At 44.9% G+C, this 144,179-nt stretch overlaps 1 long non-coding RNA gene across 1 annotated transcript; it reads right to left on the reverse strand.

Annotated features, from left to right (window-relative positions):
* Positions 1-12,701: 12,701 nt before the first annotated feature.
* LOC147650116 (uncharacterized) lies at positions 12,702-16,218 on the reverse strand. Its single transcript, XR_015277109.1, has 4 exons — positions 16,139-16,218; positions 15,392-15,505; positions 15,115-15,275; positions 12,702-14,887 (listed from the first exon to the last, which is right to left on the reverse strand). It is a non-coding gene; the product is annotated as an uncharacterized LOC147650116 (long non-coding RNA).
* Positions 16,219-144,179: the final 127,961 nt, after the last annotated feature.

The raw sequence follows: 144,179 nt of genomic DNA on the forward strand, positions 1-144,179 counted from the left end.
ATAATAATTTGATGACTAGGAACAAGATTAATTCAAGGAACTACTATTCTCATGACAATTGCAAAATCCTGTAGGGGACAGAGTGAGTATGAATAGAAATGTTTAGGCATCTCCCTGCTTCATCAGTGAGGAGCCTGAGATGGAAAAATATCCAGCAAGGATGTGAGGGGGTCACATCTCTGGAGGTGCAGCAAGGTAAGCAATTAATTTCTCCCTAAGAAAACCAGGAGCTGCAATCAAAACTATCATCAGAGGAAACATGAATATCTGTACAATAGGAGGATAAAACCCAGTGAAAGATATAATTACGTTAAATTATAGCAACTGCCAGGGAAAAGTACCAATGAAAGTAACAAAAAGGATTGTCATTGCCTTTAGAAACGGTGTTTGATATCAGGGAGTGCTCACATCCATCCCCTGGGCTGGGATGTGCCAGTTTCCCAACAGCTGAGGGAAACAGAGCCCCTTCCCAGCCTTCCTCAGCACAAGGGGGAACAGCACTCAGTTTGTCACTTGGGATGTGACAATCAAAACTGGAGCTCCAGACTGAGCCATCTTCCAAAGGAATTCTACAATTTCCTCTTCCAAAAGCTACAACCTCCAGTACAAAACAACACTGGCCTGTGCCTTCATCTCTCACAATAAAACTCCCACCACCGATAATTCCACAAAGGATTTGGGAGAAATGGTTCACAGATTAACATTTTCAGAGTGGAAGCAGATGAGACCAAATTTAGATCAAGTGATATGCACATATGTTATGTAAAGGCCTAATATTCGCTGAAGAGAAGGAAGTATTTCTCAACCACATGTACCAGGGAACTGGGGTTTGGAGATCTATAAATAGTTTCCTGAAGTTATGGAAGTAGAGAATTACAGCACAAAAAAAAAAAAAAAAAAAAAGAATAACAAATTAAAAATAATCAGAAATTGAGCTGGTAAGAAAATTTTCTGTTCTGAAGCAGAAGAAGCACCAAGATTTTTCCTGCTGCCCTTCTGTTACAAAAGCACTTTCCCCCAGCCAGGTGCTGGCTGAGCTTTGGCACCTGCTGGGTGTGCTCAGGGCTCTCTGCATTGTGGTTTTACAGAGCTGTGTGTGAGATCACTCCATTGCTTTGGAGATATTTTTGTGCAAACAGAAGAACTGCTGTTAAAAAGCTTTCAGCTGTTCTGAAGTCAGGCTCTGTCTTCCTTCGACCAGATGACACTGGACATAAAAAAAAAACCCCACCAACCTTTCTCAAGAAACCTTGAAAGCATCAAATATTAGTAAAATCACTCTGGAGGAACACATTGCAGTCAGGCAGCATTCCAGAGGAAAATTCCCAGCCAAGCAGAGCACTGGCCTCTTTTAAACATTCTAACACCTTGCTCACTTGTTGCACAGCGTTTTACCTGTTTGTACTTTATTTGTGGTGTCTCTGCAGGAGTTCCAATCAGTGCAGCCTCAGTAAAAGTGGATTTTCTGATAGAAACTCGAGAACATTCAGAAAATGACGCACGAGTTCCCTCAGCTGAATGTCAACACATGTAAAAGGAGGAGTCAGGGGGTACAGAATGTTATCTCCTAATGTCAAACCCTGGTGGCAGGGCTGTGCTGGCAACAGAAAGTGCAAAGCAAGGAACCAGCCGAGCTGTGAGGCTGAAGTTCTCCCCATCAAGTGATTTAAGCAGAACAAATTGAAGCTTGCAGGAGTCTGAGTAGTAAAAGCCGTGGAGTTGTTAAACTGGCTTTGCTTAACATGATGAATTAGTTGGGCCATTTCTTTTCATGGCAAGCAGTGAATCTGGGTTGTCCATCAGAGGATGAGCTGTAAATCGAGTGCTGCAGCAGCAGGAGAACAGGGCAGGGACCTTGGGCTTTGTGGTGATGATGCCTTAGGATTTGGCTTTTATATTTTTCATCTATTTGTAATCCTACAATTCTTTAGTGTAGAACTCTAAACTTCGTGTTCAGTGGGAGCTGCTGCTTCCCCAGTTTGGGCAGACACAGCAATTCCTCTCCAGGCCTGGGGATCAAGGACACCTCACTGCCCCAGGCCCCAGAGATGGAAACAAAAGGGAATTGGGGCAGCAAACCTGGGGTAAATTCCTTCATTACCTGTAGCTGGAATTGGAAAATTAACCCTAATGTGCAACTGGACCAAACTTATAAAAGTGTGGAACCTGTGACATTTTTGGCTGCAGGCCCTGGGGGGCTTTGTCTGCCCAAAATGTCCCTGAAGGCCCTTCAATAAATATACCTGCTTTTTATTCCCTTAATTCTGTCTGGCCTATGCTGTTAGGTAAACCCAAAAAGGCACAGGAGGTGAGGATCCAGCGTGGATCCTCTGGATGAAACAAAGCCAAACCCACAGATCCCAGTGGTGGAGCAGCCCCAGGCCAGGCCAGAGCTGTTTGCAGACCTGGGGACAGGACACCCGTGTGCTGCACCCAGCATTTGTTCCATCTTCTATTTCCAGAGAAACTCCAGGATTGCGTAGGAAGCGTTCCACAACCTGAGGTCACATTTGGGGTAGGATCAGAGAATGCAGCTCTGCTGAAGTCAGAGCAATCTGCCCATTAATTCACTCCACGCTGCAGGGACAATGCTCTAACAACAGGATGAGGAGAGATCCCACTGTTGTTCTGCTAAAGCAATAATGAACCCCCTAATTTACTGTTTCCAAACCAGCTTATTCCATTTTAGAGAAGAATGCACTGGGTTGCACCTAGCCACCAAATTTGAGCACAGCTATTATTAATTTACTTTTTATGTATTTTCATTGTAATGGCTGAGAGCAAAACTTGGGCAGAGTGGATGGTCCCACACAAGCAGCTGTGAAAAGATGTCCCAGAATTCAGACAAACAGCATTGTTAATAGACTCCTCTTGGAGAGGAGAGAAAACATGGTGTCAATCACGCCTGCTGACAGGGTGCAATTAACCCAGCATCAAATTGGAGGGAGATGGATGGGACCAGATGGTCCTGTTATCCTAACAAAGGATTATACAGCAAGTGTCCTTCGGAAGGAAGAGCGTTTTTTTAACAGGGACCTTTGGAACAACAACAACAAAAAAAAAAAAAAGAAAGAAAAGAGAACTAAAGAGAAATCACAGAAAACGGAAATGAGCAAACCGTGGTTTAAATATGAATTCCAGTAGTTAATTATGTGCTTTAAGTACAAATATAGGTGATATTTTGATCATAGTGATGTCTCCTGAAATTTATCCAAAACGGCCTCCCGAAGGATTGATGTCAGACAGAATCACTGCAAACAAAGTCAGCAAGGAATGATCAAAAAATCAACATTCTTGCTGTTCCTGACAAAATGATTCAATTTATTAACCTAAAACTGCCCAAATGCTGCCCTCTTATCCTGCTGTTCTTAGGATAAATCCATATTTTGAAGCCTAAATAGCAGCAACTGTACCTGGCTGAGCAGGGCATCCCAAAACCCCTTCCAGAGCACTGCAGTCAGCAGAGCTTGGGATTGTGTGCTTAGAACTAAAGCTCTCACTCTGTAAGATAGATTATTAATTACATGGAAGACACAAGAAATTTCTGCAAAGAAAACAGGTAAATAAGAGGATTTTCTAGCAGAGTAAAATATCCTGAAAATCTGCTGTCAGTTTCCCAGAGTGTGAGACAAATGATGCAGGAGGTGATGGCTCAGGTGTGTCCTGCAGCCACTGGAACATCCCCAGGGACTCCAGTTCCCTTCTCCCTGTCCCCTGCAAGGTGTCTCATACTGTGGTGGAGTTTTTCTGTCAAAGGCATGAAACTTCTGTGGTATTTCCCATGATTTTTCAGTTTCTAATTCTCCTTCTTTGCTAAATCCCACAAGATCCAGGCATGGATAAGTGGGTCTAAAAACCTCCTTCCTTTCTCCTTTCTCCTTTCTCCTTTCTCCTTTCTCCTTTCTCCTTTCTCCTTTCTCCTTTCTCCTTTCTCCTTTCTCCTTTCCTTTCCTTTCCTTTCCTTTCCTTTCCTTTCCTTTCCTTTCCTTTCCTTTCCTTTCCTTTCCTTTCCTTTCCTTTCCTTTCCTTTCCTTTCCTTTCCTTTCCTTTCCTTTCCTTTCCTTTCCTTTCCTTTCCTTTCCTTTCCTTTCCTTTCCTTTCCTTTCCTTTCCTTTCCTTTCCTTTCCTTTCCTTTCCTTTCCTTTCCTTTCCTTTCCTTTCCTTTCCTTTCCTCTCCCCTTTCCAACATTATCCAGCTGGAAGAATATCATCTCTCTCCCAACCACAGAAATTATAGAAGATCTAATCAGCAGATAGGATATAGTCATAGAAAATGCACATCAGCACACCTTAAAGAAAGTAAAATAAATCTTGAAAGTTTAATATTCCACTTTCTTGGACCTAAATAGGCCCCTTTGGAAAACTATTTTATTGTTTCTCATTAAATTAGAATTGTGCTGAGATGCCACTATCTACCATTTCCTATTATTATTAATGTAAAAAAAAATAAAAAAATAAAATCATTGCATATTCAGCATTTCCCCAGTTAAAACAAGTCAGAATGAAAATCTGAGCTGTGTTTTCTCTTAATTCATGCTAATTTAAAAACAGAAAGTTCTTTACTTCTTTTCCCCCTACTTTGCTTCTGCATTTAAAGATAGCAATATTTTCTAATGATAATTAAGAACCTTTAATTTATTGGTTTATTACTTCTGTGCTACATTAGCAGCTCTTCCAGGAAGAGCTCAGAGATACCACACGTGAATGTGCTTAATTCCCCTCTCATTAACCTCAGAAACACGGAGCAGTTTCCAGACCACGAGTCACTGGATTTTCCCTGCTTTCCAAGCTGTTGCTGGGAGCTCCCACCACAATCCCAAATCTGCTGCTCACCAAAACTGCAGCTTCTGTGACCCTCCCGTGTTCAACAGGGGCTGCTGTGAAGAGGAGCTCGTCCTGCTCCACCATTTCCATTTTAGGGGATGTTGTGTTAAGGAAATGTTCCCATTTCTGTGCAGTTTGCTCAAGGCAGAGCGCTCAAAATCAGGCTGGTGTTTTTATCAGCAAAAGAGCAAGCAGCAGACATAAATATGGATAAGAGGAAATTCAGTGTACACTGAAGACTTCACTTCATAATGCAGTGGTGGGGATCAACCTTACTAATTTGCCCAAAGACTCTTCAGTTTTCATTTGCCACCAAAACAGAATTACTGAAATTTTCCAGACGTTTCTGGGTCTTGCTTAACATTCAGAGAAGTCAAGTCAGGGCATGGAAAACAAGAGCTGCAGGAAGAGGCTAGGTTGGACAGGGATTAGAAATTGGGCAGGAATTCCTGGCTGGGAGGGTGGGCAGGGGCTGGGATGGAATTCCCAGAGCAGCTGGGGCTGCCCCTGAATCCCTGGCAGTGCCCAAGGCCAGGCTGGATGGGCTGGGAGCAGCTGGGACAGTGGAAGGAGTCTCTGCCATGGCAGGGGTGACACTGGATGGGATTTAAGGTCCCTCCAACCCAAACCATGCTGGAATGAGAAGAAACACAAGGAATGTGGCTCACTAGACCAGGCTGCTCAAAGTCCTGTCCAAACCTGGCCTTGAAAGGCCTGGCAAAACTCACTGAAGATCCCAGCCTGGCAAAGCTCTCACGGGTGGATGATTAATATTTTGACTATCAATTCCTATAAATTCCCTGCTCTGTGCTGTAGGCAGGAGGATGCTCTGGCCTGGACTGTGTCCCTTGCAGCTCTCAGATTTGACAGCTGCTCTTCCCTGTCCTGGCAGAATCTGTCTCTGGGTGTCCCATGGTCCTGCAAAATTCCATCTTCTCCAGCCCATCACTTTAGAAAAGACTTTAGAAAGATGCACACCCTTTCCCACCCCCGTTTTTTTAAGCTGCTGGAGAAGTTGGGAGCATCTGCAGCCAGAGGGATCCCAGGAGTTCATTAGTGGCCCAGTTTCCCGTGGCTCTGTGCCACAGCACTTCTGCCTGAGCGACCTCGACAGGCAGCCCTGTCCTCATATGGAGTTTTTAATAAGTGTCAGAAAAGCTGAAGTCCTTACGGATCCCTAATGTAACTTCTTGGCATCGTTAACCACCAGAGACAAAAGAATGAAATTGAAATGTCTGTCTCCAGAAAAAAAAAGAAATCTCACCTGGGCTGAGTGTGAGGAGTGAAGGGCTGGGGAAAGCTGAGGGAGGATCAGGTCCAATCCCTTCCAGCTCACCTGGAAATCAGCGGAGTGACATCCGCACAGGCGGCGGTTCCGAGGCAGCCTCTGGAGCGGCCTTTGGGATGAGCTGCCCATGGAATTGGCTGCAGCCTGGGCTGGGGTTTGTGAGGTGCAGAGCTGGCACCGACAGGACAGGAAGGAACAGAGACTCTGCTGCTCCTAGCTGGAGGCACAGGGACACCAGGGATCTCCGGGGATTTGGGAGAGGTGGGTGGATCACCGGGGATTCAGGAGCAAGAGATGGATCTCCAGGGATCCGGGAGCAAGGGATGGATCTCCAGGGATTTGGGAGCAAGGGATGGATCTCCAGGGATCCGGGAGCAAGGGATGGATCTCCAGGGATTTGGGAGCAAGGGATGGATCTCCAGGCACTCAGGAGCAAGAGATGGATCTCCAGGGATCTGGGAGCAAGGGATGGATCTCCAGGGATTTGGGAGCAAGGGATGGATCTCCAGGGATCCGGGAGCAAGGGATGGATCTCCAGGGATCCAGGAGCAAGGGATGGATCTCCAGGGATCTGGGAGCAAGGGATGGATCTCCAGGGATTCAGGAGCAAGGGATGGATCTCCAGGGATCTGGGAGCAATGCAGAACCCTTTTTCACACCCACACCAGGGAAGGAAAGCTGTTGATCCAGGTGACAGAGACTGGGATGAGGTCTGGAAGCTGCTGCCCCACCAGACCCAGCAAAGCTCAGGATGCAGCCAATATTGCACAGGATGAGTCTGGAGGAATATTTTAGTGGATACTCTTGGAAAAATGGCACTATGGAATAATGAGGCTTTAATTATCTCTTGTTATTCCAGTGTAACTAGTTTGGCTCTTTTTATTAAAAGTCAAATTACAAATGTATCAAGGAAGCCCCAAACCTGACCCTGTATTAAATATCATTGATGTAGTTACAAATATATTCTCAATATTTAATATTTATTACTTAGATACACAGAATATAAATATTATTACTTAATAATTATGAATGTGACTGTAGTAGTGAGAAGTTTTTAAATATGCAAATTTTAAAGGCTATCCTAGCTCAAAGTTTTTAATTTCTTTTTAAAGTGAAACTCTCTCTGTCTTTGGGCAAACTAATGTGATAATTTTAAGGAAGGAATTTTCTGGGGTTTTTTTACACTTCACTAAAAAATTTGGATTAAGCTATGCTTTAAATCAGCATTTCCTCAAATTGAAGAACCAATGGTAAAGTTATAATGTTATATATAACGTTATATATAAATTGTAATTTACATAAAGTGAAAAACAAAATCAGTTTATCACGAGTGCTCTTTCTAGCAAGGGTTTCTAAAACCGGTGTCTAGGAAATATTGTTGATTTTCAGACCAAATCCATGTAATCACACAAAAGGAAATCCACAGAATTGCCAGGGTTCATGGAAGAGACAATCAAAGCATTGGGAATGAGGGAGAGGCTCCATGTGGAACTGCTGAAACAGCAACTGAATTACAGCACTTTAGCAGCTAGGAGTTCTCTAAGAGATGCCACAGTTTTCAAGGGACACAGAAATTAAGGAAAACAAAACAAAAGCAGATGATTCTGGGTCTTCAAGATGCACAATTTTTTATATTAAGTTTTTTTGGTGAAGTGTTATTTCCAAGTGCTCAGCACAAAGCAAGATCTATCCAGAGTTCAGCTCAGTGGGGCTAAAGGCAAACTAATAATTTAATTCCAGCAAATATTAATGATCTCAAACGTATTTCTCGAGATATTTGTGGAGAGACTTCTACATTTATTTATGTGCAAGCAAAAAGGGCTTTATTCTCAAAATCAGATCTTTACAACCAAAGCATCATAAAGATTCTTATTGATTCCAAAGAGTTTTTGCTGATTCTCATGTTTGAGATAGAACAGATTTTTTTTCACCTTTCTCCTTTTGTTGTAGAGTGTTAATTAACCAATTACACTGAAAGTTAATCTAAAACCTGCTCTTTTAAGACCTTGCAGGTGCTGCTGCCTGTTTCAGGAGAGACTTATTTTGCAAATTTGGCCCTAAATCTTAAAAGCTGAAGAAGAGAATCCACTGAATTTTTACCTAGAAGCTATTTGGAAGTTATATTAATTTCATTAATATATTTAAATTTACATTAAATATTATATATTTAGCACTTCAGTGCTGCTTTTTCTTATGTACAACATGGCAAAAATACTTCTCTCATTCCTTTTAATTTTAAGAAAAAATATTTAATTAAACTTCACATCTTTTAAGCAACAGCAAAACTGCTGTTCAAATTTGGGTGCTAACAGGGGACAGTTTAAGGAGATCTGATTTTGAGAGTTCAATTAGCATTTAGCACTTCCCCAAAATCATCTCATCATCAAGGGTTTCTTGGGGGTTGTTCCAAACTGGGAGTATTCTGATCCCGTTGGAAATTTGAGTCCATGGGGGCCTGCACAGGAACACGTGGCAGAGCAGGGATTTGCACTCAAATACCCTCTGGGCTTGGGCTACAACCATTAACACCAGCCATCCCATAATATGTTGGTGCCAAGTCAGGAAAGCAGAACTAAGGTATCAATTAAAATTCAACCAACAAGGGATGTCATGGCGAAATTGCTTTTTTTGAACTTGTATGGGACTTTTTAAACCAAAGTTCAGTCTTTCCCTCTCCCAACAAAGCCAACATTTTTGTTGCTGTTTTCCATGATGGGTGGAAACAATTCCCATTTGAAGTTGGGGAATGTTTATTTTATTTTTATCTGTCCTAAACTTAACGTGGCATTTCCACAGGCCCCTTCCTCAAGAGCACAAAAAAACCTCTGACCACAAAACTGTGTCAGCAGTGCCACCAAGACTTTTTCCTCCTGTTGCTTTGTAGTAAGCTCAGCTAAACCCTGGATCTGCCAGTTGGGCTCAGCTTACAGCCACAGGAACCTTGTTGAGCTCAGTTTTACACCCCAGGTGTTTTACACACCGACGTGCCACCGTCAGTCCCAACATCTGGATGCTGCAAGTGGTGGTTCATCAACTCCTCCTTCCCTGAAGGTGATGAGAGCACAATTTGGGCCCCAACATCTGCTCTGCACAGCTGCAGAGAGCAGCCAGGAACCAGGAGGAGCAACCCCAGCGCGTGGGGTTAAAGTGGGTTCCGTGTGGAGCGCTGTCAATAGTTCCTCGTTGCCAAGGAAACCATTTCCTTGGTAGCTGCATGTTTGCCACATCTCACTAAATTGGTGTCAGTCCCCAGCAAGGAACAACGTGCTGTGGCATTGCAAGGAATAAAACCCCAAATGGGCTGGAAGTTTATTATGGGGGAAAGAAAAAACCTCAGCCCATCTGGAAACACGGTTTGGTGGCTCATGGAAAAGCTCTGGTTGTGTCAGAGCCAGTGGGTGGCAAAGAGTTGGAAGTATTTGTTTAATAAATAAAAATCTTTTATCTTCTAAAGATTGGAAAGGCAGCCTTTTACAAGAATGCACTTTTTAGCTGTTGAGAACCTCATGTGCTGCACTCAGGTGGCAGCAGAATGGATGGAGCACTATGGCATTCTTTGTTTCTTCATATCAATGTAAACTTTAAATGGCATTTTTACCATCTAATATTAATTACTTGGTAATTTACAACCTCAGAGTGGGCAAGGCAGGTTCTAAGCACACTCAGAAAATCAGAAATGCAAAAATACAGCCTGCACTTTAAAGCACAATTACCAAAAGCAGCTGGTAAGGAAATGATCAGGTCTACAATATCCACTGCAGCTCCCTTCCCCCTCTGCTTTCCATATCAGCACTGGAGAGAACTTTCTTGGACTGACTTTTTTTGGAAGTGGGAGGTTCCAAATCCTTCAGTTTAAAGGCTGCACCATTCAATACTCTGTCAGTTCTGGTATCCCTGTGCTACAAACCAACCAAATCTTGTCTGTATGACTGGGAAATCAGTTCAAAGAAGAGTAAGATCCACGCAGAGGAGCACCATCATTGTTTGTTTCTCTAGCCGCTCTACAGATCTCTCAAATCTCAAACCCCAAAAATACTCACAGTTCCACTATTTGTGCTTTTTCCCAAATCCCCCAGAAAGTCATTGTTTCATCCCCCTCAGGGGTGAAGAAGGAAGCCACAAGAGAAAAGAGCTGGGATTTTCAGGGTGCAGATGAGGTAAAGAGCATCCAGCTGTTCCAGTTTCCACCTGCCCAGAGCACCTCTCTTCTACAGGAACTCTGCTGCAGGGAATTGGGCTTTGGGAGGGATTGAGATGGGATGTAAAACCCTAAACCAACCCTGCTTCCTGCAGGAGCACTTCTGCCCTGTAGGAACTGCTCGTGGGAAACAAGCTTGAGTGAACTCCTGTCACTCATTCAACAGAAAAAACACAGAAATAATTACAGTTCAACTCTTGCTAACTTGGGCTTTCAGTTCTTTTTCTTTTTTTTACCTAGGCATGTTCTACCATTTGAAGCTGTCCTAAAGCCACCACCTTTTCCTGCAGCATCAGGGAGAAGGCAGGTTCATTCCACTTAAATAAAGTAACCCTGATTTATTGCCAGGTGGGTTTAGGCACAGTTACTGTGTGCACCTGAATGCTGTCTGGGGCTGCCTTGAGAAAAGTGAAACACGTTGTGCTCAAGGTGATGTGTTTTTTCAGGTGCTTCTGTTTAATTTGTATTCTTGGTGTTTTTGTGGATCGTCCCTTCAAAACTGATTTGCTCCAGAGGAGCAAACCTATCCTGGCCTCTCTTGTGCTAATTAAAGAGTCTGGTGCTTAACACTGGAGATCAGAAATGCAATGAGATATGGGAAATAAAAAGTGTATCAGAGGACTTTAATGGGGACATCAAGGTTAATATCTGTCTACGCTCTTCTGGAGAAACTGCAAGCCAGACAATTTATTGGATGGGACCCGAGGTTTATGTTTAATTACCAAGCCGTGGTTTCCTTAGCAGCAGGGCTCTCCACCCTGCAAGGAGCAGCCAGAAATCCATCAGCTGGGACCAGCCCAAGGGGACAGTGCCCAGCAGGGCCCTGCAGCCACAGCCCTCGGCCACTGCTCACAGCAAACTGCTCCATATCCACTGCCCTGGACCAGGCACTGCACTTCTCAAACTGCAAGGGAGATGAAAGCAGGAGAAATTGTTTCTTGGCACAGGTTTCTGCAACGCTTTCCTCACGAGAAGTTTCCCACAACTTCAAACTGAAAGCGTTGCAGAGAGCACGGGGAGCGTGGCGGTGGCATTTCGGTGTCATTGGCAGCCTTCCTGGATTATTGACACCCCTGCTCCCGTACCAGCCTGCAGAGCCGCAGCCAGAGCCTCCAGAATTTGTCACTGTCACTTCCCCAGTGCTGGGCATTGTTCAGGAAATGAACAGTGCTCAGGAAATGTATGTGTAAAGCAAAACTGCCTGCGCCCAACTCCGCCACGGCAGCGGGGCTGGGAGGCTGCTCCGTGCCGAAACAGAGGTTTTATGTGTCCTATTATGTGCCCCAGCAAGAGCCATAAATAATTGTGACAAGGGGTTTTTTTTTTTTTTTTTGGTGTTACATGTGAAAGTCCTTGACTGTGCCTCCTGCTCCGGCTCCCCCTCCCTCCCAGCACTACAGCTGCCAAGCTGCATGATGATAGATGGCACTCTGCAGCAAATGACAGCCCGATAGATTTTTTAGTTTGTGCTTTAGAGAGAATCAGATATGCTGTATAAAGCAATAAAAAAAGCATACTCACAAGGTGGGTTAAAAATAGCTGGCGCAGCAGGAGATGAGTTTGCTGTTTATCAAAAAGTTAAAGCTTCACATGCAAAGTCCAGGTGATGTGTTAATTCTTTTAAATCTTAGCCAGGAGCAATTTTCCTGGACAAACCTATGAGGTGCAATTTTTTTTGCCCTTCCATCTTTTAATATAGGACACACTAAAAGCCTGGTTATAAACTTCCCTGAGCTAGGACAGCATCCAAAATACAAGGGGGAATACACTTGATCCTTAAAATGAGATGAAGTCCTGAGTCTGTACATGGTTCTGAATCAAACAGGGGATGTTTGAAAAGTTAACTTTCAAATAAGATCTTGAAACACGAGCCCAGACTCCCTGAAAACTTTCAGTCCTCAAGCCCCTGAAGTCAGCAAGACTCTTTGCTATGAAATTTGGTTATTTGAGAACCAATAGAGAAAATGATTTTCATCTTTGACAGATCGTGTCTGACAAAAATACATATTTAGGTTTTTCAGATCTATTAAGTTCTCTCACATGCTAAAATGTAGTAATTTGGGGGTGCTAAAGCAGCTGGCAATAGTGAAAGGGGGAATTCAGAGCACTCCATGTTGGTGGAATATGCATTACAAAGGTACAGGGAGCACAGACACAAAAGCTACAGAAGGAAAAGGGTGGGGAAAGGGTGAGCAAACGCCTCTGTTCTATCCACTGGTCACATCTGACAATTACAGATTCATAAGGCAGTAGCTTTTCCTCATGCTTCATATTTTTCAGTAATTGCAAATGACGTTGTGAGGAACAGGATGTTCCCCTGAAATGTACACTGAGCACAGCTGAGATGTGCAAACTTGGAAGTCGTCCTGTCCTCTCCACTGGATGTTAACTTGACTTGTTTTCCTCTGTGCTTTCTATTGATCTGGATCCTGTGTAACAAATGGCCTGGCTTCCCAGCCACCTTGGAAATGTCATGCAGGAGTCAACAAAAATACTTGGTGTATGTTTTATAAAGAATTACAGCTGGCTCTGAATTACTCTGGCTTTCATCTCGGCAAGCCCAGCCTGGTTCTCCGGGTGTCGATGGATGAGCAGGAGGACCAGGAAATGATTCAGTGAGCCAGTGAGTTTCCCAGTTCATGGACATGACAGCCTCAGACATACTTATTCACCCTGCCTGTGTCTCACACGCTGCACTTGAAGCTGCTCTGTAATTTAAGCGTACTCAGTATATCAGATCTCAACTCTTTTTCCCCCCTGATTTCTGATGAATCATGTTAGGAAAGCTGAGGTTTTAACGCTGGAGGATGTGACATAATGCAAAACAGCACAAGAAGTATATTAAAAAAATATGTCTGTCAGACTTTATATGGCTGGAAGGGGATAATTTGAATTATATGCCTATAATTCAAATTTGGGGATAATTCAACACCCAAACAGATACATTTCTAGCTGTACCCAGCCATCTGATATAATACTGGCTATTGTTTATTACTTACTTGTATGTTGTTACAGCATCACCTCCCTCTGCTATGCTTAGGGGACAGTTTACATTTCCATAATAAAATCCATTTTCTATAGGTTTATAACTCAGTGTACATTTCACAAGGCCGCTGCCTGGCATATGAATTTCACTTCAATTCCTTTTGGTTTAACTAAAATTTCAAAACAGCTTATTCTTTTTTTAAGAAAAAATAATTAATCAATGCAAGGGAGAAGTACGTAATGCCATTTCCCAGCCCAAGGAGCTTGAGTAACTCCCAGCCATTCACTCAAAAAATGACCTATTAAAGTCCTTTTTACAAGAACCTGATGGATTCAGGACCAAATGGAACCACTTAAATAAGCAGATGTTGCAGCATTGCTATTTTTAGAGATAAGGGAGCGCAGGAATAAAGCACAATGAGAGGAGAGAGGGAGCGTGGGGTGACAGCAAAGACCCACAGCCACCCTGTGCCCAGCATGGAAACAGTGCTGAGGGGTCTGGGGGGCTGAGTTCAGCACAGACAGCAGCCAGGGAACGGCTGGAGCTGTGCCAGGGTGGAGGGAGGTGGCATTTCAGGAAAAGCTCTTCCCCCAGAGGGTGCTGGCACTGCCCAGGCACCCCAGGGAATGGGCTCTGCTGCAAACCTCCAAGAGCTCCAGGAGAGTTTGGCACTGCTGCCAGGGTGGGGTTTTGGGGTGTCTGGGCAGGGCCAGGAGCTGGATTGATGATCCTTGTGGGATCCCTGTGGGATTCTAAATTCACCAATCTTCCTGATTAGTTCTGGAAAAAATAATTATTTATTATAAATCCAGGAGAGAATGTAATGGTAAACAGTGAGTATTGACAGCATCTTAAACACAGGGGTTTCTACCTCTGACAAAATGACAACTCCAGCCATTCCATACCCCACTGCCTATTTCAGTGCCTTTGCAGAGCTGCCAAGAGCTTGGGAGGACCCAGGGGTTGTGTGAGCAGCCAAAATCTACTGGAAGACAAAGGTGATGCAACCTTATTCCCATTTTTGGGCCATGCCTCTCCCAGAGCCCTCTGAGGAGGAGGAATCAGGGACAGGGGTGAACTGTGGCTCCTTCCCAGACAAATCCCAGAGCTTTGCTGCCCTGTGCTGCACTGGAGGAAGGGTTACCCAGCAGGTCTGGGAGTTTAGATGCAGGATTTTCACTTTGGATGCAGGTTTGTGGGTTTGGATGCAGGTTTGTGAGTTTGGATGCAGGTTTTTCAGTCTGGATGCAGGTTTTTCAGTTTGGATGCAGGTTTTTCAGTCTGGATGCAGGTTTTTCAGTCTGGATGCAGGTTTTTCAGTCTGGATGCAGCTCTGGAAGATGTGAAGCTGGTGCTGCTGGTTTGATTCCCGCAGGGTTGGTGATGTCAGCCCTCCCGAGCAGGGCTCCTTTCAAACAGCCATCCCAGCTTTCACACAGGTTGATCCATGTGTCTCTAATCATCAGAGCCAAGCTGGGGCTGCACCTCATAAACATTGTCTTTCTTGGAAGAAAATGTTTGCTTTCAGGTCAAACTGAATCACTGGGCAGGCGAGGAGGAGCCAAGGGGGAGTTTATTATGCATGTCTGGTCTGTCCAAGAAAAGACAGGATTAACAGCTAATTTCCTGCCATTAGGTTTCAGCCCCAAAGAAAGCTTTTTCAAAGAAATGACTTGCATCTCAAAGCAACTTAACATCTGCAAGGAACAAAGATGAGAATCTCACCAGGACACAGCTTGAATTCCAACTTCTCCTTTATAACTCCTTCTGCTAGGGAATTATGAAGTTGCTGTTAATCTTTACAAGGAGCAAACTCACCTGGGGCCAGGAGCAAAATCCTGACTCTGTGGTGCCAGTCCTGGAGGGCTGCAGGGATGTGCTCCTCTGTCACAGGCTGTGAAATTTGGAGCTGGGAGATGCTCTGGTTCCACAAATCCAGAGTCAGATCTGTTGTGATCACGTTTGAAAAGCCGTGGAAGCTGATGGCAATTTGAAAATCAGCTGAGGGCCTCACACTGCCCAGCCTGCTCACTAAAACCCCCTGGTTTCCACTTCTGGAGCCCTGAGATCCCACCTGCAGACACCTGCCTGTTGCCTGCCCATGCTTGTGATCCAAATTTGCAGCTCTGCTCCTGGAGAGGAGGGTGAAATTGTTTTAAAATCCATCCTCAAGCACCTCAGCCCCTTGTTTTCTCTCTGCAACAGAGCCCTTGAAAAGATGAAGGGGAGAGAAGCAGGCCTGTAACATTTTCTCCTCTCACCTTAGCAAATTCCTTTTTGCTTTTCATTCCCAGAGTTCATAAAAAAGAGAGGGAAGGATAAACCAGCCTGCATATAAAATTCCCTGTAAGTTTCTGAGAGTGTGGGCATGACTGCAGTGCTATGTTTGCACAGGGCATCCTCAGCACCACAGGATCAGCCCCTGCTCCCCATCCTGAGCAGAACCTGGGAAGGCAATGCCTGCAAAAATCAACTCAGAGCAAGTCCTGCCCGTGTGGGAGTGCTAAACTCTCCAGTTACCTCAATTGGCACAGCTTCACCCTAAATTTTAGATTGACAAGCCTACAGACGAGCAGAAAACTCGTGTATAATGTTGAACAAAGAGCTATTGCTGCCTGTCCCAGACACTGAGCAATTTAACCACCATGCCCATCTCTGAAAGTTCCATCAGTTAAGCCAAGAAAGGAGTGGAGGGAGGAATTACTGATGGCCAGCAGCACCGTAAAACTCAGCTCTCTGCTCTTGGAACTCTGCTGAAGTCAAAGGAGCAACAACATGAGGAAATTTAGTCTGTTAAATTACAATAATATGGATTAATGCAATGTTCTGGAGGCATTTCTACCTGCATCAATATCACCACTGAAGGCTGTGAACGTGTTGTGGCTCCACTGGAAAATGGAGGGAAGGGGAACAACCTATGGCTTGGCAGATCAATTAATTACACTTAAATCTGCGCTGTGCTCAGCTGCTCTTCAGCCAGGTTAACGGGACAGAAACAGGAACCCAGCAGCACCTCCTCGTGCTTTGCTCGGTGTTTGATGCTCTGTGGGCTCATGGCAGGCACTGCCCCTTCCAGCACTGGCACAGGGATGGACAGACAGACAGACAGACTGCAGTGACAGACAGAGCCTGTGGGGCAGGGCTGAGGGGCTGGCTGGGGTCACTTGTTCTGCCCAGCTGGAGAGGAGCAGACTGAGGGGACACCCATCCCTGCCTGCAGCTGCTGGGAGAGGGGCCCTGAGGGGCAGCTCTGGTCCCTCTGTGACCGGGGACAGCCCCAGGGAGCGGCTGGAGCTGGGTTTAGGTTGGGGATCAGGGAAAGGTTCTTCCCCCAGGGGTGCTGGCACTGCCCAGCTCCCCAGGGAACCCCCGAGGCTGCCAGAGCTCCAGGAGTGTTCGGATAGCGCTGCCAGGGATGCCCAGGCTGGGATTGTTGGGGTGGGTGTGCAGGGGTGATGAGCCCAGCTCAGGATGTTCCAGGGGGCTCTGCTGGCCATTCCCACCTGGGCTCTGGGACTGTGGGGCCATCCCACACCCACTGGGCCTTGCTGGGAGCCCCTCTCAGCCCTGTGCAGTCACAGGAGCTCTGCCCGTCCCCAGCCCCACGTTTTGTCCCGGGCTTCAATAAGATAAATGAGTTTAATTCATCCTTTGTGTAAGTAGGGACAACTCCTAGAAATTGCACTGGAGTTGAATGCCTTGGCTTAATCCCTAAATTCATTCCTCTAAACAGAAATCTGCCCTAAAATCACTGCTCTCTTGGCTGTCATTAGCAGGAGGTATTTGACACATATATACTTTAAAAGTTCCCCATCAGCATGAAAGATCTCCCCGAGCTCTCTGTGAGACCGGGTCAGCTCCTGATGGCACTCACCACTACCAGCACCAGAAACAGAGCCTGTGTAGAATTTGTTTCACAAATTACATTTGTTCACAGCCACATAATAAAGGAAGCCAGGCTCTAGATTAATTATCATGATTATCCTCCAACTCAGAAGTCAGTCAGTCCTCAGGAACAGATTTCTTTTTGAAGCCTTACACAATTGCTGATGGCAGCTCGCTGCTTATGCACACAAACCTCCAAACACACACAAAGGCCAAGAAATGAAACAAAATCACATTGAAAAAAAAATAAATAATCCTATTGCCAAAATTAAGGAAAAAAAAGCAATATGTATTTAACTCTTCCCTGCACACCCAAAGTTGCTAGGGAACGAGGCAGCCTCGCAAACTGCCACTACAATTCCATTTACAGGGAGCTGACAAGGATTGACCTTTGCCTACTCCTTGGTGTCTGCCTTTCACCAGGCGTGGAGGAGCCTGGTGCTTTGACAAACACGTTTGATGGGCGCATTTGCAGGCAGCAGGGCGAGCTGGCCTCTCCTGCCAGCCTGCTACCAACTAAAGAAGCTTTTAAGAGACTGTCAGCGCTGAGCTCCTCCAGGAAAAGGTGCCTTTCCCTCCTCTGAGCTCTCCCCAGCTTCGGAAATACGGAATTTGTGCAGTGTTTGAAAGGGCAGAGCTCCCAGCCTGATCGAGCAGTCCCATCACCCACCCTTAATGGAATTGCAGCGTAATTCCGGGAAAAAATTTAAATCCAGGCTCGTCTCGGTGAAAGGATGCAAAATTCACCAGGTGGAATCTGTGAGTTTGTACAAAGTCCCATGGGCTCTATGTGGATATTCTGATCTAGAGGTCATACCCCAAATTCCATGAAACCCCTTAAAAATCTGCATTAAAAACTTGTGCGTGTTTAATATCATCAGCTAAGGAATTCCGTGCCATTATCTGTGTATTTTAATAATTGCAACTTTCAATGGTAGTGACATAAAAACAATTACTTTTTGAAATTTCTCCCTGTATATGCATTTGAAACTACACAGCCATTAAAAACAGTCTGTCGAATTAAAGGTTGTGCAATTAATTAAGTGCAAATCCTGTAAAACTGGACCAAGGAGAAAATTCATCAAATGGGTGAAATATGACCTATCTTGTCCAAAAGACAAATATGTTTAAACAAAATATGAAAATTGATGACAAAATTACTGGTAGCAAAATGCACACGGAGCAAATATGAGACAGCTGCACTCGGATTCAGCACGGGAGGTTCACCCTGATGGAATTTGTGATTCATTATCTCCACTGCCTTGTAAAACTTTTCCCAGTTAATCTCCAAAGTACGGCCTTTGTACCTCTGATAATAAAAATTCTCTATAAAATCAGATATAAGTGTTTAGCTGTGATTTACTGTCCCTTGCCACAATCAGATGAAATCTGTTATCAGCCGGCTGTGGGTACCCACAGTGAGTTTCCTCTGCCACCAGGGATCTCTGTCTTTTCCTGCTGGTCTCGTTGGGGTGACCCACGTGGGGACAGCCCCAGGGCTCTGTCCCTGTCCTGCCCACTGCAGTTCCACGGGGGATTTGGGGCTGCAGCAAGGTGGGGTCGGGCTCTGCTCACAGGGAACAGGGACAGGAGGAGAGGGAACGGCCTCAGGCTGGGCCAGGGGAGCTCAGGGGGGACAGCAGCAGGAATTTCCCCATGGAAAGGGAGCTCAGGCACTGGAACTGCCCAGGGAGGGTTGGAGTGCCCATCCCTGGAGGTGTCCCAGCAATTCCTGGAGGTGGCACTGAGTGCTCTGGATGGGGACTAATTTGGGATTGAGCACAATTTGGACTCAGACCTTGGAGAATTTTTTCCCCACCCAGTGAGTTTGGGATTCTGTGTCTACTAAGCACTCAAATATTTCTGCCACGAAGGAGCAGAGCTCTCTCAGCCCTCAAACTGGATGTCTGGGCCTTGTGGAGGCCACATGGACCTCCCAGACCAAATCCTCACAAAAACATTCACCTCATTCAGGATGACCACGTTTTAAAGGGTTTTACTATCAAATAAACCTGAACCTGCAAATGAGGCTTTTCCACAGCAACCCACTGACACTGGAGAGCTCTCCATTCTCTGCCTGACACAACTTGAGGCTACATTTTTCCATATCCCAATAAATGTTTCTAGAAATAAGGCATCAGTTGCATCCCCTTGTCAGTTTTGGGCACAATTCCCCCTGCACTTTTTGCTGCAGTTGGAAACCAGCAGCGTACTGGGGAGCAGCATTTCCCCACTCACATTTAATTTATTGTTTAATATTAATTAGATCAGACAAAAATAAGATACAGAGTGAAGTATGGTTGTCATGGTTGTCTAAGAATATTAAGAGGTGAAACTCAAGGAATCCATAGAATATTTCTGTTTCATAAAGCAGAGAACCTCACCAAGATGTGTGTGGGGAGAATGCAGCCAGGACAGACTTTGCCATGGGGACAGGAACATCTCAAGGCTCCATGAATGACATTTTTAATGAGACAGGATTGTCTTCCCTCACCAAACCCAGGAGCACAGAGCGAAACACTTTTCCCTTTGCTTCGTTTTCCCCGGCAGGGCCGGGCTGTGAAACCAGGCCCAGCCAGGGAATTCTGCCAGGGAGCAGCAGCTGCAGATCTCCTCCGAGATCACCCCTCAGACAGGAGTGGGAGCAGCTCTGGTGTGCAGATCTCTGAGATCACCCCTCAGACAGGAGTGGGAGCAGATCTGGTGTGCAGATCTCTGAGATCACCCCTCAGACAGGAGTGGAAGCAGCTCTGGTGTGCAGATCTCCTCTGAGATCACCCCTCAGACAGGAGTGGGAGCAGCTCTGGTGTGCAGATCTCTGAGATCACCCCTCAGACAGGAGTGGAAGCAGCTCTGGTGTGCAGATCTCTGAGATCACCCCTCAGACAGGAGTGGAAGCAGCTCTGGTGTGCAGATCTCCTCCGAGATCACCCCTCAGACAGGAGTGGGAGCAGCTCTGGTGTGCAGATCTCTGAGATCACCCCTCAGACAGGAGTGGGAGCAGATCTGGTGTGCAGATCTCTGAGATCACCCCTCAGACAGGAGTGGAAGCAGCTCTGGTGTGCAGATCTCCTCTGAGATCACCCCTCAGACAGGAGTGGGAGCAGCTCTGGTGTGCAGATCTCTGAGATCACCCCTCAGACAGGAGTGGAAGCAGCTCTGGTGTGCAGATCTCTGAGATCACCCCTCAGACAGGAGTGGAAGCAGCTCTGGTGTGCAGATCTCTGAGATCACCCCTCAGACAGGAGTGGAAGCAGCAGCTGCAGATCTCCTCTGAGATCACCCCTCAGACAGGAGTGGGAGCAGCTCTGGTGTGCAGATCTCTGAGATCACCCCTCAGACAGGAGTGGGAGCAGCTCTGGTGTGCAGATCTCTGAGATCACCCCTCAGACAGGAGTGGGAGCAGCTCTGGTGTGCAGATCTCTGAGATCACCCCTCAGACAGGAGTGGGAGCAGCTCTGGTGTGCAGATTTCTGAGATCACCCCTCAGACAGGAGTGGGAGCAGCTCTGGTGTGCAGATCTCTTTTGAGATCACCCCTCAGACAGGAGTGGGAGCAGCTCTGGTGTGCAGATCTCTGAGATCACCCCTCAGACAGGAGTGGAAGCAGCTCTGGTGTGCAGATCTCTGAGATCACCCCTCAGACAGGAGTGGGAGCAGCTCTGGTGTGCAGATCTCTGAGATCACCCCTCAGACAGGAGTGGAAGCAGCTCTGGTGTGCAGAGGTGTGCAGATCTCTGAGATCACCCCTCAGACAGGAGTGGAAGCAGCTCTGGTGTGCAGATCTCCTCTGAGATCACCCCTCAGACAGGAGTGGGAGCAGCTCTGGTGTGCAGATCTCCGAGATCACCCCTCAGACAGGAGTGGAAGCAGCTCTGGTGTGCAGATCTCTGAGATCACCCCTCAGACAGGAGTGGGAGCAGCTCTGGTGTGCAGATCTCCTCTGAGATCACCCCTCAGACAGGAGTGGGAGCAGCTCTGGTGTGTGTGCAGCGCTGTGCAGCCTGGGGAGCGCAGCTGGCGCGAGGGTGGCGCGGAGAACGCTCCTGCACGCGCTGCCATCCCTGGGCCTGACATCACCAACGGCTTGAAAACTCCACAAATCAAAATCCAATTGCCAAGTGGATGTGGGGAGGGGGCTGCAGGGAGCGCCAGGAACCCAGCCTGTTATTTTCATATTAAAATGTAATGGTGCCATTAAAGTTAAAACCACTGTTAAACTTGATTGAGTAAATTAGTTAATTAACCATAGCATCTAATGCATTCCTCCAAGGCATACCTCAGCTCCTCCAGACAGAATTCCAGTTGTACATTATCCTAGCTGTGAATTTTACTATGATTACACTCCTGGAGTGGCTCTCTGTTTGTCAATGAAGAATGCAAGCTGTCTTTCGAAGCCGAGATGATAAAAGTAGGGAAAAATGGATATATTTCCCATTTATCTATTTCCTTTTAAGAAGCTCGTCACATTTTATAAATTCTTACTCTTCCTTTGCCCTTTGTTGGAAAAATTGATATTAAAACAAGTTGAAGGTAGAATGTTTTGGTCATCTCATGTTAGGGTTGAGTTTGCAAAAAGCACCAGAGTTGCTAAAGAACTCAAAAGGAAAGTTAACTAAGATGGGTTTTCCCAAATATGACTTTTGTATTTAATCATGTAAAATTTTCTTTAAACACCTTTTTGCAGGAAAACAGCCACAGAGCTGGGATCATGAATTTTGCATCTCCCTACCCCATTTACAAATATAGTGGACTAAAACACAGATATTTTCGTATAGAAACACTGTTTGATCAAGAAGCTGCCTCATTTGGAAATGTGTGTTAGATTAAAAATAAAATATATCTATTATAAATAAAATTATAAATAAATAAAAATTAATAAATAAAATTATCTATTATATCAGACTGTGAATTGAGCGTGTTTTCCTGTAACTCCTCTGTTTTCAAAGCTGTTGGAGGAGTTATCCTGTTATCCTAAGCATTCCTGTAACCACTCCTAGGACATTTCCAGAAGAAATATGGTTTCAGCAGAAATTTTGAGGACTTAGTTCTTTTCTTTTATAGAATTTCTCCAAAACTTTCAATCAAAATATAATTTTCACCAAAAAAACTCCAAACAAATTGGTTGCCAACGCTGGCTGCTCACGTTTTCCCCCGTTTCCCAGCCAGCCCCGTAACATCACAAGGTGTGCTGCACATCCCCAAAACATCTCTTTGTCTCAGGCCCTCTAATTTTGATTCTCAGAGCACCACACAGGTGATTTTTATATTTTTTAAAATAGCAATTCAACTGAGATACTTTCCCCAGCCTTCACTGCCTTGGTGAATGCTTGATTTTAAAAACATGCGAACACAATTATGACAATTCCCTTATGAAAATATGGCCAATTTTCTGCTTTAACCAACGTAAAATTGATCTCTCAAGCTCTGCTTCACGTGATCTCTTTGCAGATCTTCCTGCTTTTCCTCTTCTGCCACACCCCATAATGAAGATTCCCTAAATGAGCTCTGCTTCCTTTCTATTTTCATTTTCCTAACAGATATTACACCCTGGGCAAATCCCTGCCTGTGCAAAGTGCAAATGTGACAGATCTCAGCCTCTAGCTCACAAACACCCCAGAGGTCACGAGCAGTCTGGGTGGCAATAACTCAGATCTCTGGTTTTCTACCCCACAGCCTCCATTTCCCAAGCAGTGCCCAAACTCTGCATCCACGGATTCTGTATCCTACCTATCACAAAAATGCTATTTTTTCCGATTAATATGTTTTTTTTTTTTATTGTCTACTTGATACAAACAAAGGATTTTGCTGAAGGTCAGGCTATTGATTGAATTCCACCCGAGGGGCTCGTTCCCATCCTGTGACAGATGCAGGGGACCTGTGGGATAATGGACTCGTGGGAATGGAAAGGACAGTGGGCTGGATGCTGCTAAACCTGCAGCAATATTGAGTTATTTTTCCTTTCTCCCTTCTCAAGCATAAAAATGAAGAACATTTGTGAAGAAAGAGGACACAGAAAGGAGCTGAGGGTGTGGGGTCTCACCACGAGACCCTTACTGAACCCTTCATTAAGGAAGAAGTGAAAACACTTGAGCATTTTGTGTGCCACAGACTCTGCAGGGAAATGTTAAAGTTCTGACCTGCAATCCAAATTCTTCCTAAAATTAGAAGCCATGGAATGACAAGGTTTGGCTGAGCTGAGAGAGGAATTTGCTGAAGAGGAAACTCCTTCTTGAATAATTAACTCACTTTTCTGTCTGTGTCTCTCCTTTCCCCATCAGATTTCTAGGGAATGGAAGGAGGTAACATTCTCTTTCCACTCCTGATGAGACAACACTGATGGTCTAAGGAATTTCTTGCCACTATTCTGTATTTAATAAAGCATCCAAGATTAGTGGTTAAAGTCAGCTAAATTTACCAAATTACAGCATGTAATTGATTTACTGGCAGGTAGGCATGACTCACCTTTTACTCAGATCTTTGACATAATCAGAAAAATATTAATTTATTCTATCATTAGTGAAAAAATGCATTACATTTTTAACCACTTAAGTAAAAAAACAATAATAATGCAATATTGGTGCTGTTATTTGTACATTTATGGTCATGACTCTTCAGAAACATCTTGCTGGATTTCTGTATCACCAGATATCACTGAATGTAAGGAATGTATTGGCAGCCAGGAATGATGATGGCATGGATGGAGCTGTGATCAGAGAGAATGCACAGATGTGTATTAAAAACAAAATAAATTCAGCTGCTCCTAATGCTGGCATATCACTGATAAAATCAGAGTATATACAACAACACAGATCTACTGTTCCACACTTCTAAATAAATGTCTCTGTGTTATTTGAGCTCATCAGTTCAGGAGTGTTTTGTGCTCTGTAATTCCTCCCTCAGCTCGGTTCATCCCTTTGTTGGATGATTTCGTTTCCTCTCTCTTGGTCCTCAGCTCTCCCAGCACCTTCACTGCAGGTTCACATGATCAGCCAGGTTTCTTCAAGCTGATGGATCCAATCTCCCCATTTGCTGTGTGTGGGAGCTTTGCCTTTTTCTAATTGTTATTTTTACCCCAGCCCCTGCCAGCTGCTCTGCTCTCCCTCCTGGAGCCCTTGTAACCAACAAGCTAAAACACAGAGTCCCTGTTCTCCCCAAGGTGCTTTTTTCACTGCCAGCTCCTCCTGGTTTCTCAGAGGTTTGGTGTTTTCCAAAGCTCCTTTCCCAGTGTCTCCTCTGCTCTGCTGTTCTCCAGTGAGCAAACTGGAGCATCCCCTGGTGCTCCCCGACTGCTGCAGCCTCTGGGAGCTCAGGCTGTGCGAGGGTCATTGCAAAGTCATGGCCAGAAAAACTCTGCTGATCCATTAGAGATTAAATCTTAAAATTAGAGTTTACTACCTGAGAAATTCCACACTCCCCAGCACCTGGGAGAGCTGCTCACCCTGCGTGACAGCACCCAACATCATCCTGGGGAAATGCATCTGCTGCAGCTCTGGAATGCGACTTCAGAATCACCAAATGCTCATTTCCCTGCTTTGCCCTTATTCCAGGAAATATTCTGGGAAACATTCCTGGAAATAAATGCATCTATCTGCCTGCAGCTCTGGGATGTGCCTTCAGTATCACCAAACTGCTCATTTTCCTGCTTTGTCCTTATTCTGGGAAATAAATGCATCTGCTGCAGCTCTGGAACATGACTTTAGTATCACCAAATCCTCATTTCCCTGCTTTGTCCTTATTCTGGGAAATAAATGCATCTGCTGCAGCTCTGGGATGTGACTTCAGAACCACCAAATCCTCATTTCCCTGCTTTGCCCTTGTGCCAACACCTAGGACTGGGTGCAGACTTCCCTTCTCTCTATATTAAAACCCAGTTTTGTTATAATGACATGTCAAAGACAGCACTGCAGGGATATGAGCTCCATAATCGAGTTTATCCCAAACAAGTTTCATAGTTTTAACAGATATTTAACATTAGTTTAAAGAATGATTGTTTTCCAATTTAAATATCTGCTGTAGCTCTAAATACCAGTTAACTCTGGCTCAGAGAAATGCAAATTTTGTAAAATCCAATCCATCAAGCAGAAATTTTCCTACAAAAGGGTTTCACAGAAATAATAGCTGTCAGCTAACAATTAATGCACCCAACATGCTTAAGTACTGCGCTGAACTTTAATGAAAGGTTACCGAGTCTGTTAAATTGCTTCATACCTTGTAAGACTAAAGTTAAGCAAAAATTAACATCAGTGTTCTGGGAAAAGAGCATGCAAACAAAATTCACCTTAATGATGGGGGAGTGTAATGTTTTCACTGAATATTTTGAACTATGATTCCATTAGAACACTGTCAAAAACCGAAAATTTCATGTTCAGAACAAACATGCTTTGGGATTTCACCTGCAGTACCTGGAAACATACAGGAATATAGAGAATTACACACAGTTCTCCTTAGAAACAAGCACAGGTACAGCCTGGAGTTGTGTTTTCCAGGATTTCCATGGCTCCTGGCACTCGGATTCTGATCAAGGCTCATTCCAGCAGCTGGGAAAGGTCATTCCCAAGCGAGGTGCAGTGCCCAGCTCCCCGTTCCACCGCTGGCTGCTGATGCTCCTGGTTCTCCCAGGCACTCTCTTTGCTGAGTTCTTATAAACATTCCCACACTTTAAGTAATACTTGGCAGCTTTACTACTGTTGTCAGGAACTAAAAGGTGCAATAACCCCACACACAATACAAAAGATCAAACCAGCAGATCGTAACTCATCCCCAAAGGGCAGCCCAGTAAAAGTGATAAAGGAAACCACACTCCAAGGACTTCCTCAGGCCACTGCCCTGGATCATTAGGGCTACTGATGCTGCTCCTCTGCTGCCAGGAGCACACAGCCTGCTGCTTCCCTGCCAGCCCTGCCTGCAGGAGCAGGAGGATCCTGCTCACACGTGGCTGTTTGAGCACTTTGGTGCCATTCTGCACCCTTTTAATCCAGTTTTTAATGGGAATGTTTCAGTGCTGGACACCACTGTGTGACTGCAGTTGGGGAAGGATAGAGCCAGTCCTTTCCCTTCTGCTCACTGAGGGTTTTTAGGAGCATGGGAATGAGTTACACACACACATTTATGTCAGAGGTAATTTTTGAGCCCTCCTTTGAGGGGCTGAGACGCAGACCAGGCAGGTTGCTCAGGATTTTATCCTGATGAACACACAGAGCTCAGCTTTGTTGCAGCACCTGTCCTGTGCAGGGGCAGGCTGAACTCACAGCTGCATCAGGCACAGCGTTTCACACTTGGAACCACAGGCTGAGCACCCCACCAAGTTCTCCTGTGAAGGCATCTATCAAAACATGTGTTCAACAGGAAAATACCATTCCTCCCTCACAGCAGCCGTGCTGGTGACAGCCAGGGGTCCCAGAGTGGCCCTGTGGGAAGGCAGCTGTCACCTGAGCAGCAAGGCAGAAACATTTTGGGGAGTGCTGATGCTCAGTAACCTTCTAATGGACATTTCCACCTCTTTCCCTATTTATCTATCAGTAGAATGATTGGTAGCCTCTAAAAACAAACAGAAGGAGAATCACAGAACCACTGAGGTTGGAAAAGGCCTCCGAGATCAGGTCCAGCCTTTGAGCAATCACCACCTTGTCAACCAGAGCAGAGCACTAAAAGGAATAAAAAGCAAAGGAAAAGAGGAAAGTCCCAGACAGACATTTGAGTGCACATGACACGGTCTGGACTCGTCTCCCCATCAAGGTGACACAGGAATCCCTGATGCCATTTGGCAGGGATGTTTATTTAGTGCTACCTGTGCTGGCTGCCCGTGGATAAACAGGAGGCTTCACAACTCCAGGATGCCCAATTTGGCATCTTTCACACTCACTGAATTCACTTAATTAAGTCTCCATTTCCCAGCTCTCATCCCAGCGCTGTGTGTGCCCTTCCCCAGCTCTGCCCCACTTCCCAGGCACACCAAGGGCAGATGTGGGAGATAAAAAATGCAACGATGCAGACACCCACCCCCACTCACACATTTCCTCGAGATCCTCTAGACTATATTCATGAAAAATGATTTACAAAATACAAATAGATTTTGGCATGAAGTAAGCTTAAATTGACTGCTTTCTATCAGGAATTAATATTAACCAGAGCTTGTCAGTTACTAAATATTTATTTTAGGAATACATACAGCCTCTGCTTTCATGTAGGTTAAGCTGTAATCTTTGGCTTGTCAGTTCCAGGATATAGCAGTGGATAAATCATGCACTCTTGAACTGATAGATGTCAGAGCCGTTGTATACAAATGGAGGGATATGTCAATGAACACCCTAGTTTAGGTTACATTTACTATAAACATTGACATTCCTTTGCAGTGAGACCATTTGCTGGCTAAGCAGTCACAGCTTCGCAGGATTTGATGCTTTTGTGCTCAATCAGGTTCTAATGATTTCAGATGTTTGCAATTAATGAACCATTAGATTAATTGGTTGAGTATGGAAGGACTGGTGTAAGAATTGGGTCAGAACCACAGACAAGCTATTACCTGAAGTGACAGCAATCACCAGAGGCAAACCAGTGAGAAATTGAATTAATGATTTTTCACCCTCTCCTTCCCTTTTGGCAAAAATTAGCACCGGGGCAGGGCTTGAGCAGAGAGAATCCTCCACGTGCTGGGGGCAAGGCGTGAAAAAGAAACATTCTCATCACTCCTCACCTTTCAGACTCAACCTTCCCCACTCAGACCCAGCCCCAGCTCGCTGTGGAATATTCCTGTGCCATATTTCTCTGGGATCATCCAGATCCCCCCCAAAGCTTTCTCCCCAAGTCAATGTATAACATTAATTACAGAGCTCACAGGGCACCTTAGTGAGGTGATTAATTGTGCTTCAGAAGCAGGGCAAGGAACGAGCCCAGCATCAATACACGGTGGTGGAGGCTTGCTGGAAACCCCAGGGTGCCCATCCTTTAGCCACTGTACAGGAGGATGTTTACTCCCTCTGGATCACTGGTGCTTAAATTCCAGCAGTGTGACGAGTTATCCCAATGAGGTGATGGCAGTTTAGCTGAATCTGGGATTTCACAGAGGAAAATTAACCTTGGCTGTTCAATATAAGGTTTTTTTTTGGACCTCTTCCTTTCTAAGAAAGGTTTTATTCTAACGAGGTCCTCCAGCAGTTGAGAAATGAAGGGTGTGCGTGGTGGCTGTCACTGCCACGTGCACCCAGGTGAGATTATTCATGTGCTTTTAGAGAAAAAAGGAGCAGGAGGCAGCACTGCTGTGAAGCAGCTCACACAGCCTCGGCTCAGGGGAACATAAACACGTGGCACATTCAAAATAAAGGGGAGTTTTGGGCTCCTAACCCTGCTTTAGGTGGATTCCAGCTCGTGGCTGGAATGTGAGTTAAATACTGGGAGTGATCATCTTCCTCCCCTTGCACTGGCTCTCCACAGCCCTGATCCATTTCATTTATTTCTGTTATGGCCAGGGTGTTTGGGACCTGGCTTTAAATTCCCTTGCATAAGTCACGGATCCTTTTGTAATTCACTTTAATTCTTGTTGTAATGAAGCAGCCAACAGAGACATCCTGAGATAAAATAAACAAGTTTTTAGCTTTGGCATTATTCTGCAAGGAAATGCAATTATTCTGGAGCTTGTCCTTTTGTTTTGTTTTGGGTTTTTTGGGGTTTTTTTTTTTTGTTTTTTTGGTTTTTTTGGTTTGTTTGTTTGTTTGTTTGTTTTTTACATTCTAATTTTTTTTGCAGCTAAGCTGAAATGTTCTGTGTGATTTCAGGTTTTTACAGCAAGTGACTTGCTTGCTGCTGAAGGAAAAAATAAATTTTGCATTTAAGGCATTTGAACTGTGGATTCATATAAATTTCAAGTGTTCAGTGCAGATCTGCTTTTGAACATGAAAGGAATCCCAGAACTTGCAATTTTTACAAATGAAACATCCCACTGATTTCTAAATAATAACTTGGGTTAGAGCCATATTTTTAATGTCACATATTAACCCAAATTTTCATCTTTTTGCCTGTGCACTATTTAGGTGATTAAAGCTGGGGGCATAAAATCTTTGCCTCTTTCTACCTGAATTTCGAATTGAACCTATTTTATTCAAACCTATTGCAAATAAATGTGGCAAAACAAGGAAACAAAAAGAGCTTTAATGGTTTCAATGAAACTGAGCCCACTTTAACTCATCCTTACAGACTTGGAGTCACCAGGCAAACAAAGAATTGTATTTTCACCTGTCTAAGCCCTGTGATCCCTAAATAAATGGTTTTGGCTTCCTGAATAAGTCTTGTAGCACCATCTTTATTCCACAAAGTCCTTTATTCCAGGACTTTGCTGTATCTGTTCCCAGTAACTGCCCCAAATCTCTTTTCTTCTTTTTTTCTCCCCTCCACACCAGGAATCCTCCTCCACTAAAAGCCCCAGGAACTGCTGGGATCACAGCTGGTGGAAAAGTGGGCACCAGTGGAGAATGGGAGTAATAAAAGTGACAATGATGTGACCAACCTTAACAACTGCCAGTTAGGAGATATTTAAGGCCTGCAGAGGAGCTCTTCCCTTCCACTGTTTCCTATTAATAAATCACATTTATGAGACAGACAAGGCCAGAGAGAGTCGATGAGGCTCTCTCCATTGGCTTGAGCACGGGCAGGGAGAATCACCCAGGATAAATGCACAAATAATCCTGTTTACCTGAGTATTCCCAAGTAACATCAGCCAGATCACTCAGGTATAAAAGACATTTCAGGATGGGGATCACCTGGCTGGATAAGAGCTGCTTTCTTCCATCTGAAGGGTAACACTCACTTCAGGAAGAGAGAAATGCAAAACACCCAGAGATACAATCTTATCCTTTCCACGAAGAACAAAGGATATAAATGTGAATCATTAAAAGGCAAAACCAAAACCAAACCCTCTAAAGGCACTGTAAATAAACCCCTGTAATTACGCATCACAAAAAAAAAATAAAAATAAAAAGTCAACTGCAAATGGTTCAGTAATCTCATTACCAGGCTTACTAATAATCATTGCAATATTCTCCATCTCCCCTAAGATAATGAGCAGCACGGTGGATGTTGGAAAAATAAATAAATAAACAGCCAGGCAACGATTTCTCATCTAAATATTTAACAAAATGGATGGGCTTGCCTAAAGGTTTGAGATTGAACCCCAGTGTAACAAATTTTTAATTTGCACTATTTTCCTGCTTTTAAAGGGGGGAGGGAGCTCAGCACATCTGAGAATGGTGTTGAAACCAGACAACGCTTTCATGACAACCCAAAACTAAAGAAATAAAACATTTTTAAATATTTCAATACTACAAAATTAGCCCAAGTTAAAGGCAACAATTAGTAAACAACTTTGTCATATTCAGAACAGTATCTTTCCCATTAACATTTCTATAGTTCCCCAATTACATTATAAATCAAAAGTAATACAAACAGACAATGTAATAATGAGAACACATAGACTGCATCAAAAATTAAGACCCCAGCTTTTCCTTTCCTCTTGGATCACTCTGTTAACTTGTCCTAGTTTACTTTCCTGGCAGCACAGCAGAGAAAGGGAATTTACACCTTGGTGAAAAACTCCTGAATCTGGAGCTGGAAAGGGTCGGAAAGGCAAACAAACTCTCTGCTAAAGTGCAGGGCATGGCATTTTCCTTCCCCAGATGCTGTCTCCTGCTCTGGACAGGGAATCAACCGGGAATGAAGAGGAGGTGGAGCAGCTCTTCGTGGATCCCCAACCCCTCTCCGTGTGTCCTTCCCACCCCAGAGCCCCTGCCCTGCTGGGACTCACAGGTGAAACTGTCCTGCGTCTAGAGAGGAGACAACTGGAGCCATCCCAGAGATTCCAGATGTTCTCCCCAGAGACCCAGCAAGGGAACCAAGCTGTGCCTGAGTCCTGTGGAGGCTCAGGGCAGGACGAGAGCTGCTCATCCCTGAGCTGCACCCTCACTCTGATGTGCTGTCACCCCAGCTCAGCTCCCCGCTCAGCAGCTCTCAGCTCAACTGCTCTGGGTCTTTGACTTTGTTTTTCCTCTTTTTTTCTTCTTTTCTTGCTTATCTGCTACATTTCTGTCATCTCTGTTTACTGCTCTGGTGTCCTCTGACAAGGAAGGATTCAGAGAAATGACCAGGAATGGTTCTGGCAGTTGTGAGCACAAGTGATACTACAAGAGAGGAAAGCAACTCACTTTGGGAGCAGAGAAGCCCAGCAGGGAAAGAATTAGAGGTCTTGGATCAAGATTAGGGATAAAAATATGTCCTCAGAGTTTTTCACTCTTTTTCACTCTGAAGGAGCACTTCAGCTGAAAGCACAAGGGGGTGGATGTTAAAATAAATGCAATTAACTATCAGTGTTTATCTTAATGCACTCCTTACAACAGCACTGCTGCCGAGACAGAGGTGAGCTGGACAGGGGAGAGGAGGAGATTAAATTATGTATTGTTCCTTTAACACTTTCCTCAGTTAAATAACATAATATTTTCAAGGTTACTGTTAAAATAACAGGGTTGTCCAGTGGAATTTATTCCCACTGGTGTTTGTGTACTGTATATATTTATACCACATGAGCAGCCCATAAATTCTCCTCATAAATGCTGTTATCTGCACCACCAGCAGTTTCTCATTTTTATGGGGGTATAACTTTAAGGTGTGGTTTACATCCCGTTCCACCTCATTGCTTACAGCTCCTGCTGCCCCATTAGGCTCTGATCCTGAGCTCCCTGTCCTCCCTGATGTCACCTGCTCCTGTCCCCATCAGCGAGGGGACCTCACACAAAACCTCAGCTCCGGCCCAAACCCACAACCCAAAATTTGTCTGATCCCCCCTGAGCACCCTCAGCCATCCCAATTCCCAGCTGGGTCAGGAGCTGCTCCTACACCGAGGAAAGCCTTCCAAGGGAAGAGCATCACCATCCCATCCTTTACAGGTGGCCTTGATTACTGGGAAAACATTTTTCATTTAAAACAAAAGATAAATAGAGATTACAGAAGAGTTGTTCCAAAGGTCATCCGAGCTGGGAATTGCTGGGGGTGTAGGACAAAGCTCAGATAACTTCATGGGAGAAAAAAAAGCCCATTCACACGCTTGCAATAAACTCTTTATACATCACAAGAGCCTTAAAAGTAACGAAAGCCCGTCCATGCATCACTGTCAGTGCCTCCCAAAATGATTGGTATCAGTGGAACACTGAATTCTCTGCCTGCTCACATCCATCTGTCCTGAAGTTCGCTGCTGCTAACTCCAGACTTCGGAATCTGAACTCAAATGTTGTTTTCTCCAATTTTCTTCCCTTTTTATGACCTTTTTCTGTTGCTATCTTGATTTATGGTCATTTGTGTGATTGCATTGCTTTGCTTTATGGCAGTTTATGTCATTCTGGTCCTGTCATAAATGACTACCATAAAGTGAGGTAAAATATCATAAAACATTAGTGAGTCACTGATATTCAAGGTTCTGGAGTACAAGCCTGACAGGTAGCAAGCACAGAAGAACTGTGCCATCCGAGGGATGGATCATTATGGATACATGTGTGTGCTGGGATCTGCAGGAACAAATGCCACCCTGGCTCTGCCTGTCAGTGGAAACAATTTAAAAGGGCAACGCTGAGTTATTTTTGTGAGTTTAAAAGTCTCATGTTCCTACAGCCATTTCTTTTACAGAAAAATAAAAATAAAAAAATAAAAAGAAATCCTGGGACGTGGAAGTGGAGCTGTTCCCCTGTGAAAGCTCTCACTGCTTTTTGTGTCTATCTAAAAGGGCTGTTTAGGGGTTGGTCAGGACTGCTAAGAACCTGTTCTAAAAATCAGATTACTCTGTAAAATGACTCTTTGTGGTTGTTTGTCCATCTCTGAGTGATGCTTTGGCTTTGCTGCACTTGGAGGAAAGTGAATACCCTTGAATGATGCTGCTCAGAAAGCCTAAACTGATTCTTTTGATGTATTCTACTCAAAGAAAACCACATTTTATCCACAATCCAAGCACTTATTACCTTTGTAGCTAAGAGTATTCCAAAGCATTTTATATTTTTTCTCAGTTTAGCAAAATAAACCATTGCAGTTATAGGCTCTCCAAACAAATATAAAAATAAAATGCAAAAATATTTTGCCACTGATGCTTGCATTATGAATCCTTTATACATTAAGAATCAATAATCTCTATATTCACTATGAATTCCTCCTATCAGTTGCTGTTACTTTATAGGATAACTTAATTCTGGAATGAAAATGGGTATTTGCTGGAGTTAGAACTGGGAATGCATTACCATTAAGAAATATGGAGATAACCACTTGGAAATTTATATTTGTTATTTGAACGTAAAAAATGTTGCTCAGATTTTAAATGGCCTCTTTTTATTTGCTACTATTATTGCAAAAATAAAAGACTTATCATCTCCAAATCTATTTAGCCTGTAGTGACATTATTTACTGGGCTGCTTCTCTGGATTCTTTGGGGGAAAAAGTATTTTTAATGCAGATTAGGGTTTTTTTCTTTTTTTTTGTAAAATATTGCACTTGGATGGCATTTTCATAGTGGAGATTGTTGTGTTCAACATCCAACACCAAGAGATTTATTGAGCTTGCCCTCAAAGGAAGAGATTAAACAAATAAAACCCTGATCTCCCCCAAATATGCCAGCCTCGATGGTTTTAATGCCAGACCTCTCCCAGTTTGGAGGTTTGTGGTGGTTCCTTTGCTGCTTTTAAGATGTTTTAACTTCCATAAAAACAAAAAATGATAAGGGACTCACCAAAACTATCTTCACTTGAAACTCCTGCTTTAGGATTCTGAAAGACAAACACAGTTCTTTCCTAAGAACAGTAATAATAAAGCAGCTTAAAGAGGAGGTGCTATAAACTTGATATAAACTAAATGCAGAGAGGAAGAAGCCTTTGCAGGAAGAATAAAGAGCCCCATCTTTACCTGTGCAGTGATCTAGATCCAGCATGAAAAGAATAAATTAGAAAAGTCTCTGTTTCTTTGCCTCGGTGCTGTAGGAGAGCAAATCCCTGCTCAGCCAAGCACGGAGGAGTCGGTGACGAGGACACTGCGTGATCTATTCCAGGCTCTGCCACCATTATTGCCACTAAAGGCTGAGAAATTCAGCTAAATAATGCTTAAGCATATCTGCTTCTTGCATTAAGGAGACAGACTAAAGAGTTAATAATGCCTCTGATCAGCTTTTAATAGCCTCTAGATGCTTTCACACAATAAATAGATCTGTTGTGAAAATACTCGGGAACGCAGTGAAATACCACATGCATTGTGCCCTTTAAAATGCTTTAAATAGCACAATTATAGATTTAAAGATCGTAATTGATTTAAATTGGTGGTGGAATGTAAAATTTTATATGATGCATGAAACCTCTTAAGGCTTTAAAACTGTAATTATCTTTGTCACTCTCATATTGCACCCCAAAGCTTTTCTTTTCATGATTTAGATGTTCTAGGAAATAAATGGAACGTTCCTATGGATTGCCGAGGGAAAAGCCCCCCGGGGCTGCAGCTTTGGGAAGAAGGGACAGTGGCAGGGTTTGGCTGAGCCCTGAACTCCCCCAAGGCTGGAGCTGAGCAGTAAATGCTGGGTGGGTTTGTGCTGGTGATGCTCACGCTGCTTTGAGCGCTTATAAACCAGGTTAAAACCTCAGCAGATCCTCCCTGCCCACAGCACCCACCTCGGCTGCCTGTCCCCATCACACGAGGTGCTGTGGGCATCTAAACACAGGAATTTCCAGATAAACTAATTCAGTACTAATTGTTTCTCCACTGGCAAAGGCTACAGGGCAGGTTCCAAGCCCCTCTCCCGTTTCTCCATGAAAAGCCAGGCCATGGAAATCTCTCACGTCAGAACAACAACTCTCGTCTCTTGTCCCTGCTCCCCGTGGCCCAGCCGGGGGCACTTGGGGTTGGGTACCCTGATCCCCACACAAATCTGCCTCTCCTCTTTGCAAGCATCCCACAAAATCCAGTTTGGGTGAACGCAAAACTCCAAATTCCAGCACGGAAGGGAAGGATTGTGTTGGGAGAAGCAGAAATTCCAAGGCACAGGACTGAATGCACAGTGGAGGAAAAACCAAACCTTTGCTGTAGGGTTAACCACTGATCCCCACCACAGCACAATGTTAGAAGCCTCCAGACATTATTTAATACCCAAAAAACCTCCCATAGAAGTAGCCAGAAAGAACAACATTAACTCAGCGAAGATTATTTCAGTTTATCTGACCCATATTTGGAAATTTAAATCAATTTAATATAGCAAAGCTCCCTTCAGTACACGAACAAGGAAAAGTCTCCCAAATCTGTTTATATTCCTCCAGATGTCGATGCTGATACCAGTGCCCAAACAATGAAGAAAACAATTAAGAATTTCTTTTAACTTCTCCTGCTTTAGAAATCCAGGGAAGAAAAAAACCAAAACAAAACACCCCAGTGAATCAATGAACTAAAAATGGATAGAGTCACTAGGAAAAGAGATTGTATTCAAGCTAAGAGGATATTGCCAACAATAGGTAGTTAAAAATGGAATTAACATCTAATAAAAGTGGTGAAGCATATCCTTTTAAAGAGCAATTTGAAAGGCTTTTTATTAAAACAACAACTTTGGCCACAAACCTCTAGGTAAGACAATTAATAGTCATTTTTGGGGTTTGAGGGGGGGCAATCAGCTCTGACTCTATTTATGAGTTCCCATTGCCAGCGGGACAGGCTCCAGGGTTTGTTTTGGTGACTTGTCTCACAGAAAGTTATGCACCAAAGGAAAGCCTTGATAAATAATCTGAATTTTTCCCCCAACCATTAGCACATTTAGCACTCATGATGACCTCAGAGAAGGGACAGACACCTTCAGGCCGTGGGGAACCAGCAGCAGAAGGATCAGCAATTGCCATGAGGTGGGAATGATTTGCTGGAGGAAATGCTCTTTGTGGCTTTGAATTTTTCAGGTATTAGAAGAAAACACTGATATTCTTCTTCACAACACAGGGTTGGAACCAGTCAGGTCATGTGGAATATTCTGAAGGTGTATGGAAAATAAAAGCTCAGAGAGATGCTGGGTGTATTTTAAGAGGAAACAAGCAGTAACTGAGAAAGTGAAGTGATTGTGATCATTTGAGACAAAACCCAAACGAATGCCATTGACATTGACCGGATTGCAAAGTGCATTTATTGATTATTTCCATTTTCTCTCACACTGGGACTCCTGCTGGCTGAGGTTCCAAGGTAAGCTAAAGGTTCTCTCTCTTTGTCTTTCTTTCTTTTTTTTTTTCCCCTTCATTTTAACAGCACAATTGCAGGGTAAAAAAAAAAAAAAAATCCTGTGAAAGATTTCTTTTACAGGATAAAACCAGAAATACTGAAGATGAGGAGGGTGTGTGGGACAGTGCAGGACAACAGAGAGAGCACAGACCTGCACTCACATGAGCACGTGAAACAGCAAAAGCAATCCTGTGCTTAGGGAAGAAGAGGAGCAGGCAAGGGATGCAAATTAAAAGATAAAACCATGGCATTTTTCATTGATTATATGTTTGCAACTGGAGAAACGTTGTGTCAAATTAAAAATAACAGGAATGAAAATGTAAGTTAGCAGAAAATGATGTAAAAGCTTAGGGGAGGCCAGTGAGATGGAAAAGGTGTGTTCTGCTGCTGACTGTGCTGAATTCGCTCCCCTCATCCTGCAGGAATCCCTGCTCTGTTTCTCAACATCATGGGCTGATTTTTCCCCCTGCAGATAAAGATCATGAGCAGGAAATCTCTTATTCCAAACTGATCGTGGCACTTCAGCTACTCCAGCTTAAGCTGGACCAGAGACACATAAATATGTGAGATAGGCTGCAGAAAATGCAGATATTCCAGTGTAGAAATTCTACCCGGGGGCCAAACTTTGTCTCATTTCAAGCGGTGTGGATGTGAATTGGTTTGGGTCAGGGCAGCCAGGTTAACTGTGAGCCTGCATCCTCACTCTGCTGGAACTTGGCCTGGGGGATGATTTCTCCGTTCCCCAGCATTAGTGGAGGCTGAAAGGGGGGGTTTAAAACCAATATTTCAAATATTTTAAAGGCAGCTGAACGCAGACTCCATTTTATAGACTGGGAAATGAGGATGGGAAGCAAATTCCAGGCAGTATCAGATCAAGGTGACCAGTTTAGGGATTTCAGCCTCCCAGTTTGCAGAGCTGGAGCTGCTTTAGGTGTTCCCAGCACAGGGACTGGGGCTGTGGGGAGTGCAGAGCCTGGCAAAGAGGTGCTGGAAAAGTGGTGAAAAGCAAAACCACCAAGGAGCCCAGCCCCAGCAAGCCAAGCACACTTCCTGCCCTCACAAGGTAGGGGAAAAGAAAAGAAATTAATATAATTTTCAGCCTCTTTTGGGTTTGAACATCAGAAAGAGCCTCCTGCAGCAGCTGCTCGCTCTTTACCCCCCACCACACTGTCATCCTGCCCTGAGTGCTGCACATGATTTAGCAGGGCCTACCTGTCTGGATGATGAAAATGAGAAAGCTTTTACCCAGTATGTATATCACAGAAATGTAACCATTCCATCCACGGCCCTGAATGGTTTTCATCCAGCTAAAAACAGCCAGGCTGTTAACAGCAATGCTCAGTGCAGGGGTCTGCTCAAAAATCCACCAGCTGGGTAACAAATCATAGTCCTGGCAAAGCAAAAAAGCCCCCTGTAAACCATTCTTTTTCTCAGAAGCCTTTGAAGGTACCTGTGGGCATTTTCTGGTTGATTTAGAGCTCACCATGAACAAAATCTATGGGGCTGGGGAATAAATGTACTTTGGGGAGTAAAGGAAAGCCCCACTGTTTAGAAGGAGTCTGGAAAATCATCTCTAGAAAATCTGTGGTGAGAAACAGCCCTGCACAAGCTTGGTGAGTGCATAGGTAAAACCTGCAATGCCAAGTTCTTCTTCCTAAACAGCTATAGCTGAAATCTTGGCAGCAAGAAAATGAAGGGGAGTTTCACCATTTCTTTAATCAAAGCCGGGATTAAATTCTTTAATTTCAGGCTGAAAGAACCTGGTAACCCAGCTGACTTCAAAAAAAGAAATGTGTTTGTACAAATCATAACTAATTTTAACTAAAGAAGTACTTTAGGGAATGTTTTGAAGGTATTTGCAACGTGCCTCAGCTGCCACTGATGTCTGCAAAGCAGCTGAACTTGGAATTTGCCTTCCAAGTTTTCTACCTTTTTTGTTAATTCTCTCATGAAGTGAAGGAAAACGCTATTCAACCCTTGCAATGACAGAAATTATTGAAGTTCCATGTGATCCAGGCTCTGGAGCTGGAGAAAAAGACTGGATCAAGCATAACAAGCTTTTGAAAAGGTGGAATTTGGGACAACAGAGCAACAAATGTGTTTTAGAAATGCTGCAAAGCGTGACAGAGATGCACCTCAGAATGCAGGAGCAGAAAATGCACATTAGCAGCAGGAAACAATTGCAGTGCCAGCCTGGGGGATGGGAAGAGCTGGGGCTTCGCAGGGAGGGAGAAGTGGCCTTGTTGCTTCTGTAAGAAAACAGCATTTCAGGCAAAATCCCTGTGCACCAGCTCACCTGTTCCCTGGTGGGATAACATTCCTGGCTTAGGTGAAGGATCTAGATGGAGGTTAAATCTGGGAGAAGAAAACAAATGCAGCTGCCGGTTCCTCACCACAAGCATTTACACACAGAGCAAACCAGCCAAGGGCTGTGTTTGTAAACACAAATTTTGCCAGTGCTGCTGTTTTGGGGCTGTTAAAAATGCACTGGTGCAACAGGAGGAGCTTAAAATTAGCCCTGAGCAGGGGATCAGTTCGATGTTTTTTAATTAGCACAGAAAATAAGATATTTGTCAGTACCTGGATGACTGGGATGGGATTCCCAGAGCAGCTGGGGCTGCCCCTGGATCCCTGGCAGTGCCCAAGGCTGGGCTGGACATTGGGAGCTCCTGGGACAGTGGAGCTGTCCCTGCCAGGCTGGGGGGCACTGGGTGATGTTTTAGGGTCCCTTCCCACCCAAACCATCTGGGATTCCACAATTCCATGGCAAAGGCAGAGACTGTCCCAGGGTTTCTGTGTCCCCATCTGTGCAGGGACAGACTGACCCCTCAGACAGCAACACAAGATCTCTCCCACTGCTATTAACAGCCAAACAAGATTTATACCCTTTTTTTTCCTCTTCTAGGAGACTCTTTGAGCAGCTTTGAGCACTTGCTTTTCCTCACACGTGGTTTGAGCACGTGAATCAGCGCCTAGTCTGGATTTCTGATTATTTGACACGAGACTTGTGTGATCAAACAACTCCCTAATAACCTCTCCCAGCTTATACAAACCTGGATTATTCCATCCAGTCTATTATTCAACCACTGATCCACAGGCCAAATTTCCTTTTCAAAAGGGCTGGTAAAGAATAGGTTTTCTTGTTCCTTTTACAAATCCAGATGTTGAACAAAGGGAGCAATTCTAAATGTAGGTATTTATTCAGCACATAATGCCCTCTATCTTCTCTTTCTTTACCTGTTTTTCAGTTCACAAAGGGAACAAGAACTCCCCTAGATTGCAGCCCTGTGCCCTTCACGGTGAACATTTCTTACAAAATTGTATTTTAAATATATTTATTGCTTCCTCTGTTAAACTTCTTCAAGGGAGAAACAACTGGCCTAAAAGTTTGTGTCTTGCTCTCTGTACACCAGCAGTGACCCCAGCTCATCTATTACCCTGCCACGAGAGGAATCAGCCTCCAATCCCATTTCTCTGCTGTAATTCTGGGTCTCTTAGGTTGCAAATGGAACAGATTTTTATTTAAACCCCCATCTAAGAGTGTCATTATCCACAAATCTGCTCATAAATGTTTTGGCAACTGACAAAAAAAATTAACTTCAGAAGAGGAAGCCATTAGGATGAAAACATTTCAAATCATGTCATTCATCAGATCTCTGCTCATCCAACAAAACTTGCTTTTGTTACAGGCAATTGTGGTGCTTAATCTCGGTACTTTTCAGCAACACATTTTTCTGATTAAAAAACCATAATCATACTGGCAGTAGTTAGAGATAGAAAAGATCTATTAGCTCACTAAGCCCAGCTCCCTTCCCCAGCAGGACATAATCCCTGGCAGGAAGCCTTTCAGATATTGAGTTGATCCAGAGCTTAGTTTTAGCCAAGGGACTGAATATGGAAATCTGTCCAGAGGTGTCCCAACACTCGGAATTCACAGAACCAAAACGCTTGGGGTTTGGGGTTTTGTGAAATTCCTTTTCCTTCACTTGTCTGTGAGCACAGGGCTGGGGCTCAGCAGCTCCAGCTCAGGCAGAGGGAAATGGGGTGGGACAGATCGGGGTGTCACCAGCGTGTCCCAGGGGAGCTCCTGGGGCTGGGCTTGGGGGCATCCCAAACCTGGACAGAGCTCCTGGGGATCCCAAACCTGGACAGAGCTCCTGGGGATCCCAAACCTGGACAGAGCTCAGGGGGATCCCAAACCTGGACAGAGCTCCTGGGGATCCCAAACCTGGACAGAGCTCCTGGGGATCCCAAACCTGGACAGAGCTCAGGGGGATCCCAAACCTGGATAGAGCTCAGGGGGATCCCAAACCTGGACAGAGCTCCTGGGGATCCCAAACCTGGACAGAGCTCAGGGGGATCCCAAACCTGGACAGAGCTCCTGGGGATCCCAAACCTGGACAGAGCTCCTGGGGATCCCAAACCTGGACAGAGCTCAGGGGGATCCCAAACCTGGGATCCAACCCCAAACCCACCTCCCTGGCCAGGGAAGAGGCTGCTGGAAGCTTTGGGGTATCAGGAGGGGTGGGGACACACAGGGGACAGCAAATGGGAAGGAAAAGGCTCGTGGGGAAGGCTGGGCTTGGTCTCAGAGTTCTTTTCCATCCCCAGTGATTCTGGGATAAATTCACCCTCAGTCCTCGTCCCTCTCCTTGGTATTTTAAAGGTTTGACCTCCAGAGGATTCCTTTCCCCAGCCCTGCTCTGCTCCATGCAAAAACCCCTCATTAATGGAATGAATCACCCAGGGGTGCTTTATTCCCCTGTGGCCCCTGTCCCTGCTGCAGACACAGGATCTGTCCCCTCTGCACAAGGGGAGACAATAAACACCCTGCTGACCCCAAAATATCACAGCAGCTCAGCTGAGCCAGAGCGGGGGGTGGAGATGGAATCTCCTTTTAATTACAGCTAGAAGTGAAAAATTAAAGAAGGAGAAATAAAGAAAACCCCCTTCACTTGGGACCCTGATAGCCAAAGAAATTTATAAGGAGGCTGCTCCTCTGGTCCCCTCTGTCTCCATCAATCCATCAGCACTGAAAGGCTGCTCCTGACCTCCTCTCACCCTCTTTAATTTAGGCATCTCGATGGGGATGTGCTCCTTTAGGCATCTCCAGGAGCTTCCTTTGCACCTCAGCACCCTTGGAGAATGTTTCCTGTCCAGTTAAGGAATTGGGAAGGCCCTCATGGATGTGTCATTGTTACATTTCTCTGCCAGATCTGTGGGAACCATCCAGAACATTCCAGCTCATCACTGTACAGACACTGAAATCCTGCTCACAGGTAAGAATCTTTTCTTAAAAAGAGCACAAACCCCAAGAAAATGGAAAAAAAGATCAGGTAAAAAAAATAAAATTGCTATTTAAAAGTTTTAAAGAGGATTATGGCATAATAACACCCATTTCTGACCAGTGAAAGGCAGCTGGGTTCATTTTAACAGATCCACTGCAAATAAAAAAACTGGAACCTGATTGTTCCCCTCTGCCACCTTCATCTGATTTCCAAGATTTCCTCCTCCAATGTTTTTGGGATGGAAACAGAAGAGAAAGAATTTAACCTAGAGGAGCCTCCTCACAGGGCATCACTGAATTCAACAAAGCTCCAAAAGTGGAGCATTTACCCCTGAATATTGATTTACAGCTTAGAGGATACAACCTGATTTCTCACCCTCCAAAATCTACAGAAAGTCTCCCATTGGCTTCAGAGTGTGTTGGTTCAGCTCTCAAATATCACAGGAAAAATTCAAAGTTCTTTCATGAGCCCAAATGAATTAAGTCAGCCAAAAACAAAGTTTAAAATTTGGTGCTGTGAAATTCATTACATTTAAAAAATGATACAGCAAATGGTTTTCTTTTAGGTTCTAAAACCTGTTTTAAAGTACTGCATAATTCAATAATAGAACTATTAGAAAAAAAAGGTGACATGAAATTAAAATACCCACCTAGCTCTCTGCTTTTAATTTGGAAAACTGCAATCAGAAATGGAAAGATGGAAATTTAACAGCTATATTGAAGATGATCAGAAGAATTCTTTCCATAAAGGTTAACAACAGATAATTGCTTTCTCAGGAAATCACTAAAATGTCATGATTTTTCTGCTTTGTTTTCAGGGAAGTTTTATGATGCTCCCTTCTTGCCACTTGGCAATGAAACAAATGAGGTTAGATGGCAAAGATTATGAAAGAAATTAGCAATAATGAGTCCAGTAACTAAAAACATTAGTAGAGAAAATTGAGTTGACCTTACTTTTATAATTATTCATTTTCTTAATTGTTTTTTTTCTGGAATAATTGGACTGAAATTAAATAATACGAGGTACAAGGCTCACGTGTGATGGGTGCTTGGCATAGATTAATGACCTGGCCAAGCCCACAGAGCTGGGCCCACTCTGAGGTCACCTCTGGGAAATTCCTGCAGCTCCAGATGCTGGGCCAGAGCTCCCCTCTCTCCTCAGCCTTCCCTGCAGGATGGACCCAGCCCTGGAAAATCGAGTGTGGGAGGTGTGCAGTGCCAAGCAGGGGATGGGGAAGGGCATTTCAGGGACAGTGCCTGTGCTGGCCCTCCAGTTCTGCCCAAAATTTCGCTTTTTGGTCAATTCCTTCCAGCCCTGTCCAAGGAGCAGAGTGGAAATTTGTCACCGTGTCCGAGCTGCTCCCTGGGGAGCTCCTGGGGTAAAAGGGGGGAATTTGATCCTCTCCCAGGGGGAAATAATCCCCCAGCCCCTGCAGCCGTTTGCAGGATCCTGACCTTGTTACCAAGTGAAACTCTGGGTCAGATAAAACCTGAGCACTTCTCAAAGCCAGGGCTCCAGCCCTCACTGTTCACCCAGCAGAGCAGCTCTGATGTGTGCTCAGCTCTGTGATCCACAGTCCCCTTCCTCCTCAGCATTTCCTCCAGAGCTGCTCTCCTGCAGGAGCATCACACCAGCCCTGGGGAGCTCAAAGGCTCGGATCACCCAAATGCTGAAAGCCCAGCTCGAGGCAAGAGAAGCTCTGTCCCTTCTCCCCTCTGTTCTGCACCTTCCTCAGCACGGTGCAGATGGGGAATAGTAAAAATCAGAGTCTCCAAACACTCAGACATCATCATCCTTATTCATATTCTTATTCTTATTCTTATTCTTATTCTTATTCTTATTCTTATTCTTATTCTTATTCTTATTCTTATTCTTATATTCTTATTCTTATATTCTTATTCTTAATCTTATTCTTCTCAGATTCTTATTCTTATTTTCTTATTCTTATTTTCTTATTCTTATTCTTATATTCTTATTCTTAATCTTATTCTTCTCAGATTCTTATTCTTATTTTCTTATTCTTATTTTCTTATTCTTATTTTCTTATTCTTATTCTCATTTTTTTTATTCTTATTCTCTTATTCTTATTCTTATTCTTATTCTTATTCTTATTCTTATTCTGCCTGCCACGGACAAACTGCACAGTGAGAGCACACAGAGGGACAAACTGGCCTTCTGCACACTCAGGTTATTACCTTTGTCAACATGGATTTTTTTTTCTTAAAAGCTAAACTTTTAAGATATATAAATATAAATATTATAAATATATTTTTATAAATATAAATGTCGTGGTTTTATAGCCACTCCATGACAATAAATAAATAAATAAATATATATATATATATATATATATATATGCAATATAAAAACAATGCCTGGTTTGCACTGATATAGTTAATAGTATAATTTGTATAAAATAATGAAGCCAGATCCCAGACAAGACACCAGCATCCCCACACTCTCAAATAAAAGAAAGACTAAAAAACCCACTGAAACTCATTGTTAAAAAATAAGTTTTCCTTTCCTAAATAAGGCCTTAACTGTAGAATTTTCTCCCTCTCTATCCATGTTTGCAATTCCAAGGGCAGTGCTCCATCTCTCTGTGGTTATTCCCTGCCATGCATTTATAATTACACAGAAATTTAACAACTAGAAACCAGCTTATTTAAACAAGGTATTACACGCTGCCTGCTGATAACAAACCAATAAAGTCTCAATCAAATGTGTTGTTAAAGCTGCATTTGTCCACTCCTATTAATTATAATTAAAAAAAAAAAAAAGGAGAAAAAAACCTACATTTGAGCCATGTTTCCTGTGAGTTCATCAAATCCTGGTTTGTAACATGGGTGAGTATTTTATTTAACATTTTTTGTCCATTTACCTTCACTCAACACGTGGCTCCTAATTTCCTCTGCTCCCTTCCTAAATCTCAGATTTTGTCCCTTGCTGGCTGATTTCACTTTCTATTGCTCCCACCAGCAGCTCCACCTTCTTTTCTACCCATTTTTCTCCTTTAATACACAAATCCAGGTCTCATAAATCCACTCTCCCTGCTTCTTCTTGATCTCTCCTGAATTTCCTTTCCCTTCACCATTTCCCATCCCCACTCCTGAGCACGTTGGTCATTCCTTTTACCATCATTCTTTAAAGTTCTGTCTTTCTGCTCATCATTGGAGCGGTTTCCTCCTCCCCCCAGCATTAAATTGACAACTTTTAACACTCAGTGTATCAGAAAATCGCTGTTTTCGGGGGGCTGAGGGGAGGAGAGCAGAATCACTGTTTTTATCCTTGGTGAGCCAGAACTGTCCTGTGAGCTTTACTCCATGGGAGAACAATTAACCCTTAATTCACCAGCCTTGAGAAAGGACATATCTTCATTTTCCAAGGCAAGGAAAACGCTCCACTCAGTGCCCAGGAGAGATTTACAGCCCGGAATGCTGCGGACTCAACAATCAGAGACTGCTGACTGCAGAGAACAATGAACTTGTTAGTTAACAGAATTAACAGTGCGTTGTTTAAGTATAATGACAGCAATAAAACAGGAGATGTGAAGTTGATACAGTCACAACTGAATCATAATGGATGAGATATTTACGGCAAAGCTGTTAAAACATTGAATAAAATATGGGAAGAGCAAAAGCAGATGTGATTTTATTCTTCAGAGCTGAAGCTTGTAAAGTATGAGATAGCATGAGTAATAATCACAGGTTCTGGTTCACAATGCATTAATAAATATTGATATGGTGCCAGTGCTGAAACTTTCCAGATACCAAAATAAAGTGAGAAAGCATGCTCCTGCATTATGGATTGCTAAGTTTAAATTGTGAGGCACACATGGCAGTGCATCCATTCTGTTCTCCCGCCCCATTTCTCACACACCTTTATTTTAGTGCCAGAGGGAGCCCTGGTGTGCCAGCCCCAGGTGCCAGTGCTGTGGTGCTGAAGGGCTCTGGGGCCACCTGAGCACTGGGATCTCCACCCAGCTCACATCCAGCTGCACTCCAGGGCTCCCTTCAGGGCACCATTCCAGGGAAGAGGCTGAGGGGCTGCTCTGGGAGGAACATTCTGGCTCATCCCAAAGCCTCTCCCATGCAGGATCCCCCGCAGCTACTGCTGACACGCTCCTCTTCCTCACAGGGATGGGATTTGGGATGGCTTTGAGCTGGAGCAATGATCCCTGCCCAGCCAACTCTGGGATTTCTGGCTGCAGTTGTGGTGTAAAACCGACACAAAGCTAAACGAGAAATAAAAACCCGACGGTAAATCTGACTCAGCTCCCCTCCCACCTGCTCAGACACATCTTGACATGCCAGCTGAGGCATCTGCAGGCATGAAACCCTTCACAAGCCTGCACAGCCCTTTTGGGGTGGTTTTCCTGCAAATCCATTAAATCAGCCCGAATGACTCCTCCTGCATGACTGAGGGACTGGCACCAACCAACACAAGCTTCTTCCCTCTGCTCCCAAAAATCTGCTTGTTCACCTTCTCCCTCCGTGCTGGGGAGCCTGGGCGTGCTGCAGCACATCCCCATCCCAGGGCATTTATTCACCTCTGCTCTGCTTCCCTCCCAGCCACGGAAATCTGGGATTTCTCCACTCTCTGATTAGTGGATGGCAAGCATCCACTGCTGTGTGTGCCATCATCTGTATGAAATCACACAATTACGTATTGTTTGATTAATTTTCCAGAAATTTCCAGCCTAAACTCCTGGGAAATAGGAGGTATATATATATATATATATATTTATATATTTATATATATCTCCATCCATTCTTTCCCAGAATGGATAAAATTTCCCTGTGACTTACTACTATACCCTATTTTTCATTAATCACCAATTGAAATCTCAAAAGAAAGAAACCATAACATCAAACCTCACTTCCCTGAATAAAAATCTCTCTCAGAGGATGTCATTTTCTAATTTCAACCATGGAGCAGATTTATGCTGAAAGGACTTTATTGTGGCTGGTGAGATGTAGGGAATGTTCTGGTGATAATTCCAGAGCCCTGGCAGGGCAGACTGTGGAATTCAAAAAGTCCCTTTCACCAGGCCTTGGAAAAATTACCTTTAGAGTGGGAATCTTGTCCAAGGCTGGGATCTCACAGCTGGATTTCCCTTCCCCACACCAGCTGCAATCCATGGCTGTATAAATTCATCCTCAGAGCCTTTGGGACCAGCAGCAGTCGAGGTTATTTTAGAACAGATCCCAAGATTTTCAGAAAGGATAATTCTTTACTTCTTAGAGAGCACAGGATGACTGGCACCTGCTCCAATGAAGGTCTGTGGTTCCTTCAAGCACAAGTTATAATAATAAAAATAAAATTTTCCCAATCAGATGGTAACTTAGAATCCCAGAATCATCAAGGCTGGATGGGAATTCCAAAACCATCAAGTCCAACCCCGGCCTGACACCACCACAGCCACTAAACCAAACGTTTCTTAAAAATATTTATGGATGTGGCCTTAAAAAAAGCACCCAGCTGATGGGACAGCAGCAAACCAGAACAAACCAAACCAAACCAAACCAAACCAACCAAACCAAACCAAACCAAACCAAACCAAACCAACCAAACCAAACCAACCAAACCAACCAAACCAACCAAACCAAACCAACCAAACCAAACCAACCAAACCAACCAAACCAAATCAAACCAAACCAACCAAACCAAACCAACCAAACCAAATCAAACCAAACGAACCAAACCTAACCAAACCAGCCAAACCAAATCAAATCAAACCAAACCAACCAAACCAACCAAACCAAACCAAACCAACCAAACCAACCAAACCAACCAAACCAAACCAACCAAACCAACCAAACCAAACCAAACCAACCAAACCAACCAAACCAACCAAACCAAACCAACCAAACCAACCAAACCAACCCAAACCAACTGGCTCTGATGTAAACTGGCTGCAGCCTCCTGGTTCCTCTGCAGGGACCTGAGGGGTGCCAGGATGGAGCCCTGGGATTTTTGGTCCCACCCTGGAGATTCTGCATGACAAAGGGAAATCAGACCAAATGCTCAGGGCTTCTTCCATGGTTCCTGCACTCAAAATCCCTTCCACTCTCATCTGGCACAGAACTCCAAGCCAGAGAACCCAAGGGTGCCTGCTGGGGCACTCGTGTGGGAGGAGATTTTGAAAGCAAAACGCTGGAACCTGCCCTGAAAACCCCAAAGGTTCACCCAAATCCTTTCGGAGGCTCTGCACATCTTTAATGTTATTATCCACCAGTCTGACCCACATCCCTTCGGAATCAATGCTGTTATTGATATTAAACTGCAGCAGCTGATTTAGGTTCCTGTGACATATGGGCTGCTGTCCACCAGGTACTGAACTGCAACCACTAAACTCATTTCACTCGGATCTCAACTCCAAATGGGGTATTAGGGATAAACGGTCAGTGCTTTAATGGTCATTTCACACTTCATCATCAGCTCATCCATTCTCTGCACGTGCCACTTAAGTCTTCCATTCCCTTCCCTCAAATATATCAGAGCAAAAAGGAATGTGACAAAACAAATGTTGAAAAAAGCAACCTTTGCTTGTTGTTGGTGGGTGTGTTTCCCCTCTAACTAAATGGCGAATTGTCCCATTATCCTCATTTCCTGCAAAATCTGGATCTGCAGGACCTTCAGTGCAGCAAAGCAAAGCACTGCCACAGTCAGCTTGTGTGTGGAGTGCTTCTGTTTTACATACTGACACGCATTTTAACATGGAAAAGGTCAGAGATGGAAACAGCACAGCTTGTTGCTGTGACAGCAGACATTTAACAGAAAGACTTCTGGACACACTACAGTTTAAAATAATTTAGTAAAATAATTGCCATGATTGATTTTTTAGGTCCCCGGGTTCATACCACACACTTTTGTGTGACAACTCCCTTCAGTGCTGTTTTTTCTTTCTTCTATTTTTTTTCCCCCTCTCTCCAGCAATGACAAGAAATGCATTTCAAATAAGTTCTGGGATGTTGTCAAAGTTTGCTCAGTGCTCCACCTCCATCACTTGCTGCAGGAGCAGTGTGCAGAGCTGCTGCCTGCCCTCTGTCCAGGAGTCACCTGCAAAAGTCACATTTCGATTGCTGCCCTGCCACTGCAGCCCAGCTTGGCAGGAAGGCTTGGCTGCAAACACAGACATTGCCAAAGCAATCTGCCCTGGAAATAATCAGTAATTTAGTGCAGATAAAAGCCAGGGAGTGTTTTATGTTTGGGGGGAAAAGGGATGGTGAGATGCCAGAGAAATAAGCAGAGCTGATGAAGTTCAGAGAAGCACAAAGTGCATTCCATGTAAGCCCACACAACCCTGGATGCTCCATCCAAGTGAATTTGGGCACAAGAACACCTATAAAATTAAACACCACGTAGTTTATATTCTGAATTTGCTACACAGTCAGTGGAGGAAAACAGAGGGGTCTGAAGACAACCTCAGTGCTCTGGTGAGCAAAGATCTGCTGAGCTTTGGGGAGAGATTCAGTAAAACCCAGATGGAAACCCCCAAAGCTCACTGGAGGAAATACTACAAGATTCATTAAACAGGGAATTAGAAATCCAAACTCAGGCCATAGCAGAGGCCTGCAGCAGAAAAAAATCAGAAGGGATTTTGCTTTCATTTTTAAGTATAAGAATTCTATTTTAAAATATAATGTCTCTATTCTGATCTCCAGTCTGGACCTGGAACATTGAAATTGGATATATGGATTTCTTAGATATAATTTTCATCAATGAAAATTCAGCAAAATTCCAAGTAAATACATATATACAGAAAAGATTATTTTGATGTTTCACTTTTCTCAAGCAGCACATGTTGGCTTTGAGTGACAAAATGCTGCTCATGTGTATCCATATGAAATAAAACAGTACAGAAGAGCCAAAGATGGTCAAAACCTCTCCCAAGCCTCAGAGTCTTTGTTTTCAATAGAACAAAAAGCTTTAAAAATAGATTTTTAGAGCATAATTAAAACTGCAATTTTAAAAACAACTGTAAGAGTACAAGAACTAGATTCATTATAAATAATTTTGAGATTTTGAGATCTATCTAAATTAAAACCCCAGGTCATCCTGGTGTTGATGTTTGGACTTCAAAGGGTGAGAACAGCAGCTCTGAGCTTGTCCCTGCTGCACCCAGAGCCTGCAAGAGCCAGATTTCAGAACACCAAGGGGAGAGGGGTTTGCACAGAGACCATGAGCTCATGGAAGGCCACAATCCATCCTCCTCCTCCCCAAACATCGGCCCCCGCTGGGGAAAGCACCTCTGCCTGTGTGTGTAAAGAAAAGTGGGAGCTCCAGCTCTGTCCTGAAGAGAGAGGAGCACTTGAGGAGGGTTTGCATGAGAGTCTGGACCAATGCTGACAGTTTATTTCACTTTCTTGTACCTTGGCACTCATCTGAGAGCTGGGTTCTGTCTTCCTGCTCTGATCAGTGAGGGAGGAGCAGATCAGCCCTTCCCACACCAGGGGTGCATCCCTCCCTCTCCTCCTTCCTGGCACTCTCCTCCTCACTGAACCTGGAGCTTCCACCCCACAGCCTCACTGTTCCAACATGAAATTGTTGAATTTCCACCCCACAATCTCACTGTTCCAACATGAAATTGTTGAGCTTCCCCAAATCTCACTGTTCCAACATGAAATCCTTGTATTTCAGCCACCACACAAGTGAAAATACTGTTGAACATATCTGTGAGTGGAACCACAGGAGTAAAGTGCTCACGTTGGAAGAGATGAAATTTATGTGAGGTATTAGAAAAGAATTCCTCCCAGTGAGGGTGGGGAGGGCTGGGATGGAATTCCCAGAGGAGCTGTGGCTGTCCTGGATCCCTGCAGTGCCCAAGGCCAGGCTGGACAGCCTGGGACAGTGGGAGGTGTCCCTGCCATGGCAGGGGTGAGTGAGATGGGATCTCAGGTTCCTCCAACCCAACCATTCCACAGCCCCACACCACCCAATGCTGGAAAACCCGGGATCTCAGCAGCTTCCTGATGGAAACACAGAGCCAAGGCATTGCCCCACGCTGCTGAAGGCCCTGGGCTGCACAGCACCCATTTTACAGCTAAATCAGAATTTGTTCCCCTCCAAGACACGGCACAGCCGATTTGTGATGCTGTTGCTGGTGCAAACCATTACTGATATGAAATGTAATACTTAAATACACACTGCAGCTTTGACTTCTCTCTCATTCTCAGTATACTTAATTCTGACAGCTCTAAACAAATGTCAAACTTGCTTTCAATTTCCTCCCTCCTCCTCCCCACACTTTGTGCTGGTGCACTGCTAACAGAATTAAAACTTGAAAATAGCCTTAGGCTTTCCAACCACTTTTGAGCGGGATCGGAGGCTTTTGTCTATTTCAGAATAAAAACTCAAAGATAGTAATTTTGCCGTATTTTTAAATAATAAACCAACAAATGTTCATAGCTAAAATGGGCTGTAAAACGCAAAGAACAAAAAAAAAACCCCAAAAAACAAAAAAACAACACAAAAAAACCAACCCACCAAGAAAAATGGATACCATATTGCAAAGGAAAAAGAGTTAGATTGTCATGAATCTGAAAGGAAATCAATAGGACAACTTTGGAGACCCATTTCAATCTGTTGTTGACATTGTTTTCTAGTAGTAATTTTCTCAAAATGTTAACAGTATTGAGTTTGCTTATTGATTCTATTATTTTTGACCTTGCATTAGTGTGGGCTAATCTTACATGCCATAAAATTTCCTTTCACAGCTAAAATTATTGTAGGGCTCAGGGGGAAAGTTACAATCAGGTCACAGCCCCCTTAGGATTTTGATGAGCAGATAACTGGCAATAATGAGTTCTTTTGCCTTTCTCTACCTTTCTGTTGTTTCTTACAGACTTTAGGCAGCATTGTCGTACAAGTGATGGGAATATTGCCCAAAATCCCAACAAACTGAGGGTCTCCTGTGCCCTGGGATGTGGCTGCAGAGCTCATGGCATCAACAGCTGCTGCAACATTTCTGATTCGGCAGCAAAAAGAGCCACTCCACTCTATCACAGCCAGAAACACAACATCAAGAGCCTGAGATTATCCTCACTGTATGAATTTATGTCGTGTATTCTTATCCACACACCTGTGAGACCTTATTTTCATTCCCTCTTCCCGGAGCATTAATTACAGAGCCTTTATTTTTCCTCAGGATTCCTGTATTAAGTGCTCAGAAGGGGCAGTGCTAAATTAATCAGCAGCTGCTCCATGGTTCGACAGTTTAGCAGCGTTCCCAGCACTTTAACATTTCTCAGAAGACAAAGCCATTTGTTTCAGGGAGGATCTTCTGTGGCTCCTGAATTCTCCTGAGCACAGAAAGGGAAATTTCAACTTCCAAGCAGCACAGAAAATGCTAAACTGGACCTGTGCCTTTGCTAAAAATCTGATTTTGCGAGCAAGCTGCACGCAATTTGGGGGTTAAACTGTTATTTTCATAGCACCACAAATAGCCTGACATTTTGAGTTCCTCAGCTACAGCAGGCACCCAAACAGCCCACAGCCAGGCTGGTATCAAAAGGAGATATTTTGGATTCTGCAGCCTCAGAAAGGTCTAGACAGAGGCAGATGTTCCTCATGAAAGGAGTTTCAGAGCAGACACCCAGAGCCAGGCTGAGTGCCCTGCTGGAAGGAGGCTCCCCAGGGAGATTTATCTTTGAGGCTTTTAGCCTCCAGCTCCGTTTTTAAAGGTATGGATTTCCCTAGAAACAGCAGAGCTCCATTTAAAAGTCACAGGTGCCCTGGAGCTCTGCTTAGATTACCTCAAATTTCATTTAATAACAGGCTTGAAACTTGAGACAAATTATTTATTACAACGGGCAATATTTTTGTCTGTTTTTCCCTCATGGTCATCTTAGGTGCTAAAAGGGCTCCATAAAAATTAAAAATGATAGCAGCTTATCCTGTTCTGCTGATGAAGGGTTTTTCTTTGAACCATCTTTAAAGCTGATATATAGCTCCAAGCAAGCCTTCCATGTAATCCTAAAATAAAACAAGGAGCATTTCATCCCAGTTTATCCCTGGTTAGCTCATCCCAGCCTCGTGTTTTGTTTTTAGTTTTGATGTCCAAATCCTGACAGCAGCAATCGCTATGGGAACACAGACCTGAGTGTGCAGGAATTAGGACTAGACAGACTAAAATGACAGATTTCTGTATGGGTAGGGTTTGGAAAGTTCATCAAGAGAGAGGCCAAAAAAAATCTGAGCAGAGAATTTTCATTTTCTAGTAAACAGTTTGGGAAATTCTGAAAGGTTCACCCTCCTGCTCTGCATTTGGATCAGGAAAAACACCCCCAAAATCTTTGTTCCAAACAGAGTCCTTAGGAACAAACACAAGTCAGGTAAAAGAGGAGGGTATATTTATGCCTAAAGGCTGGAACTTTAAAATAAATTTAAAACAAATTTCAAAACAAGATGAGGACTCTGTTCAAAAAATCCAAATCAAAGCAGAGTTTTCTTAGAAAGAGCTATGGTTCCTTTGCCTCCATAAATAAGATTAGTGGGCACACATGTGAACATTTGGGTTTTACTGAATCAGTATTTCCCCGTTGAAAATAATTTCACTGCAATAATGTCACAGAATATTTCTTTACTAAATCAGATGGGATAAGTTAAATTTCGCCTTCAGGAAACCTGTGGCCTTTCTCTAGAAATACAAGACCTATTAGGACTTTTTGTTCTTTACTTTAAACAACTTTAAAAGACACTTCATTAACTACAAGAAGAGAGCAAGAAGTCACATAATGAAAAATTCTTTCACTGCAAGGTCTCTGTTGTCCCTAGAACTGGAGGAACAGCTTTCATCCATCGAGCTGGAAATGCCACGAACACTCCAGCACAGTCCTTCAAGCCACTAACAAAATACTTGAGCACTTAAATATTATCCAGGTTGGCTAATCTGTGTTGTCTACTTCTGCTGTTATTACATTTTTGTGGTATTGGAGAAAGAACAAAGGAAGGAAAAGTTGGAGAAGATTTAAAGAAGCATGAAGCCAAAATAACTTACAAGACTGGAATGATTGTTTTGTTTTTTGACCTCAAGGGGGAAAAGCATTTTCCAAGACCTAATTTGATAAACAATCAGTTTTGTTTCTCTGCAGCCCAGTTTAAAGGAATTCAAGAAATCAAAATAGAGAGAGATTTTCTCTATAAAATGACACAGGCACGAGCATCTTTTGACTTTTGTTGTAGGAAGTGCCTCAGACTCAGACACAAAGACAAGCCCAAGCCAGTCCTCACAGCACCCATCAACAGGAACTTCCAGGAGCTCTTACATGCAAGAATAATCCTCATCTCTGGGTTCCTAGCAGGGGAACTCAAGGGAACTGGAGCTGGTCAGCAGTTTTACAGGCCCCATTAAGTCGAAGTGGAAGCTGACAGAATTTAGGGGATGAGTCTCCCTTGAGCTATGACCATCCTGCTCGTCCCTGGCACTGCAAATGCACCTTAAAGAGAGCATAAATCACCCTCAGGAACGGCTAAAACGTTCCCCAAACCATCAGTGAGCAGCACTGAAACCTGAGCTTCAGGGTGCCTTTGGTGCTTTTTGGAGAAACCCTTGCAAGTGCCCGAAAAGGAGCCGGGCCTGGATCCCTGGGGTGGCCTGAGCTCAGGCAGGAGGAGCAGGGCCCACATCCCTGTGCTGATGGGGAAAGGTTCTGTTCTGATGGTTCTGAAAGGCTCTGATGGTTCTGTCCTGACCCCTCTGCTGCTCCTGGGGTCCCCTCAGGACAGGCCTGGCCAGGGATCCCCCTGGGATGGCCCCTGGGTGTTCCACAAGTGACAACATCCCCTCAGCTTCTGGCTCATCCACGGACCCTTCAGACCTTTGTGGCCGCTTCCTTCTGGATTTCGTTTGTCTGTTGTGGTTTGTTTTTTTAAAATTTATTTATTTGGTTTTTATTTTGTTTCCACTCCAGCTATATTTAAGGATTATCCTATAGGACACCAAAGCCAGGTTCTCCCTTCTCTACAAAATCTCAGCCCCTGCTCTCTTCCTCCATCTTTCTAAAGCAATTTTCAGGTTGTGGACCCCACATCCCACAGATTTTTAATCCATAGAGGATTTGCAAATTAAGCAAAGGAAATTTGGTTTACAACACCATTATTAGGTGGTTAAATTTTACATCTTCCAATAAGCAGCAAACAGGAAATTTTAAAGTGTAAGGGAGTGAAGGGTGTCCCACTGCAGAGATCCCAAGGACACCTGTGTGTCCCTCCTCTGTTCACTTTTATCATGATAATATATAAAATACATAAAAATAGAAATAATAAATAAATATGCACGTATCTAGCAGTGATAAGGTAAAAATCTGTCCCTTTATTTGCAAGGCAGAGGCCAGACAGAGCCAGTGGGATAAAACTTCAGAGAAATGCCACAGAAATGGCTGGTGTGAGAGAGGCAGAGGAGAAGGGAGCAGCTGTGGCCTGAGGAGTTACAGGGCAATAAAGAGCAGCCTCTGCACTCCTCCTAGGGACACAAACCCCTCAGCCACAGGCTGAGTGATGGCTCCCAGCTCCTTTATCCCAACACAGTAACCACAGCCAGGGATGGAAGAACTGCTCTCATGTTCTGCCCGTGCTTTCACATCGAGTTCTGCCCAGTTCTGGGGGTGCTAAAAGCACCCCAGCTCCCCTTTCTCTGCCTGCACACTCAGCCTCTCGTCTTTCTGGGAATGGCTCCTAGTTCATTATTAACCTGACATTTCTCTCAGCTCCCCGTGTTTCCCCGTTTCCCCAGCCCCACGATTATCAAACAGCTCTGCTGTGATAGACTGCTGATCCTCATCTTCCTATTGATTAATCTCATTTTCACATGCATCACCCTCCTCTCCAGCATCTTCAGCTCAGGCTTTTCACAATGACTCATTTGCCAGACAGATTTTCCTTGCTGGAATCATCACCAGCGTAGGAATGTGCTGGAGCAGTTTCAGGTACGAGGCCATATTTTGTGCAGCTCGAGTAGGGTAAGTCAGAAATGCATGCTCAGAACCCAGCAGAATCACTCAAAACCCTCAGGCGTGTGGGGAATAAACGGAATCTGTCCCACAGTGTTTGCTTCCCTCTGTCTCGGGGAAGGAATATGCCAATCATGCTTGGGCTTGATCGTTATCAATGTAATTAAAATGCAATTTATTTTTTTGGATTAATTTGTAGATTAAACAGAGTCATTTTATTACGTTTATCTCGGACATCTAAAATATTTAAGCATTTAACATTACCAAGTTAGCTAAATAAATCTTTAATTTAGCATAATTAGATTTGTTTAAATTAAGAAATGTATTGATATTGCAAAATAGTTTCATATTCATTTAGAACACTAAATTAGAAGTTAAAATAAGTTGTATTTTTCCCTGCTTTGCCAGTGTACAGGTCACGAGATGCATTTATCTAGCAGAGCACACGCTCTTCCCTAATCCAGCCCTTACAACTTTTTCTACCCCTGCATCCGCCCTGCGAGGAGAGGAGGAATCTGTGCTGCTGAGCAGATAGAGGCACGACAAAAAGTTCTGGAAGTTTCCAGAAGCGGCTTGGTAGGGCTGGGGTGACGGGGCAGTGCCCAGGGCTGCTGGGGGAGCTGAGGGAAGGGTTTGTCCTGGGCTCCAGACTGCACTGCAGAACCTTTTCCCCTCTGTTCTCTTCCCCAAGGTTTTTATCTTCAGCAGGAACAAACTCAGCAAACTTGGTCAGTGGGAGAAGGAAGGGGGAAGGAAGGGGGGCAGCAGCAGGGGGACAGGAGAAGCTTTGGGGTGAGCTCAGTGTGGCCTGAAGGAGCTGCAGGAAAGGTGAAAGGATTTCCAAGGGACAGAGGGACAGGACACAGGGAATGGCTGCCAGTGGCAGAGGGCAGGGCTGGATGGGATTCTGGGCAGGAATTGTTCCCTGGCAGGGAGGGCAGGGGCTGGGATGGGATTCCCAGAGCAGCTGGGGCTGCCCCTGGATCCCTGGCAGTGCCCAATGCCAGGCTGGACATTGGGGCTGGAGCTCCTGGGACAGTGAGAGCTGTCCCTGCCAGGCTGGGGTGGCACTGGATGGGCTTTGAGATCCCTCCAACCCAAACCATTCTGGAGTTCTGATTGAGAGAAGGGCCATTCAGATGAGGATTTTTGTCAAAGCCACCTTAACTGATCCAATCTTTCCACACCTTCTGGATTTGTTCAGTTTCCCCCAAGCTCTTTTTTTCACAGCAGCCCTGGCCAGAACAGAAGGATTGTTCCCCATTTCTTGGAGGTCAGGGTGGCTCTTCCCCTACTCCAGCTGGATCCCAGGACACCTCTGACTCCCCTCATGCTCAGCCCACTGCAGGAACTCCTCCAAGCAGCTCTTTTCAGTCCTTCTCCTTGCTCAGCTGATTTTTCTCACTCAGGTGCAGGACCCTGAATTTGCCTTTCTTGAGCTGCATCCTTTTCTCCAGGTTATTTCCCCTGCTCGTCTCACTTGGATTTCTAACCCTGTCTCCCAGTGTAATGCCAGCCCTCCTCAGCCTCTCTTGGAACAGGAATCAGCACTTTCCCTGCTCCATCACACAGATCTCTGATGAAATATCACCCCAGCTAACAAAACACTGAACATCTCCCTCCGCTTCTACAGGGAGCCACTGATAAGGATTGTCAAAGGGAGTTTTTAGATTAACTGGGGTTTTCCTCTGGGTCATGCTGTTTCCTGGGATGTCCAGCAAAGCTCTCCCAAAATCCTGTGCTGAAGACAACATCCACAGGGAATGGCTCCAGTTTTATTTTGAGAGGCAATTGTTCCAAGTTTTGAGGTGCTGGCAGGGACCATCAGTATTTTCACCTGCTATTTTTATGTCTTCTGGATGCAACAAAGCAATATAAAGAGCTGGATCTATCTATCAGCTGTCAGCTTCTCTTCAAGCCTCACACCAATTAAAATCGATAGAAATGATATTGCAGGATTGTGTTCAGCTCAGCCCTAACATGAGCTCACACCTGCACCTGCACCTTTGCATGTGTTTCCTGATAATTCTGCTACACTGAATTGTGCTTACATATTAATGAGCTTACATCCAGCTTTTTAATTGATGGGAACGGGAGTAGAGATCCTGTGCTTTGCTCCCGGAGCTAAATATGGGACTGACAAGGATTGTGCAGGATTTTGTGCTGATAAAGCTGCAAGTTTTTCCAGAGGTTTTTTAATATTTCTACATATAGAGGAGAAAACGAGCCAGGTTTATCCATGGACCACACAATGACTGTGGAATGAAGAGATTCTGGTTTAGCTACCCACGTGTCATGGAATTATGTAATGGTTTGGGTTGAAGGAAGCCTAAAAGATCATTTTGTTCCCCCCTGTCCTGGCAGGGACAGCTCCCACTGTCCCAGGCTGTCCCAGCCCCAATGTCCAGCCTGGCCTTGGGCACTGGCCAAGCTTTCCATGGTCACACTTGTCCAGCAGGGAAGGCTCAGCAGGAGTTTGGATTATGGGTTTGGATTATGGGAGATGTTTTAAGCTGATTATTTTCCTGTCCCAACACTGCAGCCAAACCTCTCTCCTTCCTCCCCAGAGCTGTGCCTGCACTGCAGCTTCACCTGAGCCTGCATCCACAATTCCCACATTCCATCCAGCATTCCTTTTACTCTCCTAATGGGCAGTCCCTAATTTTAGGAAACTCTTCTCATCTGATGACCCAGCTCTTAAAAACCTCACTTAAAAACCCCATTCCATCAGTGCCTGCATTTTTCATGAACTTTGGGTGCATTTGTGCTGAAGGACAGCCTATTCTTTATTTCAACACAAGAAATAAAGCCTAACCTCCCAGCTGCTGTGCTATTAACAGATCGTTCCCTTCCATCAGGTGAAGGAGCGGGATCAAAAGCAGCATTTCACCATCCTTGATTGTCTCTTCAGCCACCAGGCTCTCAGGGGTGCTTCTTTGGGTAACACCCTTAGGATTGAAGAAGACGCCTTAAATGTGGGTTTTTTCCCTAAAAATGCTCAGTGGCCAAGCAGCCCCAGCTTCTGCAGCACAACATCTCCTGTTCAGCCAGTTATTCACCCATAAAGCTCCACTGAACAGCCTCCTACAGCCCCTTAGCCCAAAAGGGTCTCAGGACAGGGGCAGGATCCAAAGAGGAGGAATCTCACATTTCTGAGAGCCCACAGAGGGGGCTGCCACAAATCCACGCAGCTCCTTCCATCACAGAAACACAGGGCAGCATCACCTGAGCTGGCCAAAACCCCCTTTCCTGTATCAAATAAATGCACTTTTCATAGCACTGAAACAGCAGATGAGCCTCTCTTCCCCCTTGGATTTCTCTAGGTAATATAAAATTCAGCATTCAAGGTGCTCTTTTAAAAGTAGGTTACCTCCCGATGAAAATAAGAGTTCGTATTTGTGCTGACAATAGTGGATGATGTTAGTGCTGTGCTGCCTGGATTAAAAAAAAAAACCACAAAACACCAAGAACAAAAGATCCCTTCCCTTCCTCACTAAAATCCCCTCTGTTTGGCTCAAGGACACCTTTTACCACTTGCAAGAAAACCCCCTCACACCTGATTGAATTGAGCAGAGCAACACACTCACGTTCACAAGGCAGGGAAACTTTCTAAACTGCAAAGGTTCTGAGCAGATTTAAATTAATTAATTTATTTTTCTGACATTTTTTTCCCCCCCCTGAAATAAAGCACACCGATTTTTCCAGCACAGATCCATCTCCCTTGCTTGCCCCCGGAGCTGTAATTCCTCCAGTCCTCCCTGTAAGATCTCTAATCTTTCCAGTCAAGCACAAAAGCTGCTAATATAAATATTTGCACTGCTATCATGTGCTGGAGAGCCCTGAGTGATGAACTGTGCTGTAATTTCAGCCCACTGGCCGTGGGTGCTGTTTCCAGTCTGCAGCAGGAATGTGGTAGCCTGACAGAGAGCGTTAAACAACCAGGGGATTTTACACAGGGATAACTGCTCGGGCCACTTCAGAGTGCTGCTGCTCCTCATCCTCATCAGGCTGAGGAAAGCAGTGAGTTAGGAGAAGCAAACCTGAATTTTGAATTTACAGCGCGTGCCCTTTAGCGAAATCAGAGATTTGCTGCGGTTATTTTGGCCTTATTAAAGTGGAATACGGACGTCCACGCGAGAAAATTTGTTATTCCAAAGACACTTGTGTACCAAAGCGTGCTATGTTTGGAGCTAATAAGTGTCCTGCATTGCAGAAGGTGCCATTTGTGCCACGAGGGACTCACAGGGCATTATTCACTAATGACAGAAAGGCGCTGGCTGCTTTTCCTGGGGTAATAAAATCTCTGGAGAGCAAAAACAAAGGGGATGTGCTGGGGACCTGAGGAGCTGCAAGTGTAGGGGGTTGGTTTTGTGGTTTGGTTTATTTCTTTAATGAAAATTACTCTCAAAAAAAATTTTAATCAAAATTACTCATTTCTGTCTTTATGACTCTTCCTGCTGCTGTGGGAGGAGTTAAATTCTATCAAACCATAAAAACATAATAAAAATAATAAATAAAAATAATAAATTGAATAAAAGCACCAGATCAGCACTGAAAATTTAGCTCCTGTTCCTGTTTGGTGTCCTGCACAAGTTTGGGAAACTCAAGGGAAGGGCATGAGACAGAAATCACAGTTTGCAAGTACAGAAGGGATTTAAGCTCCTGCTTCTTCAGTGAGGCTGAGATTTCACAACTATTCCAAGACTGGGCTGGTTCTGGGCTAAAACACACTATAAATCAACTGTCCTTGGCTAACCCAACAAGTTTCTTCTTTTCAGGAGATTTTGGCAAGTGGACTGTGATTCTTAGGTGCCATTCTTAGAAGAAAAACATTGATTAAATAGCAGAAACTAAAAATTTAGGGGAAAAAAATGATATTAAGCCAACAAACTGTGCCTACACCCAGAGTACCTAAATCCCTGGTGAGAAAAAAAAGTCTGGCTATTTTTTGTGGACTTTCCAGAAGTGTCATCTTGTGATTTCTCCCCTCTCTGTGACAGACTCAGCCCTTTCCACACTTGCCAGAGGAGATGTGATTGCCTGGGTTCTGTTCCCTGTCCTAGTTAAAAGCAGTTTTGTCAGTTTGATGACTTTTCCTCACTTTTTGGAAGAATAATGCTTTGGAATTGTTCCTGAACAACCAAGAGCTTTGCAATCCCACGGCCTGTCCCACACCAGCCTTTCCTGTGTCAATCCTCTGTGGGGCTAAATCAATTTGAGTGGGAAAAAAACCCCAAACACCCCAAATCTCCCTAAAAACAGCCAAGGCAGCAGATGGCTCTTGCCCAGCAGCTCACAGCCCTCAGCATCCCCAGGGCTCTGATGTCTCCTGGGCTGAGCCCAAAGCAGGTGAGGGTGTCCTGGAGATCCCAGAGATGCTCACAGCCTGGCCAGAGACAGAATCCCCAAACCTCAAAGATTCCTCTGCTCCAATCTCACAGGAGCAGCAGGCTGCACAGAGAAACCTCTAAGAGACTTTGCTGTTTGAATCACGACTTTTCCCTCTGATTAATTCCCCTAATTCCTCCCTTTCTGGCATTTTGCCCCCCTCCAGCTCACTGTCCCTCTCCTCTTCCAGCCAGGAGCTGTTTTTGGGGTACCCAAACTATCAGGAGCTCCCCTGACCCCGCACCCCGGTTTTGGGAGCTTTGCTTCTAACTTAAATGATGCTTAAATGAGCCTGGCAGAGAGTGAAAGGATGCTCTTATTTGGGAATGAGAGGTGGCCACACCTGGCAGCAGCTGGCCACTGGCTGCAGGGGTTTTACACAAAAGATCTGATCCCAAAACTCAGCAGAGTGTCTCGGAGCTGGGGGGCTGGGAAGGCAACTCCTGGAGCTGCTTCTCATTAAGATACAAGTGCACAATAAAATGGAATGCAGAAAATTAAATCTCCATGGTTTGTGGCGTTTTGCCATTTACCTTCAAGTTTAAAATAAAAAAAAAAAAAGGCATGAGAAAATGATAAAGAGAAGAAACACAACCAAAGGACTGAGCAAAGAATAGTGTGGTAGTAACAAAGGCCACAGCCCCTCTCTCAGTCTGCTGGGAGGTCAGAGACGCTCCCACACCATAAACCAGAGACTGGATTTTGTGGAGTTTAGCTTAAAAAATACCATCCAGTCTTTCCATCCTCTAAAAAACACCAGTTAGCCACTGCCTCGTGAAGGAAACCTTCCTAGAAATCTGTAAAGACAATATTGGTTCCCTTTAACAGAGCAGAACTGCTCTGCAACAGGTAAATCCGGGTGTTCTTTTGTCTTTCTCATGCTCTGGATGATGCACCAAGGCATTTTGGAGATGTCAGGTCAGCCCTGACACGAGACCATCAGCTCAGCCCAGCCCAGCTTGTCCAGCTCGGGGAGTGAGGGACCTGCACACAGCCCAGGCTCCGAGGGGAGTGAATCCCAGTTATTGAGATGGGATTGTGGCCTCAGCTCCCAGGGGAGCAGCTCCGAGCGCTGAGCACGCCCAAGGCTCTGCTCTGACACCATGGGCTGTGGGGACAGCAGAAATCCCCAGCTGCTGTAATTTCTTTATCCCCTGTTTCTCTGTCACCACTGTTCACCCAGCTGCAGCCAGGGAAACAGGGGAGAGATAGCAAAACATAGAAAAGAGGAATTTAAAAACGAGGCCCTTTGCCTTAGCTGAGATGGAAGTTCTCCTTTATTTCTTGGGATGCTGTGGAGAAGAAGAGCAGGAGGGAAAGTGGAAAAGGTATCAATGAGCACCCCTCTTTGAAGGCAGGGGGAAGAGGGTGAATTACATTCACACAACCAATAAGGGGAACTGGGGAGAAAGAGATAAGGGAAAGAAACAATTCTACATTTTGGGGGGTACATTCTTTGGGTCATACCTTTTTTCCTGACTGCATTACCACACCCACCCAGCCCAGCTCTGTCTGAGCTCTGCTTCCAGCCCAGCTGTGACTCCAGCAGCAGCAAACCAGAGCAGCCACGGGCACTGTGAGATGGCTCCAGGCACAGTTTATTCCCCCCATCATTAACAAGGTGTGTTCCAATGAGACACCGCCCTTGCAATCTGCTCCAAAAGCCCAAAATAAGATTCCAAAAATTTTATGCATATTGGCAGCCACGTATTCTCCACGAACATGATTTTCCACTCGGGTCACAATGCCATCTTAAACTCCCAGTAAATTTTTGCAGCTAAGTTCTAAACCCCTGAAAGCAGCATTTTGTAATGGAAATGCTGATCCAAGCTTAACCAGAGCAGCAAGAAGAGTGCCACACACCATAAAAATAAAAGTGAATCATAAAGCAGTTAAGGTTTGATTACTATAAAATACCTGGGCTTGAAATTTTGATTCAGACTTGGGGTTTTTTTTTTTAATTACATCTCATGACCTAGAGATACTTTTTGGACAGATAATGTCTGGGGAATTAGATCAAAGATCCTTTCTGTAACTTCAGAATACAGCACTAATGTGTTCGATGGTCTCCTTGAAGCATAAAACACAAGACTTTGAAAGTTATTTGGTCTACTTGTAAATAACAGTGGGAAGTGGAGCTTGCAATTAAAGAGAAACTCCTCCTCTCAACTCCAGCCAACCAAAACTGAGATTTCTAGGGGTAAATCAAAAAAAAAGGGGAAAAAAAAGCAAGAAAGAAAAAATGAAAAGCCTCCCAAGATTTCAAAGATGCCTGGTAGGAATATTTCTTAATTGAGCCATGCTTTAGAGCTGCATGGAATTGTTCTTATTAAAAATTGAATAAGAACAGAGGAGAAGAACATGGGAGCTTTGGAGAGATTAGAGCTTTGTAAGATTTACTTAAAAGGTTTCTATTAGACTTCAGAGGTTCTCTCACGTAAAAGCTCACCTCTACACAAAATAATCTGAAAAATTGGGGTTCCAGCCACCAAGCCCTGGAATCCAGGGAAATCCTTTCTTTGCAGGACAGAGGCTGTGCTGGTGTTGGATCCACGTGTTTGCTTTGGTTGCCAAATAATCCTCACGCTGTTTCTCAGCTCGACAGGTTCATTTCCAACCCACGCTCCTCCCTGAAATTTCTGATTTAACTCTTTGGAAGCTGCCCCACTTCCATTTCCCATCCCATTTCCAGTGGGTTGGATATTCCAGAACACACCAGGAATTTCCTTACCCTGACAACAACCTGTGAATCTCAACATCCAGAGGGATTGTATCCATTCAAAAAAAATTGATATATAATGTATAACATATAATAGATATGATACTATATTAAATACATATATTTATATTATATATATTTTATATATGTGTGTGTGAATATATATAATATATATAAGATATAATATTTACATATGATATAATATAATATCATATAATTATAATATAATATAATATAATATAATATAATATAATATAATATAATATAATATAATATAATGATATAATATAATATATTTTAATTATATCTTAACTCCTTCTAGCCTCTGTTCCAGCTCCTCAAGGTACCATGGGGGTTTCACAAATGAAACTTTAATGTCTCTGTGAGCTCCACCTGAGGGTCTCTGCTGAGGATCTCCTGCTCCTGCAGCTCCTTCCCTCTGGCTCACAGAGCGCTTTCCCTTTGGGGTTTTTTAATCAAAAATCAACATTCCCAAGCCATTCCCCTCCTTGCAGGGCTGTTCCTTGCTTTGAAAGGAGTGAATCCTGACTTCAGAACCACCAGTGGACACAGGAAACTTCAAAATAAAAAAAAACCAAGCGTGCTGCTGAGTGTGGCTGATACGAAAGATATGTGGGAATAAAATTGCTGCTAATAGACTTGGGATGTACTAATAGCAATTAAAGATTTACTGCTTTGCTTTAGTTTGAATGGGGGCAGCTCTGATGATCAGTCAGAAATCTGTGGATTGCTGGGGGAAAAAAATAAAAATAGACGGAGAGCAAGAAGGTTTTATCTGGAAATTAAAATAAAAATAGAGGGAAAGCAGGAAGGTTTTATCTGGAAATTTGGAGCAGCCCAGGTTTCTGTCTCTGGGCTGGAGCAGCCAGGGGGGCTCAGAGGACCCCCAGCATCACTCCCCACCTCAGATTCTGTTATGAAAATGCATTTTTGGGGCTCTGCCAGTACAATCCATAAAGCCAGCCTCTCTCCCAGCTCTCCCTGAGGGAGTTTGAAGCCTCCCCTGCCCCGGAGGGGAGAAGGGCAGGAGGAGTTTGGGGAGAGCCCAGGGAGCAGCTCCAGGACAGGGCGAGCGCTGGGGCTCTCAGCTCAGCCAGGATTTACTGCTCCATCCTCATAACCCCCCTCCCTAAAATCCAGAAATGATTAAAAGCAACTAAGTGGGAATAAAAGGATGTTCCTGCTGTGCCCAGATCTTCTGGGAACTGCCTCGCTCCTGCAGTCATTCCTTCTGGGAACAGCCTCAGAGCTGCTGCTGTGCCTGAACCTGCTGGAGATGGAGCCAAGCAAGAAGCGGGAATGAATAATTTAATCTGGAAGTTCAAGCTTTTTATTTATGCCACATTTATCAGTAAACCACGGTTTGGTCTCGTTGTCTTTTCGTTCATGACAATAAATGCCCTGAATTTTAAATGAGGGGGGGAAAAAAGATGTGAAATAATGAAAAGATAGGAGATGGTTAATGATAAAAGGGAGATAAATTTAAACAAGTTAAGAAAAACCTTATGGGATAATTCACCAAAGAAAAGATACCAGGATGGGCTGCACAAAGAGAAATAAAAGCAGAGCCCAGCAGCTGTACAAAAATCACTTTAAAGCAGTCTGAACAACCTTCCAGCAAATGTGAATGAAATCTAAATTTATGTGCAACCAAGTTGCTGGGTTTTTGCCTTTAAAAAAAATAAAAAAATCCTTCGCCTGCTAAAAATCTGATTGTTAATCATCTTACCAATTTAGGCATTTCTAAAATCTCCCTAGGAATATTCTCCTGTCTCAGAACCTCAGATTCCCTTCTTAAAACAGCACCACGGCAAAGGAAATTTGATTTTTGCAAAGTGCTAAACACTTCCTTAAAAAAACTGAAAAGGATTTTGAAGTTTTCAGCAGGGCAGGCTGCCTTGGAGTCACACAATATTCAGCTGTGATTTCAGCAGGAGCTCAGCTCTTCAGTGTTAGCTCACACAAACCACTCCAAGGCTCTCATATTTCCTTGTACACAACCAGGATAACTGCAAAAACTCAGGTACAGCTTAGTTTTCTCTTTCTTTAACTGGGGATTACAAAATCACTGCAAATTTACTGATACTGGTCTGAAGAGCCACCTAAAAAGCCCAGATGTGGTGCAAGATACAATTAGAAAAAGCATCAAAGTTTTTTTGAGGTAAACCTCTTATAACCCATATCATTATAGCAATTTCTCTCTTTTCTTTTTTGCCAATTAACTAAATTTGAAGTGCTGGCTAACGAAGAACAGCAGTCACAGAAACGGCAGACAATGAAAGCTGTCGATTTTCGGGCACTAATTCGCATAGCAACCCTCTGTGAGCATAAATATGGTTCAGCACGTGTTTATTGTAGGGCTCTGCTGACACAAACCTCCTCCCTGGAACCTTGTGCTCCCTATTTTGGGCCATCCCCAGCTCAGGAAATGCTGTTTAATTGTTTACTGCCCCTGCATCAGCCTCACTCCCGCCCTAAATGCGCTCCAGAATAGCCAATATATCAACATTTTGTGTGCAACAGATAAAAGTCTAATGGGCAAAGTCTCCAACTGCTGCTGCCATTCATTTTGATAAAACACTAGCCATGAATAATTAGTATTCATTTGCTCTAATTAAGGAATCTAGCTAATGGGAGCTGGATTTAGAACGGGGTGGAGCAGATTCCTGGTGCCCAGCAGGCTCAGATCCCCGCCAAGGTGGGCATGGGGCTGCTGCCCAGGACAGGGGAGGAAGGGGAAGAGATTTGCAGCAGCAGCACCAAGGACTGCAGCATTTCTCAGGTCCTCCAGATCCTGTGAATTCTGCCTAAAGCAGAAACTCAGTACTGGGAGCACGAGGCAGCAGAGCAGATGCACAGATGCTTTTCTTTATATATTATTATCATTATGCAGTGACTTGTAAGAGTGAAGAAGCAAAGCATGGAGCAGGCAGGGAGATTTTACAGCTCTGCTGGGAGCTGAGGAGCTTGGCCCAGGGGCTGGAGCTGCCCAGAGAGGAGATGGAGACCTGGTCACCACATGGCTCATCATCATCATCATCCCCAAAATCACACCCTGTGCCTGAGAGCTCATCCTAGCACTGCTGGAGCTGCCAAGCTCGCTGCTGTGACCCCTTCCCACCTGCTCCATCCTCCTGGGGCTCCAGACAAGAGCCTCCATTCCCTTTAACCCCTGGGAGATCTCTCATCTCCACCACGAGCTTCTGGCTCCTGCTCCCCACAGCTCCAGCACTGCTGTGCCCTGCCTTGGCTGAAGGCAAGCTTTAAACTCTTAAACTCAGGTTTAAACTCTTTATCCAGGCGCTGCTGGAACACTCTGCCAGCTTTAGCTGAGGGGCAGCTCTGCTCTGAGCACAGACACAACCCCAAAGCTGGACATTTGCCCTGCTGGGTGCCTTGCCCCACTCCTGTCTGGGCAGGGCTCTGGGAACTGATGCTCCCAGCACCAAAGCAGAAGGAAATCCCTCATCCTGCTGGTCCCCAGCTGAGCTGAGGGGTCACAGCTCTTGAAGCTGCCCCAAAGCTCATCCTGCACTGTGCTGCAGCCCCTGGAGACAGAGGGGGATACAGCCCTGGCTGGGGCAAGAGAAACCAGGAACCAAATCCCAGAACCTGTGCTTGTCTTGTTCCCTCCAGAGGGGAAATCAGTGCTCTAGGGGGTGTGGAGGTCCCTTCCAGAGCAGGAGGAGAGGAAAATGCAGCTGGAATTTAAGATCAGAATCTGCCAGATCTGCAAATGGGTATCTAAAGCAAGTTTCACAGCTTTATATATCAATAGTTATGGGCAGTATGCAGCCCTTTGGTAGCTGGAGTGCAAGGAGTAAGCAAATGATGCTTCATCTATGGCTTTATCATTTGGGGTTTTCTGTCCTTTGAAAATGCAAAGATTGTTGGCATTTTAAAAAATAATTCCTGCTTAGATTCCCCTTAAATGCCGCCCCTTCGCTAATTCTTTTATGTTTCCTATTAATTAAAATAGAACAATTACACTCTTTAAATCAGTGGAATTTACAGTTCAACACCTCTGCCGTTAATATGGTAAAAATCATTTCAAATTTTCAAAAACAAAACCCTAAAAACTTATTACTATTTGCCCAAATCCCGCTTTTTTGTTCCCCTCTCTAAAATGCCGCCTGGGAGGAGGCCAAATTACATCTTAAGCACTTCTAAAGGGCTCGATAACACAATCAGATTTGCTGTGGGAATGGTTATAGATTCTGCTCTACACCAGTGTTAGTTGGCTCAGCTATAAAATATCTATATCTCTGTATCAATGATAGATGACCCGGGATAATAAAAGATCTTGACTTGCGTGTATGTTAACAATTAATGGGATGTATAATGTATCACATACTGTGTGTGGAAGGTAATAAAGAGGTGTAAATGAGAATTACACTGGTTAATTGGTGTCATTAATGGTTCTTTTGTTCTGCTAGAAAAGCAGTGTCTTATTCTGAGGATGATGTTGGAGGGTTGAGTGCAGAGTTAAAAATGCCAGCTGGGTTGGGAAGTGCCTTCCCAGGGTCTGCCCTGACATGGATCCTGCTGGTTCCATCCCATCAGCCTGGGCTCCTTCTCCTGGGACTGCCCCAGGCTCAGCCCTGCCTGCCAGGCAGAGCCACGAGCTTCCCTCTGCTACCTCTGGAGCAGTCAGGAACTGCTCTCCCTGTTTTCCTGGCTCCCTCCTGCCTCTCCCATCTCCATCCCATGCACACAACCGGCACGGCGCTGCACTGATGATGCTGAAAACCATCCTTCTCCCCCCTCATTCAGTTCATTTTTTAATTGCCCCGTTTCCCTCCTGCCCTGCACATTTCTCTCGTGTTGTTTGGCAGCCCAGCTTCCCAGTGGCTGGAAAATTCCATCCTACCACCCTCAGCTGCCTGGAGGTGATGCTTTTTGTACAGGATCCCCGGAATATTTAATGACAGAGAGGTTCAACTGCAAATGCTGGGAAAGGGGAGGCGAGGAGTTAAATGTTTCTTTTCATTGAAAGAGGAAACCGGTCCTTGGGACCCCAAGCCAGGGCTCCAAACCCAAGCCTGTGGGTGCAGAAGAACGTGCTGCTGTTCTCTGTTTGAGGGAAATCTGTGAAGCCTCTGCCAGGGGGTGCAGATCTCAGAGCCGGGAGGAGAGCCAGCTGCCCCACATCACCTGCAAGGTGAGCCCCACCAAACACACCAGGAAATATCCACCCATTACAATAAAAGATTCCTTTTTAACGAGGGACGTTTTAATCAGCTCTGCCGTGCTGTAAATCAGCAGGTTCAGGCTGATCTCCAAAGGCTGAGTGCTCCAGCTCGGAATTCCCATGGCCTGGCAGGCTGAGCAGGGCACAGGGATGGGCACAGGGAATGGGAACAGGGAATGGCACAGGGGCTGGCACAGGGAATGGGAACAGGGAATGGCACAGGAATGGCACAGGGGATGGGAACAGGGAATGGCACAGGGATGGGCACAGGAATGGGAACAGGGAATGGCACAGGGGATGGGAACAGGGAATGGCACAGGGATGGGCACGGGGAAAGGCACAGGAATGGGAACAGGGAATGGGAACAGGGATGGGCACAGGGATGGATACAGGGATGGGCACAGGGAATGGCACAGGGAATGGGAACAGGGATGGACACAGGGATGGATACAGGGATGGGCACAGGGAATGGCACAGGAATGGGAACAGGGAATGGGAACAGGGAATGGGAACAGGGAATGGCACAGGGATGGGCACAGGGATGGATACAGGGATGGGCACAGGGAATGGCACAGGGATGGGCACAGGGATGGACACAGGGATGAGCACAGGGATAGGCACAGGGATGGGCACAGGGATGGGCACAGGGGCTGGCACAGGGATGGGCACAGGGATGGGCACAGGGATGGCCCTGCCCCACGTGCAGCAGGTGCAGCAGGAGCCCCACTCCATTCCCTTGGCTCCACAGCAGGGCCAGCTCTGGCACACGTGTGGGGTCAGACACACAGCCCCTGACAGACAGCTTCTGCTGCCTCCCAGCCTGACCAGATTCCCTCCTGAGCCGTGTCCTGGCACTGACAGACACTCACAGCTCGGCTCTTCCAGCACAGGGATGTTCTGGGGGGGCTGGAGCCTCCCTGGGGTCACCACCCCGGGCTGGGAATGCCCAAACCCTCCAGCACCACGTGTAGCCCCAGAAGCGAGGGCTGGATTTTCCAAAGCCACTGTTGCCAAACCTGAGTTCTTTAGAGGGTTAATTGGCTTGTTAAAAAGCGGCCTGTGCACTCTGAAAACTTCATTTCAACTACCATATTTAATAAATTAATTTAATAATGGTACAAAAAACGTCTGACTGGAGGCTGCATTCATCTCTGGCTTAATCCACTTCTGTAACAAGCTACTGCTGAAATGGGATGCCTGAAGAATACCATAAACCCACACAATAACACTCTCCCCAGCCCCTCTTCCTGCCCTGTTTTATTTCTGCCCAGAACCAGCTTTGAGCCCCAAATCAGAGCATTCCCCCATCTGGATAAAAAGCACTCTTTTTTTTCTTTTAGAATTCTCTCACACTACAGACATCTGTAGGGTTTAAAAATTTTAGAGCATTTTGAGTACATCATTTCTCTTGAACGAATTTGCATAACTAAAAGCAAACAGGCGATATAAAAATGCATTTGTGTGATCATCATTTTAAGGGGTTGACTAAAACCTTTTTAGGGAGACAATTAGAAATGCAGAGGGAGTGTGGCTGATTTATGTCTGTGACAGATTCACTGACTGCTCTGTCTTGGTGTATTCTGAGCTCTCCATTCCCATCACCAACTGGTAAACACCCCCATTAAATATTTCTCTTTTGACCTGTACACTTATATTTCATTAGAATACATTACCCATGGGCCAGTATCAGAGTAATTTATCCAAACTCTTGGTGCAGTTGGTTTTGAGAGTGGGAAGTTGCAGGAAGCCAGACAGAAATAAGAGCCTTGAACTGCCCAGAAGACAGTTGTGCTTTCTTAAAAAAAACCAGAGGTGATTTAACCTTCAAGTATTCACCTCAAATTTTTGCACATTTTCTATTTGAATGTATGATCCAATACAAAGAAAGCAGAACAGAATTCTGTTAACTGTGCAGCACCCAGCACAACACAGGAATTTTAAGTCACGCACTTTGCCCTGCCCTGAGATGGACTCTCTCTCCAGCTCTTTCCAGCTTTAAATGTTTCCAACAAGCAACTTAATTTTCCCCATTTACCTTCCTCCCACGACTGTCCTCTTCAGGGAAGCACAAAATGAATTGGCTGTGTGTTTATGAGTTATTTGGGTCCTTTTTTCCCTGTCTCAAGCTGTCTCATGATGAGATTTCTCACCCATAACTAATTGCTCCACTTGTACAGACCACGGCATTCCTTCCCAACTCTAACAGTGAAGCAATTTGCTTAATTCAACACCTTTTATTTTTGGAAAAATAAATTAAAAAGGTTTCCTGAAACGCTCTGAAAGCATCCCTGAGTCCTGAAATATGTGCTGCCTCCTCTCGTGGGCATCCTGAGCACTGAGGCTGGGTGAACTTGTCATTCTCTTTGAAGCAGTGGGGAAAAAACAACAACAGGGCACTTCCTAAAGGAAGCCCAGCTGTTTTCTGGGTGGTGAGGACCAGGTTGCCAAGGCAAAACCTGCCTTTGCCAGGAGGGACGAGTGATGGAGAGCTGGGGTGCTGCTCTGGGGACGGCAGCAAGGAGAGTCCTGAGTGTTACAGATCCTGGGGATCCCTCAGACATGGTGGCAGGAGGAAGAGCAGTTTGGGGTCAGGGAAGTGCCTCCTGCAGGTGTCCAGGCCCTCCTGTTGCAGCAGGACCCAGCTGGCACGCACTGCTCCCCTGGCAGCCTGCTCTGAGCCCGGCTCCAGGGATGCTCTGGATGCAGACTGGCTCATGGCTCAGATCCCAGGAGACTGCATCCCTACAGCTGCAAACATCCCCCCTGTGACAGCTGCAAACATCCCCCCTGTGACAGCTGCTGGCCACTCCTGGAAGATCTCGGGGTGCCCTATGGAAACTGCCCCGAGAGAGCTGAGGAATGGTTTTCATGTCAGGAGGGAGAATCAGCATCCAAACTCTTCCCCCCACAAGGAAAGCCCCCACATGTTACATTTTACATGGCATTACTCCATTTTTGGCATTTCCACAGTTTTATCAGCTTCCCTGGGAATCCCAGGATGGAGCAGCTCCTGTCCCTCCTGCCAGGCTCTGGGAATGGCACCTGTGGCACTGCCCAAGGGAAACCCATCCCTGGGCTGGCCACAGCAGCCAGCAGAGCCCTGCATCCCTCCCTTCCCCACGGCTGCTGAGCCTGCCAGGAAACATTCCCTGCATGGGAAAAGCCAGAGCCTGAGCCTCACCCAGCCCAGCTCCTCTCACTCCTGCTCCTTACAGGGTGAGCTTCCAACACGGGGAGCAAAGGGGTATTTTTGTATTCTTTCATCCTTCACTGTGGTGAGGCTCTCCCTGCTCCAATCCCATTGTCAGCAATCCCAAGGGAAGGGAATTTACAGCCCCTGGTTTGGGATGTGGCCCCAGACAGCTCAGTCCAGGCTCCCACTGTGCAGGTTCATCCCTCCCTGGGCTGCCAGAGGCACTGCAAGGATTTCTGTTCCACTTGCTGTACCCTGATCTCAGTCCAGGTTAGCTTTAAAAGCCAATGACCAACAACAAATCAAGTTTACTTCAAATTAGAAATCTGCCTGTACTCGGTGTGCAGCATTTCTTCAGGAAAAGAGGCTTTCAGAAAAAAACATGTTTTTTTTTTCTCTTTCCTTTCCTAAACACATCAGCACGGGGCACACAAAATTCCAGTTTCATTTAGTGTTCACTGACTCCTTCAGGAAGCTCAGAGCTGAAAAGCACCCATCACACTGCCCCAGGAATCAGGAAAACATTTAAGAGCAAAGCTAGAAAGGTGCTGGGTTGAGGCTCACAAATGATGGGGGTATTACAAGGTATTCTGATCTCTGTGCAAAGGAACATTCCCACTAATGTCAGTCAGAATTGGATGCACACACACAGACGCAGAAACACGCATTTGTTTGCTGATAAATAATTTTTAAGCTCAGGAAATAAATGGATCAGTATTGTTTTCCCAGACCCCAGATTCAGGAGACTTTATGAAGATGAGAGTGCTCTGACTGGGAAATAATTTCTGTTTCAGGAAGCTCATTTCTTTGAGGCAAAGAACCTGAAAGTTTATAATGCTCACCAGAAATGAGTAATAATTTATTACTTATGGATATGTCTGTGCTCTGAAGTATATGGGACATGGAATGAAATCCTGGACCCATTCAAGTTAATAACAGAACTGCCACACTTTAAAAGGGTGTTAGCCTCTGTAATTTACAGTCTAAGAGCAGATATTGGACCCTGGGAAAGTTTAATTTGAACTTCAGGGAAGAATCAGACTGTATCAGACTAGAAACCTCTCACTGATTTTAGGAACCACTCGACTGAGTTGAAGCAACTGCATCGCAACCCATCTCCAGAGATGTCAGGGAATAATATTTATCTAAACAATGGGTGAGAGATAATTGAAAAAGAAAAAAAAAGCCGTGGCAAAACCAGACACTATGGACAAACAGCACAGAAAAAAAAAAGAGTAAACTAATTCAAAATCTTTAGGGAAACAGAAATCAGGTCCTTCCTTATAGGAGCTCATGATTAAAAAAGGGAAAAAAGCCCCCTGCCAGTGCCCTTTTAAGTGTACAAGCTTGCAGCACTGAGGATACAGCCTGCTTGAAATTAGTATAAATCTCCCAGTGTATTAAAGCAGCAGCAGATGAGGGTAGCTATGGTAATTCTAGCACTTTATTAAACACCAGACAAATTGAAGAGTACATTTCCTGCTTTTTGAAAGAAATGAATGATATCTTCTGACTGGGGAATGCTGAGGGCAAGGGAAGCTGCCTGCACTGCCTTCACCCAGCGCTGCAGTACATCCATCAGGACGTTCAGTGGGGCTTTCCATGGGAACACCGTGCAAGGACAGGGGGGGACCCATCTCTTATTGCTAAAATTAATTTTATCACGGTGCTAACTAACCCTCTTCCCCCCTGGAATGGCACACAAATAAAGAGAAATGGCTGGGAAGGCTCGTCCCTCTCCTCCAGCACTCTGTGTTTGCAGCAGGGCTGAGCTCTGCGCCATTCCCCTGCCCAAACTCCAGCTCGGAAAACAGATCCATAAAGAACCAGGGATCTGATTAGGGGGAAAAAAAAAAGTACATTTATGTTTTGACCGTGTTTTATTTTTAACATAAACCATCTTGGAAAAAGTTTTATGATTTAGCATTTATGAATGACTAGATTTTAAGAGAATTGTAATATTTTTTTAGGGTATTTCAGCTCTATGAGTTATTTCTTGTAGATTCAGATAATGACATTATAAATCTTTCTGTGGAGGCAATTACTAAGGCAGAAATGGCCTATTCCCCATTGGCTTTTAGGCTCAGCTTACTGACATATTACAAGCAGGCTTACCATGGTCATTAAAAACTGATCTGGGATTTATTGTACCTCTTTAAACTCTCAGTACTTTGAAAAGTATTGAACAGAAAGGAATACAAGGTGAAGTTACAAAGAGATCCAACGAAGCAATCAGGGGAAAAATAGGCTTAATTTATCCCAGCAAGGCCCACCAGAAGCGCCACAAAAATATCTGAAATTGAGCTTTGAGTCCTTAATAGAGATCACTCCCACGAGCTATTAATCATATCAAATGGAAACACTTTTAACCAGAGGGTTTGGGAACAGGAGGGACAGCACCACCAGATTACAGGGCAGAAAACAAAGCCAAGCTTTTAAGTCTGCCAACAACAACAAAATAGCTGCCCGGTGCAGCAGACAAGAATGGAAAAAATTCAGCTACAGCAACTTTTCTTGCCTGGACCCCGGTGACCTGCAGTGCCAGCAGGAATTTGCTCCGTGCCGGGTGTCCAGCGCATCCCTGAGCTCCGTGAGCAGCAGTCGGGATCTGGGGAGCAGCAGCACCTGGGCAGGGCAGCTCAGAGCCCAGCTGAGCTCCTGGAGCCACGGCAGGGCTGGGAGCAGAGGAATCCCTGAGGATCTGAGCAAAGGTCAGTGACGGCGTTTCTGTTCATCACCTGCAGCCAGCCCTCACCCCCGGGACATCCCTGGCGCCCCTTGCTCTCCTCTCCTCCTGGGCTTCGGCTTTCCCATGGGATGAGTGGCTGCTCAGGGAGCTCTGCTGGCTTTTCTATCTCCTGTGGTCACCTCTGAGAACCCCCTTTGGTTTAGGCACAAAGCCCCCCATGGGACACGGGTGCCTCAGGGTGTTCCACAGCTCCCCAAAATACAGCGTTCCCTGTGCATGAGGAGGAAATCTCCAGTTTTAGCAACAATTCTCTATTAACAGACCATAACTGCCTGGGAAAAAGCACCACAGCTTCGTTTTTAATTCTCAAAAATAAGGGGGAATTTGGTTATCTTTCCATCTGTGAATGGGCATCAGATTTGTAAGGGATGGTGGTTCAGAGCCTTTCTGAAAACCTCACTGGAGATGCTTGAGAGCTGTTGATTTAAGAACTAAATGTCATTTCTGCTGTGCAAGTCATCAGAAGCTTCCTCCAGATGATTCTGACAGACACAACATATTTGGATGTTGTACAAGATGCTAGGCTGGTCAACACTCATTTTAAAGGATGTGTTTTAACGTAATATTCATTTCCAACCTGAAACCAAATTATTACAGGTAGTCTAAAAGCACAGCCTTTTTGTCAAGTTTGCATTTTCCAGACAGATTTGTCACTCTAAAATTCTCTTTACTTTTCCCCAGGAATAAACTGAACTGTATTTGAAAATAATGGCTTTAATTATAATTGGCATATCTGAGCCTACAGCTAGTGCCAGTCACTTTACTAAGTGACATTACTTATGACACTGGCAAGATCAGAGTCTTTTATCACTTTTTTTTTTAAATTATTAATAGGAGACAAATTTCTAACCTTCTCTAATATCTGATTATCTCTGGATAACTGGAGACGGGTGGAGATAGAAGATCACATCCAGAACTGGGGCCCCAGCAGTAATCCCTAAAAATCCATGGTATTCAGAGTGTAGAAACTTCTCCAGATGAGCAGAAATCCAGAGATTTACACCCCCTTGGACTCCAGTGGCTGTCACAGGATTGCTGTGTGTAAATCTTGAGTTGTGAGACAACTCTGCCCTAGCACTGGGCACAGCCCACGACCTCAACTCGTATTTTTGGGGTCTGTTTGCATCCAGTGCACCAAAAGTGCCTGGTGGGTCCGTCTGTCCATCCATCCATCATCCATCCATCATCCATCCATCCATCCATCATCCATCCATCCATCCATCATCCATCCATCCATCCATCCATCCATCCATCATCCATCATCCATCCATCATCCATCATCCATCATCCATCCATCCATCCATCATCCATCCATCATCCATCCATCCATCATCCATCCATCATCCATCCATCATCCATCCATCCATCATCCATCCATCATCCATCATTCATCCTCCATCCATCCATCATCCATCATCCATCCATCCATCATCCATCCATCATCCATCCATCCATCCATCCATCCATCATCCATCCATCCATCCATCCATCCATCCATCCATCCATCCATCATCCATCCATCCATCATCCATCCATCCATCATCCATCCATCATCCATCCATCATCCATCCATCCATCCATCATCCATCCATCCATCCATCCATCCATCCATCCATCCATCATCCATCCATCCATCATCCATCCATCCATCATCCATCCATCATCCATCTATCATCCATCCATCATCCATCATCCATCCATCATCCATCCATCCTCCATCCATCCTTGCTGGAGTGAGGAGGAGAGATTGGAGGGGGAGGTGGGCAGAGGGAAGGGGGGAAGCTGAGGCAGGGCTGCTGAGGCTGCTGCAGCACCCAGAGAGGGCTGAAATGAGGGCTGCAGCATCACCTGCCCTATGCACACAGCCCAGGCTCAGCTCAGACCTAACCAGGCTAAAACCAAGCAGGGAGGGCAGCAGACCCCACTGCAGAACAGCAGCACTTGCAGGATCTGCCTGACACACACAGAATTCACCTGAAATCCTCAGTAAACTGAGCCCGTTCAGACCTGCTCCTCCTCCTCGGAACAGCATCCATTGCCACTTCCCCAGCAATAACCTGGGCTCTTAAAGGGCTCTTAGGATCCTTTCTAAGGGGTTTGCAGGCACTGGGGGGTCTCTGTCAGCCCATCCCGAGGGCAGGTGAAGGATCCCAGGGCAGAGCTCTGGAGGAGCTGGGCTGAGGCACTGCCCATCGCTCTGGAATCCTGCACATTCCCACAGCAGCTGCACTCCCCTTCCAGAACTCAGAGTACAACAGCAGCCCCTTCACGATTAAAACACCTCCAGATGAACCCCCTCAGAGTCCAGGAGATCCACAATGGAATTCTGCTGCTAGAAAATCTGCATCACCTGCTGCTCATTTTGACTGCTTGTACAAAAGTTGTCCCAGACTTAACCTGACACTGGAGTGCTCCTATCTGAGCTCCTTCAGCATCCTCAGCTGGGTAACACTGTGTGCAGTGTTAATTTCATAATTATTATTTTTAAAAATGTATTTTCCATAAAATCCAGAAGCAGCACACAGAACTGCCTTAGAAAAGTTGGGGAAAACTGATCAGCACCGATTCCACTTTTCCATGGTGACATGGACTGCAATGCACAGAAGTCAAAGCCCAGGAGCAAAGCTCCAAACACAAAGGATAAGGAAGACACAGAGAAGGAAAACACATTTAATTCAGCTCCAAACAAACAGGATAAGTCAGAGAAAGAAAACACATTTAATTCATGATTTCCTTTGCTTTGTCCACACATACAGCCAGCAACATCTTCCCTCACAGACAGCTGACATCAAGACTCAGCTGAAACATTTCCAGTATCATTCCTTGGTGTATGCAAGAGGATTTCCAAAACTGTGAAAAATAATTAATAATTTGGGATTTGGGAATTTCAGTATGAAAAGTCTCTAAACAGACTCCCTTTTCCTACAGAGTGAGCTGAAGCACCCATGAGTTTTTATTGTAAACTCCCACTGATTTCCACGCCGTGCCCTGAAAGAGTCCTGCCACTGAAGCAGGTTCACATTCTAATGGGAATTAAATTAAATTCCCAATTAAAGCTCTGAGGTATCAACTGCTACCTCCTCCAAGAGAAGCAGGTGACCTCCAGGAGTCCCCTCCAACCTGAATTATTCCATGAGCATGTGGAAAGCTGCTTTTCCCCGATGTAGGACTGGTGTTAAGGATGCCATTTAGCATGCTCAGAGATGAAGTCTGCAGCAGGCAGGATGGAGTTAGAGGAATGCAATTTAAAACACATTTTCCTTGCAGATAATGCGATGTGTGGTTCTCCCAGGAGGAACACTCATGACCTATTCCAGTCACAACCCTTATTTATAGGTGGTGCTGGAATGAATGAAACCTGCTGCTCCGTAGTGAGGAATTTTTGTGATGCAATAACTGAAGCAGCCATCACAGAAAATTAGGTCCCTGTATGATTCTGCATGAAAACAACTTGAGGATTCTGTCTGAACTAAGTGATTTACAGCAGAGAAATATTTCTCCCTGCTACCCAGAGGGCCCAAATTGAATCTTGGATGGAGCAGCTGCAGTTCTGAAGGACTGCTCTGTGTCAATCCAGCACTTGACAGCAGCTGAGCTGGGAGAAGGAGCAATCCTGGTTTTGCCCTTTTCCTGCAGATTGGCACAAGCACTGCTGAATCCAATTCCAAGCCTAGAACCAACCTCCAATGTTTATGCCAGAAACTCTGGGGAATTGTTGAGGAAACAGCAGATTGTGAATAAAGATACTGAGCCCACAGGAGAGAGCTCCTGGGCTCTCTAAAGGGAGCAGCTAGGGCAGGGTTTGCCTGTCCCTGGTGGGATGAACCCCCCTGAACCACCAAACCAAAAAGCTCAGGTGCACAAAACTTGGTGAAGAAATGGGAGACTCAAACTGCAAAGCTCAAGAGAGATTCCGGCTCTTCAGGCAAGGTCCGAGGAACAGAGTAGGAAAATTCAAGATACAAACTGAGAAATAAATGGCAACCAAAAAGCTGCCTCTAACTAATTCATAGAGAAATCCAAGTGAAATTGGTTTGCATGAGCTTGTAAACTCAAAAAGGTGGAGAAATCCTGGGCAGATGTCCTCAGGATGGCCTGTGTGTTTAATTCTTTTGGGGAGTGAGTGCAGTGCCACCACCATGCTCCAGCCTTTGATAAGAAAGCTTTGAAAATATTTGGGCAATTTAGCTATTTTAAAATAGATTGCTTGCTTTGCAGTCCTTCCTCCCTCACCCTCTGCTATTTAAACAATGAAAGCTCAGAGGTACTAATAGTTATTCCTGAGAAATGCTGAAGAATGGGTGAGGTGACAAAACACAGCAGTCAAGGGAATAAAGAAAAGAACTTAGTGGGATATTTTAAAGAAATTTTGTTCTTTTAAAATTTATGGGAAAACTAGAACAAATTCTCTGTATTCTGTAAAGAGAACAAGCAAAAGAGTTTGACATTTTACACAGGAAGACTGAATTTACTTCTGCGAGGAAGGAGAGGGACCAAAAGCAACAGACAGCAGTAACTTCTGCAGAAATTCCTGCTGGCTGGAGGATACCTTGCACTTAGTTCAGATACAAAATCAGCCCCCAAACTGTGCTCAGAGTGTTTATCAAAGGTTGATGGGCAGGATGGGGCTGCACAAAGTGAGACTCCACAGGGGCTGCTGCTATTCAATATTTTCATTAGTGACCTCATTGACAGCATGGATTTTGCTTATTCCACCTGCAGACAGCATCAGCTTGGCAGCGAGCTGGGGTGCAGGATCAGAATCCAAAATGATGGTGACAAGGCAGAGAAGCAGCAAGAAAAACAATGTTCAAAAGGGGCAAGTGCATCAAATGTCACCGAGGCAGCAGCATCTAACAGGGCACCATGAGGGAGGGACCAGAGGAGCAACAGCTCTGTGTAAAAGAACTCAGGGATGGTTTAGTCCTTCTTCCATCAAAGCTGGACCTCAGACGTGGAAGAACAGCCAAGAACCAGCCCCAGGTACTGATGTCAGCTTTGGCTGACAGAAGAAAGCAGATCCTACTAAATGACTAAAATAATTCTCCATTTCTGCTTAAAACGCCTCCTAAAGACAGACATTCCAATCTAAATGTCACTGTATAGACACCTCTGCTCCCCAGGTCCTGCACTGCTGCCAGGGAGGGGCCACAGGAGGAGAAAGTTGGGTTTGGTGTCTGTGAGGGGCTACAAATAATGGATTTCAGACAGTAAGAACTGGTTAACAGGCCCTGTGCCAGGAAAAGCCCATCCCTACTGAATCCACTGGGGAAAATTCCCTGAGAAGAGTTTGTTTATGTGAAAATATGAGCATAGCACTGTTGTCAGTAGGGCTTTCAGGGATCTGCTTTGCACGAGGGGTGCCTGGAGTTCACACAGCAATCCCCACCTGCCCTGAATTCTGTGATCAGTGACATCAATCTGCAATCAGTTTCTATCTGCAGCAATACCTTGGCTATTCCTACATTTGCATCTCTCAGGCATCTCTAGCATTGTTATAATTCTATTTAAAGGGTGGTGCAATGGTCTAACACAGGTTTTAGACAAGAAGAGCTCATCATCACCACTGGGCAAGGAAACTCCTTGTTCCCTCTGGGGGTGGTGTCTGCCTTGGCCTTTCTGTTTTACTCCTTTTGTGCTGCCCACGTTTGGAACGGGCACCTGGCTCCAACCTGCACCAGGACAAACAAAAAGCAGCAGCAGGAAAACTCATCTCTCTCAGTGCTCAGGAACACCATTTCCCAAACTGGCATCCACAATTAACATCCCATAAAAACAGGATCCCAGCTGGACACACGGAGGAGGAGGAGGAGGGTGTAGGGCATAAGTAACACCCAGCTGAGGCTGTTGCATGGAATGTTTTCCCTGTGAGCCCAGTTCATTAGAGAGAAAGCAGTGATTTAAACTACCTAGCTAACCTCTTCCAGAGCTGCAGTTTATAATCATAAATCAGGCATGTGACTACCTGGAGGCACTGGGAGTTTGCTGTTACACTGCCTTCAAGAGCTGGGAGGGAAGGAAAGTTCCTATTATTGGATCATGCAGTAGACATTGGTGCTCGAAATTTCCACTTACACTACATTAGCTCGAGGCAGTTCATTTGCTAAAATAAAAGAAACAAAGTGTAAAATATTCACTGACTTGCTCAACAAAGCAATCAACGAAAGGGAGAAAGAAGGAGAGAGAGAGGAGGGAGTGTGATCCCCCCTCCCCGCTATCACACTGTTGATAAATACCATTAATGTTTAAAATTACCTCCCCCATTCGATTCAAATTTAAAAGTATTAATGGCATTATCAGTCTGTCTATCCATCTCCCTTTATTTTGTCTGTCTCCTACTTCTATTTTGTGTGAAATTTCAAGAGATGAATCCCATTTTCTATTAATTCAATGGCTGTCACCTTGCATTGCATCACGTAACCCGGATCACAACAATGAAATCTAAGGGCTTAAATTAATAATATTGCAACACATCACTTTGTAAAGCGTCCTGCTCGTCCCTCTCCAGCCAGCTCAGGTGCTTTGCCCTCCAGGCTCCGCTTTCCCTGGCAGCTCTGGGTGGGATTGCACCTGTACAGATGCAAACAATCCATAATTGGTGACTGAATCCTCTGACTGGGTGCTGGATGGCGTTGCTTTAATAGGGTCTTGAGTTTTAACAAGATGTTTTTGCTTAAAAAATAAAATAGTTGGGGAAAAAAGCTTCGGGGAATATGAGATCTGTGTTCTGTGAGTGGCATTTTCCACACCTACAAATATATGCTGACAGGTAACTCTATTGCATTACAATTGCCTTACATACAATGTCAGCTAAAGCTACATGGGAAGTCAGCATCTTGGAGTATCTCTGCATCATGAAACAGCTGAGGGATCTGCTTAACTATTACAAGTTCAGCTGTAATTTCATTAGAGCCACTAAATCTCAAACAGGAAAGGCAAAAAAACAAAAAAAAAAAAAGAAAGCCAAGATTATGTGCAAGTAAATCATCAGAACCACTACAAATTCAGGAAGGAATAAAACATTCTGCCTAAAGGAAAATACACGAGATCAAAAATACACCCTCTCCAACACTCACTGCTGTTATTCAGGCATGTCTCCTGTTATGTTTTGTCATGTAGAAACAAACCCACTAGCAGGGATCTACACTTTCAGCCCCTATTTCCTAAAAGAAATGATAAAAAAAAGAAGTTTGACCAGGAGTTGTTCAGTGGCCAAGCTGAAGTGTCAGAAACAGATGTTGAGCTGGGAGTGCCCACCTTGTTCTCCCCTTCCCTCGGAGGAGCTGTAGGAATATTCATCAGGCTCCAAGCAGAGGAAGGCAGGCCTTGGTGAGCAGCTAGGATGGGATGAGAGGGGATTCATTAGCTGGCTGCTAATCGGCAAATAAGTTCCAGCCCAACCTGCTGAGTGTAAATGCAAATTCCCCACCTTTGGAGCCGCCTCACGGTACAGCTATTGATTTATGTTTGAATGGGAGTTCAAAAAAAAGAAGTTGTCTTTTGAAGCCTCGCTATCTGAGCACGGCTCCTTTGTCCAGGTGTCTTGGGGATCTCTCACTGCAATTTTGATCTTTGTATTCCAAAAGCCTTGGAGAGTCAATTCAGGTAACTTAAAAGTGAGATAAAATCAGAAAGGATTTGGAAATAAAGTCTTTGCCTTGTCACATTAATGCGGCCCTATCAAGTGGCAGTTTATCAAGAGGCAGCTCACAAGGTTTTAATGAGCATGCTGCCTGTTCTTGTACAATACTAATTAATCCCATTTTTTCACACTGGTGTGATTGCTTCATGAAACCCGCATTGTTTTATGCTCAGCAGCAAAGCGGGCTCTCACTGATTAAATCTCCTTCCCGGAGCTGGAGCCTGACAACTGAATTATACCTTGCTCAAAATAATAATGGGTATCAGCTAATAAATACGGTTTAACACACACAAAACTATGCAGCCAAAATCACACCACAAAATAGGAGTTTGACTTATAGGCACAGCAGTGTTTCATTAAACATCTGTATTATAATTCACTGGTTTTCCAACTGATGTAATAACTTAATTGATGAGAACAAAGACAAGCTTATTTATTCACCCAATTGCTTGCTTCTTGACTAACGTTTTTCCTTGGCGTTATTGTGGAAATAAATATGCAATATTCTTTTTATAGAAGTCTAATTTAGGCCCTTTTTTTCCCCTATTGAGAAGTCAACATCACAATCTGTTTCTGACAAGTTCTTGCTGCAGTGAAGCAAACGGCATTATGATAAGACAGCAGCGTGTTGTTTACCCTAATGTTCAGACATTCCAGCAAAGGTGAGAGAGGTGTGATGCTTCAGGCAGTTAATAATGAATAATTGTCTGCAAATTTACATTACAGGGTTCAAAAAGCTTGTTTTCTCTCTTTTCCCTTCCCTGCTCTCCCACATGATTTAAAGCTGCTTCCACCTCAGCCAGGGAAGGGAGAACTGCAAAGTACTAATGAGAACAGCAGCACTTCTCTCTGCAAGACCAAATCAAATTAGGGATGTCACAGACATGAAATAATTTGGGCAAAATAAAGAATATTTCTTTCCCCAGCTGACAAATAGAACAATTTTTTTATTATTTTTTTTTTTCCCTCTTTTACGTGTGGCAGAATAAGATGGTCAAAACTTAAAGTCTCATTTTGCTTAAGAAGCTCTGAAAAGAGACTTTGCCACTTAGGAGCTCCTTCAAGAAGTGCTCCCTGCCGTCAATAAAGCAGAAAAGCCATCATTAACCTTGGATTTAATATAGATTTATATATGGAGCTCTGGATGCCCTGAGAGAAACTGTTTATTATTTATCTCTCATTTGTAAGAGTACCAGCAAAGTATGAGGAATTCTACAGCTGGATCTAAAGAAATAAAGGGGAGGATTTTCAGGGGAGAAACAAAAGTCCCATCTCCAGCCTCTACAGTACCCTTAGCTGAAATTTGCAGCTGCATTTAATGGGAAAAAAAGGAGTAGAAGTTTCAAAAATACATAATATTTATCCCTACCATCACCTTCTGAAATATTTACAGTCTGAGGAGTCTCTGTCAAGAGTTAGACCAATAGAAAAAACGCTTCCAGAATAAAAATACTTTCCATTAATTGCTGTCATGTGAGTTTTTGCACTGGCCTTTGTTGTTATTAAAAATATCTGTAAAATTTGAGTTTCTATTGCTTTAGTAATTACTCTGGGCCCTTATGAAAAGAAAGCTCAAACAATAAATTAGAAGGGGCCATTCAATTAGAAAGGATACACGAGAAGGGGCTATCAGATAAGCCTTGGACTAAGATAAAAATAAAATAAGTTTTAAAGTTGTGCTGCTCTTTGATAGCAACAAAACAAGCAACAAGACAGCTTAGAAAATATGAGCAAAGGAAAATAAATCCCTGTATTTTCACTTATTCCAATTTCATTGCAGTTGCTTTAACATCAGCATTTAACTGAGTCTGGCCAGCTGATGCAAAGCAGCAGAATCCCACAAGGATCTGATCCAGATCTCCCCTCCAGGCAGGATCAGCATCTCCAGAGGGATGGGAATGGGACTGGGAATGGATCAGCATCTCCAGAGGGCTGGGAAGGGGACTGGGAGTGGATCAGCATCTTCAGAGGGATGGGAATGGGACTGGGAGTGGCTCTCCAGGGCCAGGATTCCTGCCCTGTCCTTCCTGCAGGGAATGTGCCCCTCTCTCTCTCTCTGGCAAAGCAGAGAGCTCAGTCCAGCTCTGCCCAGCTCAGGGGGGATGGCAGAACTTGACAGAAGCAGAAGTTCCTGGGGAATCAGGCACTAAATCTATCCCACAAATATCATAACTCCCTGGCAGATCCAGCTATAATTAGATCATGACCTATGTCTGATATTAGAACTCAATTTGTAGAATTGATGCGCCACATGAAATAAAAAGAATTAAAGAGAATAATTAATTCCTATTAGGAAAAACAATATTAAACCATCTGCAACGATGACTTCTCCATGTGCAACCACACATACTGGCATAAAAATGCCCAAACAACTTATTTATACTTTAAAACATAAAAATACACGAAAGACTTTTGGGGCCCAGATGCAAACTATTTTTAAAAATTTGCTTGTAAGATCAGAATAATTTGAGCCTATCCCTATATAAAATAGCTACTACATTATTTTCTAATAATTCTGTTCAGAAAAAAAACAAACCCTTTCTCTTCTTCTAGAGAATCTAATTATTCAGTGACAGCAGTTGGCTGACTTGGGCACAACACAACATGTCAATTTTCAGTTGCTTACACAGTATCACAGAAACTGTTAGAAATTGTTTTGAAATCTGGCATACTTTGCAGTCATCCTAATTCCTCCAAGTGAGCCAAACCTGATTACATTTGGCTCACCCACAAAAGATCTGCAAGATGAGGAGAAGAACTCAGAAGATGAGGAAAGAGACTCTAAAAAACCAACAAGATTTCTTCCTCCCCGCTGCCTTCAGCTCTGCTTGGTGCAGCAGCAACTCCCCATCTGTGTGAAATGGGATGGATTGGAGCTTTCTGAAATAACCTCAAATTCCCAAACTTTTTTTTTTTTTTTTTTTTGTTTATAAATTTTAGAAATGTTGATGTGGCAGCTACAGGAGGAGACTGTAATGCCTTGGAGGAATTTAAGAGGCTGAGGAGAGCTCATCACCATCTGCAGCTTCCTGGTGAGGGGCAGCTGCAATTTCTGCAGGGGTGATGCAGGGACAGGAGCCAGGGAAGGGCTGGAGCTGTGCCAGGGAGGGTTTTGATGGATTTTAGAGGGTGCTGGCACTGCCCAGCTCCCCAGGGAATGGTCCCAGCCCCGAGGCTGCCGGAGCTCCAGGAGAGTTTGGGCAGAGCTCCAGGGATGCCCAGGCTGGGGTTGGTTGTCAGGGCTCTTGCCCTGGATGATCCCTGCGGGTCCCTGCAGCTCAGGGTATTTGTGATGGAATAAACCCCTCCTGCAGGAGGCAGCTGCTGCTTCCACACTCACAAACTCTGCTCAAGTTCCCACCTGAAACCCCACGTGCAGCACCAGACCAAGCACAGCATCCTCACTCTGATCAGCTCTGGGATGTACTGGGGATAAACCAGCTCTGGAACAAACGTGGAATAAACCAGCTCTGGGATATTCTTGGGATAAACCAGCTCTGGAACAAACTTGGGATAAACCAGCTCTGGAACAACTTGGAATAAACCAGCTCTAGGATATTCTAGGGATAAACCAGCTCTGGAAGGTGGCAAACACATGATGAGATCAGATAAAGCATCCAGGTGAGAGCAGGAACTCCATGGCACAGGGAGGTGATGCTGAATTCCATCAGCTCAGCACCTCCAGCCCTCAGCCCTGCTCCTTCCAACTCTGCCTCTGATGCCAAACTCATTTGGTGGCTTTCCTCCTGGATTTAAGCAGAAGATGTTTATGTTTATGACAAAATACTCGCTGCCAAAAATACACAGCTCTGAGTGTAGAATCACAGACCAAACCTCCCCTTTCTAATATGAGATTTAAAAAAAAACAAACTTAGCTACAGTGCAAGGAAATTTAATTCAGTCTCTTTAAATTGCAACTCCAAGATTCTAAGTTTTTTTTTTTTTAATTGGATCCTTTGTTTGATAGACCAATGGAAAAAATGTGAGGGCCATTATTCAAATGTTTGTGGGCTCTTTTAGCTAATGGATTCCAATCTATAATTCTGCACTTGTCAACAAGATAGTTCTTCAATCATATTAAGACTGCATAACTCAGTTCTGTCCAAATCTTCCAGGACTCCACTCTACAAAGCAAATAACATTTCCCCAGGGAGGAAAGCACGTCCTCACAACATCCAGTTCTCAGGTCCTTTCCATGTTTCCCTGATTTATTTTGGAATGGAGACGGATTTCTTGTAGGTGTGGCCCCATTTCCAGAAAGCCAAGCCCCCCTGACACACACACACAGTGAAATATTCCCAGCAGTGAGACTTCAGGGCAGTTTTCTGTGTTCTCTGAAATAAGACAAGGTTTTTTTACACAAGGCTCTCAGAGGAGTCTGTGCCTCATAAGCAGCTTATAAGGTAAATAGTTTAAAAGTTGACTCACATTTCTATCTCTGCAAAAGCTTGCCTCTCCCTTCCTGTGCTGTGTTATCAAATGAAGAGCTGAACCGACCAGGAGAGTTTTTCCTGAATTAAAAAGGCCCATTTTGACAGCAGGTTCAGAGCTGTGCTCTGCTCAGGGCAGGAGCTGTGTTTGGGGCTCCATGGTCCTGCACAAGATCCCACCCTCAGCATCCCTGGGGACACCCCAGCTCCTCCTGGAGTTACACACACCCCACACCACGGAGAGCATCTGAAACTCAACGGGAAAAATATCTCCAGACTTTCTGCAATGTCTTCTGAGCCATCCCTCCTCTGGTCCCCTGCACCTCTGACAGGGATCAAACTGTGCTGATTAAATCAGGTGCGTGTTATAATTACATTTCTAGATAATTATCCTTCCAGAACATGACATACAAACTTGCTGTGTGCTTTACCTGACTTTTTTTTTTTTTCAATTGTGCTGGTATATAAAGAACATTCTTATTTTCTTTACATTACTCCCCTAAACCACTTACTAAAATAAACTCAAAGGAGCCAATAAACCTCCCAGAATTAAATGGCACATGTGATGTAAATCTGGATTTAACATCCTGTTTGGGCATCACAGTCCAACCCAGGTGTGCAACAAATTCTGGATGCTGCTCTTAGCTACAGTTTAGTTTTAGGTGGTTCTATGAGGAGCAGGGAACTGGACTCATATAATTTGAAGTATTCTGTGATTCCAAACAGTTGCAAAAAGCAGTTTGTGAGCTTTTTCTAACTTAATGTAGATTAAATTTTTTTTTTTTTGATACTGCACTTTAAATATTTTAATACAATATATTTATTTTAATAAAATATATTTAGATATAAAATATATTTTAATAAAATATATTTATTAATATATTAAAGTTGAATAAATAATGAAAATTTAAGCAGAACTCACATTCCAGCATCAAATGTTCATTTTCACAGAGGTCAAAAAAATATGAAATATTTCCCTCTAGAGCTGTTTAGAGTAAGGCCCAGTGACTGCAAGCAGGTGAATTCCTGCACTTTATTGAGCTCCCATTCAGCAGCTGAGTTCCCTGGGGGTGGGAAGGAGCCTTGAACCAACTTTCAGCCCTCAAACACCCCTCAGTGGTTCAGATCCTGACAGGGGGTGATTTCCCAAACCCTTCCCTGGCTGCTGGAGGTTGGAGGAGAAGTGAAACAGCTCCAAGCTTTTTACAGCTGGAACCTCTGCTGGCACTTCCCAAGGATTCCTGGGGTGGATCTGGTGCCCCAGAGGATGGAGAGAGCCCCGATGCTCTGGACCCAAAAGGCCCTGGGACCGCTGAGCCCCCTTCTCTCTGCCCTGCAACTCGGAATGAGAGGTGGCAGCAGCCCCCATTCCACCTGGAAAATATTAGCATAAGTACGAGGAGAGGAAAGACAAAAACTCTCCTTAATACAGGTTGATATGTGACTTTGCATAGCACTTTGAATGTTATTAAGTGTTTGAATTTCTTCCTGTGTCTTTTTAGCCTAGATGACTGTCTTTCTCTTTCACTGACAGCCTCTGCAGGACCAAATTGACAGCTCTTTAAAGCAGTCTGACAAAAAGCAGCATTAATTAAGTCATTGCCGGACTGTAATTGTGTTAAGAAGTAAAAATCTAATATGAGAAAAGGTTAGTGAGTCCTCTCTTGTGTCAGATTTTCTACTCTCTATGAATATTAATGTCCTTAATGAAGACAATCTTTGCCTCATCAAGCCGTTGTTCTGCATTCAGGTGCCAAATCCCTGCACCATTGATTTGTTTTTAAAGAACAAATATGTCAGGGGAGAGTGACTGTCCTGTTTCTTATCAACATCATAGAGAATGCTTTTGTATTCCTGGAAAGAGTTTATAGATTTTGTGTGCCGTGTACAAGCAGTGTCTGTGATGGCACGGGAGGGGAGGGATGTCGAGGTGAGCTAAACTGGTTTAAGTAATTTAATAGAAGCCTCACACTTGATCACGTTAGCTTTTTTGTGTGTGCTAGCAATATCCATCTATTAACGAGGTTACCATCAGCACTTTTAATGATAAAATATGAATTATCTCTCCTGAAAGAATCCTGCAGTTTAAGCACCAAAATGAAGGATCTGGGTGATAAGGCGCTGATCATCTCCTGCTGATTATCACTCCCCTCCTCCTCCCGATCCAGCAGATAATGATGATGGTGCTGATGAATGATGATCCTTTTTAAATAGGTTGGAGGCCCTCAGGAGTCTGACTCTGCTGAGGAACGTCTGGTGCACTTCTCAGCCTTCCTCTCTCAGCCCCCACATCCCCAAAGCTCCCCTCAGCCACAAAATCCCACCCAGCTACTACAGCCTTACTACTGCTTGGGGCTGGGATTGCTGCCTCTACTCCAGCGAGCAGGACAGGCCTCTGACAGCCACTGAAAGCTCAGCCTGCACTAAACTCAGAGCTTTTATCCTGCTCTGCCAGTGCTGGGAGCTGTGAGAATCCTGCTGAGGGCATCAGAAGCCACTCCAGTTTCTACAAAGGGTGTAGCCAAAAGGTTCCCACCCCTCCTGAGGGCTGGGAGATAATTAATACTCTGTTTTCCAAGCAGAAATCCTCGTAGCAGCTCATTGTAAAGAAATTGCTGGTGTGTGTTTTAGTACAGAAAAGTAACAAAATCCTGAGTGGTTCTTTCTTTTTAGAGACAATCTCAGCATATGTTGCACTGACAGAACAACACGAGGCTTCTCCCAGACAAAATTAAACAGCTGAAGTTCTCCTTTGAGATGGATTCTGCCTGCTAGCAGAGATGGGGGAATAAATGTTCAGTGATGACAGCACCAACACTTCCAGGGGGGCTCGGGCGGCAAAAGGAGCAGAGGAAATTTCTGACCCATCAAACCACGAGAACAAGCTCAGAGCTGGGGACTCTCAAACGTCACCAGCACAAACCACCAGCACAAATAAGGTCACCAGGTTTGTCCATGAGGCAGAGAATGATCCTGCCCTGTCCTCTGGCCCTGAGGAGCTCTGCAGCTGCAGGTGATGCTCTACCTCGACACTGGGCTTTCCTCCCTGGCAGGAGCCACGAGGGGAACAGGGACAATTCACAGGGACAGGAAGGGAGGTGATGGCTTCACACTGACAGAGCAGGCTGAGGTTGGGCACTGGGAGAAAATGCTGCCTGTGAGGGTCTTGAGGCCCTGGAAGAAGTTAAATGCTGCTTTATGGAGAACTGGGCAGATGCTGAATTATTTTGGCTTTTATTCAGCTTGGCACACCCTTGCAGCAGCATTGTCACTTGGAGAGTGACCTGAGGGCCTTTCTGGAGGTATCCCCAGTGCCCTGGGATGTCTGACCTGGTACCAATGACAGATTTCCCTGGGCTAGACCCAGCCTGGCTGTGTGAGAGGAGGGACCCCAGCCCTGTGCTGCCAGCGCCGCAGGTCCTGGGCAGGGAGGTGTAAATCCCTGCTGTGACACAAGAGCCTCTGACACCACGTGGGACTTGTGGCTTCCATACTCATTTTTCTCTCAGATTTATCATTTTTCCTTTTTTTTTTTTTACTTTTACTTGTCCATCTTGGCTTATTAACCTAAAAATCTCTTGGGACAGCCTTCCCTGCCTGAGCTTCCCACCATCCAGCTGACCCACGTGCAAAGCAGAGGGACAGCACAAGAAACCATACAGCACAACCTGGGAGCTCCAAAGATCAATTAATTCTATTTCAAATAATTAAACTGAAATCTTTTTCTGCACTAGTTTTCTTTTTTTCCCCTTCCTGCAACCCTAATTGTCTTCAGCAACACAAAGGCTGTTGTCTCACTCTTCGTGGTCATGCCCCAAAATTTGCTCCCTGTTTGTCTGACATCCCCCTCCCACCCCTGCCAGCACAGCTGGGAGACAGTGGTGCTAAAAGCACCCAGGGTTAAATATCAACACATCAATTCCAATGGTGTGAACCTTAATTACTTTCCCATCAATCAAATCTTACACACAAATAAAATTAGTGATATCCCAGGCTGTTTCCTGTTTGCTTTAAAAACTCTGGAGGATTCAAAGCAGGAAAAAATAGTCAGTGCTGCACTAATCATCTTTCTCAGGATTGTCTTTGGACATTTCTTAACTAAAACACCAAATATCTAAGATAGGCCTACACTTATCCATCCACACAGGAAATCATGAAGGATGAGAGCACTGGGAAAACAGCAAGCACCCTTTTGATAGCCCAAATTCATAGCTTAAATCTAAACATTCAGGCTAAATATTTTAATTTCAATAGTTTACTTAAAAATATTATTCTTCTAGTTAAATACTCCAAAATACAGCCAACTTTTCTCTGTGTTGAGACCCTTTGGAGAGCACCTGCCCAGCTCTGGTTGAAGGGTACCTGCCCTACTTTCCTCCTTCTCCAAGTGCCAACTCCCCCGTGCACACAGATCTGATATTTGGGGTTTTATTCTCCACAGTTCCAGCTCTAAGGCAGCCTGGCAGATTAAGTTCAAGCTTTGTGAACAGAAGAGAGATAATTCAGAGGCCTCTTATTACTTCTGATCTCTGAGCTGTGCAGGGATCACAGCTCCCAGATTGCATCTGTTCCCAAAATTCTCAAAACAAAACCAGCTTCTCTGCATAATCTGTTTTCTTGCTGTTATGGAGTGAGACGTGCAAAAACAATATATCTATAAACAAAAAAAATCTCCTAGAAGAACACAACAACCTTCAGGTGATTAAAATAACCACTGACAAGATGAGAATGACAGGATTTTTCCAATCCCTGTTTCCCTGCAGGAGCTGGGGCACACGAATGGTGGCCTTTAGTGGAGAATTACCAGGGGAACCATATGGGCCAGGAACAAACTTAAAATACGGATTTTTTTGCAGATGTAGCAGTTCATTCTGCAGTTGGAGAAGAATTTTTTCATGGAAAGGGAGCTCAGGCCTTGGCACTGCCCAGGGAGGGTTGGAGTGCCCATCCCTGGAGGTGTCCCAGCAATCCCTGGAGGTGGCACTGAGTGCTCTGGGCTGGGGACAGGGTGGGGATGGGGCACAGCTGGGGCTGGAGGATCCTGGAGGGTTTTTCCATCCCCAATGACTCTGTGAACCAAGGTAGGAAGTGGGTTTGCACACCAATAATCCAATTTAGACCTTGAAAGGTCATGAAGAGAATAACATGCACTCTTTCCTTCCCACCCAAACATTCACTTCTCTCTCTGTGAACTTTATAATTTATTCTCTGAGTGTGAAATCTGCTGCAATGCCAGAGCTGCTTCCCTGGATTTTTAAATGATGTTTTTTAAGGGTGCTGTACAAGAGCTTTGTACCAAGAAAACTCAGGATTGGGTGCCCTTAGTCCAACTCCTGCAGCTGTGCAGGAAAAGGGATAAAATCCACCCCAGAGAGATCCCTCCAGGTGAAAGGAGGAGAGCAGAAATTCCAGCTATAAATAGGGTTGGAGACACGAGACCAAGGAAATTAAGAGGTGTATAAATGAACCCTGCTGTAACACTGACCCAGCTCCTTCTCTCCAATTAATTTAATTGAGAGTTTTGGTTTACTTAGCACTTTTCATCCATAGATCTAAAAGCACTTTATAAAGAAATGTAAATGTCAATATCCTCATTTTCCAGAGGAGGATGAAAGGGCACAGGGAACTTGTATGAATCACCCCAGGTCAGCAAGTAGGTGGCAAAGCCCAGAATAGAAACCAGTTTGCTCACTGTGTCTGCTGTGCCCCATCCCATCCACCAGGAACTGGGAATTCCAGGTCATTTAACAAAGAGCTGCCAAAAATCCTCCGTGAAACTGAGAGCTACCCTTTGACTTACAGCAGTGCTAGTAGAGCTCTTTCATCCTGAACTAAATATTAGTAAAAGGAGCTGCATGAAATGCCAAAGTTTGTACTTTGAAAAGAAAAAAATAGCATGAATATTTTGTCCCTGTAATATTGTCAAAAAGTTATATTTTACTGTTTTTCTTACCCAGAAAAACTTATGTTTTGCCACATGCCCACAGAATTATTTCTCAGGGAGGTCTAAAAACTGCACCCAGGTTGCAACTATTCAAAGAAACCTGATTTTTATCTCCCTGAAAGCAGATATTCTCAGGTATTTTCTTCCATGGCAAACACACTGGGAGGTGACCGGCTAGGAAGAAAAAAGAGAAAGGTTTTTTACACATGGGATCATAAGCAGTGGAGCTGCTAAATCCCAGATTTATTCATGTCTGCTGTTTGTGGGAGCTGTTTCCAGAGTTAGGAACTTGCTCATTGCTTTTCACAGACTATTGGAGCCCCTCTGCACCACTGGAGGTGCAGCTAAAACTCTTCCCAAAGTTTCTCTGTGCTCTGCTCTGTAAATGTGCGAGGAGCAATGATTTCCAGAAGTCTCAGAACTCTGCTAGCTACTGAGATAAAGGATAATGAGGTATGAAACAGCTTCATCCATCACACCCAGCCTCAGCCACGGGGAATTTCAACTGATCCAGCTGCAGGTGCCCAGTTCCAGAGAGCTCCTGTCCCCCCTGCAGTGGCAAACTGCATTCACCACACTCCAGTGGGAATCCAGTGCTGAGCCATCAGCACACCCTCCAGCCAGGTCTGCTCATCCCATCCCAAACACCAGAGCCACCGAGGCCATCTGAGACCTCCCATCAGTTTTGTGTCCCCCAGGATTGGGGAAAGGCAGCAGGAGATGTTTGGGGTCTGCAGAAACCATCACCTGATGTCAGCAGCAGGGCTGGGGCTGGGCTGAGCTCTGATGGCAGCAGCAGCACTCAGTGTTCCCTTGAAAGGGTCCTCCCCAGCCCAGAGCAAGATAAAGCTTGCTAAACTCATCAGAGCCTCCTGGCAGCTGCCTTCTGCTCCCTCTGCATTTATTCTGGAGGGGAGAGCTGGATGAGCAGCTCCCCAAAGCATTCGGATTTGGAGCCTCAAGCCTTGAAGGGCAGATTTTGCCATTCTTTAGCTGAGCTCCCAGTGAATAATACCCTGTGATATTTCAGACTCCAGTGTAGTGCATGACTCATGGATTCTGTAGTAAATAGGCCAGACTCACAGCTCCAGGTATTTTTAACCTTCTAAGCAGAAAAAGGGAATATTTAGGATGAGAAACGAAGATGAATTTCACAACAAAAATAGCAAGACCACTTGGTGTGCAGCCCTTGGGTAACCCTCTGGGACACAACTATCCAAATTACCGTATGCACTTTCCCAAGCAAAGTTAAATAAACCCCAAAGACTTTGTGAAATTCTTTCTGGTGTGCTAGCACTGCTACAGAGCTGCACTAAAATAAAAATGACGCCTTCCTTGGAGTACTCCAAGGCACTGCTGAGCCATCAAACGCTCAGTCTGAGCAAGAAGGGAGCTGAGAGCTGCCAGGGCTGTCCCTGCAGGGCCCTGGGCACACAGCAAACAGCTCTGGCCCTCCTTCCTGCCTGTGGATAACAAAGTGAGCAGATGTGGAGAGAGCCCAGGGCTAAATCTGAGCCTGGGAGGTGTCACCTCCCCCCTGGGCATGAGCTGGCCAGGACAATCCTGCAGGAGAGCTCTGGGGGCTCCAGATGATCCTCAGCACATCTTATGCCCAAGCAGCAAGAAAACCAATCCATCTCCATGGAACTGTGTCCCCTCTCCACTGGGGCCTCTGGGGAGCCCAGGCTGTGACTGAAGCACCCAAAACCCCAGAGAAAGCCTGAGGTGCAAAGGTCCTTCCTCACAACCTGAAGCAGAGAGCTGTGAATCAGGGACGAGGTGGGAGGGGGAGAAGAGGCATCAAGGTGGTGGCAGAGCTCCTCATGATTGCTCAGGACTAGCTCTCACGGGATCACAGCCTGCTTTGGGTTGGGAGGGACCCTAAACCTCATCCCATTCCACCTTCCCCTACCCCAGGCTGCTCAGAGCTCCATCCAGCCACACTGTTTGCACTTTCAAGCTAAAATTTCCAGACATCTCTCGGGGTTGAACACTTGTCTCCCTGGGTCTGGGCAGTGACTCCCCCCAGCTTGTTCAAAAATCCCATCCACACTCGTTTTCCTGTCCTTGCCCTCTCTGATGAGCACAGGGCTCCTGTGTGACCCCACAGCACTGCAGAGGGCTCTGCTGGGGACGTGGGGGGAGAGGGGACTTCTATCGGAATCTGATTCAGAAAAGGAACAAGAAAAACATTTCTATTCCCATTAGGTTTTGTAAAACCATTTAGTGTTATGAAAAGCCTAATGTTTAAGCCTAAACTAAGTAGACAGTGATCCTTTAAGTCCCCGTCTTCCAGCACATTTCACCATTCTTTTCTTTCAAGGAAAGTTAGGATTGTTGTTCTTTCACCTTCCAAAGTCCTTGATGGGTTATTTCTAGAGAATATTTTAATCCGGGAAGTATTTTGGTCAGCAAAGACATCCATAGAAATTTCCTCAAACTCCAAACTCACATATTTACCCACTTCTCAGAAATTCTTCTTCCATTTTCTATTAATATTATTTCACTGGGATCAGTCTCTGTTGAGAAATTTAGTTTAAGCTGCCTAGCAGTCTTAAAAGAGGAAGATCTATTAATTTAATCATTTATATGAATCATGTCTAAATGATCTCAGCAGAGAAAATGTGTTAGCCATTTAAATCCCATCATTACATATTATATAATAATTACCAGTAATTCTAGTTTGGATGGGCCACAATATTGCTTTACATACCTAATATATTCAGAACATCCACCTCACCGAGCTCAGTCTTTTTGTGACCTTTGAGTTTATGTTTGTCTCTTGATTATGAGCACAGGACAGGCTCTCCAAGGAATCAGGGATGCAAAACACATCCACGGTGCCACCTCTCTCTGCCATGCGCAGCTATCACTTTGTTTTTTTAATATCTCAAGTTCTTTTTGTCTCTGGATGGTATCGAGATGCTATTGATACTGCTGTCATCAAAATAATTTTTATTTGTTGAGTGCTCTCGGTGCTCATCACGGCAATCCAGGGAGGAGCTACTCCCAGGAGACTCCAGGGTGTAACTCCTGCTGGATTTTCAGGTCCCTGTTGGTGTGAGCAGACAGCTGAGCACGGTGGTGCTGCAGCCCAGGCTGGGAGAATTTGCAGGGATCTCTTTCCATGAAAAAAGGGAAAATATTAATCAGCCCCGAGAGATTCCTGCACAGCCCCGAGCACAGGTTTCACTGTCTGCTGCTCCAGAGCCCTCGGGAGCCAGGGAGGGCACAAAACCTCTGCAGCAGTGGCTGAACAAGCTCCCAGATTACAGCTCTTATGGGCAAGCCAAGGGAAAGCCATCACAGCCAGCTCCTCACTGGGAGTTGATCCATTTCCAACGGGCAGGACAGCCCAGTGCTCCCCAGAAAGCCAAAAAGGGCTTCAAACACTCTCGGAGCACAGCTGGGGTGGGAAGGTGGTGCTGGCACAAGGCTGGAGGGATTCCAGCCCCAGAGATCGGCACCTGGGGACACAGACAGTTCTTCCAGAGGGGGATCTCCAGGAGAAACCCCCAGCCCTGAGCACTCCCAGGCCCAGCACCGCTCCCAGGTGTGGGATTGCCCTGGAGGAAGGTGGAACGGCGCCCCTGCCCTGCCACAACAACACAAATAACTTCACCTACTGTGGACACTCTGAGCTTCTTTTTAAAATTATTGTTCTTTTGCACCACCCCTGCATGAATCCATCTGCCAGCAACCTTTCCTCCACTCCATCAAAACTGCAACACTAGATAAACCCCTGATTAATTACAGAACAGCGAAACTTCCAACTCTCACATCCCAAGGGTCAAATCCATCCCTGGTGTAAGCCAGAACTCAGCAGTGAGACAAATTTGGCCCTAGGTGACTTTTTTTCCCTCGACTAACTCATTACACCACCTCTCCTAGAGCTGATGAATTGAGCCCCTTGTGTTCTGTTTGTAACCATAATTAGTATTCATTTTGCAAGCTTCAAGCTCACCCTTGCTCCAGGACTGAGCCTAATGTTAATCACTGCGGTGTCTGCCCGCCTCTGACTCTGATCTGTCAGGTTTGCATTACTTGTCCCATACCTAATTTTTTGCCCTTACCAGCCAAGTAGCACCTCGACATCACACTGTGTCAGAATTAGAAACTTTTGACAGATCTGTAATCATCTAGTTCTCATCAGCTCTGTGCATGTTAGTCACTTCATTTCCACATTCTAACAGTTAATATGCCTTAATTTCTCACACTTTGTGAATATTTAATTCCTCCCTTTTCAACATCATTTTTAGGTTGTGTGAATCATTTTCAAAGCCTTTGCTATTCTCCCTCCACTATCATCTGCATATTTTATGAAATGGCACAGTTGAATCTCTGAGGGCTCTTGATAAAAATGAAACTGGCAGGCTGCTCATTAGTTGTTTACCTGGAGCTGTGTGAATCCCCCAGAATGGTGGATTCCCACTTGGGTTTGAATTAGGATATTCTGACACATAAGAATTGAAAACCTTTCCAAGCTGAGTGTGATTCTCTCCCACTCCCCCCTTTCCATCCCAATTAATGGCTCTTCCAGGGAGTTTTGCACTCCTTTGGCCAATCCTACACCAACACCTGCAGCCACTGGGTCCTTCCGAGGTGAGAGACAGAGGCTGCAGCCAATTAGCAACTCTAATGAGGGGGAAAAGTGTCCCATCAAGAGCACACAGAGGGCAGCAGGACAAAAATGGGAACTTTTCAGGCTTCCAGAGTCAAAGCAAGGCACCGGGACTGGGGCTGGTTTGAGCACGTGCTTCAATGGGCAAGTGATGAAAAATGACATTTATTTGTTCAAAAAGTCCTTGCCCGTGACCACACCTGGCAGATCTCACGGCTCTTGCACAGGCAGAACCCTCTCCTTTATTTCCTTGATCTCATTTATGCAATAAAACACTGCTGTCTCCCCACTGGAATAAACTGAGGGGCCACACACAATTCATGAGTTCCAAGGCAAAAATCAGATTATCCTTGTGTTTACCAGAAAATCCTGGGTTATTCACAGGAGAACTCAGTGGGGTTTCTATTCCAGCCCTCACACAGAACATGTTTTCCCTCCTCCACCTCTGCTTCCCCCCCTTGGAAGCTGGGTCCATGCTGACGGGTATCTCCATGCAGTTCCCCACATCAGTAAATCTCTCCACATTCCAGTAGTTCTAGTTTTTAGTGTCCAAAGATTTAAATTTAGCCTGATTTATTTTTATGCTGATCTCATGCTCCTTTCATAGACTTTACTTAAAAGCAGTAACGCTATCTCGCTCGCCGCTAAATTTTTTATGAATTTTTTGGCCTTTGCTGACTTCATAAGGAAATAGAGAATTGGGGACATTATAAATAGGGGTGAGAGAAGATTTCCAGCTGTAGGAGCTGCATCTGCAGTGTGACTTTGGCTGTACAGGTGCTTTGGTGAAAGAAAAACAGAATGGAAGGCTTGGTTTTGATAGGAATCATCTTTTGATTTTATCCTCATGTCCCACCTAATTCATCCTGGCCTGAACACATCTCTTAAAACTCAGTGCATTAAAAATACAAATAACTGAGAGCAGAGTTCTTAATTAAAATTCCACAGAGTTTCTGGCCAGCTGATGTTTCATATTTTATCCCTGCAAATGAACAGCCAGGAACAATCAGGAGCTCCCTTCTGCAGCCCCTAAAACTCCCTCTCCTCAGCAGCAATTGAGAGAAAGGTGAGACACAATTTACTGACACCTCACATTGTTTGGTGCTCACTCTCAATCTAATCAGGTGTCTCATACAATTTGTTGTATTTGTTAAAATCCCAGCTTTAGGAAGGCCCTGAATATTAAAAAACCCTAATAATGAAAAGTGATATTTTTATATAGCCTCGTCTGGAGTGAGGGTGGATTTCAATATGTTTTGTTCATTGTAAAGATTCGGAAATTAAATATATATTAAAAATGATTTTTTATAGTCTCACGAAGCCTGGTGGCCTGTGTGGCTGGATTTTAATTCTTGGCTTTGACAGTATTCCATTCTTTTGATTTGTTATATGTGCTTCAGATCTATTACTTTTTAATTGGACATGAACATGCCTATGAACTGAACTCGGTCTCCAAGGGTTTGCATAAAATTAGCCAGGACGTGGGGAAAGTGCAGTTGTCACTAGAGCTCAGGACTCTCAGATCCTGCAGAAGGTAAAAATAACAACAGCCTTGGAGGTGCTCATCCAACCCCAGCCTGAACAGGGCCAGCAGCAGGTGTGGTAGGGTGAGATTTTAACTCACCCACAAGATATTTAACCATTATCACTTCCTATCATTTAATATTTTCTGATCTCATTAAATAATGCTTGGCTTCAGAAATACCTTCATCCTCCTGAGTAGAAGCAGACATTTTGGGGTGTGTGCATCCTTCCCTCTCAGTGATGTCAGCCTCCCCAAAGCCTTGGAGACCAACCCACACTCTGATGATGTTCCAAAAGGACCTCTCATTGTTACAACTGCACACAAAACAACTGCAGGAAGTATTTTCTTAGCTGCCAGTGAGTTAAATTAACCTGTGACTTCAGTCTTGCAATACCAACAGCGTTTCCTGGACATGAGGAACTCCAATGAATTTGCTTTTAGTGGAGTGTTGATCCATATGAGGACACTTGTTAAAAGTTATTCTCTGTTTGATGAGGACAATTTTAATCTCAACTTCCAGATGTCTCTCGGGGTTGAACACTTATCTCCCTGGGTCTGGGCAGCGACTCCCCCCAGCTTGTTCAAAAATCCCATCCACACTCATTTTCCTGTCCTTGCTCTCACTAATGAGCACAGGGCTCCTGTGTGTGACTGCACTGCTCATCCTCAGCAGAGGGAGAAACTTCTCTGGGAAGTGGCAGTTTTAAAGCCCCAGTTAATTCAGGGTTGATGGACATCACCCCACCACCCTCACGCTGCTTATCTGTGCTGACCAGGGCACTGTGGGGAGCAGACTCACAGCAAGCCAACCCAAAGCCATCGAAATCAGATAAAATCCTGCTTTTCCTGCAATTAGCTCTTCCTCTCCATGGTGACTGTGGAACAGGGAAGCACAGGGGACAACAGAAAACCAGAACACACCAGGGGCTGTGTGTGGGACCGAGGGTGGAAATACAGACAGGTAAAAAAGGGCTGCAAACACAGGCAACACCAAAGCATTTGATGCAAGAAACAAAAAGACTTGCCCAGAACAGCAAACTCTGCCTGCAGAGATATCCCTCTCCTCTGATGTAGTTGTCAACTTTGAATTTCTTTTCAGAGCAAGAGCTCTCCAGCTTGGCTCAGTCCTGGTTTATGCTTCTCTACCCTCGCCACCCCTCCTCCCGCATGTTAAACAGACCAGAGACCTGACATTTTATGTTGTTTGTTTGAAATGATAAACTTAATCATGAGTGAAATGTTAGGAAGTGACAGTGCTGGCCACAGTAAGGTCATTGCTGCTGCAGCCAAGCAAATACCGCTCTCCCTTTAATTGCATCGCCAGCCCTTGCCACAGGAGGACCCAGGCATTTGCAAGCAGGGAGCTGAATCTGTCTTTGTGATAATTAAACCATGGACCTCTGGAAAGACTGCCAAATCTGCCATATGGTAGTTTTATGACCTAGACTGCTGTTATCTCTTGAGAAAGCTAACATCCTAATCTCATTTTCGTTATCTGTGATCAGAACCCGCGTTTCTGGAGGGCAAAATGCAGGAGCAGCCTACAGCAGTGACATTTTGTCCAGTGGTTCAAATTAATAAAATGAAGAGAGAACTCGTTATTGGCATCCTGGAATGAAAGCAGAAATCAAGAAGCTAAACCCCAATCACCTGTGGGTTACCGGTGCACAGATTGTAACATCTCCCTGTGAAAAATTCCTGGGACCTGCCTTTGGAGGGACCAGTGCTCGGATGGGTAATTAAAACATTCCTTGCAGGAAGGTTGGGAAAAGGCCACTGAGTTTTTTGACAATGCAAACACATTATTTTAAAACACAGACACGAGAGGCTGCTGCCTTTGGAGGCCTGATGCCATTTATCACAGACACGGCGCATCCTTCGACCACTCAGAGCTGGGCACATTTCACAGGAACAGAAAGCTGGGACACGTCTGATATCAAGAATAAACAGCTCAGAACCAGTGCTGGATGAGCCTGGCCATTCTAAAACTTCCACTATTTCAACAAATTAACACTAATTGTCATTAAATGTGCCACTCGCCCTGTGGCTGGGGAACACGCTGCCCCTTGGAGCCCAAACACAAACGCTCCCCAGCTGTGCTCACCTCGTCAGACACAGTTTGGGGCTGGATCACTTCCTAAGGGAATGCATCTGTTCCTTTCAGCAGGGTTATGTCTTCAGAAGGGCCCTGAAAACAGAAGGAACAGGTGGCATATTTTTCATCTCACTGGTAGCAAACACAGCCCGTGTCCTTTGGTGGCTGAGAGAGCCTTTAAAGGGGGATCTCCAGCACCAGGAATTGTTAGTGGAGAGGATTCTTATCAGATGTTTCAGGATGGGATATTTCTTTGCAAGGAAAAGCCTTGTATGGCTCCTCAGGTCTGCACTAAGTTCTCCAGCCCAGTGACCTTCATCACATTTATCTGCCAGCCAGACACTTATTGAGAGATTACGTGGGTCTGTTTTTACAGAAATATTCGGGTTATATGATCTAGATAATACAGCCTGCTATAAATCACCCCAGTTGTCCCTTGGTATTTTGAAAACTGATGAGACTGCTGATTCCTGCTCCTTACTCTGTATGCAAATGATAAATTATAGATGGGAAATAGGAAAAAGAAGGTTTTACTCATTTGCTGGATTGAAACAGACTGGATTAGTGAGCGAGAAGTAGTACCCTTGGACTATTTATTGTGACATTGCTTAGAAAAATTCAAACCCCAAAGCCTTCAAATCACTGGGGACATTGTTAGCCTTCTGCAGGAATTATTAAAATGTACAGAAATGTATGAGCATCACTTTATAATAATTAATCAGGGGCTGTTGATTAATAAAGCTCATTTTTTAGTCCCGATGATTCAGGGTATTATCCAAAGGACAGTGTCCTTGTCATATTGATTAAGAAACCAGACTTTGCCGTGGAAGAAAGTGTAAGAACAGTCTCTCTTCTTCCTTCCCCCCTCCCCCCCTATAAAATAAATATTGAATGAGAATATTAACTCGTTAACCTTGACAACAATTTGTAATTTTCATAAGGAGGAAAACTCGCGTATTCAGCAAATAAATTGCTGCAGGGATTTCAGGGAAACAAATTGGAGAGAATGAAGAATGCTACCATATGAATTCTGTCGTTTTTATGGGCTGCGATGATAAATTTGTTTGGTTATGTCCCTCAATTAAGGCCACAAATACTGGAAAGCGTCAGGAGCAAGAGAACTGGTGGGGCTGGTGCAGAGGAGTCTGGGTGACAATCTAAGGTCACCCAGCAAGTTCAGGTTGTTTTCTTCTCTCAGACCCAGATCTGGAGCCAGAGTCTCGCAGAGCACATTCTCTGTCCAGCACACGAATCCCCCCAGCCTCTGCTGGAAGATAACTCCATTTATTGCCTGTTGAGGAGACAATCTTTGTGTGGAGTTCACAGCAGCAGCCACAGGTTTTACAGGGTTATCTAAGGACCCTGCACTCACTTTAACCAGGAATGCAGGTAAAGCAGATAACTGGGAGCTGCCCAGTGCTGCTTTTTAACCCCCTATAAAAATGTTCTGCTTTGAAACTCGAGCTGGGGGTGTTTCAGGGATTACAGGAAAAATGGACACTCTTTACTCCTTCGTGGATTTCCAGCTGCAAACCCTTCCTTGTCCAGATCACTGACTCAGCCAGCCAAACACATTTAGGATGTGCTTAGTTTTAAGCTCGTTTTACCTCAGCTAACATCAAGTAATGCTGTGCACGCTTAAAAGTAAGCACATGCTTAACTGCTTTGTTGGATTACAGCCTAAATTATCTATTAATCCAATTGCATGGTTTCCTCTGATCACTGCAGTCTTCAAATTCTCACTGTACAATAGATTTAATATAAATGCATTATGTTTGTCAGGCATGCCACGAGATTTTCATGCTGTCCTTGTCTGCTTGGCTATATTGTCATCCATAGGAGAATATTAAAGATTTAATATGATTTTAAAAAATTTAATTTTAGCCTTATTTTTTTTTTTCTTTCTTTTTTTGAAGGACAGGGAATGAAGAGTATCTTGTTTGGGAAAGCAAAAGGAAAAGTTAAATAAAAGCGTTTAATATTTTAAAGGTCCAGATAGGGAAGCATGAGGCAAATGAGAAAATCCCCTGCAGCCTTGGAACACAAAGGTGAGAACACGCAGGGAGTTTGGAATGCTGCAGGTTCCTGCTACAGCAACAATCCCTGGGTCTGACTGGGGTCTAGTTTTACTGGACTCATCCTGCAAGGACTTCAGGACAGACAAACCAGGTTGTTCCAGGTATGGGAGGGAATTCCATTCATCTCAACGTGTGAGGTGCCCAAATATTCCAGTGAAGGGGAGCCCTGAAATGGCAGCACGTTAATCCTGCCTTTCCATCTCGTACCTTTTGAGGGGCGTTCTGCCTTTTAATGCCACCAAGGGTCACTTTAATCACACACAAAACCCCTGAGAAACGCAGCTGGAAGTGATTTATCCGTGATTCCCCGAGTCCTCTGTGCTCCATCAGCCTCCTCCTTGCCCTTTCCCAGTGCAATCCTGGCCACGCTGCAGCTCTGGTGCCAGGCTGGCCGCTCACTTCCCAATCCTGCCCTGCTCCCCACGCCTCAGCTGAAGTGCAGAGCTAAAATCAGCATAACCCCAGGTAATTAACGTGAATCAGCGGGCACTGTGTGCTCGTGGACGCTGCTCCTCACCCGCCACGCGCCACCGACAGCAGCAACGACGGCTTTTGCCAAAGCTCCCCTCGCTCAAAGCAAAAATAAATTAATAAATAAATCCCTGCATTTCTATTACTGGTGGCCCTGGAATATAATCAGGCAGTACCTGCAGGATAAATCAAAAGATTAAATTAAGTTGGGATTTGAATCCCCCACTAAACAAAGAATCAAAGCGAGATTTCGCTTCGCTGGACTCCGGGCTCGGAATGGCTTTCCAGGGCCTCCCTCCCAAACATAATATCATTATTGGCTTTGACCACAGGTAGGTTCCACAAAACACACAAAATCCAGCCCAGGGGGTGCCGGGGGGAGCAATATGGACAGCAGTATGGGTTTTTATTCATTGCCTGGCCTCCTGCCTGCTCCTCCTGAGCCTCTGCAGCCCAGGCCGGGCTCTGGCACGGCTCTGTGTCCTGCCTTCTGCTGAGCCTGTCCCCTCCTGCAGCACAGGGCACCTGCTGTCCTCCCACCCACACTGCTCCTTCCTTCCCACCAGGCACAAGAGCCAAACCTCCTCCTTCTGGGGAGAGGCTGGCATAAATCACAGGATGCCGGCACATCTCGGGGCGCTGCAGCCCCAATCTCCTCCCCTGCCAGCCACCAAAGGCAGCTTAAACCCTCCAAAACCTGCGCAGTTTCAGCCTCTCTGCCCACAAGATGTCACCCTGAATTTTAACAAAGGTACATTTACCCTTCAGTTTTAACTTCCCTCCCTCCTCCTGCCCGGGTTCCGTCATTAGAACCAAGTGCATCACCTCTCCAGAGCTGATGATTTACACACAGCCCCAAAAACCCTGTTTAATTCTCGCTGCTCCTGACCTCAGCTGCATTTTGGCAACACATCCAGGGAATTCTGGGCTGAATTTCCTCCAGTTTTTCACAGCACAGGATAAATATTTTCAGCTCAGTCTGCAAAGCCCCATCCAGTGTGACCCCAAGAATCTTTTAGCGATGTTCATCTCCAGTTTGAGAAGGAGCATGTGGGAGACTCTTCAATGTAGAGTCTTAATATGTGTTATCTGATAACAGCAGCCTCAGATTTCAAGTGTTTCACAGCTTTTTGGATGATAAAAAAAAAATGCCAGCATGAAAAAGAACGAGAATGAGAAGTATCTCTAAACCTTCTTGAAAGGGGAAGTGACAGCCTCACCAGAGTGCCCTTGCCAAATCCTTAGGTTTGGAAAAGGATGCATTGAACTCTTAAGGTTCAGTTTGTGCTGTTTTAAAAACTGATGCAGTTTCTTTAGAGCCCATATTGAGAACGTGCCCGTGTGCACACAAAGCTTTGATGCTTTTTTCTTCAAGAAAAACCCTTTTCTGCTGGATTTTTGGACCTGTTTTGCACCTTCCCTGGGCCGTGGGAAGGGAGCGTGTCCGTGACCCATTAGGAACCTGACATGACATTTATGTGCACGTTTAGCAGGGTTGCTCTCACGAGCACAATAATTACACACACAAATGAGCTTTGAAATTGCCCTTTTATGAAAATTCAAACCTTGATATTTAACTAGTTAATAAGAGCCCCTCTCGCATCTGATTTGCAAATCAGGTATTTGTGTGAAAGGCTGGGTTTTTCAGAGGGGAGGATGACACTGGGATGTTTCCTGTGCTTATTTACAGAGCAGGCAGATCTCAATTTGCCTTTCTCCAAAAATATTTGTTTCATTTCTGCTTGCACGTGAACTGGCCAGATAGCCAAGAACTTGGACACGAAACCAGGCACAGAAATAAACCTGAGATTTGTGGAACACCTGGAATCCCAAACTGATCAGCGTGTGAGAAAAACACCTTTGCAGCAGAACACTGCACACCAAGCAGGCCCAGCCTGCTACAACAAGCACTTAGCCTTTAAAAATAATAAACAGAATTTTACCAAAGTCCTGGTATGTTGAGCCCAGTATTTTATTTTTCAATAATATTTTTTAACTCTCACCACTGAGGCCACTTGCAGGAGAAGTTCGTTCTGAATTTTATGGGAACAGAGTTAAACCCTACTACACCTTGGTAGTTTTACCTATTGATTATTTCCCTACTCTTTTTTTTCCTAATTCAAGACAGCTGCTAGTCTGGAGTGTCCAGCATGAGGGAAGAGTCAGATCTGAAAAGGAAAGAAGGAAATTTCTATTTTTCAGCTTTGTTCATCACTCAGGATCTCCAGGTATTTCAGGAGGCACAAAACTCCCCTCTCCCACTCCCAACTCAATCCTCATTTTCCTCAGACAGGGGGAAGCTCAAACTTCCTAAAACAAAAGTGTTCCTGGAGTAGCTGTACTGAGACTCTTCCTAAACCACTGAAACAAATATTTTTGCCTCAACATGCTCTAAAACACCACCTTGGAGATTTCTGCCCTTTCCCCAAGGTATTTTCATCTCTCCAGAAGCAGATTTTGTTCACACCGAGTGCAACGCTCCTATAAAAATTCACTGGGCACCTTAACATCTCTTCCAACTCCAAATAAAAAGGCTGAGAAACATAAAGAGAACAGCAGCCCCTAAACAACAGAGATTTATTTTTCTTTCCATAGGAAAAATAGAGGGGATTTTTTTATAGGAAAAATATTCCTACAGAAAGTTTATTGCTGTTCAATTCTCACCAATTCCCAGCTATCATGAACAAAGATACAAGAGGCACCGTGGGACTGGCTAAGCTTGCTCACGATTTTCCCAGACTTTTCTCCAAGAAATCCCCCTAAATTCCCAGGCTAAGTTTCACTCCAGCAAACCCTGTAAATATTTTGATCAGCTCTGTAGGGCAGCACACTAAATACACACACTCAGGGTGATTATTTCTCAGTAATGAACTGGAGCATCTTGGCAGAAGCTGATTTGTTTCACCCATCTTCCCTGATAATTACATTTTTCCTTCAAAAAAAACCAAACAAACTCTGCACCAAAGTACCAAATCGGTCAAGACATCAGGAGGCCAAAAATAAACAAAAAAATTAATTTCAAACTGTGAAACAAAGTCAGCATGAGCTAAATCCCCTCTAAGTCCTCACTATTCATCTCCAGCAACTCAAATCAGGCCCAATTTCCACAGGAAGTTTTCTAAAGGGCAGCTGCAGCATTCCTGATCCTATTACTGGGGTTGATTTTAATAAATGTCACTCACCTTGGCACAAAGTTTGCATTTCAGCCCATTCCCCTTTTCCCTTTACATGTGTTTTTCCTGGGGATTTTGTTAATAGTTTCTAGGCAATGATCACACACTCAGTACCCACAGATTGACCAACCTGAGCTGATACTTTTTGTTTTCAGAGGCTTCCCTGACTGGTTAATTTTAAGAAAAGAGCATATAAAAGATGCTGATATTTATATCAGCATATAATCATCATAAATATATCATTGGGATATAAACAATCACATATTATTAGCATTATATAATCTTTCCAATCCATGAGATGAATAGGAATCAGAGTGGTTTTTTTCAGGCTTTAGGATTTTATAGCCTATGGAATATAAGGATATTTTTGAAGGTGCACAAACTTTTTTTTTGGGGGGGGGAAAAAATACTTAAAATGGACTTAAAAGCTGTCATTAGTCACTGCTATTGGTGCATTATAATAATTGTAAATAATCCTGAATGTTGGGCATTGTTCACCTGTAGGAAGGGTGGCTCTGTAACCCAAAGCTAAATTATGAGCACAAATCCCAGCAGGTTTTGTAGAGGAAGAGAAGATGTTTTTATTGGTAAATCCTTTCTCACTGACCCCTCCTCTCCACTGAAGCCTCAGCAGTGAGCACTCAGCAGCATTATGTAACTGTCCTACCTTCCCCAGGAATTAAGGAAATGAACCGTGGGATCTTCTAAAGAGGCAGAATTTATTTGTTTTGAAAAGGTACACGTATCAGCAACCCCCAAATTTGAGAAGAGGGAAGGCAGAGCATCCATCCATGAGAATTCTCTCACAAGAGGGGAAAAACAGCTTTGATGTTCTATTTTCTCAGAGGTGAGTGAGTAAATAAAATCCAAATGCGTAGTGCAAGATTCCTACCTCAGATAAATTGGATTATCACACCTAGAGGAGGGACAAACCTGGGATTTGCTGAGACTTCTCAGAGGTGCTGAGTGCCCTCATGGAGCAGGCTGCAAACAAACCCCACTTCTTTCAAACAATACAAGAAGCAAATTTTGGAAATTAGGAAGCTCAGAATCCCTGAAGCCATAAAAAAAAGTCTTTTCCATAACACAATAAAGAGATGTCTGGATTATTTGCCAAGATTAAGGCATGAGCAGGGCTGGCACCCCTACAATAAAACAGGATTGATCTGGAAATTTGGGCCTGTGGAGTTCTCCAGCCTGGAGTTGTCCTGGCTCAGCAATTTCTTCCCAATGATTTGATAAAAATGTTTTCAGCATGTTATGCATCCAGGTACACACAGCAATAATTACCATAATATTATAAAACACAAAGGCAGAAAAGTGCAGTAATTTGCACTGATTATTAAGTAAAAATAGGAAACTTTAATTATTAATTTTTGAAATCACTGAAAGGAGAAAATAGCACACCTTCCATGTGCAGACACTGAAATTAGATTAGCTTGACAAGCCCATTTCAGAGGGAACAGGAATTCTTCAGTGCATTTATTTAATAGACCTTGAACATGTTATGAAGCAACTCTTTATTACAGCATCCTAAAAAATGTGAGTGAAAGGATTTTAAATCCCACACCTTGGTGCTGCTTTTAGATTAATACAAAACATTGAAAGAATCCGAATGATGACAGCTCCCTATTCAAAGCAGCCTCTAACAGAATCAGGAGCAGAGGAAATGGGAATAGCTCCTGTGGCAAGTGCAGCTCCCCAGGAGAGGAGGAAAAAGAAGGATTTCCCCTTGCACACATTTTGGGGCAGCAGATTTTGGCCACACCGGGGTTGTGGTGCCAAATTTATCAGCTTGGATTTGACACTTGGATTTTAAAACATCAACAGTGGCTGTCTGCTCTTCAAAAATCTCTTTTTTCCCCACCCTGGGAAACACACAATATCATTTTTTTAAGTGGGAAAATAGTTTTATGGTATTTAAAGTAAACACTGGCTGTTTTGTTGAAGGGAAGGATGGAGCAGAAAAGCCAAAATGTGGAATTAAATGAGTTGTATGCTTGCAGAAGGACTTGAGGAGAAGGGAACAGCAACAAGGCAAACTGGGAAGCTGCTGGGCCATGGGCAGGGCTGGAAATGATAAATGGAACTGTTGTTTTTAAAGAACAGTCAGGAAAGACAGAAAGGCACTGAAATTTGGCTAATGAAGCAGAAGGACCTGCAGAAGAACCAGAAAGGACAGAGCTCCTTCTGCGGATTTTTCCTTTCCCTTTTGCACTGGGCTGGGTATTTTTGAGAGCAAACACCGTGTTCTCATTGTCTTCTGTCAGAGGAGTAAAACCTCCTCTCCTGCTGCCAAAACGGCTACTCCAGCCCTGGGTCAGACCAATTATTTCTTAAATGGTTTGTGCTCACCTGCACTTCAAATGGGTGCCTTTGAGAAGCGAAATAACAGCACCTCATTCCCAGGCTGCTCCCAAGATCCATTATGCTCCCAACACATCAGTCTGCTCAATTAAAGAGCCAACCACTACAAAGTGACTGTATATCATTTGTATTACCCTGCTCCAGCCGACACTTTATTCACAAATATCTGACTCCAAGAGGTCCTTTTTTGCTTAGCTAGGTGCTTTATCCCAGCTTGCATTTATGTTTTAAAAAAAAAAAAAAAAAGAAAAAAAAAAAAGGAAGGAAATTCGTGCTTTAAGCGAAGATTTCTGTGTCTTGCGTAGTTATTTCTTCTCTGCAAAGGGAGTTTTGCCTTTCCTTACAGCCCACTTCAAACTGATTTTTCAGAGATTTCCCAAGTCCCATGGAATGACAGGCTGAAGGCTCGCTTTCAAAATATTGGAGGTACTACACTGTAACCAATGCTGCCTTGCCAATTAACTTAATCCTTACTCAGTCTGGGGCTGAGTGAAATCATCTGGATGAGAGGGGAAATAAAATTCACCCTTTGCTGAGGGTTCAAGGACATGGACAGGGGTTCTCAGCGGTCCACGACCCCTCCAGGGCAGCACTGAGATCCAGCCTGAGCATCCAAGCGCTCCTGGCTGTGCCCAGGATCCATCTTCCCTCGCAGCCAAGGGCATTCCATGCTCATTCCCAGTTCCTGCTCTCCCACAGCCCCTCCCTGGAGCTGCCAGGTGGATTCCTCCCCTCCTGGCCTGTGCTGGGATGGATCCATCCCCAAACACCAGCCCAGAGCTCCCACAGAGCTGCAGGAGGCTGGGCTCACACGGACAGACGCACGGACAGAGCTTCTGGATGGATGCAGGGCAGCTTTTCTCCTCTCTGAGGATAATGAAGCCCTGCCAAGGCTCTCCAGAGGGGTCCTGGCTCCTCACCCGGGCTGAGATGCCCCGGGCACTCCGGGTTCCCCTGCTTGGAGCAGAGTCCCCAGGCGTCCCTGAAGAGGAGCAGCCACCAGGAGCCAGCCCAGGTTCCAGGGCTCTCCAGGATCCACCAGCCCAGGTTCCAGGGCTCTCCAGGATCCACCAGCCCAGGTTCCAGGGCTCTCCAGGATCCACCAGCCCAGGTTCCAGGGCTCTCCAAGATCCACCAGCCCAGGTTCCAGGGCTCTCCAGGATCCACCAGCCCAGGTTCCAGGGCTCTCCAGGATCCACCAGCCCAGGTTCCAGGGCTCTCCAGGATCCACCAGCCCAGGTTCCAGGGCTCTCCAGGAGTCACCAGCCCAGGTTCCAGGGCTCTCCAGGATCCACCAGCCCAGGTTCCAGGGCTCTCCAGGAGCCACCAGCCCAGGTTCCAGGGCTCTCCAGGATCCACCAGCCCAGGTTCCAGGGCTCTCCAGGAGCCACCAGCCCAGGTTCCAGGGCTCTCCAGGATCCACCAGCCCAGGTTCCAGGGCTCTCCAGGATCCACCAGCCCAGGTTCCAGGGCTCTCCAGGATCCACCAGCCCAGGTTCCAGGGCTCTCCAGGAGCCAGCCCAGGTTCCAGGGCTCTCCAGGAGTCACCAGCCCAGGTTCCAGGGCTCTCCAGGAGCCACCAGCCCAGGTTCCAGGGCTCTCCAGGATCCACCAGCCCAGGTTCCAGGGCTCTCCAGGAGTCACCAGCCCAGGTTCCAGGGCTCTCCAGGAGTCACCAGCCCAGGTTCCAGGGCTCTCCAGGAGTCACCAGCCCAGGTTCCAGGGTTCTCCAGGATCCACCAGCCCAGGCTCCAGGGCTCTCCAGGAGCCCCTTCTGGCTGCAGCTGACCCCAGCAGCACCTGCTGAGCTCGGTTAAAATAAAAGGGCCCTGAGATACGGGGTGGATTCCCCTCTCTCCACCTTCCACTGCGACTCCTCGCTCGAGGAGTTTGTGGGAAGGGCTGCAAGAGCAGAACTCTCCAGCTCCTGATGTCAGCACCAGATCCACACTTTCATTTGCTGCTCCTGGGGCCCAGCTGCTCCCAAATTCATTCTCCCCCTTTCCCCAGGCTGGGAAAGAGCAGGACCAACCCCATGGGACACCCCAGGGTACCCCAAACCTTCAGCACAGCCCAGCCACGGGTGCCCCAAAGCCTTTAGGACAGCCCAGGTTGACTTCTCAATATCTCCTGAGGAGGTAAAGCTCATCTCAACAAAGTGTAAATTCTGCCCAGTGCAAAGAAAAATTACTTTGAATTAACTGGATAGATGTTATGAATAATCCACATTAAATTCTTAATTTTGGGTTACGATAGAAGACTTAATAGTGGTCAGATACCCACTGCTTATGCAATTAATTCTTAGCCAAGAAAATGAATGTGAGATATAAAATATTTTAGAAATAATCTTTTCGTACAAAAACAATAGAAATTTGAAGAAGGATTAAGATTTAGTGTCACAACAGATTATAGTGTGAACAGAATATGTCCTTACAGAAATCTATTTAACCACTGATGTCCTAGAGGGAACAAACTACAGGGCTTTTTCCACAGGAAAAAAAAAAGGAATTTGCTTTTTGTGTTTATTGGAGCCCAAAAGTGGCAGGAAATGAGGCATGAAATGCATTGTCAAACACTCAGTGTTCCAATAGAATGACATACTTCCAGCTGAGCATTGATTTCTGGGATGCAAGCTCTCAGCCCCCCCTAAAAATGGATATTTTTAATAAATGGATCACCCTGGTAATGCTATATATACACACAAAGGTATTGCTACAAAAAGCTTCAGATTTTTTAACACAGCTCTGAAAAACCTCATCCCAATTGTTAGTTTTTCTTAAGATACACTAATAATGAAGGAATAGTGAAAGGAACCAGGAGAGAAGGACCCCCACCAGCCCAAAGTGACCCAAACCTCAGCTCAAAGTCATTCCTGAGCACAGATCTTCAAGAGAAATAATTGAATTGCAACTCCAGATTTGCACAGGAACATCACCCTTCTGGCAAGCCTCTGTCCAAGGTATTTCCCTACTGGATCCCGATAAATCAGGGCCAGAAAATCCCCAGAAAACTCATTTTTCTATATTAATGTCATTAAGTAGCAGCAACACACGCTGGTGAGGGTTGTCTCTGTCCTAAGCAAGTGAGGGATTGCCCAAAAGCTCCAGGTAAAATGAGTTTTGCAGTTATTTTACAGACAAAACTGGGGATGCAAAGCAGCATTACATCAGTCACCCTTTTCCAAAGCATAGCTAATGCACTTAATTAACTCGGCTGCTACCAAATCCTCTGCTTAAAACACTTTTTTCTTTAAAGATTGTCACAAAAAAACCCAAACAAACAAAAAAAAACCACTAGGAAAATTAAAAACCCAAGAAAATGAGAATCAAGAGTGTTGGAATAGAACACAGCTTTGTTTTTTCTTTGAGAAATCAGCTGTATGGTGATGATTTAATTAAACTATAAAAGATAATTATTGCAAAAGTGTCTTGATAGGTGAGGGCAGGATGTGTAGAATTAAAAACCCTTTTGCTGGGTTGTTTGGGACAGAGATTTGTGTTCTATCACTTTGCTTTTTTTAATTTTTTAAATGTACATTTAAAAATTAATTTTAATTTATTTAAATTTTAAAATTTCATTTTTTATTTTTAGTATTTCTTATTTTTACATTTTTTTAATTGTAAGTTTTTTTTCATTCTCACCATGACACGATCACCACACACAGGGGTGCAGGACAGGTTGATCTTTGCCCTTTTGGGGTTTTACAGCCCCTAAGCCAGGCCCACCCTGACCTTCCAGCCTGGGAAGGAAAGCAAGGCTAACTCTGGAAAAGCAATTTATTTCTCAGTCCTGATGCAGGGGAGCTGCAGAGCCACCAGAACTGGGCAGAACTGGGACAGGGACAGCACATTTTCTTCACACCAGTGTCCTTAATTTCTACCAAAATGATGCAAAAAAAAAAAAAGAAAAAAGAAAAAAGAAAAAAAGGTTCTCTCTCATCCTTCATCCTTTGATTCTTTAGGTTACTGAACACTTTCTGTTCCTGTGTGATTGGGAGGGAGCTGGGAGAGGCAGCAGATAGCAGAGGAATCCCAGGGGAGACACGGGCACGGATTCCCAGCTCCAGCTGGATCCCACGCTGGCATCACCCCTTTCCCAGGCAGGATCCGCAGGTTTCCCTGCTCTGCCACAGCCTGAGAGTGTCTGAGGAGCACAAAGGCTGCAGGAGCCCAAGCCTGGGGAGCAGGAGGGGTCAGGGTGTGGATGTCACCCCCAGGGCCCAGCAGGGACAGGGGCTGTGCCACCACTGATGGCCCCTGGGCTGGGCACCCTGAAGCTCACCCCTGAGATATTATATATATATATATATATATATATTAATCACCCCAATTCCATGGGGCAGGGACAGCTCCCACTGCCCCAGGCTGCTCCAGCCCCGGCCAGGGACACTGCCAGGGACCCAGAGGCTGCTCTGGGAATCCCAGCCCACCCTCCCAGGGAACAATTCCCTGCCAGGATCCTGTCCAACCCTCCTCAGCTGAAGCTGTTCCCCCTGCCCCGTCCCTCCAGGCCCTTGAAGAGAACCTCTCTCCACCTCTCTTGTAAAATCCTTTCAGATCCTTTGCAATATAAATTTATGGATGTGAATAATTGAATTTTGGAGACCGAGTGAAATCATTTGAGCAAGGTCAGGACCTAGGACTGAACACAGAGAAAGTTTTGTACCCTTGAAAGACACAGGAGATACCAACATTTAAATCTTGCTAAAAACGCAACTGCAAAACAGTGTTTGTTGTTTAAACCAACCCACAATATCAATGGCTCTTCTCTTGTTCTTATGCATAAAACTAAAGAAGGGCTAGGAGAAATCCAGTCCATCTGATAGGGAAATGAATTGAAGGGAAGGCTCTGCATCCATAAAGCCCTGTGCTCACCATGTGCTGCCTTTCCAACACCCAACCTTTTGGCCCCGTGCACAACCAGAGCTTCTGACAGGTTTAGCAGTTGGAGATTTGTCCATTTATGAATCCCATCACACTCAGAATGGGCTTTCTGTATTTCTGCCAAACTGTTCAAAGCAGGAACTTGTCTCTTGTGCTTTATCTTCTTATAAAAAAAATTAAAAATGTCAGGCTAAAAAGACAGGTCCAAACAGCTCCTGGCCACCTTGGCAAACGTGCTGCTGCTGTTTATAAACCCTTGCAGTTATTATTGTTTGGGGATTGTTTCTGTTATCTCACTTTTAATAAAAGACAAGTGACTTCCAACGTGTCAAGGAAATCTAATAAAATATAAATAAAAACTATTTGCCTGTGTTTTTTCCCCCTTTTACTTTGAGCACAAATTACATTAACAAAGCAAAATACCGCAGACAATCAAGATTTGAGTGTAGAACCAGCCAGAAACGCTTTGTGTTTATTAAGTTTTCATTTCTGAGAGCCTGCACCACCTTTCCTGCATTAAGAAAAGCTCCATCCAGGATGTGCTGGCTGAAGCCCAGCACAGCCAGGAGTGGCTCAGACACAAACAGCTCTGTGTGGAACCTGCCTTTGGGCCAGGATCCTCCCTCAGGCGAAGGGGAGAGCAGAACCTGGCCCCAGGTGTGACACAGGCACAGAATTCCTGGTGCATTCCTGCTTTATTCCTCCACCAGTGACCCTCCAGTCAGAAGATTCTTGTTCATCCACTGATTTTAGCTTGGAGCTAAACCTGGAGGGATATTCAGAGTAATTTACCCACAGACAACCAAAGGGTTCCCCATAAAGCTTTGACCAGACACATGGGTATTTCAGATTTACTTTTCATTAGAAAGCAATATAGATGGGCTCTTGAGATGTCAGGAATTTTTTTTATTTTTTTAAAAAAGGAGGAAAGAAAACCCAAAACCCAACAGCTGTAGTCCCACCTTATTTCAAGTGTCCTGTTACACCCAGTCATATCTATTGTTTTTCTCTAGATATTTACTTAATACTGGTAGAATTTTGTCCTTACAAGAATTCCTCTTTTTAATGCAACCCCCAATCTTTATCTTTATTTTTAAAAAAACCAAGCACACAGAAACCCCAGACCATTTCACTTTGACCCTTTGGCTGATCTGTCCAGCCCAGCCAAATGGACAAAGCTGGGAACTCTTCACTCTCCCCTGATCAGGAATGGAGGCTCAGCAGCAGGAAGGGAGCGACAGGGCAGCCCCACTGCACAAACCTTCAGGCACTCACTCTCCACCAGGTCTCATTCTCACCTTGCAGGCACCAATTCCACATTCCAGACCTGCTCCACACAGCCCAGCCCCAGCCAGCCCTTCTCAAAAGCAGACTCGTTTAATTTCAGCTCCACACTTAGATTATCTCTAATCTAGCAAGGAGCATTTTTGAATACTAAAAAACAATTTTAAACAACACAGCTTACTCTGCTTAACACAGCCTTCCTTAAAGCTGAATAATTCCTGCTCAAGTGGTGCCAGCTCGTTCTGCTCTTGAGATCTGTCACTGCCTGACAGCAGAGGGATGGCAATCCACCACTGGCACTGGACATATGCTCTCGAGGTGGACAGCACTCCCACGACTCATTGTAAATTAGGAAAAGGATTAAACCCACCTCCCTCCTCAGCCTGCTTGTGTTATTTCATCTGGCAAAGACCATACAGAAATTAATAATAGCTTTCCCACCCGCAAATAAAAGTGTGCTACTTTAGGTTTTTGGCAGCGAGCTGGCATTTTGTCATTTAATCATTTCACATCATTACACTGCAATATGCAATGTAATGAGATGACACTCCTAAATGACAAACACTGGGTACCTCCTGGGCTGCAAGGAATAATGGCATGGCAAGGAAATTGTGCGCTTAACGTCGCCGCAGCTTCACTCCCCCGGGTTGGGATAAAGCTCCCAAGAGTTGCAAGGAGAGCCTCACCTACAGATGGCTGAGCTGACCCTTAAACACATTTCATTCCTACAGCTGAGATCCAGCAAGGACCCAGGATCCCAAATGATCCCAAATTACCTGAGGTGCTGAGGAGGGCAATCCCAGCCCTTCCCAGGGTCACAGGAGAAGGGGAGCCAGAGCCTCCTTATCTCTGCAGCCCACTTGATTTGGAGGATATATTAACCTTTAAGCATTTTGGAGAAATGCCCCCGGAGATCTCCTGCCAGAGCCTGATTTGATTGTCTGGGGTGGTGGCAAAGAGGGGACAAAAGCAGGGAGAAGTCCAACAAAGCCAACCCTTGGTGCTCACATGTCACGAGCATTACAAAGTGACCCCTAAATGTCTGAGGCCCCCCCAAGGACCTCCAAGATCCTCAGAATTATTCTTTCCCACCCTTTCTTCCTGTTCTCAATTCAAGTCACACAAAGGCCACTGAGGAAGCCATAAATAACAGCCTCAAATGTCACTGCTGTGCTAAAACCCCTCTCCTGCTGCACATCCAAAGTGCCACTTCCACCTTTCCACCAGGAACCTGCAACTGGATGAAATCACCCCCAGGACACCCCCTGAAAACCCCAAACCCCTGGGCTGTGGGGAGAGCTGGGAAAGGCCCCAAATAAAGCCCCCAGTGCAGGATTGTGCCTGTGCAAAGGGATCTTTCCATCGGTGCCCAAGCACAGCTCCAGGGGCTCCCCCAGGTTCCTGCAGGATCCAGCAGAGCTGGGCACATCTGGCAGGGGAGCCACAGCAGTTGGCAGTGGGCTTGGGACCTGCCTGCCCAGCACAAGTTGAGTTTTGGCTACAAATTTATCCCCAAGAAGCCCTGAGGGGGCTGTTCCAGCCCCAGCTGAGCCAGGCCCAGGGGCAAAGCCCCGGTGCCTCCCTCCGCAGCCTCTCCACCACGCCTGTCAGGAGACTTTGGAAGAACTGAGAGAGACAATAAAATTCTAGAGTGAAGAGCTCTTTAAATATTAGCTCAGCTGGTATTATCATACATTTTTCCAAGTTCAAACATGATAAAGTGATTTGAGAGTTTGCCAACTCCATATTCAGGGGAAGCATGCAGAGAGAGGAGAAACGCTGATATCTTTGATGTAAGTTTTTTCTTTTCCTCCCTTTTGTTGACTTTAAAGAACAGTCGTCTTAAACCTGATTGCAGAAAGCATCAGAAAATACTGGAAATTACACAACAGCTTTAGGAGCAGAGTTGCAGGTGGCAAAACACTTATTTTCCAAAAGCAGCTCTCCATGAATGGATGAGCCATCCCAAAGAAATGGTTATTTTCTTTGCCATCTTATTCACAGAAAAAGCCCTATTGAATTTCTGCTATTCAGTCATTTATTATTTAGTGGCTAAGAGAGAGCTGGCTTTTTACATTCTTCCCCACATCAGTGAGAAGAGACAATCCTTAAAAACAAATTCCTAAAGTGACAATGAACTTCTGGCTCCCACTCTTAATAAGCAGCCCCGAACATGTCTCTCTCCAGGACACGCTGTCACAGCAAAAGCACTTTAAAAACAGAGGGATCTGGCAAACAGGACTCTCCCAAGGTGCCCTGGCTTTGATGGGAACTGCCCCAGTTTGGGATGAGGTTGAGGGGGTCCAGGATAAGTTTTTCCAGGAGTGAAATCAGCGCTTGCAGAGGGGCCACAAAAGCATCCCAGGTTCAGCCCTTCCCACATTACTCCAGGATATTTTGCACAGCAAAACCTTGCAAGGCTGAATAATGGCTTGAAAGACAAATTGTTTTAGATAATTTGAATTTCACCACCTTCCTGAGTGTCCAGGAGAGCTTGACACCCCCCTAAAAGAACCACTCTAACACACAGACATTCATTAAAATGTAATAATATAGATTAAGTTTACTTAATCCTGCTGCAGAGTGCCACAGAGAAAAAGCAATATTCATTACACTTGGCAAAAGCAGGAATGGTGAGTGGGAGCCAAAGCAGGCCTGGATGCTTGCTTGTTTCCTCATCTTTTTTTAAAGCCTTTTTTTATTTTCTTCCATCCTTCTGCACTGGCATGCTCCCTAAATGCAGCAAAGACAGAAGGTAATTACATATCGTGACTCATTAGCAGAAAAAAAGGAAAAGTGGGAGCAAAAGCAATAGGTAGGTGGGGGTAAATTTACCACATAATGATTTAAAAGTTTTGGACTCCTGCACACAGGGGGAAAAAAAAGGGAAGGAATTTAGTCATTCAGACTGTGAAATTCTAGGAGACTAAATGTCTACTTAAATTATTTCATCACATATTCATTAGGCCATCCCAGGGAAAGCAGTAATATTATTTGATGGGGTTTTAGTTCTTTCCTGGCACCCTGAAGAAGACAAAGAAGAATGGACAAATTGAACAGAAGATGAACAAAGGAAGCAGCAGGGAAAGGAAGGCAGAGAAGTCTTAGGAAAAAAAACCAACAAAACACCCACAGACCTATTGAGCTAGGGCATAAAAATCCAAGGTCTAATTCCAGCCCCTGACACCGAGTGCTGCTCCAAGCCCAGGCCTGGTTATTGCCACTGCTCCTCATTTAGCCACCCTGGAATGCCAACGCTGCTGTTTCCTGCTTGTTTGGCTTCCCTGCGCCACAAATAAATCAGGAGTTATGCTTTAACATGTTTCTTCCATAGCACCAAGCACATAAAGGAATTTATCCTCTGAGTCCACTAGACTGTAAAACAAATAAATATAAATAATGATAAAAGAAAAGGAGAAGGAAAGTGAAACACTGACATGGGAAGTCAGGAAATCTTTATTTTACCCAGAGTCATTGTCCACAAACTTCTCACCTTAAGAACTGCTGGTTTGGTGGGGTTTATTTTTTAATGTTTTTAATTGTAATTAAAACTCTGAATCCAGCTTCTTTTAGAAAACATAATATCTCCCTTTTTGGCTGTGCCACAGCAGAGGATCCTCTGCTTACTCCCCTCGAATTTTAAAATGTAGACTTAAAGACCCAGGGGGACAGAATACATTTTCTGCTATTTTAAAGAATTAGAATGTGTTGGGGAAAGACTGTACTTGGCTGGGAGCTGCTTTATTAAAAGGATGTTGCAGCTTGAGAGAGGAAAAAATAGGACAAAGCATCCAGTGGGAGCCATTGTTCTCCTTGGGGCAGGAATGGCAAAGGCAGAGAAGCCCATCCAAGAGCAGGAGATAAAAACTCATCTCTCCATCACGGAGCCAAACCTCCCTGCACAGCTGCTGGGGCTGGGAAATGCAGCCCAGCTGGGCAGCAGAGCCACCCCGAGAGACCACGGCTCCTGAGTGGGCTCCCACACACACAACTTTGGGATAAAAACTCCAAATCCCCAGCTGGGACTGGGGAAACTCACACCTCCTCAAACTGGAGCTGGTGGAGTCCCCAGCCCTGGGGGTGTCCAGAGAATTCCTGGATGTGGCAAGGTGGGGATTGGGCACAGCTTGGACTCCATGATCCTGCAGAGGTCTTTTCCAACCTCAAAGTTCCATCCTGTGCACCTGCACCTACAGAACTCTGCTCTTCCATTCTTCTGGAAGGTTCCTTTCTCTGCCACTTGTGTCCCCTAGGCAGCAGCTGGACGAGGGTGCCACGTATTGAGCAAAAGGAAATACGCATACAAATGCTGCATATTTTTACAGCCAGTTATAGATCATCTTAACTAAAGCCTAACTCCTTCAAAACCAGTCTAACTTGTGGTATTCTAGCTGAGAAAATTCACTTTTACCCCGCCAAGTGCCGGAGTGCAGCAGGAGGGAGCAGTGCACACTCCGTCCCCAGTGTGGGAATCCAGCCAGACACCCCAAAGAGACTGCTGAGAGCAGAGGCCTGGAGAGCTCAGTTTTCTCCTCTCATGACAGCAGATTTTTGTGCTCTAGTTCTGTTCTTTTGAGTGAGCAGCCCCTTGATTCAGGATCCATAAGATTTGAGCAGAATTCAGAGGGTGGGCCTCAAACAGCCCAAGCATCACTGCCACGAGGAAAGGGCCTACGAGTCCCAGTGCCTCAAATCACCTAAACCTGGGCTTTGGGTCACACCAAAACTTCCAGAATGTAGTTCTTCATATGATCTCAGAGTTAGCATCTGTCACATGGTGCCACAGCAGACAGAACACTCTGATTCCTGTGCAGACCAAAAATCCTCACACTGCAAGGCCCACGACAAATACAAACATTCATCTCTGAGATCGGCTTCAGAAATAAAGCCAAAATAACCCCTGGTGAGACAGTCAGGGGTGAGGAGCCAGCATTAGTGACCCCTGTGATAAAGCCTCTTTGCTGCTACAATACAAACCACATTAAATGCATTTTGGAGCTCCCATCCATTTCCAGCTCTAATGCAGCCCAAGCTGCAGCAGATTCCCAGGCACAGCACAACCAGCTCTGCAATTCCCTCCACTTTAATACCAATAATCCCACCTAGCAAAGAAATCATAACTCTTAACTATTATTTGCAGTGACATCCTCCTTTTCACTCTAAGCACTGTTCTTTAAATATTTCTAAACTTTTCCTATTCCTTCCCTGTGCCTTGATAGGAATTTGCCTGTCACCAAAGGCTGTACACAAAGAGAGACACAGACACTGAGCACAAAGATATCAGGAAGTGGTTTTCCTAGCAACAGTAATCATCTGAGAGATCCCAGAACATCCTTCCTATTCATGCAGCATTTTGTGTTTTGAATAGTGCTGACAGGTGAAGTGGATTCATAGTATTTAATACAAAAAATATTGCTGTGGATGGGAATGGCACAAAAGCAAAAATATCCACACTATTCATGAACAGATGAATTCAGTGTTTTCATAATGTTCCAGATTATTCAGTAAGGCACAGTTTCAAAAGCAGAGACTTTCCCCTTCCCACAGAATGAACAATCCAGGGTGCTCTGGGGGAGCAGAGCCCCCAGGTGTTTCAGCAGCACTGAGCTTCCATCTCCCAGCCCCTCTCACCCAGGGCATCACCCAGGACCCTCCCACCCTTCCCTGCATCCAGCAGGACCCTCCTGCTCTGGGATTCCCATCTCCTCCCACCAGGAGGATGTGCAGACCTCCAAGCTGCTGCACTGGAGCCCTCCCTGCCAGTGAGACTCTGGTTTTCCTCTCACAGCCCAGAATTTAAGGTCAAATCTGCTGCTCCAGAAAGTCCTGAGCAAGCTGGGGACCTTCCACATGCCCAACACAGCCCCAGACACGACCCTAAATTTGGGTGCCTGAAGGGATCTGAGACACAACAGACATCAGGTACCTTGCAGGGGATGCAGCTGTTCTGCAAAACTGACACAAAGTCACAAAATTCTTATTATCCTGCGGGGCAGATCAGATCCCATAAAACTACTGGGATTGTGAAAGTTCCTGAGCAAAGGCCCAGAGCAATCCAGTGTCCCTCTCCCCCACCCATGGGAGATTAACACCCAACAAGGGTTTTGTTCCTTCAGCTTTTTGCTCTCCCGTTTTTACAAAATTCCACTCCAGATTTCTGTCATCTCGTGGGAAACCCACCACATTCATTTTCTTCCTGGGCCACATCTCAATTGTTCTCCTGCTGCTTCTCCTTCCTTGCCCACCAAAACGTGCCTTCCACACGAGTTTCCACACCCTATGGATTCCCCAGCTGCCTCCCAGTCCGCTCCCATGGACTTATGGGGCACTGATCCATTCTCTAAATCTGTTTTCTCCTGAAGGTCTTTCCAGTTTGCACGAGTTCAATGGATTAGTTATTGCCATTCCCTTAAGGAAATCATCCAATCTCTCCAGAAACCCATCTCATCCTGGCCTTAACCTTCCCTGCACTGATTTTTTAGGTTGTCAGGGTATTAAAGTCCTTTTTCCCTCCACCTGCATCCCAGAATATATAATGGGAACATCAACAAATCCTCGGCTACAGGCACACCAGAGGATGGGACTTATTACCTGAGCAGCTCCTGGTTGGGATTTTTATGCATTGAAAGTAATAATAAATTAAATTGAAAGGGATAAATTCAGAACAGATGTGAACAGGTATAACTAATGGGGGTGTCAGAGGAAATTAAACAGTGACAAACAGTGGGGTAAATTACAGTGTCAGGGTGAGTTGATTTTAAAGGGACATCAGCAAGGGAGCCTGCGTGGAGGTGGCATTTAGAAAGTACAAGTTTCCTGCAATTGAAATACACAGCGTAGGGATTATAAATATGTTAGAGAAGAGAAACTACTAATATGAGCTTTTGAGATGGCACAAGATTAATCAGCTTCCTTCTGCTCTCTGCAGCCTTTCCCTTGGATCTTTTTTCTCCAGCTTTGGCAGTTGATATCCTCTTTGTATCAATTGAGGCAGGGGCTGCTGTTCCAATGAAATTTGTACACCTGCTTTGCAGCACTGCCAGCCCTCCTGCATGGGGTGTCCTCACAGGGCAGAAACATGCACAGCCCAAAAGCCCTTCTAAACTTCCCCATCCTTAAAAAACACCTTTATTAAAATCAAAATATTTTGAGAGTGAATCCATTAAAAAGTGATATTAAAAACACTCAAGTTGAAAGTACTTCATAACCTTCTAGAAATACTCATTGATATTTAAAAACCCCAGATCCTTCATGGCTTCAAAAATGCCAGGGAAAGGAATGCTATATTCCAACCAAATCTGCTCCCTGCATCTCACAAACAGCTTGAGGATCTATAATGAGCGACAATAAATCTTTCCATTGAAGCACTAATTAACTTTGGAGTTGCTTGTCTCATTATGAATCCAAGTTTCGTGGCAGTAGCCACCTCCAGGAACTGTCCCATGGACTTTTTTTTTTAACCAAGGCAGCATTAAATAACTTTCTTTTCAAGGACAAGGAGACATACACAGGCAGCCAAATCCATTCCCTGCTCCTCTCCAATCTGCCTGGGGAGGCTTTGGCCTTAAAGCAGCGAGGGAAAGGTGACTTTGAGCACTCGACATTTGTGGAGTCAGAGCTCTGCTCAAACTCCAGAACAAGCAAACCCTCCAGTTCTGCTGACTGCAGGAATTAGTCACCCTTTTGTTTACAAGTGGGAAATAACATTATACTGCACTTTGAGGAGCTTGGAGTTAATTTGGAGCAATCCTCCGGCAGCAGCACCAATAAAAGCTCCTGGAAATCCCTGTGCCAGCCCCTCTGGCTACTGACACAACGCTCTGGAAGGACAAATCCACAGCGACAGCTCTGGAAATGGATTCCCCTGGAACAGGGGGCTTAAAGCAGGGAAAAGGCACCTTTGCTCAAACCAGCACCAGCTTAATCCAAGATGTGATGCTGCTGATGGAAGCCGGGAAGAAAAGAGAGAGGACCAGATCTTAAACTCACTGGAGATCCACAGTGACAAAAGTTCAAAGAACTCAGGTGAAAATGCTCATCAGAGACAGCCAGCTCTTGGTTTGGACAGAAATCCTTTCCTGGCAGGGTGGGGAGGGCTGGCACAGGGTGCCCAGAGCAGCTGGGGCTGCCCCTGATCCCTGGCAGTGCCCAAAGCCAGGCTGGACAGGGCTTGGAGCAGCCTGGGACAGTGGGAGCTGTCCCTGCCAGGACAGGGGTGGGAATGGATTATTTTTATGATCCCTTCCAACCCAAAGCATTCAGTGATTCCCAAAGAAGTTGCAGCACTTCCAACGAACAAATCTGAATTGTTGGTGTTCTCCCAGGGCTGGAGCTGGGGTGTTGCTGCAGAAGCCCCACACGAGGAGCAAAGTGTTGCTAGGCTGGAGCTGCAGCTTAGGAACGTGGTTATTTCTAAACTTGAGAGAATTTACACCAGATTAATATCCCACACCAGCTCCACCACACAATCCCTGCAGCTTGGCTACCAGGAAACAGCAACTCAGGCTCCAAATGGGGCTTCACCCCCAATTCCTGCCCCAGAGCTCCCTGCTCTGACACCCCCACCCCACCAACATCCTGGGTGCCCTTTTTGGGCTGGGAACTGGTGCTGGGGCTGGGCAGAAAGAGCAGGCAGGAAATGTGAGCACCTTCAGCTCCCTCTTCTCGTGTGGGAGGGGGATGTTCCCAGATTCCCTGCAGAGCTCACGTCAGCCAGGCTTCATCTCCCCCAGCCCTCCAAACACACAGATTGGGGAGGAAATTCGATAGAAATTCCTGAAGAGCGTATTTGAGGTTAGAGTGAGATCCTCTCTCACGTAACAGACCAGAGGAAGGATTAATTTGACTGCTTTTCCCACCCTTTCAGCATCAAGGAAATCAGAGGTGCTGCAGTTCCACAGTTTCTGGTCCTCGAAGGACAACGCTCCTCAAATCACATCTTAAACCGAATATCCTTGGAAAGAAACAATTTCAGTGCCATTTCTACTACACATTGCTTGAGAATCTAAGACATGAGACACAAAATACCATCCAAAATCACATTTCTGATCAATATCAATCAATAAACACCTTTGCAGAAACCTGCCAGGGTCAGCAGATACATGGGCCTACACTTTAATTATTAAACAAACTGGCAAAAGCTGAAAGATTAGCACCTAAAAAACACTGTAATAAAATTGTGTGAATGTTTCTTGGTTCAATATTTATTATTTCATCTGTCTCCAGATGGGAACAACGAGTATTTGGATAAATGGATTTCAGTGCTCAGCTTTACATTAGCCTCTGTGTCCTGCCCACTTCAAAATCTCCAAGGCAGCCTCTTACACAAACATTTCTCTAGAAATCAAAGAAACAGCACTGACTTCTCATGCAGGTAGTTCATGGATGGGTTACTTTTCCCCATTAGTAAAAGCTAAGCCATTAAAAGAAAAATTGATCTAAAGGCAGTCAAAAAGCACCCAAGTCCTTCCTTTTTCCCTTTTCTCTCCCCTCCCCCCCAAATTTTAATATAAAATAAAACAAATACACATAAATCACATTTCTGACTATACAGAACAACTTCTGCAAAACAGAGAAAATTGTCTTTGTCTGATGATATTCTCCTCACAGGCCACACAGAAAAACTTGGGGTTGCAGTACCTAAATTCATCAGATTTCACAGAAATAAACCACTGCCACTGGGTCTATTTTTAAAAATTCTGTTGTCTCCACACTCCTGGAGGTCTAAAGGGTAAAAATGAGCAAGTGCAGCAACCTGTGGTTACAAAGGAACCTGTGGAACAGAAAATATTTCGTGAACAGAGCAGCAGGTTGTGCTGCACACTCCTGCTCCCATCAGAGCCCCTTTCCCCAGCACATCCAGCCCCGTGCAAGGTCCATCCATCTCATTTCTCCAAGTTCAGACATCCAGAGAAATAAATGGCTGGTTTTCTTAGCATGAAGCAAACAGAGGGGAAAGAAAAAAAAAAATCAGCTGCATGAACTTGGAAGCAAGCTCCACTGGCACCATTGCTTTTAGCAAGATGCTATCTGACATCTTTTGGCTGAACAAGTCCCTTTTGTGGGGAGGATTGTACAGCAAATATTTCTGAGTAGCATAATGTTTGTTGGATATTGCTCTGTTAGGGCAGCTTGTGTTTTCACTCTATTCTGCTTTTGTATGCGAGGGTGTGGAATTTGTTAATCTAAATAAAACTCAAAATAGACAGCATGGCTTAAAGAGCTGCTGACGCCTGGTGGGAAATTTTGAAAGAGTTGTGTGTCGGGAAGAGATCCTGAGCAGGAGCATCTCCTGCTGCAGAGGGAGAACCTGCCAAGGGCTGCCTGGGCTCTCCAGTGGGCAAGAGCTCAGTGGCTCTGCAGGGTTTGCAGCCATCCTGTCCCAGTCCTGGAGCAGGACACAGGGATGGAACAGGCAGTCCCTGGTGCTCCCTGGGCTCAGGTGTGATGCTGAGTGCTGGAGCTGCTCTCAGCAGTTCTGGGCAGAGCCCCACAGCTCTGCCCTGCCCCTCAGCACAGCTTCACCCACCATCCTGCTCCTTTCCATGGGGCCTTGGCACCGACAGCACCTTCCCCTTGCACGGAGAGCTTCACCAGCCTGCTGCAGAAAGCAAACTGCATTTTTGCCTGGTGAATGTGTCCCTCAGCCAGGTGCACACCCAGTGCAAGGATTTTATCCCCACATGACTCTGGAGAGCTCTCTCCACTCAGCCTTCTGCTATTTTCAGATTTATTCCTATAAATTTCCCATTGTCTCCACATTTCTTGTTGCCACATGTTCCCTCTTGCTTCGTCTTTGCTTTCAGGTGGGGTCTCCTGCAATCCAGATTTCAGTGATGCCCACAGAATTGTCTGATAACAGAGCAGGGACCTGAGCTTTGCTCGTCTCAGAGTAACTCAGCCCTGGATTTGCATTTGCTGATTTCAAGCCAGAAGTTTGATCTTTGCTCAAACCTCCAAGGCAGCATCTCAAGCCATGAGTTATCTACAAGTGTTATTAAAAACTACCGAAAAGTCACTGTGTGCTCTTTCTGACTGCAGTTATGGATGCTTCACCAGCTTTCACATGGAAATTCAGATCCCAGCAGCTCAACTTCTGCAGCAGAGGTATTTAAAGCTTTAGAAAAATTTTACAGGGGTTAGTTTGAATTTAACAGACTTGTTCTAGTTAATCCATCAGTATAAACTTCATTTCTTCCTCATCATGGTCTCAAACTTTAACAAATATTACAATAGGGTGTGAATAGTCTCCAAAATGAGTTCTACCTGATGGTTCTGAGTCACACAGTGTTCTGGGAAGATCAGAAAAATAAAACCAGAGTGGCTGGAAAGCCCCAGCTTTTGCACATGACAGTGTCCTCACTGCTCCTCCAAACACTGAAAATCACTCTTCATCCCATACAGCCACTAAACAGTGAAAGCAAATCAGAATTTTTGCAGAGCTTCTCCTTTAAATCTGGTTACTGCAACCCATCCTTTCATTCTTAGAGCAACTGGAAACGTGTCCATTACTCACAGGCAGAGGAGCCAAGCCTACCAAGAGTGATTTGGCAAGGACTGAGGATGAATCACGGCACATCTCTGCAGCAGGAGCCCATTGTGAATGGAATTAGCTATTTTTTTTTTAATACATTTGTTTCCAGCATGCAAAGATTAAGAGAAGAAGGGAATGAACCTGGGAAGATTCAGGAGCTCCCCTGTGCTGGATCCTGTAATTCAGGCAGGCTGGTACAGGGAATGCCCAGAGAAATCAGTTTATTAACACTGAATATCACCTGCAAACTGGGGTAATCTGGGGTTTGTTTGTTTTTAAACAAGAGGGAAAGGTTGAGGTGAAAACACCAAAATAGAAATGAGCTGATCCTGGCTGTCACCCTCAATGCCAGACAATCTACAGAGCACTAGCTGCTGGCTCTAATTGAGAAAATTAATTTCTAATTGAAGGCGTTTTAACTTGTCAGCAGAGGCTTGAAATTCTGTAAGATTCCTCCTTCTGAAAGCCATTGCCTTTGGAATCTTCCTCATTTTCTCCCTGTTTAGGTCACCTGGATTAGCTGTGTGCCAGTTCCCACTGCTGCCTGTCATTCCAAGCTGAATCAAGACTTTGGAGCCAATTCTCTATTTTTCTTTTTGTTTTGCTCCTTCTTTCTATTTCTTCAGCTGGGCCGAGTCTGGTGGAGTGTTACAGTCAGAGTGGTGTGAGGCAGAATCAGGGGCACTAATCTGGATTTTATGAACAGGTCCAGGAGAGGAAAAGCTCTGTGAAACCTGTCTTGCCACTCAGCAGATCTCAATTCCTTTCAGCTCTCCAGTCCTAGACCTCATCCCATCACAAAACAGAGCGAGGAGAGCTCTGGGAAGCTGATTGCAAGAGCTGCCACAGTGAGAGCTTCCTTCAGTAGAAAGGATTAGAGCGTCCTCAAAATGTCAATCAGATATCAAAGATACATGAAGATTGAAAAATAAAATGTACCATTTATAAAAATAAGTCTTTGGGAGACACACTTAAAAAAAAAACCTAAGAGAAATATGTCCCCAAAATAAACACAATCCACTGCCCAACTTCATTATTCCCACTGATAAAACTCCAAGCACAGCAACCCATGTAACAAACAAACCCACTAAATGCTCATTAATAACCAATTTCCATTTGCCATGAGTAAGAATCTCCCACAGCTGATGTGAGCTCATCCCTCCCACCAGCTGGGTTCCTACACATCCTCGAAGGGACACAACTCTCCCAAGCAGGAATGTGCTGCTGTTCTTGCACGGGAGCTGCACCAACCCCCAGCCCCAGAGCCTGTTGAGTTTTCTGTTGTTTGGGTTTTAATTCACTTTCCTAAGATTGCTTTTCATTCACTTGGTGACAGGTAGTTATTTGTTTGCAGGGTTCCATTTGACATTTATTGTTAGTGTAAAACACTAATAATAATAATTAGTGCCTTTTTAGAGTTGTCTGAGGTTTTAGTGCTGGTGCATTGTTAATATAAAACATCCCAGTGCTTAGCTGTGTATAGGATAGTATGATAGTATTTAAATATAACAAAGGGGCTCATTATACTGCGACCAGATTGCAGTATCTTTGAGCCTCCTGTTAGCAAGCCAAGATTTAACATCCTCTAAACTTGTCTGCAATGCTAATACTTTCTGGAAAAAGAAGGAAAAAAAGCTACCAAAAAAACCTTAAACAAAACTAAAGCCCAAACAAAAACTAGACAAAAAAACTCACTGTTTTTATTTGCTTAGAGTTGAAGAGCCAAAGCAAGTTTTAATGCCAGAAGGATGGGAATAAGTGAGAACAAATGAATCCTACAACTGCTTGTAGAACCTGGAGGTACTCAGAACATGTTTGTGCAGCCACATCTTCATGTTTGGGAACAGATCATTCCAAACCACCTCAGAGTTACCCCACTTATCCACCCTGCCTCAGATAATCACTTCCATGACATGACCAATGAGGCTCTGGACAGAGCTTTCAGAGCATCTCACGAGAAGAGAATTGCAACACTCCTGTGGGTTCGAGCACTTTGTCAGACACTCCTTCCTTGGCTGGGTGCTCTTCACTAGCAAATTAAGAAAAACTTCCCCTCTAGAGATGGCTGGATGCAGTTTTTAATACCAGGAATCAATTATAACTAGAGAAAATTGGCTGTGCTGGTTTGGGCTGCTTGACCTTCCAAGAGAGATTATCTAGGCAGCAAAAATAAGGCTGCAAGTGGGATTGGCAATGCCTGGCTCGTAACAAGCTCATTGTCCACCTCTTCTCCTGCAGCTCACCTCTAATCAGAGCTGAGGGCTGGAGTCAGCTCTCATTTCTGCTGGGGAAACTCAGGAATGATCTCATCTCCCCAGAACTCTGTTTCTGGACAGATCTGATTCCAGGGAAGATTCAGAAGTCAGATCTGTGCCAGCTGACACTGCACAGCCCAGCTCCACCTTTGCCTTCTGATGCAATCAGAGCACGAGGGGAGAGAAGGAACAGGGAGCCTTGGCTGGGAGGTCAGAGGTGGAGAAGGCAGAGTTGAGATTTAATTTTTAAAAACAAATGTTCCACACAATTATTCCTTTGAAAAACAAACCTGAAGAGCTGAGGCAGGCTGCAAGGTGAGCTCTTGCCATAATGACACGAGCAGAAAAACCAAACAATGGGGAGGAAAGAAAGGAAAGTACCAGCTAAGCATTTCTTTCCTTGCAGAGCCAGCTCAGCCTAACTTGAGGAAGTAGCATTTATTATGACAAACTGAGTCTAGACAAGATCTGTCAGGTTCAGCTGCACTGCATGGCTTTAGGTACACACGTTTTTACTCCAGATTGTAAGCAGAGCCATATGAAACGAGAATCTCAACATTGAGCCCTGCTGGATCTTCCAGGCTTTCTGCCTGAACACATTTGCATGAAGTGCTTGTCACTGGAGGATCTTGACAGCCACAGGGTTAAACTGCTCCCCCTTTCCCATCTGTGCCTTCTCGAGGCCATTGGGCAACATCAACTTCCCAGATATCAAATGGATTCTTCGTTTTTAGGAGCTGCATATCCACTGACACACTCAGCACTTGCTGTATTTAATTTCAGTGCTCCAACAGTGCAGTTAAACAAACCCTCCTAAAAAATTCCATTTTCTGCCAACTGAGCCAACTTCTTTGGTTCTTCCTCTGCCCAACCCAGTCAAGGTTGCAGCAGCTTGAGAAGGGAGCTCAAGGTGGATTGTTTGGTTGGGGTTCTGCCTCTTTGGATGTTTGTTTTCTGCCATAATTGGCAAGTAAAACAAGAGCCTGGAAGGACCCAAAAAAACTCCAATATTCTCCAAAGCTTGGAGGGTGCATGAAATTATAGAAATACTCTTGCAAACTGAGCAGCTGTTGACATTGCTAGGAAGACTTAGAAAGGATCACAACTGGTACCATTAAAATACTTTCCAGAGGAAAAAGCAGGAATTACCACAACTTGTCAATAAAAACAGTTTAGGGGGTTTTCTTCAGCACTCAACTTGGGATACCTTGTTTAAAACTCAAGTTTAGAGTGAAAAGGAAAAAAGGGTAAAGCCTACATGGAATATTTGGCTAAGAAATCAACTTTTAGATTCTGAGAAATATGGATGTGGACCTTTGATTCTGCTGTGAAAATGCTTAGAAAACCTGGAAAGCTCAGTCAGCTCTAATTGGGGCCTAACAAGGTTGGGATGAAGTTTGTTTTCCATGGTTCTAGACATCCAGCCAGATCTGCTGCTGACAAGAACAGAAGCAAAATCTTTGTGGGGGGAAAGAAAAAAAAAAAAAGATAAAGCCAAAATCTGCTGAAATCTGTTTTGATTGTGTGACCCAGATATCAGCAGGGAAATAACAAACGTTTGCTGTATGTTACACTTGGCTTTCTATTGCAGAGCTGAGCCTCAAATGACCCCAGAGCATCCATTTGCTGGATTAGAAACTTTCTCAGAAACCATCAGAAGCCAAGATGTTCCCTCTGATGGGCTTTGTCTTTAAAAACAGAACTTTGCAGAGGAGGAAAACTCCTGTTTACAAATGGGCAGATTCCATAGTTTCTACTAGAAAAAATATTAAAAGATCCAAAGATGAAAATGTCACCAAGATTAAAAAAAAAATAAAAATCAGGATCTATATTTTCTTTTTTAATATTGTATCTATGAGAAAAAGCTTTGGACAAAGTGAAGAGTATTTTAAGAGGATTCTCTTCCCTCCACATGTTTTTGTTATTTCTGCAGGTTCCAACCTTTTGCTTCCTATCCCCTTCAATTCAGCAAATTCTGAAAGAGTACCAATCAGATTTTTCACAAAAACCAGAGAATTTTATCAAAAGTTTTACAACTCTGTTGAAAGCCTTTCCCTCCTGAAGCTGCACATTTTTGCATTTTAGGCTCTCACAGCATTATGAAATAATATGAAATAATCCATGGGATGAGGTTGTTCCCCCAGCCCTGACTGCACTTTACGGTGCCCACCAGTTCAGGGGAGAAAATCCTGGCCTTTCCCAAAGTTTCCTCCATTTCCCCAACCCTCTTCCCCCCCTCCAAGCTACACAAAACCCTTTCCTCAGCCTCCTGAGTGACCCATAAGTGGTTTCCACACCCTGCACACGGGATGTGATGCAGCAGGACATGATTGATGCAGCCTGACCTGACACGTCAGGACGCTGCTTGTCACATGTGGAATTCAGCAAGAAAAATGGAATAAGCAACCTTGACATGTTCATAATAACTGAGGCTTTCTCCTTCCCTCATTATCTCCAGTTACCCCAGCATTTACCACACTCAGTTGTGGCACCATAAGACTCCATTTGGATTGTGATCCCAAAATCTGCACAGGGCATTTTCTCCCCCGTGTCAAATTTTGATAGAGCAAAGACTGCAGACTTGGATTGCAGGTTGCTAACACAAAGCAGGGTGCACATCCCACCCCTCCTGGAAATTAGGGAAGGAAAGCAGCTTGTCACACCTCTGGGGACCAGCAGGAACCTTCCACACCACAGTGCTAAAAGCTGAGCCAGTGCTAATGACTCGCTCTGAATTTCCTTGAAGTGGAGGCTGCACTCCTTTCCTTGAGTGTCTATTTAAAAAAAGACTGGAAATCGAGCTTGTGCAGGGCTTACCTGCAGTTCTTGTGCACTACAATGTGCATTGCCAATGTGGGCTTCATGGCTATTCTGCTCCTAACATGCTATTTTTATCAATAAAAAGTGATAAAGGTCCTACAGCACCTCAAAGGCAGCTGTAAAAGCCATTATATACTTATTTTCCCAGGACATTTTTTCCTTGGCACTTCATTTAAAGCACGAGACTCCAAGAGGAGCCTACAGAAATATTCTCATTCTTCAGAAAGTGTCCAGGGCTCCCTGCCCTGATTCTCACAGCAGCCTCTGAGGGGCTTCAGCAATGTCAGTGGAAGCTCTATCGGATCAGGAGCCAGACAGAGCAATCAGATCCCAGGTTATTTCACACTCAAGTCAGCATATGGGAGGGAAGGTAAAGGTTAGTTGGCATGTTAATAAAAATGACTTGAAACAATTCCAGTTGGTGTCACTTTCAAGTAGAAGGATATTCTCCAAATGGCAGAGTTGTCAGCAAATGCTGGATGAGGCCCAATCTTCAGGTGTTTCCAATATCCTGCACAAGCTGCAGACAGACAGCAGCACCCCGGGGTTTAACTGATGCTGGACAAATCCCCAAACTCCTTCCTGGCAATTCCTGCATCCTGACCTAGGGACAATTCATGTCCCTCCAGGGTCCACAGCACTGCAGGAGACAGAGCAAGCAGGTTCCCATGAAAACCCTGCTCTCCAAGGCTCTCTGAGTTTCCTTAACCTTTTTTATGTTGCTATGTCCGTGGCTACTTACTTAAAGCATTTCTGTTCCCACAGAAGAGGTTTCATTCTCTCCTCCTGTAAATAATACCTAGGAACAGCTGCCATCATTTCAAACTAATTTAAAAAAAAAGCCCAAAATCACAAAACCAATCACAACCTAAGACTTGCCCACTTGTTCTGTGGAGGAAAAAAGGACACAGAGGAAGAGAGGCTGCTATGAAATGAGGGCCCAGCAGAACTTGAGACTGGCACCACTCTGAAGAGATAAACTAGATTAATTATTGCCCAAGGTTTGGTTTGCTGCTGGAGCTCAAACAGCCCTGCAGAAAAAGGGGATCAGGTGAGGAGGAAGGGAAAGGCTCCCTGGAAGTATGAACAAGCAAGGGCAAACTTGAAGTGTATTTTAGTAAACACACACCTCTGTGGCCAGCTAATATTTCAAACATCAATTACCAGTGCTGGTCTCCAGAGCAGCAGTTGTTGACTTTGAAGACTGGAGGTGATATCATTAAATAATGCAGCTCCATTGTGATAAATCCAACAGAGGCAGCCCCGGAAGGGGCTGATTTGGGATATTTGACTTTTAGATCAAACCAATCTGGCTAAAACGCTCTGAGAGCCAGGCTAATGGCTTTTCTTTGCTGGACAATGTTATCGTGGGCAAATATCCACACAAAGGAGGAGCAGGCTGCAGCTCCAGCTGAGGAGTGGGAATGCTGGCTCAGGTTTGGCTCGCTGGGCTCTCTGTGTTTGAGCTCAGCAGTGTTTCACAGCCCTCAGCAGCCCACAGAACACCAGAGCTGGGCATTAACCACCTGCCATGGAAGGGTTTCTGATACCGACACCATTGTGTCTGGGGTGGGCAAGGCAAGCTCTGTGCCTGCTCTGCTCCTAGCTCAATTCCCTCTGGAAACCAACACAAAATAAAAGCAAATCCAGACACTGACAGCCTCTCAAAACTCTTCAAGTCTTCTTCAAGCCCAAGAATTCACACCAACCAAATACTCGTTTCACTCAAAGTTTTCATGCCACATTCACCTACATGAAGCTGTGTATTTCATTCTCACCACTAGTCTTTGGAAATCCTAAAAAAACAGGTAAGGAAGGACAAATAAAAGCTACCCAGACATGAAACTTGATAAGACATTTTATAGAAAGATTGCTTCCATCTTGAGAGGAAATCCTGCCATTATAGCACCATGTCTGGTTTATTTAATGCAGTAATTTTAAGCTATTTTAAGTATTACTTTTAAGTAATTTTAAGAAAAATCCCTTTTTCTCCCCCCAGTAATTTCTGTTATATTGTCTTATGGAAGGATAGAGTTAAAAAACCCAACAAATTGGAGCAGGAAAGCAGCTCCCCACCTTTTTAAGTGCCACAGCTTCACAAAAAGAAGCTTTTATGTGCTGTGTAGTAACTGTTAGCAGTTTGTGACATTTCTAGTCTGTCCAGGGTGTAACTAGTACATGACAGGTCAAGTCTGTCACCTTCATAAAAGCAAAGAACATCTACACTGGCACACTACACTGTGGAGTCCCTCTGAGAATTACCAATGTCACACCAAATACCATCAGCAAAATTTATCTTCTCTCCATCCCTGCCTTTTGGAGGAGCTTCCAAAAAATTCAGATTATATTTACAAGAAGACACCTTCTCTCCTTACCCCTGTGAAGTGAATGCCATGAATCAAAGCTCAGATCCAGGAGATTTAATTTGTCCTTGTGGCATCTCTAATTAAAACACAGCTCTCTTTGGGGAATACCTGGGAAATTAAGGTTATTGTTGTCATTGTAATTAATTAAATATCATCATATTCTTGCTCTTATGAAAATGATCAGTCTTCAAATTTTGATGCTCCCTCACAAAGCAAATGGTGAAATAAAGATGAATGAATTGCAAACAGATGAATTAATGATTAGCCAAGAATTCTTTAGATTGAATTCTGCAACATCAATGGAAAATCCTGGCACATTGGGCTCCACTTTGGGTTCACAGTGCTCAGATTAGGGAGCTTTACTCAGAGGGAGTTGGATAAACCAGGTGGGAGGAGAGGGAGTTAAACCACCCTCATGTAGCTGGTCAGGGCTTTAGCAAGGACACAACACTAATTATGGGCCCATCCCAGACACACCAGGTGGCTTTATCCTAAATAATGCAAAAAATAAATAAATAAAAAGCAAGGGATCATTTCTGCAGGGGAGATGGGGGATATGAACAAATTCAGGGTGAGGCAAAGCCCCGAGCCCTCTCCAGCCCGGTGCCAACACTCACAGCACACACAGCTCCTCTCATTTTGGATCTTTTGCCAAAGCCTTTCCCTCCCTTCCCCTGTGGCAGCCCCAGCAGGTCCCTTGCTCTGGCAGGTGCAGGAGCACGGGCTCCATGGCCAGATGGGCAGCCCCAGGACTCCTCCCCTGGCAGCAATTTGCCACAGGTTGTTCCTTGTAGCCCTTGACAAAACTCCCAGCTCCAAAGGAGCCCAGTGCCAGCCTCAGACCCTGCCCATCATTTCTATTGTTCAGTGAACAGGAAAGAAAAAAAAAGGATTGATTTGGAGGAAAGATTTGATTTATTTAATAAGGAGGCAGAAGAAGAAGGATATTTAGAGCTACCCTATAAGATCAATTCCCTAAATCCTTGGTTTCTAATATGATTTAGAATGGCAGTTGAATGTTACAGAAGCATTAATCAGTTATTCAAATGCATTTGTTGTGCATTAATACAGAGCTGGCCTTTGCTGTGGATAATGTCAACACGAGCTATTTTAGAGAGCATCAGCCCCATGTAGGGCAGTGCCTTTCACAGTTCAGTTCCCACCACCAACATCTCTGCAAGTGCAGGAAGCCACGGGCTCTTCTGTCCATGCTCTGGTCCTGTCTCAGCAGAGCTTCAGCCTCAGCTGTGCTGGTCCTCAGAGGCGCCGTGTGCTGTCCCCATCCACAGCCACCCAGCCCTGGGGACAGCTCTCTGCTGGCCCTGGAGCCCTCCACAAGCTCTCCCCCAGTACCAGCCCTGCTCAGGCTCTGCATGGGTCACAAAGCATCCCAAGCCAATCCTTCCTCTGGTTTTACTGCTTGCTTATCACTTAAAAGCATCCTGAGGTAGGCTCTTCACCAGCAAAGCTGTCTAAAGGTGTTTGTTCCTGTTTAGGATTTTTATGGCTGGGCAGGACATTCCCTCCCACCATGGCTTTGTGCTCCTGGTACAAATTCATCCCCTAAGGAGCAGGGGACAGTGTCAGGGCTGCCCCACACGTGTGTGACTGCAGACAAAAGTTTAAAATCTCAGTTACTGAATGGATTCTCTGCCCAACCTGCTCTTGAGGATGTTTTATGCATCAGATTCCACAGTGATTGCTGTGGGGAAACAGTTACAGACCCATGCTTGTTGTCCAGCCTGCCCAGGAAAATGGGATTTCAGGAAAGGCCTGACTGCTCCCAGCAACTTCACTGGAAAATAAGGCCAATATTTAGTGCCTCTACAAAGTCTTGTGTGTTTTATCTTCATTACAGTCCCTGGGTCCAACCTTCCTCTCCTTTATTCACACCCTAAGAAGTGTCCTCACAGAGAAATAGTTTGCAGAATAATTTCCTCCGTTACTTATCCAAGTAGATAATCTAAAATACATTACTAACATGCACTGATGTTACACATATTGAAAAGTTAACACGCTTTTCCTTCTAACCCCAGTTTTTACCTTGTCTTCCTACCACCCATGGCACATGGGGGGATCAAAGTATCAAAGGGGAAATCAGAAAATGAGGTTTTTGATGGTCATTCTGTTGTAAAAGTATTGCTGGGCATTCCAGAGAACTCAAAAAAGCACCTTTTCCCCACATCCTTGTGGCCAGGCTGTTCTTCAGCCAGATGATTCTGTAGCTCTGCTTCCCTGGGAGGCTGCACACGCAGCCATGGGAGAGCAGGGATGGGATATCAGGGATGGGATGAGATATCAGGGATGGGATGAGATATCAGGGATGGGATGAGATATCAGGGATGGGATGGGATATCAGGGATGGGAGGGGATATCAGGGATGGGAGGGGATAGCAGGGCTGGGAGGGGATAGCAGGGCTGGGAGGGGATAGCAGGGCTGGGAGGGGAGAGCAGGGCTGGGAGGGGAGAGCAGGGCTGGGATGGGATGGGATAGCAGGGCTGGGATGGGATAGCAGGGCTGGGATGGGATAGCAGGGCTGGGATGGGAGGGGATAGCAGGGCTGGGATGGGAGGGGATAGCAGGGCTGGGAGGGGATGGGATAGCAGGGCTGGGATGGGCTAGCAGGGCTGGGAGGGGATAGCAGGGCTGGGATGGGATAGCAGGGCTGGGATAAGGCACAGGAGCTCTTTGAAGCAGAGGAATCCCTTTGGAGCAGCAGTGCTGTGACCCGGTGGCCCTGAGCAACCCATTCCACGGCTGCTCCTCAGGTAAACCAGAGCCCCAGCTTATTTTAGTTCCTTTAACTCCCACCTTTTCTCCTGGTATTAATACCTTTAAAAGAGCAGTGAGCAGGAGCACTAAATCTGCTGCCTTTTTTCTCATTGTTGGTTCAATGGGCTGTTAGCTAAAACACACAAACCAAAGGAAAGCTGCCCGACTTGAGACCTGCTGAAGAGGCTTTTGCTTACACTGCCTGCATTTCTTTGTTTATCTGACTGCATTGTTTTGCTTCAATAGTTATATTTAGAGCATTCATAAAAAGGATGAAATGGGTTTTTTTTTTTCCTCTTTTCAAGAAGCTGTGGCTATAGCTAAGTTCTACTGAGCTCTGCAAACAAAGAACTGAGCAAACAAAGAAAAAAAGCAAGACAGGGGCTGGAGACTCCTGCCCCAGCCTGAGCACAGGTAAATGGCCTTGGGTTGAACAAGTGAGGGGGGACCCAAAAAAGGACAACTGCAAGAGGTGTCTCTGCTCCTGACAGGTTGATTTTAATGTTCTCCTGGCTAAGTTTGCTCAGGTTGAAGGCATTTTCACACAGAAGTGGATCTACAAAGGAGGGGCTGCAGGAGGATAATTATTATTTTGCATTTGCACTTTACAAACAGGACTGAATTACTTCTCTCAATACTGCTGTAATAATGAAGGTGAAGCTCAGGAAACGGCCAAGAGTTCAGCCATAAATCCCAACCTCACACACAACCTCATATCCTCCCTCACCCCATATCTACCATCAGATATGTAAAAGCTGGGAAAGGAAACACACATTTTTAGCAACCTTATTTTCCCTGCAGTTTCATTGCTGGAGCTGGGGGATGCACAAATGAGCTGGAATAGCTCAGGTGTAAACTCCAAGTGCCAGCAGAGATGCAGGCACAGAGACTGAGCCCTGACTCAGGCAGGGATGATTTACACACAGTACCAGGAGCTGGCTGCTGTGGCTCGAGGCCTTTTTACCCTCCCATGTCCTTTGGAGTTCACCCCTGTTCCCCCAAAAAAGGGGTTATGCTCAAAATTATTCACATAAAGGAATAAGCAGGTCTTTGTAAGTGCTTAAATTTCTGCCACAGTATTTCTGAAGCCGTGCTGATGTTGACTTGTGCTCCAGGAAGGTGCCCAGGGAAGCTGAGCAGTACACAATTGTTCTAAGGAGAATGGTGCATCATTGCTGAGCTCAATTTGCATCAGAGAACAATCAAAGGACTTTTATGGGAGTCATTACTACAGGCACACGGTGAGCACAGAATCTGGAGTTAAAGCTCTGCAGCAGAGGCAGAACCACCACTTTCATTTGTCACCTCAAGAGAAGACATTAAAAAATATATAGGTAATGAAAGTTAAGCATAACAGGTTAATAATTAAGATAGCACAGACTTCTCCACGCTGAAACAGGAACAAAAAGGCAGCACAAAGCATTTGTGCCATGACAACGTAGCAAGCAGGAATTCTGTAAAACCACAGGTGGGACAAAGGCAGGAATTTCAGGGTGGGGGCTCATTCCTCATCAGGGCATGTCAATATTTTTGCAGTTTTCAGAGACGAGGTTTGTGACAGGTTTAGCACTCTCAGCTACCTCCAGCCCATCCTGTCCTTCCCTCCTCCCCTGCCAAAACTCAGGCACCCTCCTGTCAGCCCTGACCATCAGGTGCCAGAGCCTGCCTGTCTCTTTAGCCTCCGAAGGTGGATGCTGCAGAGGTGAGACTGGCTTTCAGCAGAGGTCAGCCCGTGCTAAAGGAGGAGACAGCCCCAGAGGCAGCTCCAAGCACTTGAAATGATGGAATAACACTCAATTGGCAAAGGGGCAGAGAGACACACAGGAGGGAAGCAGAGGAGGAGAGACAACAGGAGGCAAAAGTGAGGAGAATGGGGAAAAGGTAACACATCCAGGGGAAATGGGGGGCCCAGGTGGAAACAGGGAGGCACAGCAAGAAGATAAGCACAATTTTAACAGCAGAGAGGGCCCCCCAAAGACAACAAAGCTCTAATTGGAACTGCAGCATAATGAGTGGCAACATCAGCCCTATACTTCTCAACTTTTATATTACATACAAGCACAGTGGGAGGGGAAAGAAGCAGAACTAATTTCCTCCTCCAGAGAGGGAGTTGGAGCTGCATTTCCAGGCTTTTGTTCCCTTTGCCTACCACCCATGCACGCTGAGCAGCCTCAGCACCAGCAGCAGGCCCCCACCCCGTGTCCTCTCCCAAAGGAACATCATCTCCAGCTCCACCTTCCCATGCTGTCCCACCCCATGGACACGCTGCCTTAGGGAACAAGGCTGGCTCTGCAATGTGAGTGTTGCTGTCCCTGTCCCCCAGAGGCAGTGCCAGAGCTGTGGGGCACAGCAGGGACAGCCCTGCTCCCAGCCCAGCGTGCTGCTGCACCAGCTCTGCCAGCTGCTCTGGAGCACAGGAGCGAGAGAGAGGCCCTGCTTAGGAAAAGGGACCAGAATCTGTCTTGACAAGTGTTTTGCATGCAGTTAAACAGACAAATGTATTCTGCTGCCAGCCTCTTGCAGGAATTTGACTTGATGCCTGTCACCAAACAGCTTCTTTTGCACTAGAAGAATTACAAAACACTCATACCCTATAATGATCAAAAAGAGGGCCCCCATGCCCACGTTGGATTCCAGAGATGCAATCCACGCTCCCTTGCAAGCTAATAACGTCTGAGCCTACACAAAATTAGGAAATGCATTTCTGAAGGGTAAAACAGATATTGAACTGTTGTATGATGAAAAGGCCACTGCTCCATCCTCTCCTGCTGGCTGTTTGCAGCGCTGACACCTTCACAAGGCATCACACACAGAGAAAGCCTCTTCTCCATCCCACCCAGCCTGACCAGGCAGGGACACAGCTCAAAGTGGTGTGAACCTAATGCTCTTTGGGTACACTCGGCCACATGCAAATAATGTGACTTTTATCAACCCTCTCCAGTGGGGTTTTGTGCCCCAGTCTGGTTCCTCAGCTGTTTTTGCATCCACCACTTGAATTTTGCTATGCTCAAGATACTCACTGCAATATCTGCTGCTGTGCACCATTAGAAACTCTTTCAGAAGAGCTCAAAAATAACAGAGGTGTTTATTTGTTGCCAATACGAGTTCTCAAGGGGGACAAAGTCAGTCTCTTCCTCATTTCCCTTTCTGTATCACTCCATTTCCGCTCTGCCCTGTTTCAGGGAGGACAGTGCCCCCCAAACCTCAGCACCACAAAGACACTGATGGTACAGAGCAGCTCAGTCCCAGCTGGAGACTGGGGCTCTTTAGTCACCCACACTAAATACTCAGCTAAAGACTAAAATAAAAATGACAGTGGCACTTCATATGGCAAGAGCTAACAAACCCCACTTTGTATGGATTGGGCTCTCACAGCCAGCTGAAACCCAAGATGATGCACCTGGAGCTGTCTGTGTTAAATCCCTAAAGGATTCCCCAGTCTCCTCATGCCCAAGGAATTTACACAGGAGCTCTCCCACCTCCATTTGGCCACCCATTTTTTACCCAATTTCTCCCAACTTCAGAACTAACAGATTTTTGTGCCTATCTGCTGAAATTTATTATCCCTGACAGTAATATTGCATTTAGTTTGTTTCCATGGGAAATCAAACAAAAGGACACAACTATACCCTCCATTTCTTGGTCTGCATGTTGAGTTAATCCCTACCTGGAGCATCCCTGGTCACCATTTAACAGTGCCCAGGCCCAGCTGGGTCTCTTTGCAGCAGTGGCAGTGCCACCAGTGCCATGTCACAGCAGCCACCCAGAGCCCCAGCTTCCTCCACTGCTCCCTTGTTTTCTAACCTCTCCAAGAAGAAAGGCAACAAATGGACCAAGCCAGCTTCCAGAAATGGTAACAACTTGGTCACTTCTGGCTATGACTGGATTGGAGCTGGCAGCTCCTGGTGCTGTTCATTTTTTGGGCTGTGCTTGGATTGGCCCATCCTCTATAAATATGACACAGCAGTACCCACAAGCATCACAGAGCTTTCAGCATTTCAGCTAAACCCCCGTTTGGGCAGGATTTACAGCCTGCCTGTGAGTGGTGTCTGGCTGAAACGTGGCATCCAAAGTCTGGCCATAAGAGCCCTGCCATTTCATCATAAATCTATTGGGCTATTTTTAAATTAGAAGGCTAAAAAATACAAATGAAGTTCACCATTTGCTGACACATCTTTGATCTCAGAAGGAATGTGAATTCCAGAGGCCAGCTCTTCAGCTGATGTAAATCAGCACAAGTACACTGGCATCAGTGGAGCTCCAGTGATTTACATGCCACAAATCTGTCCCTGTATTTATTAATGGAATATTTGTAGGCAGCTTTCGGGTCAAGTCTTCACTGTTGATGTAACCTACTGGAATCAATGGGGAGTTGCTCATACAAATGCAAAATAAGACTCGGGTTTCTTTCTTCCCACCCCTGATTATTTAATTTTTAATTAAAACAGAATTGCAGACATAAGCCTAACCATGGAGCACCCAGAGTTTTTCAGGCAGCACTTCTTGGTTGAGACCACAATGAGATTTACAAGGCAGCTGTAAGACATGCATCAATTGCTACTTTTCATCTTTATAGGTTGATCCATACAGCAATCTGTGCTATTGCTCATCTATATTTATACCACAGGCCTATATTTTAGTCATTGCATAGGGAGACCTGCTAAAACTTCAAATAAAAAAAAATCTGAAAAACAGAGAGGAGGATTTGGTGTTCCATCCAGGGCTCTCTTCACATTCCTCCTCTCTCCCACTTGTTTTGTGTGCTCTGTTGCAGAAAGGACCAAGGCTCTTCCTCAGCCTCCTCAAGCCCTGTGTGTGCAGTGTCAGGGCTGGAGAGCCCAGGAGCAGGGGAGGGAAGGAGAGGAGCCACAAAACCAGGCCATTCACCTCGATTTCCCCACCACTTAGGGCACCTTCCACCACCTTTTGGCACTGGTTCCATCCCTCCCCCTGCCACAAACCCAAATGGGACCAATGACACTCCCAGAGCCGTGTGTGGAGCTGGATTTATGCAGAACACATGTTAAACACACACCAACTCTGCATGTTTATGGCTCCTCGTGTGCTCACAGAGGTGGAGCTGCCCAGGCACATTTCTGAAACCCCCACTGCCCTGGGTTACTGGAATTTGAAAGGTGGTGTTTTGTGTTTAGTGTTTGTATTTAGTTATTTGTATTTGTATCTGCTCTCACCACAAACCAGCACATGCAAGGCCCCTCTCTGTGGTGTGTGCAGAAAGCAGCGTAGCATTAATTGATGCGATGCCCAAGATAGAAATGTTTGCTTGCTTCACTCACTACGTTCCTTCATTTACTGAATAATTCAGCTTCTATACAGGCTCAGCTGACCTTTGCTTGATAAAGTCATATTTCCAAGCATTTGCTTGCATTTGGTGTTTTTAATCAGGTTCAAGTCCACTCGTTCCACATCAGAGCAGAGAATAATGATGCAGATCCGTGTTTTAGCCAAATGATGTTCCTTACAGCACACACACTTCCCCCAAATCACTGAGTTGTTAACTAAAGTGTAAGAGAATTTATGATGCTAAATAAAACCAGGGAAAAAAAAAAAAAAGATGTTTTAATAAGATGAAAATCCAAATGTTAAAATAATGAGCCATCTGTATGGGTGGCCCTCTCCTGAGAGATGCCAAGAGCTTTACCATCTGTGAAACATTTACCAGCTGTTTCCTTCCTTTTTCGTGAGAACAGAAGAAATCCTTGCAGTTGGTGTTTCTAACTGACACATCCCAGTGAAGGAAACAGGTTTGTTCCACGGCAGGGACCTCTCCCAGAGCCAGCCTGGCTGGAATGAACCGAATATTTTGGTGAGCATTGCTGCTCTGCTCCAGAAAGGTTTTCCCAAACAATGGCCCAGAGCACTCAAAAATGGAAGAGACAAAACAGCCCAAAAACCACAAACTGGTTTCAGGAATTATCTACAGGATATTTGATCTGAATGTTTATTGTTTTGCCTTTTTTAAACCCCAGTCTGTTACAGGAATTCAGGATAAATTCATAATCCAGTTGAAGCTTAAAGGCACCTGCAGTAAGTGAGTATAATCCAAATAGTAATTGCTTAAAAGGACTGGACCTTGTTTTCTCTGCTCTGATCATCTGATAGCTGCAATCAGCACATCCCTGCAGCTCCTCACCTGGCACCCACCTGAGCTCAGGCTGTTCCTGGGGTCAGACAATGCTGATGCTCTACAGGATTTTAGTTGGTGATAACACAGATCAAAGGCTACCAAATAAATACAAGTTTAATCCATGAAAGGATATCCCATCCTGTATTATTTGTACCCTGATGTGCTGCAGCCCTAATTGCACAACATTTAATTATTTCCTTGGTGTTCTGTCATTCCACTGGCCACCCCTGTGAACAGAATATAACTTCAGCAGAATTAGCCCTTAAATTCCAAGCTGATGAAATTTGCCCATAGAAGTGAGAACTGAATTCTGCACAGAAACTCCCTTTATGTTTTCCAAATCCGTTTTTTTCAAGAGACTTGTGAAGTGAGTCGGGGGAAAAAAATTAAAATCAGCTTATAATGAATTTGACAGTCTGTGGCTGTACAAGGAGCAGTCTTTGGTTATCATTTATATCCCAAACACCAGCATAGCCTGCACCTCCCAGCCAGGAAAACTGCAACAGACTTGGAAACAAACCCCAGTCCTACCCAACACACTCCCAGCACCTGCAGACAACAGAGCCCAGGCCTACAGACACCAACAATGCCAAGAGAGAAACCAGAGCATGGATGGGAAACACAAATAAAAATAGAGGAGTCATTTCTGCCCTCTTGGGCAAACCAACTTCCCCAGTGTAGCATCCACCCTGCCAATGAACAATCTGTTTTTTCTCCAGGAAATGAGAACTGAGACCTGAAATTTCAAGTAATATCAAAGAATGGGACAAATATTTTGCTAAGCACTCTCCTAGTAATATATATTATAAATATATAATTTTACACCTATGAAGAGT

Source organism: Cyanistes caeruleus, chromosome 16 (assembly GCF_971803275.1).
Source record: "Cyanistes caeruleus chromosome 16, bCyaCae1.hap1.1, whole genome shotgun sequence".
Lineage (NCBI taxonomy): Eukaryota > Metazoa > Chordata > Aves > Passeriformes > Paridae > Cyanistes > Cyanistes caeruleus.